At 45.5% G+C, this 144179-nt stretch overlaps 1 protein-coding gene, 1 long non-coding RNA gene and 1 pseudogene across 4 annotated transcripts in view; all 3 read left to right on the top strand.

The window, feature by feature from the left end:
* Nucleotides 1-12794, top strand: part of LOC134480063 (uncharacterized) — a 34113-nt gene extending 21319 nt beyond the window's left edge. The window contains exon 2 of the long non-coding RNA XR_010054196.1: nt 1-12794. This exon is cut by the window's left edge and continues 1442 nt beyond it. This is a non-coding gene — a long non-coding RNA (uncharacterized LOC134480063).
* Nucleotides 12795-14441: 1647 nt separating this feature from the next.
* Nucleotides 14442-14929, top strand: LOC108351720 (60S ribosomal protein L21 pseudogene; annotated as a pseudogene).
* A 7056-nt stretch (nt 14930-21985) lies between these two features.
* On the top strand, nt 21986-110343 carry Uaca (uveal autoantigen with coiled-coil domains and ankyrin repeats). 3 transcript variants are annotated; one of them, XM_006243205.4, is made up of 19 exons: nt 21986-22187; nt 71827-71960; nt 77005-77093; nt 79057-79121; nt 79880-79937; nt 80602-80672; nt 80769-80875; nt 84369-84550; nt 86467-86504; nt 89453-89521; nt 91368-91475; nt 93135-93167; nt 93327-93425; nt 96183-96219; nt 97286-97338; nt 99388-102096; nt 103558-103710; nt 106800-106865; nt 110146-110343. In XM_006243205.4, exons 1-19 carry the CDS (start codon nt 22104-22106, stop codon nt 110215-110217), a joined length of 4227 nt encoding a protein of 1408 aa, XP_006243267.1. In that variant the 5' UTR covers nt 21986-22103; the 3' UTR covers nt 110218-110343. The 3 variants fall into 3 exon arrangements, with proteins under 3 accessions (XP_006243267.1, NP_001182493.1, XP_006243268.1); NM_001195564.1 differs by having other exon boundaries at nt 22041-22187; nt 84369-84556; XM_006243206.4 differs by lacking the exon at nt 21986-22187 and adding an exon at nt 67221-69047.
* Nucleotides 110344-144179: the final 33836 nt, after the last annotated feature.

Raw genomic sequence — 144179 nt, forward strand, 5'->3', positions numbered from 1 at the left:
AACTTCTTCCCAACTGTCCACACATGAAAAGACTTTACCCAGCAGGGATGAGGGGTTCTCTGTAGCTGCATAAATGAAGCCCCACAAGCCCCGAGTCTTCCCAGTCCACACATTCCAGACTCTTCCTCCTTGAGGCTATAAGCTATTAAGACAGGGTTGCCTATGCTGGGTGGTGGCTGTACCCTCAGGTGAGGGTCCCCTGAGCTTCTCACCCTCTGTGAGGGGATATAAAGAATCATCGAGACAAACTGGGATGATCCTTTTGAACTCCCCAAGATGGTGGTTTCTTGGCTTGAAGAATAGTCACTCATAACAGGTAGTGAAAATAAAATTAACCATGTCACCTATGGTGGTCTGAATACACTTGGACCATGGGAAGTGGCACTATTGGGAGGTGTGGCCTTGTTGGAGGAAGTACATCACCATGAAGGTGGACTTTGAATTCCTATGCTCAAGCTCCTCCAGTGTGGAAGACTGCCTCCTTCTAGCTGCCTTTGGATCGAGATGTAGAACTCTCACCTCCTTCTCCAGCACCATGTCTGCCTGCATGCTGCCACGCTCCCTGCCGTGGTGAAATAGACTGAACCTCTGAAACTGTAAGCCAGCCCCAACTAATGTACTTCATAAGAGTTGCCCTGGTCATGGTGTCTCTTCACAGCAATGAAACCCTAACTAAGACACCACTCACTGAACTGGAAAGCTTCCTTAGGAGCGATTGTGACTTCCAGATTGTAAGCCTGAAATATCACTAAGACTTGACCACATTTTCCAGACCCTGGAAGGTGCTCTGAAAATCACTTGGTGGACGAAGGGAGACATTTATACAGTGAAACCCTCTTTCTAAAATTTTTAATTGAATCGATCCTCTTGTAGAGGGGGCAGCTTCAGCTCCCAGCACCCACATGATGGCTCACGAACATCTGTAACTCCAGTTTCAGGGGCGTCCTATTCTCCAGTCCTCCAGGCCCCTTCTGATTTCTGAGGGCCCTGCACGCATGTGGCACATATTTATATGTAGGCAAAAGATTCATACACACATAATATAAAATAAAAATATTTTTTTAAAAAATCACTTCAGGGGCTGGAGAGATGGCTCAGCCGTTAAAGGCTAGGCTCACAACCAAATATATAAAAAATCACTTCAGAATAAAGTCATTAGTTAGGATGGCCTTTCATCTTGACACTTTAAACATGTCTTAACTATCTTTACATGCCAATGTCTTGTATCTTGTTATATGATTAGAAATTCGTTACATAATAAAATCTATGCCAAAGGTGGAAATTATTGTTTCCAAAGGTATGAACAAAATATGTCGAGGATTTCAACATACTCCTTCCCAGGACGGCAACTCTCGAGAATGCCTTTCTCTTTTTGTTGTGCATTGTTACAACAGAACATCTGATGTTGGGCAATGAGCAAAGACTTTGTAACCACAGGGTCTCGGCAGCATGGTACCAGCATGGTGAGGGCCTTCTTGGTTGTCACAACATGATAAAGAAAGAGAGGGGTTGGGGATTTAGCTCAGCAGTAGAGTGCTTGCCTAGCGAGCGCAAGGCCCTGGGTTCGGTCCCCAGCTCCAAAAAAAAAGAAAAGAAAAGAAAAAAGAAAAAAAAAGAGAAAAGAAAAAGACTATTTACAGAAAGGGCAAGTGTACAAGGAAGGAAGCCAGAGGGATGTGGGGGAGGTGTCGGTTCTCTTATTACAATCCACACTCAAGATCCAGGAAGAGAGCCAGGATTAACCTTAAAGACTTAGTCACGACTGACAAGTCCTGACCTTTCAAAGGTTCTTTCACCACAATACCACCCTGGGGACCAAGCTTCCAGCACCTAGAGCTTTGGGGGAGACAAACCATAGAAGTGGAAAAATGAGATAAAGTGATTTAATTATCAGCATACATATTACTGCATCTTATTTATTATTCTGTTGCTGTGATGAGACTCCATGACCAAGACAACTCATAGAAGGAAGTATGTAATTTGGAACTTGCTTTACAGCTTTAGGTCAGCCCACAATCATGGTGGGAAGCAGACAAGCATGGGGCTGGGGCAGTAGCTGGGAGCTTTTCATCTTGATCTGCAGATCCACAGACAGTAAGGAGAGAGAGAGAGAGAGAGAGAGAGAGAGAGAGAGAGAGAGAGAGAGAGAGAGAGAACACACCTGGGCTTGGCATGGACTTTTGAAACCTCATAGCTCACCTCCTCCAACAACCACTAACCAGGGGTATAACATATGAGACCGTGGGGTCCATTCTCACCACCATGTACCAAGAATCAGGTAAGTGACAGACACCATGTGACAAAAGCTTCTGGGAGGAAAAAGCACCACAAGTCACAATGACCAATGGTGGCATCGAAGAATGGCTATGGTCATAGGTCACAGGAGTGGGCAGGGAACAGATGGCATGCAGCATGGGTGACAGGTGAACTGGTCTTGGTTCCTTGGCCTCAGATGGGTGCAGAAAGAATAAGTCAAGTAGGGGGCTGGGGATTTAGCTCAGTGGTAGAGCGCTTACCTAGGAAGCGCAAGGCCCTGGGTTTGGTCCCCAGCTCCGAAAAAAAAAAGAACCAAAAAAAAAAAAAAAAAAAAAAGAATAAGTCAAGTAAATTAGCATGCACGACCTTTAAGGGTCACAGGGTCCTTGTAGGTTTCTTTGGCGGACATCATTATGCACAGTCCTGTATCCTTTTGTTAAACCTTTGGCTCTCCGATCAGTGGGTTGAATACTTGGTCAGATAGAGGATTTATTGTTGTAATATTCAACTTCTCTGCATATTGTCTAGTTCAAACATCTAAGTACCAAGACAGAAGGAGAAAAGGGACTGGTGAGATGGCTCAGACGGTAAAAGGGGCTCATTGCCAAGTCTCATGGTCTGAGTTCAATCCCCAGGAACCCATCTAGTAATAGAAGGTCCTGCAGCTGTCTTCTGACTTCCACATGAGTTTATTGGGCTTCCTTACAGAGTACAGGTGAGGGCTTATCTACAGGAGTGCAGATGCTCTCCCACACAAACGATTCTCTCTGTCTTTCAAGTGTGCATATACACACAATAAACAAACAGACAAACAAACAAAGAAAGTAAGTTAAACAGAACAAATAGATATCCCAAATAATTGCAATCAAGTCTGCAAACCAACAACCACACTGTGAAGAGTTCCTCGGGCTTCTTTGCTCTCTCACAGATAAAGAGGCAGCAGAGGATGGAGGGGACATGCTGTCAGCCATGTGGAGGAGCAGAGCTATTTAAGTCTGACAGGAAAGTTGCCATTGATGTCTGTCCAGATCACTTGTGGCTTAGTACTAACTGCCATTTGGCCTCCGTGACCTCGAAGTTGTTGCTTTTCCCTCTTCCTCTCTCTGCTGCTCTCAAGCCTCTGTCCTAGGCTCGTGTGCCTCCCTCCACACACTTCCGGGGCTTGCCCGTGCTCTCCTGTGGTTTGCCATCCCCTCTGTTGCTGATATCCAGTCCTTTATCTTCAGCTCCAGACCCAAGCATCTTCCTGGATGCCTGATGGAGCTCAGGTTTCTCTAGTCTAACAGCCTAACCAAAACCTTCCCCATCCAACAAACTCATTGCTCTGAGTGCACACTTTTAGTCAGAGAACATTATTGCTAGGGGTGTCATTCAGTAGTAGGGAACTTGCCCAGCCTCTGTGGGAGCCTGGGTTTCATGCCCAGTGCTGTGATAATAAAACCGAAAAGCCCATGAAGTTATTCATTCGTGCATTCAAGTTTAAAACTGGGAAGTCAGCCTTGACTTAGCATCTTTCAATATTGTATCTGAATGGGCTGTTCTAATTTAATTTCTGTTGCTGTGATAAAATATCCCAACAATAAGCATCTTACAGGTGAAGGGGCTTGTTTGGCTTACAGTTTTAGTTATAGTTCATTATTTCAGGGGAATCAAAGTAGGAATGTAAAGTGTCACATCCACAATCAAGGGTGGAGAGAGAGAGAGAGAGAGAGAGAGAGAGAGAGAGAGAGAGAGAGAGAACCATCTCTCGTCGAGCTGTAACCTCTCTTACACTGCTCAGGATACTCTTCAGGAACGTCTCCTAGGGACGCCGCCATCCACGATGGACTGGTTCTTCTTATAGTAATCAACACCAAGACAGTCTCTCACAGACATGCCAACAGGCCAACTTGATCTAGATAATTCCTTAGTAGGTGAGGCTCTCTTCCCAGGTGATTCTAGGCTGTGCCAAGTTGACAATCCAAATTAAGCTGCACATAGGCCCTAAAAGTCTGTCAACCACACCTCAGAATCTCCTAAGCCCACCTCTACTTGAGCTCCTGTGAGATAACCTTTAACCAGCATGACTGCAGCCTTTCTTTTCTTTTCTTTTCTTTCTTTTTTTTTTTTTTGGAGCTGGGGACCGAACCCAGGGCCTTGCGCTTGCTAGGCAAGCTCTCTACCACTGAGCTAAATCCCAAACCCCGACTGCAGCCTTTTAATTGGCCTTGGGTCAAGGACTTCTTATTGTTTGTCAACATAAAAATGACTAACACATTTGGAAAATTGAGAATTTGTGTAGCACAAGATACAACCTCAAATCTGGTTCTCATGTTTGTAGGAGAGCCTGGTGTCCTCCCACATCCCATTTTTTTCTTGGATTGTGTCCTAGGGCTCTAACCAGTAGCCTACATTGAGGTAGTCATCAGTATCAATCCACACATTAAACAGTAGTAAAACTGAATTTATTTCTCTTCCATAGAAAAATAATCTCGGAGACTCTGAGGGGAGCCTTGCTTTACTTTGCAGACCACTAGTCCCTTCTATAAATTGTCCCCTAAAAATATGCTAAGTTGAAAAAGCACTTCCATTGCAAGCATGAAGAACAGAGTTTGTTCTCCAGAGCCCATGTCTTAAAAACAAGAGCTAGGTTTCACTTGTGGTGTACTTGTAATTACAGAACAAGAGAGGCAGAGACAGGATAATTCTTAGGGTTCCTTGTCTGCCAGCTTAGCTCTCAAGAAACAAAGCAAAAGGTTCTGGAGGAACCACACACAAGGTTGTCATCTGACCTCCATAACTAAGCTCATACATACATACATACATACATACATACATACATACATACATACACACACACACAGGCATGAACACACACACACACACACACACACACACACACACACAAACACACACAAGCGTTGGAACCTGTGGATGTTAACTAGTTAGGGTGAGGTCATACTTGAGCAGAAAAGCGACTGTTTGAAGACCTATAGAAGTCAGGCAAGGAGGGATCCAGCAGAGGCTGGAGGCAAGCAATGTGTGCATCTGCACATGATGGCTGGGGAGCAGCTCGGGCTCTGAGAGAGCTTGAAGGAGTCTCTTCTGCAGCCTGCAGAGGGAGCGCAGTTTTGTTACCTCTTGAAGTTCGGACCTTTGGTCTCGGAGACAGTTATTGCTTAAGCCAATAGCAGTATCATGGCAGCCATTGCAGGAGGGATCTAGAGAGTGGAGAAGGTTGAGGGAGGCATCAGGATCCCCAACAGTCAAGGTGACCCATGAGCTTGGGGAGGAGAGAGAGTTCAGAAAGGCAAAGGCTCGGACAACAAGGGAGGGAGCTAGAGGATGTGAGTAAAGGCCTTGGAATGTGCCGCAGAGGCTCGGAGCAGACAGAGGAAACACCTGTCCCAGTGGAGGTGCTCCAAGGAGAGCCAAATGCCTCAGGGTAGGACGGGCAGGGCAGCTCTCCAGGTGCCCATTCCTTCTGCTCTTCTGGGCTTGGATTCCCTCCTCTGGCAACTGAGCCTTTCCCAATTCCTCCAGGGCGGTTCCCTCTAGTCATTTTGGTGACACATTTCTGGGCTACCAACTACACATCTCCATTTGTTTGCCCACACCCAGGCCCAGCCCTATGCGCTCTGCCTAAAACTCTACCTCACTAACGCCTCCAACCTAAGGCCCTTTTAATGAAGGTTTGGTTCATTGCTGCAGCTCCCTTAATGGCACAGCGAGCAGCTGTTGAAATGCTGATGTTTTAAAATAGAAAGAAAGGCACAGAGAAGCTTTCAGAGGGGCAATTCCATTTTTTAATTTAAAAAAATTAAAAATGCACACGCAGGGCATTCCTGTTGGACCATATATAGCCCCCTCTCCCCCAATACAAAGCCAAAGAAACAAACTATTAAGGCTAACTTGCTTTTCAATGTATGAATTGTTCATCCAAATTAAATACATGTACAGACTATTACATTATTTTATCTTTGAAGTCTTTACCTTGATTTATTAATTGGTGTGAGGCATGAGTGGGGAGGAGGACAACTTGTGGCCATCAATCTTTTTACCCTTCTATCATGTGGGCCTCGGGGATTGAACTCAGGTACTCAGGCTTAGCCGCAAGCGCCTTTGCCCCTGGAGCCAAATCACTGACCCTCAGAACAAACATTCATCATTCTGTTGGGGATGTCACGGACAGTTTCATACAGCTCATGGCGTGAGCTCACAGATATAATAAGGATAGAGTGAGAAGTGGAGAATAGACTGTGTTCCTGGAGAGGGAGCCCCATTTGGTTCAGGTGAACAGACAGAGCTGAGCTGACAGAGACTTCTGCGATGGCAGTTCATATGGAAGACCAGGCTTGTCTTCAGCTGCTCACCCGACGTTTATTGTGTGGCTGGCTTTATGCTCTTCCCTCCTGCGAAAACCATGAGAGAAAGGAAAACACTTGTAAATGTCATAATGAAAACCATACAGGATTTGTGTGCCAAACATATTTATGTGTCAGTCATTGCATATGACTGGTAGATTGGTGACCCACCTAGGAAGAGGTGACCGTGCGTGACAAAAAAAAAAAAGCCATTAAAAATGTGACTAAATCTGAGACTTTGATATGGAGAGATAATCCTGCTGGGCCGGATCTGATCATACCTCCTTGAAACAAAGAACCTTTATGATTGAGTTCAGAACCAGAGGGAGATATGACTTCAGCTGTTTTTCAGGATGGAAGGGACCATAAGCTAAGGAACGTGAGCTTACTCCCAGACACTGAGAAAAACCCAACACTTTGCCACACCTGAACTCAGCTGTGTGAACAAAACATAATCTCTGTCGTAAAGAATTTATCTATTATCAGGGCTTATTCAGGTGGACATGTTTGTTTGTTCGTTTGGTGTGTGTGTGCTTGTGTGTGGTGTGTCGAGCGCACACTCGTGCCAAGATTCTGAGTCTACATCTGTGCACCACATGCATGCAGGTGCCTGAGGCCAGAAGAGCAGGTCAGATTCCCTGGAGCTAAAATTACAGACAGTCGTGAGTTGTAAGCTACGAGCCCTAGGAAACAAATCTGGGCCCCCTGTAAGAGCGGTAAGTGCTCTTAACCTCTGACCCTCCACTCCAGCCCCTAGGTAGAGATACAGAAAGAATAGAGTAGAGTTGCTAAGGGAGTGTTTACAAAGAGCTATGTACATAAAATTCGCTGGGTGGCATTCTGCTAATATGTTCTATCTTGGAAAAAACTCCACCAGCAACATCGCTCACACTTCTGCAGTCCCCTTTACCTGTAGGATTCCTTAAAGAACTCACCCATTGAGACAGTCCCCATTCTTCCAGAATTGCCTCTGAAAGTTAAGTGTAGCTGGCTTTTGTGTCCACCATGCCACCAACACTGCTTGCTTGTGGTCCAGGTGGGCAATGACCTCTACTCAAAGCTATCCTGGTTGTCAGTCCTCAACCAGCGCACAGCCGCATGACTACAGCTGGCCACACCTCTTTCCCATCATCCTCTTGGTGCTCCTCTTTCACTTCTCTATCTCCTTTGTAGGTTTCTTGTCTTTTCCTTTGCGTCTTTTGTTTACATTGCTTTCACGGGTAACCTCACGATGTCTTGCACCAACCACAAGCTGAGGACCTCCAAATGTTGACACTTCACCTCAGACCTCATCTATGGCCTCTAGATGAGTAGATCTAGCCTGCCACATGGACATGCCATTAACCTGCTGCTAAACATGGGAAATAGGGATGTCCAGTCATCCCAGGTCCTCTCTACCACCTGCTCCACCCATAATTGTCTCCATCCTCCTAGCCTGAGTAGATTTATAACTAATTTTATTAGATTTATAACTGACTCTTATATATCCTATCAGCCATTAGAAACTTTGACTGGCTTGTGTATCCAGAATCCAATCACTTCTACTGTTGTAATCCCAGTTGTCTTAAGTTTCTTTTGCTGTGGTAAAGACCGTAATCAAAAGCATCTAGGGAAGGAGCAGGTTTATTTCAGCTTATACTTCCAAGTCACAGTCATCATCATGAAGGAAGTCAGGACAAGATCCTGGAATCAGGAACTAAGGCAGAGACTATGGGGGAGTGCTGTTTACTCGTGGCTTGCTCAGTCTGCTTTTTGAAAAAAAAAATTATGTGCATTGACGTGTTGTCTGCATGTATGTGTGACTGAGGGTGCCAGATCCTACGGAACTGGAATTACAGATGGTTTTGAGCCACAATGTGGGTGTTGGGAATTGAACTCAGGTCCTCTGGAGGAGGAGTCAGTGCTCTTAACCTTGGAATCATCTCTCTATCTCTTGAACCCTCAACCTGCTGCCTTTTCCTCCTTAATCCAACTCAGGACCAAATGCTCAGAGATGTCATCGTGCTAAGTAGGCTGGGCCCTCTCGCATCAACTGTCAACCAAGAAAATGCCCACAAGCCAATCTGGTAGAGAATTTCCTCAGTTGAGGTTTCTTCTTCCACAATGAGTGTAGCTTGTGTCAAGTTGACATAAAACAAGCCAGCATATTAATCTAGTCACCATCGCCCCTGACAAAGTCCTGGTGCCTCCTGCCAGGTAAAGTCCCAAGCCCATACCACATCCTACCAGGCAGGTTCTGCACGCTTTACACACTTGCCTACGTGTTACCTCTCAGGCTGCCTCCTCCGTGCTCATTCTGCTCCAGTTGCACCAGCACGGGCTATTGCTTGTGTTCTACTTGAGTGTTGGGGTATCATGGCGGAAGAAGGCATGTCAGTGCTTCAGGTGTGATGTTGGTGCCTCTGATGTGGCCCAGATGGGGAATGCAGAGTAGGCCAGAGTGGGAGGCAATAAAGAGGGGACATTGTGAAGAGCATGAGAAGGGCCCGGGAAAGTCCTTTGGTGGATTTCCAGTATTCCAAACAGCTTTTGGCTCAGAGTAAGCGTTCAGTGAATGTTTAGTGAGCTTACAGATAAAGTTTTGGTCATAAATTCTCACATGGCCTAATTCTCTCTATTTTAAAGAATGCTATTTGTCATGTCACCTTTAAAAGTTTTGTATATTTACTTAGAATCTTGATTTGGAGACACCATTGACTGGGTTTTTAATTTAAGTGACAGAAGTCTATAGGTTTTGGTTGGTGAGAAAGCTCAGCAGGTAAGGGAGCTTGCATGAAAGCCTGGGGATCCACGTTCAATCCCTGAGGTCCACAGAGTGGAAGGAAAGAACCAGCTCTCTTTGCTCTGACTTCCACATGTATGGTATGGTGTGGTACAGCCTCCCTCCACCACATACATACATACATACATACATACATACATACATACATACATACAAAATCATAATATTGATGTGACGCCAGGGTCGCTGACATTAAGAAGTAGATGGACTAGAGGACAGATCTAAAAGGAAACCCAGCTCTACCTAAAAGGTTTGTTTTAAGCCTAGAATCTAAGCCTTACCTGTTCCAACATGATCGTGAGGGAAACAGGGAGGACACATTCTGAAGGTTCACCTCACAGTCACCCGTGCCTCTGTGAATGCTCCTCTCTGGTAAGCATTACTGCTCCTAAACCAGGAGCTAGAAGGTCAATGAATCCTTTATTTAGATGGAATTAAGCTAAGTCTCTTTGAGTGAACTGTTTTCATACAGAGACCTCGGCGGCTTACATGGTTGGATAAATTGACAGCAAGCAATGTCTCAGTCTCCTAATCTGGGAAGCCGTGTCAGCTATTGTTCAAGGACATGGGTCTGAAGTCACACACGCAGACACACATGTATGCATGCACACACATTACATGTTTCACACAGGAAACGATCACTCTGAAAAATCTCTATACAGAAACTTTGCATGCACATGCATACATGCACTCATACACACACACACACTCTATGGTGAACATTTGCTCAGTAGTTGTCTTGCTCAGAGTCCTTTCAGTACTTCGTACAAAGGAAAGACCAGGACTGGAATAACTGCCTATCACGCCTATTCCTCACTCCGATATCAGCAGTACATTCAGATCTTTATAATGTATATTTGGGTCTCCTATTTGGTTGTATTAACTTGGTCCATAGGAGGTTTGGTGCATGATGCGTACTTGGGGGTTCCCCGTTTTGTCTCATTAGCTTGGTCCACGGTGTGTGATGGGGGTTCTATAATCCCAAGTGCATCCTCTTCTCCTCACTTGATAGCCCAGAAAACATTTGTGGTCTCCGGTCTCATCCTACGCTCTTTCAGTGCTGAGCTGCAGTTATCTCACAGAGAAGTTTCCAAGAATTTGGCTGAACCGGTTGGGGTCACACGATAGCTTGAACTCCAGGACGGAAGTATTTACACCCTGGAAATTGGCTGAGATGAGTCAGGTCTCTTCCCACCCAGTTGCAAAAAGCCAGTTGTTAACTACACCTCTGGTGGAGTCTTTCTTCCAACAGGATTGATGATGTCAGAGCTTCCTTTTTTTTTTTTTTCCCAACAGGGGCTGACTTTCTGTCTGAATACAGCTTTCCATGGCATATGATGTATATATGTACACTGTTTCATTTGCATCTTGGTTTTCCAGTTTTATATGTGTACAAAGTATTTACAGACACGAACACAGCTTCCGGTTGTGGCTTGACGCCCATTTACACTCCCCGGACAGAAGAGCATGGCCTGATTCGTAATTGCTAGCTCTCCGTCCTTCTCCTGGACAGCTCTAATGTTGATATAACTTAGCAGTGTAAGTTTCAGGTCCATCATTTAATAAAACTGGGTTATTATTATAGAATGCATTACCCACTTAGTTGCTGGGAGTATTCAAGTAATGCTTATAAAGAATTTAGCACAGTGCTTGACACTAGGTGTTACTTTAATAAGTGTTACTCATAGTGCTTGTAATGTGAGGGGCACAGAAGGGTGGAATATAGTGTGTTGTTCACAAGTCTTTTGATCAGTCTCCATCTAGCTTTTGAACATAAATAAACTGTGCTCCTGGTGGCTCAACTGTTGGGAGTCGGGTATATGCTGCCCTTGGAAATTCATCAGCTGATAAATTATCTCCACTTTAGGGAGAACACTAGTTATTTCTGAGAGCAGGTACACCTGTTGGTGCTCAGGGGCTCTAAGTGTGAAATGTCCTAGCCTCCACATCAGACCTCGCCATTTCTTTTCAAACTTGCCTAAGCACTGATGATTGTGGCTCTTGGGAGACACTTCCTTCTATGTGCCAGCCCATTCACATGGTTCCTGAAACTTTCCCCTTTATATTATCCCTATTCCATGCTGCATAAAAGTAATAGCTCCTACCTCCGAAAGGAGAGCTTCCCACAGACAAGCCACCACTCTCTAGATACACCCACATTTTCCTGCTCCCTCCACACCACAGTCTCTACCTTACCATCTTCCATTCTCCATAAAGTCTACTCTAACCAACCTTCCCTCCCCTCAACTCCTGGGAGCTGCTTTACCAAGGTCATTGGTAACACCTATAGTGTAGAACCAATCGGCTACACTAGATCTCCGTCTTTCACAGGTCTTTGAAAACCCACCCTCTCCTGGCTGCTGTCTCATTATACTCTCTGGTCTGCTGCCCCTCTCTAGCCGTTCCCACCAGGCTCTTCTGCTGGTACCTTGTCTCTGTTCGATTTCTGAACATTGCAGTACCTATGTCATAGGCCTGTGAATCTTAAATCTATGTCTCCAAGACCACCTTACTAATGAGGTTCAGACTTATACTTGAACTCCCTTTTTGTAGCCTCCCTCAGCTGCTCTGTGATCAGCCCAAACTAGTATGGCTGAAGAGACTGTTTAAGCTTCCCTTCAAAACGTCATCATTCCCACCCACTTAGAGTCACTATCCACCTACTTGCTTAATGGCTCCTGTTGAGTCTCTATCAGTGTCTTACACATCAGCTGTGACCAGCCCATAATGGCTATAGGAATGGAGGGATGCCCAACAAAGACATTTCTTAGAGCCGAGATTGCCTCTTAACAATGCTCCCTGCCCTATGTCATGCATGGCCACTCCTGCATAGCATTTATTTCAGAATGCTGCACGGACAATTGCTGAGGACCTGCTGTCTTTGACTTGTGATGCAACAGCTGTCATGCACAGTTTTGTTCATTAGGAATCTAAAGTCACCTTTCAAACTTAAGAGCCACCATCCCTGGTTGTCTAACGTGGACCATGCTCGCCCTTCCTGTGCTCCATTCTCTCCTTAAGGAAAGAAAAAAACACTATGGTAATGAAATGTGTTACCTGTCTTGTCAACTTCTTTTGGGAGAAAATCTGACTTAGGGGAGAAGGGGAGGCAGAAGGGTGGACTGGCGCTCCAAAGTTATAAGTAGATAGAAGAAATAACTTCTGGAATCCTGTCCCATATCAATGATGTATCATGTGGTGGGTTTTTGTTCTTGGTTTTATTGTTTTGGTTTGGTTTTTGTGGGTTTGTGTTATATAAACATTTTTATATAAATCAATGGTAGGTGTTTGAAGAGAGAGATGAACATTGCATATATAGAAACATATCACAGCTCTCCTTGAGTATGTACTGTGTTCATATATTAGTCAACAGTTGCAAAACCGAACTGGGATTTAAATAAAACCATTGAAAACAGGTAGTGTTCAGCTGCTTATTGGAGATCCTGACTTGGACTGGTGTGGAACTGGATGGGAGCTTTCTGGTTGAAAGGGTTATGTGGCAGCGTGAACAACCGTCACTGTTGTCAGATGTTGTCAGATGACGTCCACATTTGGGAATTTCCCAAGATACCACTAGTTAGGGTTTGATTTGCTGCTAAGAGCCCAGTCACCTGAGGGGCTTGGATTCATTTGCATTTTTTACTTGACACGTGTCACTGAAGAGTCACGAGCCAAAAGGCTGACAGGTCTTAGGCATCTCTTGCTCTCTCGGGACTCCATCTCAGAAGTGGGAGAAGGTTCACCTTTTAGTTAGCTTTAGAATGCTATGCCTTGATCTTGGGTAAATGCATGGCTCCACCCTTCTGGAGTTCAAAGGAATGGTTCTTAATTGCTGTTTAGTCCTAGGGTGGTTTTTGAAGTTTATGGAGCGTAATAGACACATACTTCTTCCCAGCCTGATGAAATTAAAATGTCACTTGTTTGAAGTCCAGAGCATGTTGGTGTCTTAGTTTATTGGTTATTATCATATATATTCACTTGTGGTAACAACATTTATTAAAGCAGAGATAGGAAAAAAGTTAAATAAGTTCATTATGTTTGAATATTCGTTGATTTTTTTACTATATAAACAAAGATGATAAAATTTTAATCATGATCAAGCCATGAAAGCACTCCAGCAGGCAGAAGTCTCAGAATAAGAGCTTTAAGAAACAGTTCTAATGTCCTAGATGCAGGACTGACTTGTCCCTTGATTTTAAATTACTTCTATCCTAAACATGGCAATAAAATATGACTTAGCAACTGGATATAAAATTATATCTTAAGTTTCAATGAAATATTATGCATTACTGTAGACAATTTTCTAGAAAGAGGTACACAGAAGAAGAAATCACTAGCCATTCTTTTCCAGGGGACAAAAGTCTTAGTCTTCATAATCAAACTAAAAAAATTTCTCTTGGTGAATGATGTATCATGCAAAAAAAATTAAGATTAATTTTTGTGTGAACTGGTGTCTTCTCCAATAACTCTCATTTTATTCTTGGACCAGGAACTCAGCCACACTGGCTGACCAGCTGGACCCAGCAATCCTCCTGTCCCTGCATCCCCAGTGCTGGGACTCCAAGGGTGATCCACTGTCAGCTTTTTACATGCTGGGTTTTGTTTTAGGGCCCCATGCTTGTCCAGCAAGCCTTTATCAATTCCTCCAGCTTCCCTGCCCCCAACATTAATCTTTTACCAGGTACATTTTATCTAGATTTATACTTTACATAAAGTCAAGATTTACATAAAATTGTATTCATTTGTTAGCATATTTGATGAAAAAATTCAAAATAGCCCATTAAAACGTTTGAAGTGTCTCCTACCATCTCATATAAAGCATTCTGTCATGAATAAAAAAATAATACACTATCTTACAAATGTGTACATGTGACTTTATTTGTGCATTTCTGTGCAACAGAACTTAATATAGTCAATAATAATTTTCAATTTAAGTGACTAGAAAATGGTAAGGTCACTGTTGACCCCCAGGAAGCTTAATTAGGTTGCTTTTTATGTGCATTAGAAAGTGAGATGGACTCCTTTCCGCCAGGGCAGCCATCTTCCAGTAACTAGCCAAAATGACGAACACAAAAGGAAAGAGGAGAGGTACTCAGTATATGTCCTCTAGACCTTTTAGGAAACATGGAGTCATTCCTTTGGCCACATACATGTGAATCGCCAAGAAGGGTGATATTGTAGACATCAAGGGAATGGGCACTGTTCAAAAAGGAATGCCCCATAAGTGTTACCACAGCAAAACCAGAAGAGTCTACAATATCACCCAGCATGCCATGGGCATCATTGTAAAGAAGCAAGTTAAAGGAAAGACTCTGGCTAAGAGGATCAATGTGCGGACTGAGCACATCAAGCACTCGAAGAGCAGAGACAGCTTCCTGAAGCGGGTGAAGGAGAACGATCAGAAGAAAAAGGAAGCCAAAGAGAAGGGCACCTGGGTTCAGCTGAAGCGCCAGCCTGCGCCACCCAGAGAAGCCCACTTTGTGAGGACTAACGGGAAGGAGCCCGAGCTGCTGGAGCCCAGTCCATACGGACTCATGGCCTAATGTACACAAAGGAAATAAAGGAGCTGGACTGCAAAGTGAAAAGAAAAAAAAAAAAAGAAAGTGAGATGGAGCTTGATTTTCTGTTGTTGTTTTTAATAGTGCCTTGCTCTGTAGCCTAGGCCAGCCTTGAACTTATGATCTTTGCTTCATCCTCCTGTGTGCAGACTTATACCACCACACCCATCTTAGTTTAGCATATTCCTTGTCTTCACACTTATTTGTGTGTGTGCGTGCGCGTGCGTGCGCGTTTGTGTTGTGTGTATATGTGTGCATATGGGTGTATTTCTGCCACAGTATTTTTGTGGAGGTCAGAGGACAACTTGCAATAGTGCACTCTCTCCTTCCACCCACATAAGAAAGGGTCAGGCACAGTTTGCCAGGCTTGGCTGCGACCCCTTCACTGACTGAGCCATCCACCAGACATGGCTTGACTTGCTCTTCCTATGAAGTTCTTTGTCGGAACCCAGCAGCATGTGATGTGGAGCTGGCTACCTTATGCACTGGTAGTTTAATCAGCCAATGAAAACTATCGGGGTGGGGTGCGGGGAGACTGAGTACATTTACCGCTTTACATCTTCAGAGGTAGACTGCCATCTTTTCGATTCAAATTCCAAAACCTTTCCTGGTATCTCACAGAGCTCCCCACAGGGCTTATCTTGGCAACCCAGTTAAGATAAAACTCCAGGGTCCAGAAATCTTTCAGCCAGATCCCTGAGCTGAATTCCTGGCAGTTCCCTTCACTCTGGGTTAAATCAGCTTGCTTTGAAAGGGTGATCAGGAGCTTCAGTCTTGAGCCTGGCCTCATGGACCCATCGGTCATCTCATTAAAGGGAAGGCCACCGAATTCCTGGAGAATTCCTGGAGCTCTGTGTGCACGAGCTTGACAACCAAGTTTAACTTTCACAACAGAAACCAGTTGGATTGTCTTCCTGAATCCGGTGAAACAAACAACCTTAAGTATCTGCTGCTTTCAGGTATGAGGCCAGCAACAGCGATGGGGTGGGGTGGGGGGATCTGGCTTCCATCTGGACCGTGACACCCCACTCCACCCCTCTGCTGCTTCTTAGCTCAGTCTTTCCATAATGAAACTAATGGCGTGCTGTGTGTCATGGATCAACGGCAGCCTGTAAACGTCAAGGAAGACAGAAAGCAGCCCTTTCTGAGAGATAACTGGTAAACAGGAGCCATTGCTAAGCTAAACAGGAAGAAACCTTTGCAGGGGGAGAAGAGAGAAGCTGTTTCCGCAGCTAAGAGAGATGTCTCAGTGGGCAAAGTGCTTGCCTTTCACTCACAAGGACCTGAGTACAATTCCTAGAACCTATGTTTTTGTTTTATTAAAAAAAGCCATGCAGGCTGAACACTTCTCCAATTCCAGCATCAGGGAGGCAGAGGCAGGCAGATCTCTGGGACTCGCTGGTCAGCCTACTTGGTGAATTTCAGGCTCAAGACAGTGGCTGACCGCTGCAGTCTGGCCTCCATGTGCACACACATCTGCGTTTATTACACCTGCCCACTCACTGATTTGTTCGTGTGTGGATATTTTCTAAAAGGTTGTTTCTGTTAGAGGGCATTGATAGGCCTAGGAGGTTTAGTGCAAACAAACGTATGCAAGCGCTGAAGGTTTTATGGCGCAGAAACCAGCTCCTATTCCCCCATTCCAGTTTTGCCGGATGGAGTCATCAGACTCAGCTGATTTTACAATTAGGGCCAAAGATGAGCTGTTTATTTTTTAAAGCTCACTCACACAACACGTTTTAGTTTTCAGTATGGCAAGGGAGGAGGGTGTGAGAACTGCCTTGGGGCTCTCATTGTGGGGCTGAGTTCTGGATCGAGGTTTCCTTCCTCATGACCCTGTGGCTGGAGGGTTCGCCAGCTATCTGCCTTGGCATCAGAACTAGGAGAGGAAAATTGATGTCCTGGCCTCTCCGTGGGACTGCTAACTGCCTCCATTAGCCAGGATCACTGAGAAGCCACCAGGCATGCGATTCTGGGGCTTGCTTAGGAGGCAATGGTCCTGTTTGGAGAGGGATCATTTAGGATTTGACGGTTAGGTTCACTGTGTTTCTTCTTTGTGCTCCTCCTCCTGAGAAGCCGTCTTTGTCATCAGATGCCATCTGAGCCTCTTTCACCTAGGGTCTCTTCCCTGTTTCTGCAGGTCCCTGGGTACCCTGGCCTACCTGGTTCTGTTTCTCACTCTTGCCCTCTCAATGGGTGGGGTCTGCAACCTTGAGGTCTTCTCTCTCTGTATCTTCTGTTTCCCCTCTCTGACCATGGGTCACATCTACAGCCCTGCTATACGGTTTAGGAAGTAGACACCGATCAAGCTATGTAGGATGGCTCTCTGTGCCTTTATCTTATGTTTCTTGACAGGAGGTCAGAGAAACAGAACACTAAGGCAGTGTGAGCCCACTGTAGTGCTGAGACATCTTTGTTAGCTTGTTATTTATGTATACACACACACACACACACACACACACACGCTCCTACACACTCTCCCACCAACCCCCAGCGTGTGTATTGTAGCATATTGTTGTTGTTTCTCAAGACACGTGTGTGTGTGTGTGTGTGTGTGTGTGTGTGTGTGTGTGTGTAGCTAGAATTCCTAGAACTCACTCTGTAGTCCAGGCTGGCTTCGGACTCAAAAATCTGCCTGCTTCTGCCTCCTGAGTGCTGGGATTAAAGGCATGAGCCACCATTTCTTGGCTACTAAAACACTTTTTAATGTGTATCACTAAGGAGCTGGAGAGATGGCTTTGTGGTTAAGAGGACTTGCTGCTCTTCTAGAAGGCCCAAGTTCAGCTGCTAGCATCTGTGTTGGACGGCTCACAGGGGCCTGTAACTGCACCTTCAGGAGATCTGATGCCTTCTTCTGGCCTCTTTGAGCATCCATGCACGCAGGCATATTCACCTACACAGGACTAAACATGTTTTATTATTTTTAAGTACATTGTCCTTTCTATTTATGTATGTTGCTAAAAGGCAAAACTTAAAACTGGCTTCTGCAGATTTAGTATGATAAGAAATAATTTTTTAAAAGTTTTCTCTGAAGGTGTGTGTGTGTGTGTGTGTGTGTGTGTGTGTGTGTGTGTGTGTGTATGTGTGTAGACAGGGTTTCTCTTTTTAGTTCTGGCTGTCCTGGAACTCACTCTGCAGACCAGGTTGGCCTTGAACTGACAGAGATCCTCCTGCCTCTGCCTCCAGAGTGCTGGAATTGAAAGTGTGTTCCACCACTGCCTGGCTAAAATAATTTTTTTTAAAAGTGAGAGTAATGAACCAGACCATACCAAGCATGTCTGGCTAAATGCTGATAATGGTGGCTTAACTTCACACAGGATGCTTCTAGATCAACACGGAAAACTATGCTTCATACTCAAAGCAGTGCTCTTTACTTAGTTGCTCTCAAATGGGAACGAGCAGACATCAGCTATCAAGTTTCTAGACTGGAAAAATCCCAAAAGGCCACTGGACATAGACACCATGGGGACATCATGCAGACAGTTCATAAAAATAACTTGCCCAACATTTTTGGAACCTGATGCAAACTATACTTGTGGCTGTGGCTATTTCCTTTGCTTTATCCAGTAACAAACAAAAAGAAACCACTTGCCCAGGCTACAATAACCTCTGATGCCCCAGGAGACACCAGCAGAGAGTAAGGCCGCAATTAACTTGACAGCAAATTATGTAGGGGAGACATGCTACTGAAGGCTCCACGTGTAAGATTCAGTCAGGAGACCAGGATGCAGGGTCAGGGTGCCCATCTCAGGGCCCGAGTGCTGCAAGCGTTGAGTGAGCGGCAGCACAGCCCCCAGACTATTCTACCTGTGTTCAGATCTGATCGGGTTCCAATTAAAGGGCACATGGAAACTCAGGAAGAACAGCCACAATTCACTCCACTAAGCACAAACCACGGATCAAGTCACTCCAAAGTGTTTATTGAGTGTTCCCTATGCTAGCATTATAGGAGATTCAATACATGGCTTCCGGGCTAGGAGAAGACTCAGTGGCTCAAGTAGTTGCTACTTGTGCAGGAGTTTGAGTTCAAGTCCCCAGTCCCCATGTAGAAAGTCAGACGGGCTGTGAGTCGTAGTTCCAGCCCTGGGAGGTGGAGATGGGTGAATTCCAGGAGCTTGCTGGTTCAGCTGAACCACTGAGCCTCAGGCCCAGTGAGAGAGCTTTCCTTGAGAAAAATAAGGTGAAGAATGACCAAGAGAAACACCCAGTGCTGACTTCTGGCCTCCACATAGCACATACCCCCACCACTCATATATTACACACAACATGCAAAAATACACAATAAAAATGTTGTTATTCTCTTACGTTAAGGGATGAACTTCAAAGACAGTGACATCCGAGAGTCTCAGAACCTCTTCAGAAGGGTGGTGTGTTGTGGGGGAAGGGTAGCCAGCTTTCAGTTGAGCCATCAGGGAAATTATTGCTAGGGAAACATACTTGGGAAGGACTCCTGCTTATTTTTTAAATCGCCTTTTAATTGGAGCACAGCACAGATGAGCTGGGCGCGGTGACGCATGCCTGTAATCCCAGCACTCAGGAGGCAGAGGCAGAAGACTGCGAGGTCCCCTTCCCCGCCCTGGCCCCCTCCAGCCTGACCTACATATCAAAACTGGTCTCAAAACAAACAAGCTAGCAAACTAATACTTAAGCACACACAAGTCCCACGGATTGTGACAAACTGCCTATACCGATTATGTGACAGGCACCTGTGTATGGGTGTGCAGCCCTTTGGGGTACTCCTGTGCCCTGCAGACTTTTTTAACTGCTCTTGGAGAACAGAATCTTATTAGGTGAATGCAGACGGAGGAGAAACTCTTAGAAGGTTTCGAAGTCTCTGTGCTGGTAGCCATGAGTGAAGAATGGGCCCAGGGTAGCTTGCTTCCCGTGCCAGGTGGAGAAAAGGGTAGTCTGTGCTGTAGGGCCTCGGGTGGCAGTAGTTAGATTTTTACTCAAGTCGATAAAGAGACCCTTTGCATGTTCTCACTTAGTCTTTCTTTCCTTTCTTCTCTGTTTTCTTCTTTTAAAGATTTATTTATTTATTATATATAAGTACACTGTAGCTATATCCAGACACACCAGAAGAGGGCGTCAGATCTCATTACAGATGGTTGTGAGCCACCATGTGGTTGCTGGGAATTGAACTCAGGACCTCTGGAAGAGCAATCAGTGCTCTAAACCACTGAGCCATCTCTCCTTCTCCCCTACCCCCATTCTTCTTCCTCCTCTTCCCCTTCTTTCTCCTCCTCCCTCAGCGTCTTGCCATGTGCCTGGCCTTGAACTCACAATTCTTCAGCCTTAGTTATTTTGTGGCAGTTTGAATACATGGTCCCCATTTGGCCAGTTTGGGGAGGATTAAGAAGCATGGTCTTGCTGGAGGAAACGTGTCATTGGGGACGTGCTTTGAGGTTTCAAAAGACTCCAGCCATTTTAAGTTAGCTCAACTAGGAATCAAGAAAATGCCCCATAGACACCCTTATATGCTAAGATGATGGGAGTCGGGGCAGTTCTTCAACTGAGGTTGTCTCTTCCCAGGTGTGTCAAGTTGACAACCAAGATGAGCCATCTGTTTAGTCACTTGCTGTGATGGGCAGGTGAGAACTAGAATCTGGGACAATGGCCGGGAGTCCAGCATGAGACAATGCTGGCTTTCTCTGCTAGCAGTGTAGACAGAGGGGAACCTGCCACCCACAAACAGCTGGATTACACTCAGCTGAGTCAGACCAGCTGTGGATCTTCACAGGGAGGAGGAGTCAAGATTCCTTAAGTCTCACCAAGAGAAACTTTAGCCATTTTCTCCCTTTTTTTGGTTACTGATTTTCTGCTCAGGATTAATGGTCTCTGAATACTGTATCTTCAGGAGATTTCTGAAAATTTTCTCACTTTTACAATCAAGCCTAGATCCACTCTAAGGGGAAGGTGAAGAAAGAAACTGCCCTTGGAGACAAAAAGGAGCCTTTGTGAGTTCAGGCTGTTTGTCTTTTCATGTCATCCTATGTGAGACCTAACATTTTGGGAAAATCTCACAACAAGGAAGATTTTTTGAAGCCTCCTGTTGTTTGCCAGAAAGTGTCCTCATCCCAGCCTTAAATAGTTTTCCTTGGTTCAGACTTCTGTGTCAGATGAGCTAATGCCTTGCGTACTTATGCCTGTTGTGTCTACAAAAAGGACATGGCACTTTAAAAATATAATATTTTACATTTTTTGGAGAATTTTATATACAATGTATTTCAGTTATACATATCCCCAACTTCTCCTTCCAATCCCTCTTGGTCATTTTTTCCCCCTCACTTTTGGTTACGAGTGAAGTTTTATTGACTACACTCTGTTCCATTTTTCCCTCCACAGCAGTATACTAACACTTAACCACGGAGGCCAGAAGACAGCATCGCCTCCCCTGGGGGGAAGGTTAAAGCCATTTGTGTGCTGCCATGTGGGTCCTGAGAAAAAACCACCCTCCACAAGAACAGCCAGTGCTCATAACTGCTAAACTATCTCTCCCGCAGCACTGCATACACTGACTCCTAGCGTGTTAACTCTCCATCTAAAAATGCAGCTCCCTTTTCTTATAGGTTGTTGGCCCCAGAGATTCCCATGTGTGTGGCGGTAAGACTTGTGGTCCTTTTTCTCATGAAGATCCTAGATGGGAAGTTGCTCCTGCAAGCTGGTTTGTATGTAGGTTAAGCTGGGACCCGATAAGAGGAAGATAATTTTAACCTATAAAGGGCTTGTGTATGGGAAGAAGAGTGGAGCCTGGGGAGATAAGAACAGGTCTAGGCTGGATCTTTCTAACCTTAGACCACCCAAGTGTGCAGGAACCACAGGCCAGGAGCCGGCGCTATGCCTCCGTTCACTGAGTAGCACAACTCTACACGCCCTCATAGCTGAAGTTCTCCAACTTTTCCTCCAGAGGGGAGAGGAAGGGTGTTATGAAGTTTAAAAGGGAAGTCCCGCCCCCTTCCCGGTTTCCGATTGGTTTGGACCGACCCCACCCCAGCCAGGCGACGGGCCCAATTGGCTGCCGGAGGGACGGGGTTGAGCGTAGCCCCCGGGGCCCCCAGGTGGCAGGTGGGGCGGGCCCCGCGCGCGCCCGGGCGTCAGCAGCTCCGGCTCTTGCCCTCGCAGCCCGCAACCTGGTGGGGACCCGGACCCTTCAGAGCCGCGGCCATGAAGAGCCTCAAGTCCCGGCTGTGGAGGCAGGACGCGCCCGGTCCCACGTCACCCACATCTCCCACCGCGGTGACCAGTTCGGTGAGCAGCTCTTGAGGAGGGGACCTCGGGGATCCTCTCCTCTCTCTTGCGCCTCTCATAGCAGATCAGAACTTCTCGGAGAAGTCCTGCGTCCCCTTCTCACTTTGGCCTTTGCGGAGTACCCTATTCCCACCCCTTTCCTCCGGGAGACCCCCTCTCTGTCTTCCCGTGGTGCCATCCCGCTCTTCGCTTGTCCGGTCGCGCTGGGCGCCCGGGATACCGGGCCAGGTAGCTCCCGTCTTCCACCCGGTGCCGCCCGCGCCGCCTGTGCGGACTCCGGACCCACCATTCTCCGCGGCTTTCAGGCGTGCCAGAGTTGGGAGAGACGTTGTGTGTCCTCCGCTGAGACTGTCACAGGGGAAGTCTGGTTCTTAGCCAGGCTGGGCAAGAATAGGGATCTCTCGAATACAGACAAAGCCCCGCTTGTGTTTGACCCTGGAGTTGGCGAAGTCGGGAAGGTGATTGTCCTGTTGGCAGAGTAAATCCCACCTGTGGGGCAGGTGGGTGCGGAACATGGGTGCCGAGCTGAAGCCTGGCCTCCGTGTGCGAGCGGAGAGAAGTGGAGTTGTAAGGCTTCTCTGTAAATTGGCAGAGAGAACAGAAATCTTGGGAAACATCCTGACTGCAGATGTTGGAACTTGGATAGTTTGGCAGGTTAGAATGGCCGTCTCATCATAATTCTGTTATTAAGGAAGTTCTATTTTAAAAGTCTTTCAGAGTCAAATACAGAGGAAATGGAATGTGCAAATTGCCCGATGTTCCTAATTAAAAAGGACCTTTATAATTTTGTGCAGCTTTCAGCTAGGGGTTATATGCTTTTTATGAGATACAAATTCATTTGTGCCTGGTTTTGAACTAATTCAGATCAGTGTCTGTCTAAAGGATTACTTTTACTAGTAGTTTAGTTGGCCTTCAAGGGAACTGGAGAAACTAGACTTAAAAAAAGGGGGGGGGGGTTGGGGATTTAGCTCAGTGGTAGAGCGCTTGCCTAGGAAGCACAAGGCCCTGGCTTCGGTCCCCAGCTCCGAAAAAAAGAACCAAAAAAAAAAAAAAAAAAAAAAAAAAAGGAAAAATGTTTTGGAGTCTGGGTGTGGCGATGCTTGTCTGTAATCCCAGCATTTGGGTGGCAGAGGCTGGAGGATCACAAATTCAAGGCCAGCCTGGGAGTTGAAGTCCAGCCTAGGTTATATGAAAACGTAATTCAAAAACGTGATTCAAACAACCAAGGTGGGAGAGTGCAGGGCAGAGAAAGAAATGATAAAATCCGGATGGCAGACTTGTTCTTTGATGTTTGACCACGCCTCAGTGTGTTTTGTAAAGTCATAGAAAAAGTTTTTTTTTTTTTTTTTGGCCTGGCTTAAAAAAAATATTTGGCAGAAAAATGTAGTGTATCTGGGGTAGCCATGGTTACAGAGTTACAGATCCGCTTCTTTCCCAGTTCCTAGCAGAAGATCTGCCTTTCTCCAGACTTGCAGCTGCATTTGCCCTGGTTGGTTTGCACCAAGGGTTTATGTTCCCAGTTAGAGGAAGCCCTCCGAGGTTGTGGCCACTGCTGCGGCTGGTGTTTTCTGTATGCACGTTGGCTTGACACCCACGAGTCTCTTGCGTTTGCCCTCAGCGTGCACTGAACTGAACATTCTGCCATTGCTTAAAACAACACCATCAACAGTTAAATGTGTGGTGCAAACCGTTCTCCCCGAAGCAACACACACTTTCAGTTTGTAAAGGTGCAGAATATTTTTTGTAGGGTTTTTTTTTTTTTTTTTTTTTTTTTTTACTGAAAGGAGCTAGATAAACCAGCCAAGCATCAACGATAATGTGGGTGAACAGGAAGAACAGACCCTGTAGCTTTTCAGCCTATATAGCCCAGAATCTCTGGTTTGGTTCTCTGTCTCTGTCTCTCTCTCTCTCTTTCTCTCTCTCTGTCTCTGTCTCTCTCTCTTTCTCTGTCTTTCTCTCTCTCTCTCTCAATAGCAGCACATGTGACAGGTAAGATACAGTGTGTCCTGGTACTTTAATTTTTTAAAAATTGTAATCTAATTAATTAGCCAATTGATTGTGTGTGTTTGCTTGTATATGCGCACATGTGTGTCTCAGTGTGTATGTAAGAGGTCAAAGGACAGCTAGCAGGAGTCTCTCTCTCTTTCCATGTGGATCCTGGGATCAAACCCAGGCTTGGTTTGGTGACTGACCCTTTTACTCACTGAGTTGTTTCACAGATCCTCAAGATCTGAATTTCCCTTGTGAGTAAACTGACTCTCTTTTGGTGTCCTGAACCTCCTGCATCTTTTGCTAGGAACAGGTCGTCCTTTTTACCTTTCTGTCCATTGTTGACTTGTATATGCTCTTCAAATTCAGGAAACTGAGGCCTTTCATAAAAAGTCTAAGATTAATTCTTAGCTATTTGTTGTTCTTCTTTATGGTCATAGCATTCCTTTGTGCTGAAAGTGGTTGTTCTGATACAATGCAACCTTTGGTTTTATGACTTTATGCTACATGTTGGTCTTCTTAAGTGGCAACATTGAACACAACCCTTCCAAATTTCTTCCTATGTTTTTTTTTTATTTCTTAATTTCATTACATTTATTTATTTAGGCAGGATCTCACTATGTAACCTTGGCTACCCTGAAATACACTATGTAGACTAGGCTGTCTTAATAGACCTGCCTGCCTCTGTTTCCCAAGTGCTGGGATTGGAGGCATGGGCTGCCCCGCCGGCTTGGCTCAGTTTTATTTTTAAACATTTATTCCCTGTGATTTAAGAGGGTTTACAGCTTGGTTTCTCTTTCTTCTCCCTGCTCCCTTCCAAGTTCTGAATCTCTTAATGTGAGTTTTAAAACATTCATTTAACTTTCATGGGAATGATCATAATTTACTCTGAACAACTTCGGTATGTTTTTACCGTAGCTGTCTCTGCTTAAATCTCAGCGTAACCAGCTGAGCAACAGACTGAGAGCTGTAGATGTGTGAAGATTTGACGATGGTGTGCAGTACACAGCGTCATTCCCTGCCAAGTTACAGTTGCATGTAGGTGAAGTGAGTTTAAATATTCTCAACAGCAGCGGTGTCAGATCAATGCCTAGGTGTTGGAGTTCAGTGACTACGGTGCGTTTATATACTTGTAAGAAAGAAGTAGGTAGGTGTGATGTCACAGCGGTACATAGGTAGTAGATATTTGAACATTGATTGTCTTACTGCTCAAATTTGGAAATAGCCACATCAATTAACTGCAAACTTGGAAATCTCTGTGTTATATTTGTTTTGTTTTGAGATGAGGTTTCACTTGGCTGGCCTGGAACTCCCTATAAAGTCTAGACTTGCCTCAAATTCATGGCAGTCCCCCTGCTTCGGTCTCCCAAATGTTGAATTAACAGGTATGAGCCACTGTAACCCTCCCCCCCCCCTCTTTCTGTCCTTTTTAAAAGTGATTTATTTATTTTTATATTACATGCATTGGCACTTTGCCTGCATGATGTCTGTGTGAGGGTGCCAGATCCCCTGGAACTACACGTTTATTCTTAATTACTAAATTGGAGCTTCGGATTCCCCGCGGGGTCATTAAATGACTGGCAATACTACATCAGATCTGTATCAGTTATGTGCTGTACAGTAATAGTAGGCTGGCTCATTCTCACGGAGTTCAGATTGGGACATTTGAGCAATAAGTTTAAGGGACTGAGGATGGAGCAGAGGTGCCACAAACATTCTGTAAGCCCCTTCAGGTGGAGCTCTCTCCTTCAAATCGCACCTATCCCCAGTGCGGTAATGTATTAGGCGCTTTAAAAAATTACTCAATGTGTGAGTTGTGTGTGTGTGTGTGTGTGTGTGTGTGTGTGTGCATGCATGTGGGTGTGTACATGCTGGGGTGAGTCATGTGTTTGTGTGTGTGTGTGTGAGTGTGTGTGTGCATGCATGTGGGTGTGTACATGCTGGTGTGTGTGTGTGTGTGTGTGAGTGTGTGAGTGTGTGAGTGTGTGCATGCATGTGGGTGTGTACATGCTGGGGTGTGTGTGTGTCATGTGTGTGTGAGTGTGTGTGCGTGTGTGTGAGTGTGCGTGAGTGTGTGGGGACTGTGCTTGTGGGTGTAGTGTCTGTAGAGGCTAGAATATATATAGGTGCTAAGTTCCCAACTTGGATCCCCTGTAAGAGCATCAAGTGCTCTTAACTGTTGAGCTGCAGCCCGGTTTATTAAGTTCTTGACCGTAAACCTCATTTTGATTTTTCCCCCCATCTGGGCTGTTTGTTACTTAAAACTGTGGATTTTATAAGTCAACTGAAATATCTCTTCGGAAGCATCTTGCCAGTCTCAGTCAGTACTCAACCAAAAACAAACAAACAAACAAAAAATCAGTGTTTCTAAAGGATGAAAATTACAAATGGAGCCACTGAAAAAAAGAAACAACAACAAGTAAAAAACCCAAACCATACTTTTTCCCCCCACCAGGGATATTAGCTCCTAATTAGAAAGCATAAAGGTTTAAACAGGTAATTGTTTTAGTTGTGGCTCTGAGAATGAGGGCTCCTGTGTTAGGCCCTGGGGTTTGAATGCTCTTGATTCGATGCGGTCAGGGCTGCGATGCTCTCAGGGCTGCGATGCTCTCAGTGCTGCGATGCTCTCAGTGCTGCGATGCTCTCAGTGCTGCAGTGACTTTGGGATAATGTGAATAATTAAGACGGGAAATTGTTATGCTTATCCGCTCATTCTAAACTTAGGATGTTACTAAGCACAGTTTACCCATTGTCATCAAGGAACCCACCCTTTAATTAAAAATGTTTGCCTTAATTAATGCTTTGTTTAGACAGTTTCTTATTGTCATCCTGGTGGCCCTGGAAGGGAAGGTACAAACCAGACTCTTCTTTTGAGTTATGGAGATGGCTCTGTTGAGAAAATACTTGCTTTACAGGCCCAAGCCCCACAATCCAGGTGAGAAAAACTGATGTCATGACACTGCTTATAATCCAACTCGGGGAGGCAGATGGGGCAGACCCTGGGCAGTGCTGACCAGCCTTGCCAGCCTACTTAGAGACTGCGCCCAGGAGAGACCCCTCTCAGAGCAAGGGGGACTGCCACTCCCCAGGCATGGCATTCCAGGTTGTCCTCCGCCTTTCATGTGATGCTGGGCACACACAGTTCTCTCCTCACACCTCAGCACTGGCAATAAGGCCGTATCAGGCTCACCTGGAAACAGATGCACATCGGAGCCGCAGACTCGGACTGTCGTTCCCCTACAGTGTTCAAGCTCGTGTGTGTGTGTGTGTGTGTGTGTGTGTGTGTGTGTTGCACGCGTGAGTGTGGGTGCTCTTAGAAGCCGGATGAGAGGGTCAGATCCAGTGAAGCTGTAGTTCCTGACATGAATGTTGGGAACCAAACTTACATCCTTTGTAAGACCTGCAAGTACTCTTAACTGCTTTTTCCAGCCTATCAAGATCATACATATGATATATATATATATATATATATATATATATATACACACAAATATATATGATATATATAAAAATATATACACAAATATATATTATATATAAATATATATCATATATAAACATAATATAGTATATAAAATAATATATATATATACACACAGGTATACATGCGCATATATACACTTTCCCCTTCAACATCTTCTCAATATGTCATCCTTCCTGCTTTGTGTCTTTCCTCCCATATAGTCCACTTGAGTGATAGTTTAAATTTTAATTACCTTATTATGCATCATCTATACACGTTCAAAACCATCAGGTTAGACACCAAAACTCACTTTATTTTTTAAATCTATGTGTGTGTGTGTGTGTGTGTGTGTGTGTGTGTGTATGTGTGTGTATGTGTATTCACGTGTGTGAGGGTGTGTGCTTGTGCATGTGGAAGGCAGAGGGCAACCTCAGACGTCATCTTCAGGTGTCCACCTTTGAGACTTGTATAGACTGAAACTCATCAGTTAAGCTAGCTCTGCTAGCCAGCAAGTCCCACAATTCCTCAGTTTCCACTTTCCCAGGGCTGGGTTACAAGCACATGCCGTCCCGGCTTTCTTTGTAGATTTAGAAACTCAAATTCAGGTTTCCAAGCTTGCAAGGCAAGCACTTAACCAGCTGAGCCGTCTCTCCAGCCTCACAGTTACCTTATCTTGTTCTGAAGCTATGAAAACATAAATTGGTCTTAAAAATGGGTTAATAATTATACCCTCTTTGGAGAACTAGGTTAATTCCAAGGCAAGGACAGAGAAGCAAAGCTAGAATCACTTTTTAGATTGGAGTGGAAGAATGCTATCAAAGATTGGACTTTGGAACCACAGGGAAGAGCCCCTCCTCCCCCACCAGGATGGGACGTTTTAAGCATCAATAAAGATAATGCTAGGGGCCTGCAGTCTACTAATGATTTAAAATTGAAATCGTTAGTCACCTTTGGAAGATGCTAGGACACAGTTGCACTGTTTTAATCTGGAGAAACAAATAAACTGTTTGGGTTTCTTCCTTTGTGTGAGCTGTATTATCTCAGCATAACAAAATCTGTGAGAGGGAAAGCTCCCAATAGAAGAGGAAGGGCTGAACTAGTATATCGAATATTCTGTTCTAGCTACTGAATGAGGGAGGGGCAGTGGGGCTCACACATTACAGGTTTACAGTTCTGAATGAGTTAATGGATTTAGAGTCAGTGACCATTAGAGGCTATCAGTGTCTCAGTACAGAAAGACAAATAGACATAATTTATTCCTGGTCACTCCCACATTAGAATTCTTAAGAGGAGAGCCACACCTGGACACAAAAGCTCTTCACATTCATCACCAGTGTTTTTAGAAATACTGAGGACAGAGGAACATGGGAAGTAGCCACCAAGATTCTGGCTGTGGGAAACTCTTAGATGAACCAGTTTCTTTATAAGAGGGACGAGATGGAGTAGGAACCTAGTGATCCCAAGAGATTAAGGGTTTAGAAACCATTAACCAATCGGAATGGTGGACATTTTGAGCCCCCAATAAATAACTGTAAAATGTACATGCTTCCTATGTGCAGACCATTGTGGAAATGGAACCAGCAGTTATAAACTCGATATGGAATTTTATTCAGCAGATTCTAGTGTGACAGCGGTGGCGATGGGATATCGTTCATAAGGGATATCTCTCAGAGAATATCTAGAAGAACACTGACGGATGTTTGGGGTTTACTTGAGGATGTCCTAGGGTGCGAGAGGGGATACAGTTAGAGCAGGATTGGCCATGAATCCACATTTGAAGCTCAGTGCTCACAATCAATGTGTTTTCTTCAATGGTCTTACTGAATTTAGCTAATGTCCTAAATGTTAGGTCTCAAAGAAACCCAGGACAAACCTCACTCAGTACCTGTGGCTCCTCCCAGCACTTGTCATCCCACTGTCCCTACCCTAAACCCCTCCTTCCCAGGGGTCGGGCTTCTGCTTCCCCTTCCCCATCTTTTCTTCCCTATAGAGCTCAGCCATTTTAGCCGTGCACTCTCTTGGCCTCTTGGTCAGCTTGCCCCTCCTTCTCCTATCTCACTCTCCTACCCTCATAGCCCAGTTCAGTCTGCTGGCCATATTCAGTCTGGACCCTTCTGGAAGCCTCTGACTAAGTTCTCCCTCATATCGACAATAAACCATCTCCTCATTCATACTTTAGAGTGGTCAGTTTTTATTTACTATAAAGTTTCTATAATAAAGATCTAGTCACAGCCTGCAAGAACTTGAAGAGAGGTAGACATAAACCCTCACAAGAAATGGTGTGAGAACCATGATAGAGATCGGTATAGGTGAGGTGCTGAGGGGATGGCTCGACAGTAAGGCGCTCCAAAAGTGTAAGGACTTGAGTTTGATCTGCAAACCTAGGTGTCATGGTACATGCTTGTAATCCTAACCCTGGTGGGTGGTGGGGTAGAGCCTAGGGAATCTCTGGGGCTAGCTGACCAGCCAGCACAGCCTGCTTAGCAAAGTGAGACCCAGGAGAGCCTCTGTTTCAAGCAACTAGGTGAGGGGCCACTGAGGAAGGTCAACTGGGATTGTCTTCTGTTTTTCACATGTGCGTGCATGAACATGCACATATCTGCACACACTCTTCACACACAGTCTTATGCACACAAAGTCTGTACAGATTGTTGTAGGTGCACCCGTGTGTAAGGTGAGCTCAGAGGAAAGATTGGGAACTAACCAACTAGGATGGCCTTCTGAGGCTGAAGAACAGGTACTGTGCCTGCGTTCATACATGTAATTAAGCAGCCCACTCGAGGGGCAGCAAGTTTGGAAAGCAGCTCTGGTGTTACAGTGTAGATGACGCAAACTATCCCCGTTTAAGAGTTCGGGAGGCAGTGGGATGGCAGAAGGCTACCGTGGGGCATTAGGAAACTTTTTTCTTTAAAAGAAACAAACAAACAAAAAACCTTGAATTAAAATTTTGAATTACTTGACAAGTTTAAAACATTATTTGGAGAAATCTTGGCAGGGCTGTGGGACTTTGATTCTCAGAAATGATTACAGTAGAGAAATAACAGCTTCATCTTCCTCTCTCCTTCTTGGACAGAGCTAAGGGTGAGCAGAATTAAGTTATCAGCCATGCTGAACTTACAGTGGAGTCTTGGGAAAGAGAGCTAAGAAGACTAGCTAAACATCATAGCATGTGTGTACTGTCTCTGACTCCTTCCCATTACTGGAATCCTTTACTGTTCCCTATCTGAGTTAGGCAGGTATTTGCCCTGCCCCCTAAGGGTGCTAAAGTTCTCACGGGCACGAGCAATAGGCCCAAATGATTTCTTTAGGGAACTTGCCCCCAGAACAGATGCTCACTTCAGAAATGGCTCTCTGACATCAGAAGCAGGAGCAGGGATGGTTGACTCCTATTGCCTTGCCCTTTCCCCTAAATGGTAACGTGATGGATGGAAGTTCTATATCAATGTTCCATAGTTAAACACAGTATGTGTTTCTTTCATCCAAACAATCAAACAAACAAACAAACAAACAAACAAACAATCAAACAAAAGAACCAACCCCCAAACCAACCACTACAAACAAATTGGGTGGTTTTATTGATACTTACAAGGGGACATCTTTAAATGGTGACATCTCCAACATGGTGCTCCAAAGAGGAGATGATGTGTTAGTGCCACCAGTGGCCGTGGCAGTGTCCTGTGTCGAGAAGTGATTGTGTAATCCAGTGTGACACGGCATAGACCCTTCGGAGAAAGACAGGTTAGGAGTACACCTGTTAGGGTAAAAGACGGTCTGTGATTTAAAACCGTCCACGGCAGGGAACGCCGTTCTCTGGTAGAGCCCTGAATGAGCCCATGTGAGGCCTCAGATTCTTTCCACAGTATCAGAAAGCTTCTGCCTGGGAGGCAGGCTTTCCTTCCCATAAGATCATGCATGTTTATTGTAGAAAACAAAATATAGTTGAAGAGAATCAGGTGGATAGGAGTCCATTCTCAGTACCATTAATGGTGGCTCTGTCTGTTTGAGAGATGCCAAGCTCCCTTTTGGTTATCCAATTAGCGTATGATCCCTTTGATAACAGTAATGATTTCTGAATCATATTTTATTCAAATAAACTTTGTACTTGGGATCTGTCCATGGGCTGGCAAAATGCTAAGGGCGTAAAAGTTCTTGTCCCTGAGCTTGATGTCCTGAGTTCCATCCCCCACATACACATAGTCTAAGGAAAGAACCGAGTCCTCCAGATTGTCCTCTGACCTTCACACACAAGCACATGTGCACACACACAAAGCAGATACATACGAGAAAGTATTTTTAGAAAGCTATTAGTAACTTGAAATGACGTGAGCAGCTACAAAGAGCACCCTGATTGCTCATCATTGTTTGCAGATATTACTTATGAGTAAGGAGTTTTAGCGACAGTACCCATAACTCGTTAATTCCTGGGTGTGTTGCCTGGTCCGTGTCTGAGTGATACGTGCTCACTCTGTTCTCACAGCAATTCTGACAAATGGTCCTGTTGCCTTCAGAGTTAAACAATTTACCTGCCTGTGGTTTATAGCTAGTAGCGAATAGCAAGTTTGGTAACCTGGCTCGGAAACTCAGGATACTGACCATTCTGAGTGGATATAGTATAAAATTTAGCACTGGGTATGGTGTACACGACTTTAATCCCAGCCCTTGAAGACAGAAGCAGGTGGAGTTCTATGAGTTTCAGGCCAGCCTGGTCTACAGAGCTCTATGTAGCCAAGGCTACATAGAGAGACCCGCCTCAAAAAAGGCACAACAAAAATTTAAATCTGGGGATTTGTACCTTGAAAGGAATTGTTTAAGAGCAAGGAAGGGCTTCATACAGGAACTCTCAAAGCCCATTTGTGTTTCTCAGTGATGTATGAAGCTGCGTCTCTGTACCCTTCTGCTGACAAAGACCTTAAGGATCTCTGCCAACTTTATGTTGTATGGCTTTAAGTATGGCTTTAAATGGATTCTGTTAATGGGACGTTCGAACGTGTTCCCTTTCTCTGGCTCCTTGATGTTTAGCGATTACTTGTTTGAGCTCTTTGTTTCTTCCTCTGAGGTCTCCTTCCAGCCATCTGCAGGAGTGCTACATCTTTGCTTTTGCTACTTGGCCAGTTACAGCCTTGAGAGGGAGGGGCTTGTTTCCTCTGTCTCCTTCCCTCCTTTCTGGGAGTTTCTGTCTTAGGTGTTTGATTTTGTGACAGTTGTTACATTAAGGCTTAGCTGTTTTATCTTTACAGAGAGTGTAACTCTCACGGGTATCGGGTCTCTAGTGTGTAACTGGTAGGTATACAGGTCTATGGAGTGTGACTCTCGTGGGTGTACAGGTCTCTAGTGTCTAACTTGAAGGTAGTAGGTCTCTAGTGTGTAACCCATAGTTATACAGGTCTCTAGTGTGTAACTCATAGGTATACAGGTCTCTAGTGTGCAACTTGTGGGTGTACAGGTCTCTGGTGTGACTCTCATGGGTGTACAGGTCTCTGGTGTATAACTCTTGGGCGTACTCTTGGGTATACAGGTCTCTAGTGTGTAACTCGTAGGTATGCAGGTCTCTGGTGTGTAACTCTTGGGTATACAGGTCTCTGGTGTGTAACTCGTGGGTATACAGGTCTCTGGTGTGTAACTCGTGGGTATACAGGTCTCTGGTGTGTAACTCGTGGGTATACAGGTCTCTGGTGTGTAACTCGTGGGTATACGGGTCTCTGGTGTGTTCTGTTAGAACTGCCACCTCTGATTCTACAGTGTCTGATGTCATACTTTCACGCTGCTGTCTGCCCTTTATATACATGTGTGAGTTCACTGGCATAGAATCCATCAACCCCAGTCTCAACAATTGACATTTAAGAAGGTATAAGTCATGAGGACCTAATCAAACTAAATTTGTCCAACTTGTTGTCTGGAACATCTTGGCGCGTGTGTTTGTGTTTGTGTTTGTGTGTGTGTGTGTGTGTGTGTGTGTGTGTAAAGGTATATAGTGTTTTTGAGATGACATATTTTTAGTGTTGACTGTATCGATCAGTTGTCAAGACTGACATTTCCTTCCTGGTTAGGCTTTTCCTTTCATGTGCACACAGTGGTCATTGTCCTCATCATCACATCATCATCGTCATCATCATTGTCGTCCCTGTGACTGGGTTGGAATCGCATAGGAGATGGGTGAAGATGCCTCTGGTGCCCTAGTGAAGGCATTTCCAAGGGGACTGAGGGAGGAAGACCCCCGTGAGGGTGGGTGGCTGGGGTCTAGGCACCAGACTCTATTGGGGAAGCCAGTAGAGAGTCCTCTTCTCTGTGCACACTGCTTGGTGTCTGTCAGGCTGACCCAAGCTAAAGGGATCTGAGACAGAAAAGTGAACTGAGAAACACCTCCCTCAAAGTGACCTGTAGGCAAGTCTGTGCGGTATTTTCTTGATTAATAATTGATGTGGGAGCGCTACTGTGGGCAGTGCTACTCCTGGACAGGTGGTCCTGCTTTGTGCAAGAAAGCAAGAGCTAGCAGTGGGGAACAAGCCGGTGAGTAATATTCTTCTATGGTTCCTGCTTCAGTTCCTATCTCCAGGTTCCTGCCACTAGGTTCCTGCCTGAGTTACTCCAGTGATGGTCTGTAATCCAGAAGTAAAAGCCCCTTTCTTCCTGAAGCTGCGTATGGTCATAGAGTTTTACTGCAGCAATAGAAAGCACATTAAGACACCGTGCTTCCTGGTGGAGGCCTCCTCTTTCTCCTTCCCCACCCCTTCTTCTTCACCAGGCGGGTGCTCTAACCACTGTACGGCACAGCCCCATACAGTAATGCTTTCTAAACCAACGAGAGTATATAGTTCTGCCTTCTTTGTTCTGTTATTTCTTGTTTCTCTCATTTGCATGGTGCTACTCTCTGGCGGTTGGGGTATTTTGAAAGTGAACCTTCAGTGAGGAGCCTTTGAGGGTGGTTCTGGTAAAGCAGGCACACTACCGAATTGAAGAGGGATTCTAAGGAAACACGTGCTTCTGGCTTATGGAAGGGTTTGACTGGCTCTTATCTAGCTAACCCTGGCCTCAAACTATGGTACAGCATGGCTCTGAACTCCTGATCCTTCTGCCTACACCTTCCAAGTGCTGGAATTGCAGGCAGGTACCCCCACTCCCCGCCAGAGGTCCCATAACTGAGGTAGCTTTTCTTTAGTCATTTCTGTCCTTTTGGTAGATTTTTTTAAAGAGATTTAAATTTTTACTACTTATAACTGTTTCTGTGGATATATGCCTGTGAGCTTAGGTGGCGGAAAGGTTAGAAGCATAGCATGCCTTCCTTGGAGCTGGAGTTATTTCAGGCTGCCACTGTGGGTGCTGGGAACTGACTTGGTCCTCTGTAAGAGCAGGAAGTGCTTATATCCATTCAAAACAAAGCAAAACAAAACCAGTCAGCCAGCCAGCCCATTGTAAAATGTAAGCAGTAATCGTGGTGATGCACAAGCAGGCATGTGAGGAGAATGAAAGCACTTTTCAGTCTTAGCAATGGCCTACTGAGGACCAAAGGATGTCTGTCCATAGCTTCTGGAAGTACCCGGACAGAGGGAAGGGCAGTGTGAGCACGCTGGTGCTCCCGAAGCCTGGGCAGTTTGAACTGAGTCTTGCTAATTGCTGTCACGACCTTTGAGAAACAACTTAAGTACATTTATTTCGAAGTCTGGAAAATGGGAGCTAATGATTGTGTTTTTCCAGAAGTGAGATAAGGTGTAACCAGTGCTTGGCCAAAAGGGCCACACCTGTCCTGTGGCCACCTCCCGAGAGACACTGTCAGCCATCAACTGTAGCAACTTGGCTCTGTTGCCTTCCTATTTGTGCATTTGCAAAAGTTTTTCCAGTATTTTCATTCTTAAGGAATACAAGCCCTTGTAGGCTCCTATTTAGGCTAGACCTCCAGAATTCAGCCACGTCTGCCTCTGGTAGCTCCTGTAGGGACACACTGCAGTCTCTATTTATCAACAACAGGAAAGTAGTATTTCTCGAGCATTCAGTCTCGTAGTTTGAGCACTGGGAGATGAGAGGCTCACAGCTTTTTAAAGGAGCTCTGTCAAGATAATGAACCAGGCATGTGATGGGAAGCTACTGGCCTAGGAGGGAATGTGTGGTAGAGTGCAAAGTACTGACCGGAAGGAGTGTGTGATACAGTGCAAGCTGTCCAGGGTAGGGCCGAGGCACGGGGAGTGGGAGCCAGTCAGGTGTCCTTTTATTTTGAACTGCTCACAGACTCTTGGTGCACTGACAATGCTATCAGATCCAGTAGGTGTTTATATCTACTTAGTTACAGCCTTCACCCCATTAGGCAGTCTCTTCCTACTCTCTCTTCTCCTGCCCCCTGGCAACCACCAATCTGCTGAGTGAGCTGCTTAATCTGAAGCTTAAAAGAGGTGGGTGGAAGCCGTCCAGGATAGGGCAGCGACCGTTGAGAGGGAAACGCTAAGGCACAGGGACGAGAAATAGAGTAGAGCAAGGAAGTTGGTTTGATTGGATCCTAGAGTAATATCCAGGACGTTGGGTGGCAAGTAGGCAGGGAGATAAAGTCACGGTATCTTGAAGGACTCCATCTTTAAGAGTATTGCGCTTGGGGCTGGATAGATGGGTCATTTTTTACGAGTACTGGCTGTTCTTCTAGAGAACCTGAGTTGCATTCCCATCGCTTACACACAGTTGTAACTCCAGACCCAGGAGATCTGACAGCCTCTTCTGGCTCCCTGGACGGGAAAAACACATAAATATATATCTACATGTCTATATAGTTTATCTGTCTGCCTGCCTGCCTGCTCTATCTATCTATCTATCTATCTATCTATCTATCTATCTATCTATCTATCTATCTATCTATCATATCCAAACACATATGTATATACATACACACTTACATATATTTAAAAATAAGAGAGATTGTTGGTGTGTGCTATGAACACAGAGGTGGGAGTGCCATGTTCAGTGCAGTTTTCGTGGATTTCTGTGGGAGCACTAGTGAGAACGGCTTTGAGAGGGTCAAGCTTGAAGCAGTTCCGAGCAGTTGTAGTGGTGCAGCCTGGAGGTGGTGAGGGTCCGGAGCCTACAGTGCTGGAGAGACTGGAGAGTCGGGCACCCAAGGCCTACAAAGCGACCGACCAAAGCCATCCAGCCAATAGACAGATTGTCAGAATCCCACCCACTCCTAGCCCGAGAGAGTCCCACAAGCCCTGTGTTTGAAGCCCCGGGTGTGACTACCTGGTAATTATGCTCTTAGCAGGTAACCACACATCAGCAGCCCAGGTGGGTGTTTAAATATTCTTATCTATAGTCAGATGAGTGGCTCAGTGTGCTGTTGGAGATGGGAAAATACCCTGACAGCTAAACTTAGTAGGCTGATAATCATTGTAAGCACAGAGTAAGCAGATAGGTGTTTGGCGAAAAATTGAAACATAATTAAAGAGACTAGCACAACAAGCTAGGGGGGAATTTGCCTGCTAGATTCAGAAGCAGATGCTTGGCTGTATTTTCTCTTAAACTTCTATTTTCTGGATTGTGTGTGTTTGCATGTATTGTGTTGTGTGTGTGTGTGTGTGTGTGTGTAATTCAGCAGGTAACTTGAAGGAGGTATTTTTCTCTCTCTTCCACGTGGGTTCAGAGGATTAAAGTCAAGTCATGGGGCTTAGCACCAAATGCCTTAACATGCTGAGCCGTCTTGTGGGTCTTGTGGTTCTGTCTATATTTTCTCTGCATTTGACTATGTATACAAAATAGTTTATATACGACTTTTCAACCAACCATTTGAAGGCAAGTTATAGAATTCTATTTCAGCTCAAATACTACGTCACATACCACTTAAGGACAGGACAGCTTTAGTCAGAGAAATGACTCAGCAGTTAAGACGCTGGCTGCTCTTCCACAGGGTTTGTGTTCAGTTCCCAGTTCTCACACGGAAGCTCCCAACTGCCTGTAACTTCAGTTTCAGAGGATCGGACTCCCTCTTCTGGCTTCTGTCAGCATTGCACACGTGTAGTGAGCAGACAAATGTGTAAGCCAAACACCCATATACATGAAACAAAAACAAATCCTAAAAAAAAAAAGGAATAGGACCCTTCCATATCTCCAGTGTAATGTGCTGTGTGAAACCATAGCTCAAAGATGAGGAAACAGAAAGCTGGTATAAGTGAGAGTCTGAGACAGTGAAGCTTGCTGTCTTTCACAGTCTAGCCCTGCCAAGGCGTGCTGTGGACGATTTCTGACGTACCTGTGGACACTCATGCTAACCGGTATGAGTCCCTTAAAGCACTATAACACCAGGATGCCCATTTAGTCAGGAAACTATGTGTCGGCCAACAGGTGAAGGAGCGCCGGTGCTCCCTGTAGGCTGCGGAGAACAGTCATGATTACTGACAGGACGTGTGAGAACAGGATGTTCATGTGTCAAGCGGGTGGCCTCAGGCTGTGCGTGAGATTTGGAGCTGGCTGCTGTTGGGCCTTTTATTGGGCCTTTTACTTCTACTCCCCCACCTCCCCACAAATGTCTCTAGAGCCCATTCCTTCAGCGGAATGACACGAAACTTCAGATGGAGTCTCCAGGAGACAGCTGCCTGAGAGCCATAGAGACACCACTCTCAGGGGCTCTGAGCCTTTACTCTGATAAGTAAATGCTTTCCTGTGTGGTGTTTCTGCTAGACTGGGTCAGCAAACTTCCTACTGGGGTTACACATGTGCATAGCATTACTTGGCTTTTTCTGTTTTCAAGATTTATTTATGCGTGTGTGCTCGTGTGTGCTTGTTGTCTAGGGAATGCTAACAAAAAAATTCAGTGCATACCTTTACATGTCTAAAGCTTGTTTGTTTTTTAATTTTTAAAGTTAATCAGTCTTAAGGCTATAATATTATTTTCAAATAGCTACATAAACTATTGAAATATTCAGAACAGCTCATATGATTCTGGAAATTAGATTATTATGTCTCATATTTGACCATTAAAATACATTTTCTGGTTTTAATTTTAGCTAACAGTAGTATACTTTCTGTTGGTTTATTTAAGTAGGATTTTTATAAAAAATGAACTCTGATGTAAATTTTTCTATTACTCTACCTTTTTAAAGATTTATGTATATGAATGCTTACCATTTGGGTGCTTGGGAGATAAGGTGGTGATAAGATAAGGTCCTCTGCTAGACCACAAGTGTCCTTAATTGCTGAACTGTCTCCCCAGGCCCCTACTTTGCTTTTTTATTTGTTTGTTTAAATAAAAAAGAAAAATTTAGAAGTGGCCAAAGCAATGTCTTTAAACATTAGCTCTTTTGAGCAGAGACAGTCTGTAGTGGAAAAGACCAGAGATGGCAAGATGGTAGAAAATTTTGCTTTGGGTCTTAGCACCGCATCTAAAACTGGGGCAAAGCACTTTACCTCAGTGAGCTTTCATGTGTTTCTCGTACCTGACCAGAAATTTTAAGGTCTACAAAAGAAAATATTTTGGAGCATTGGTGGCTAATTTGTCAACCATTCAGTCTTGCCAGGTATGTCTGAAGACTGGATTAGCTCAACTCTGAAATTAGAAAACGGGGCTCACACCCTGAGGTAAACCGTGAAATTTGCTGCTTAGGTGAAGAAGGGGGAAAAAGGTGTCGAGATTTTTAACTCAAATTGCTTTTCATGTTGGTTCATGAGTTGTTTCTCTGCAGAGTGGGGTTGAGTGGCTAGTCGAACAAAGTCTTCCTGATAGGGGACGATCTTCATAAAGGTGACAGGGGGCACGTTTTTCCCTCAGCTAACCTTCAGCACAGAGTGGACACTGTGTGACGAAGGGTTTCATACTTAGGGCCGTCTGAATGCCACATTCCTTTGTGGCATTCGTAGCTGTCAATGTGCTCTTTCAATTGGCTCACATGAATGGACACAATCGTCTCGTTTTATTGAGAACGAGTCATTGGAACAACTCGTAGGTTTGCCAGTGTTGAAGTCATAGTTACTTCAAAAATAATAATCCCAGTGAAGATTTTTACACCCTTTTTTCCTTTAAAATCTTGATTCTTTCTTGCCTACTCCGGTGTTATTCCTGGGAACTCCTATTGGTCCCCTCGTCGACTGCCCCTCTCTGGATCTAGTACCAGCATGGCTTGGCATTAGTAGGTTTTGTTTTTGTTTTTTTTTTTCTCACTGGCAGCTCTGACTAGAGGTGAAACACTGACGACTGTAATGTATTTATGGCCTACTGTGTACTGTCTGTGTAGCATATATTTACCACCCATTGTATACCAACACGGCATGATACCCATAGGTAGGTAGGTAGGTGTATATATATTTGAATGTTTGGTCATGGGGGGGGGGTGGTACTACTTGACAGGGATTAGGAGGTGTAGCCTTGTTGGAGGAGGTGTGGGCTTACTGGAGAAAGTGTGTCTCTGGGCATGGGCTTTGGTGTTTCAAGTGCTCAGATCAGGCCCAGTGCCCCTCTCTCTTCTTGCGGCCTGCTCATCCAGGTGTAGAACTCAGCTACCTCCCCAGTAAGTGTCTGGCTGGATGACAACATGCTAACTGCCATGCCAATAATGGACTACACCTCCAAACTGTAAGTCAGCCCCAGTTGAATGCTTTCCTTTAGAAGAGTTGCTGTGGTCATGATGTCTCTACATCAATAGAAACCCTAAGACCATGTTCTTCCCTTTCTTTCTCTTCTTCACCCCCACTTCTTTATCTCTCCCCTACTCCCTTCCTCTTCTTCTTTCCTTACTCTCTCTCCCTGGTAGGGATAGGCTATCTTAGCTGGGAGTCTACAAGCTGAGTCCTCGATGTTAAGAGGCCTGCCTACCCAATCCCTGGCTTGGATCCCTTAGTTGTAATTTCTTGTAATGACCCTTAGGCAGGATGCCCTATAAATGGCTTGGTCTCTGGCAGACCTCTTCACCTCCTCTGATTTTGTAGCTAGGATTGGACTGAAGTTTGTTCTATGGAGATTGTCATTGGTTCAGAGTTTTGTGGTTCTAGCCTCTCCTGAGATACGACCTGTCACTCAAGTGGCAGCAAACCTCACCTGCACGCTTATGCTTCTCTCTCCCCCAGATATGCAACCTGTGACCAGCCAGAGTGTTTGCCTACCATGTACAAAGCCCTGGGTTTGATTGCTAGCACTGTACAATTCTAGTGCTGTGGTACACATCTGTAAACCCAGCACCAGAAATTCTGAATCATCCTTGGCTACACAGTGCATTTGAAGCTGGCCTAAACTACATGAGATCTTGTCCTAATAATTATTAATTCTTAATAAATAAATAATAAATAAATAAATAGATAAATGTATGTGTTGTATTCCTATTTGCTTTAGCATCCTTTAAATTCAGGTCTATTTTCCTTTCCAGCACATTACATTGTATTTTTTAAATATTTATTAAATGTTTACAATCTTATGATTTGAAAGGACCTTGCAATTTTCTAGTGCAGTGCTCGTCACCTCTGAGCTTTTTGACTACAGCTTCTCGAATGTGATGCAGAGGTGCTGGGTGATGGACAGAATTCCAGATCCTTGTCCCTAATGCCCAGGACCTAGAATAAGATAAGGAAATGAGCTCATTCGCTATGCCTGGCGAAGGGTCCTGGTTACTTTGTTCCCAGTGAGAGGCTCAGGTCTCTTAGCTCTATTAAGATGAGGGCTTATGAACTGGGCTGACAGACTCAAGAGAATGGTAGCTCTAAACATTGAAACTATAGACTTTCACTTATGGCTCTGGGTGCTGGTTTGAGGCATGACAGTTGCCAGTGATTAGCTCTTGGAAACCACAAAATCCCCAGCCATATATACACAGCGGTTATCAGCAGCATCAGTCCATACCAGCAAACACCTCAGCTCTTGGCTTTGAATGTTGGGACCCTTAGGAACACCTCTAGCCACTGATGCTGGATCTTTAGCTTTCAAGACTTTGTAGCTCCTCAGAGCCTTCCAGTAGCTGCAGCCTGTGGTCTCTCATCAGCTTGCCTTTGGCAGTCTGGACTCTGCCACTTGTTTGTTTTGTATTCTACTGTATCTGCCATCTTGCCCAGGCTGACCTCTGTCTTAGCCACTGTCTCTGCTGCTAACCTGCATGGTGTTGCTGGCTTGGCCTGAACAATTTAGGAAAACAGTCACAAGCAGGCAAGAAAAAAAAAACATCATTCCACAGACACCTTTTTTTTTTTTTTTTTTGGAGGGGTGGACTGTTGGAATATCTAGGGCAGCATGGGAGGGTGTCTCCTTGCTGACTCAACAAAACAAAACAAAACAAAGCAAAACAAAACAGCTTTTAGTGAATTGGGAGGGCCAGCGTGGGTGGGGCATGCAAATGAAGCACCAATGGCACCAATCACTGGCCTCCTAGTCAGGAAGCCCTCCCCTCATGCAGGAGGGAGAATAGTTGGGGTTATCTGTAGTTCACCAAGGCTTCTGGGTTCCCTTCCCAGGCTTCTCCGGTGGTCTGATGTGTTTGTGACTTGGGTGAGGCCTCTGGAGGAGGAGTCAGGACTTCATTTGCTGTGGTCCTTGTAGCAGGAATGTTATCAAAGGGACAGCAGGATGTCCAGATCACCCAGGCTGCCCTGGGGGTTTCAGGTTGACAGGTACAAGGGAAGAGTGGATCCATGCTATCTAAAAGCCTGATTGGCTCATACTTGGCAAATTTGCTCATTCATGGAAAACAAAAGATAGAGAAGAAAAGCCATGACAGGGAGCTTACAGTAAAGCCGTAATGAGAGCCCAACATAAACATAAAATGCTCAGCATTCCCCAGTACCTAACTCTGCTCCTATGCCTAGTGGGTGTCAAGTCCCTCTGGTCCACCACAGCAACTTTAGTGCAGTCAAAAGAGATATTAGGCGGGTCTCTTCTGACTACACCAGCCCCTTTAAAAGCAATTCAGGGGACCAAGAGGTAACTTAGTGGTTAAGCCAGAGCATTTGTTGCTTTCCCAGAAGACCCTGCACATAAAGACCACATACACGCATGCCTACAAACATGCACAAATAAGTAAATAAATCTTTTTTCCATGTAAAAAAGCAGTCTAGTTTTCTCTGCCTCAAAATAGATCTGCAAGCCTGGGAGATGAGAAGGGTGGGAAGGATTGTTCTATTCTTACTGGTTTGATAATGGCAGGGATCACAGACATGGGATGTTGGTGGCCTTTAGTGGCTGAGAGAGTTTCCTTGGTCACAGAAACAAAGACCTCAGTTCTGTAACTACAAGGAAGCGTGTTCTGCCAGCAGCCAAGTTACCCTGGGTGGATTCTTCTATTCAGGAGCTCAGGCTCATCTCCCCTTTTTTGCCTTGGGCAGACCAGGCCTTAGGCAGAGTGTGGTCAGTCCTACCCAGACTTCTGACCTATAGGACTGTGAACTTACATATTTGTAGTGATTTTTATATGGTATAGAAATTAATATAGGGAACGTTTATGTAAACATACATATGTATACATACACATACATATGTAAAGAAATATGTCAGAAAATTGAATTAGAAGAAGATGTAGTCATGACTCTAAAGGAGTCAGAAAAATATTGCACGCAGGCAATGGCCTGGAACAAATTCACAGATGATCAGAGAGGGTGAGGCAAGGTTTAAAAAATGTAAAGACTTTCTATTTCTTTGTTACAATGCATTTGTAATTAAAATACTTTCCTTAGTGTAATAAACATTTATACAATGCTAGGATTTTTGTTTAGAGAGTAACTACTAGGAAAATACATATTGAAAGGTACGAAAGAAATACTTGCTAGATGGACATATGAAGATACTCTGTGGATGACTTAATTTTGTTTAACCATCAATGTGATAGTTGTCAAAATCTGTAGGTAATAAAAACAGGCCAGTTCACTAGTTTACCAATGAAATGTCTGTAAACACATTTTAGCATATTAATAAAATTTACTTTCTGTGTATGTATGTGCCCACATGTGACACATGTTAGGAGGTGGAAGGTTTTTCCTTCCACCATGTGGGCCCTGAAGGTTGAACTTGGGTCTTCAGGCTTGGTTGCAAGCGCCTTCATCTACTGTGTCATCTCTCCAGCCCCTGCTTTTGCCCAGTGTTGGTAAGGGGGATGCACAGGCCTGTACCTGTTTTAAAAAGAGGTTCTACGTAGGGGTATAGGTGGGAAGAATCATTTCAAGTTGGCTGTTTCATGGAGGAGTTAAGGGCCTATGTCTGCTGTCTCTGTAGCTTAAGGTCAGCTCTGTTGATCATGGCTTTTTCCTTGTGTACAGCAGAGAATGTAGAAGGAAGGTTTCCTGATTGCTCTGCACTGATTGCGTTTTAGCTTGGGAACCTCTGTTCTTTGTGGGTGAGGCAGAGCCGGGAAGAGGAAGGAACTGTACTTTGGACCCATTACAGACACTTTAGGGTGTGGTTATATGTACCTCCAAGAAAACTCTGCCTCATTTAAGTAGTCTGGCCCACCTGCAGGTTTGTTACATTGGTTCTAACCTGGGAGATATACTTTTTTGTGGTTGCTTCTGACTGCTTAGAATTGAGGATGCTCCTTAAGACGACCATGTTTAGGAAAGGCATACTATTGTGCTCTGAAGAGGAGAACTCTGTCTGCCCTCAATTTTGCATGAAACTTAAGAATTAAAATTAACATTCCTGGGGGCTAGAAAGATGGCTCAGTGACTAAGAACACTTGCTATTCATCCAGAGAACTAGAGTTCATTTCCAAGTAACCACATCAAATGGCTTACAATCTCCTGAACCGCTCCTGGTTCAGAATGGTAACAATATAAAAATATATAACTGCCTAGAATCTAACACCCTCTTCTGGTCTCCCTGGGTAACACACACACACACACACACACACACACACACACACACACTAAAGCTTAAATAAAACAGTCTACAACTTGAGTTTGTGTAAACTTTTTAATTATGAGATTTAGGTAAATATAAGAGACAAGAATATTAGCCACCAGGAGTGGCATGGTTGGGTTAGGTTAAGCAAGCATTCTACAAGTCTAGAGAGATGGCTCAACTGTTTAGAGCCATTGCTGCTCTTGTAGAGGACCTGGGTTCCACTCCCAGCACCTCTGTGTGGCTCACAGCTATTCATATTCCTAATTTCCTCAAATCTTCCATCTGTACTAGACACACACACGGTACATATACATGCAGGCAAAAAATTAAATACGTCTAAAAATTTTTATAAAAAGAAAAAATTATAGAGTGTGCAGAATTAACCAGTGGAGGAGAAAGGAGAAGCAGGATGAGGGAAACCAGCCATTAATGTAGCCCAGGATGCAGAGGCAGAAAACACCGTGAGTGGTTGCCATGCTTTTGCCATTTGATGCTATGCTGGTTTTATTCTAGGCTGTTTTTACAGTGTTCATTTGCATATTTCCATATATTTGCACTTGAAGTAAAGAAAACAGTAGAGATGCTGATTAAAAATAATACACACACAAGTTTATTTTAAAAACTCATATTTCCCATCTTTGGTGTGAAGTCTAAAGGAACAGCAAGCAGCTCCAATTCAATGTATACTGTAAGCCAATATAAATACATTCTAACAGCACTTCCCGAGTCTTCTAGGGCACTGAGTCCTAGTGTCCTGGAATTTATGGAAGCTATGGAGCTACTGGTTCAGAGTGGCAACAATATAAAAATATATAACCGGCTAGAATTCAGGTATGTTCATTATTAAACATTTCCCTTAACCCTGAAGTTAAAGAAAAAAATCCAGGCATGGTAGCTCACGCCTATAATCACCCAGAGTCGGGGGATGGGGATGGGGATGGGGCGGGGACAGGGACGAGAAGATCTTTGTGAACCAGGGTCTATATAGTGAGGCTAGCCATGGCTACATAATGAGACTCTGACTTTAAAACATTGGTGTGTGTGTGTGTGTGTGTGTGTGTGTGTGTGTGTGTGTGTGTGTTTTACAAAACACTCATAGAAGAGTACTATGGTGGGTATGCAAGCCGCCCGCACCTCCTGACAGACAATACTGGGATGTGAAAGACAGTGAGCTAAAACTTGCACAGAGCATCCGTGCCCCACGATCAGCTAAGACCACAACACTTGCCTCCATCAGACAAGAGGTTACAGATGCCAGCCTTTATGTACTGTAACGTGATATTTCTATCGATATAGGTAACTACAATCTCATAGTAACAAGGACGCGGAACTTTAGGGCCCTGTAACTTTTCAGAAAATAGTAATTTGAAAGTAGGTTGAATTCTTCAGCATTCTCTGCTCCTCTAGGTAGAAATGGTTTTATTCCAATCACATAGTGAGATATAGAACGGTTTGATAGGAGCAAGAAGCTGACCAGGATGCTGAAGACTTTAGGCATATTGACTGATTTGGGGACCACTGATGCCAAGCTCTCATCTTACCTGCAGACTCCCTCTCAGGATGTCCCTTACCTTCCACAGCTGTGTCCTAAAGCATGAAAAGGAAGGGTTCAGGTGTGAACGGCTGGACTGTGTCCAACTTGTGCATCTTGGGAAGCATGAGGAAGTGTGTGCTCCTAGCTCTAAGCTGCCTGAGGGGTGACAGCACGTACTTACCCAGCAGCTGTCTTCCTGTCCACCAAACTCACTTCTTGTTTTGTGTTTGGAGACAAGGTCTCTTTGTGTAACCCAGGCACACCTAGACCTTGCCATCTAGCTTAGGTGGATGTCACCCTAGTGACAACTCTGCTTTAGCCTCCCAAGCAATGCTACCACAGTTGTGTGCCATCATGCCTGTGTGGAGCTAATCTTGCAAAGTCTTGAATTTGGATGGAGGCAGGGTGACGGTGTTCACAGTAAGAGTGGAGGAACAAACCTGGCCTCTGATTGAGCAGGGAGCATGGTAGAGGCCTCTTTCTTACCAGCCTCCCAGTCTCAGCTCTCTGCCCTCTCACTGCAGGCTTAGGGCCTATTGCTGTGGTGACTCCCACTATCAGTGTTCTGTAAGAGTTCCTGTGCGGCCCCTTGTGTCTAAGAGGAATCCTGGGTTTCTTATGGCAACTGAATGGTTCCTTAGTCCTTCCTAGTTAAGACACCTGGACAGAGCAATGCTCCTTGTAGAAAATGTGGCAAATCCAGAGAGTCTAAGGAAAACAGATTTCTTATCCCGCACCTTACAGCGTGAACTTGGTGTTACATTATTTTGTGGAGGGTTTATATGTTAACACTGAGGTTCTTACTAGGTCCAATGTGCCGGGCTCTACCTCCTTATTCCTAGTCCAACTGAGAAGGCAACTGAAGCCAATCGAAGGGGACATACCTGAGAATCTAAGATCTCAATTTTGGAGAGGTTTGCTTGAATGGTTAAGAGAACAGTAGAGAATCTATCTGCTTTTAGCTGTTGAGAAAAATCAGTACTATTGTAATTTTCAGTCTTCTCTGCTTCTCATAAGTTTGTAAAATTTTATTAGGTGACATCCATGACCACCAGAAGACTTTTTGCCACCTCAATACATTCACTTTAGTTTTGTTTAATCAGAGACTCAACCCTGGCTGTGTTTTGAGGTACAGAGTCCCGCTGAAATTTTGCTGATACGTTGAAGTTCCTCTCATCATTACATAATGAGAACTGAATAGCTGACGGGTGGGTGGTACCTTCATCCAGAGCCTCCAGTGGAGAAGGAAGCTTGGCAGTGAGGTAGAAGGAATCAGAACAATGGCTGCACATCAGTCAAGGCTGTTAAGTGACCCTGACAGAGGAGGCATGGTCTCTCCTCCCATCTTCCTTTCTTATGTCTCTGCATGGCTGGTGCCAAAGACCCTGTTAACTGTCCTGAACATCCCTGTCATTTCATCCAGGTATGCCCAGTGTGTCCTGCTCTTGGTCCCCATTTCTGGGTTAAACGATAATTGAGGAAGTATCTTAGTCAGGTCAGGGTCCACCCATCTGCATGGAGATTGCTGACTTAGCTCTACCACAGAGGTCTTTGTTCAGGTTGGAAGGACAGTGTGGAAGGTGATGGATTTCCCCCTGTGAAATGTTGGCTGCTGCCTCACGCATGGTCAGCAGTATGCGTTCCCTGTGGCAATTTATACAGGACTCCATGTTTCTTGTATTATTGGTTCTTCGGGAGCCAGGGACGGCTTGGTCATAGGAATCAGTGTTAAGACTGAATTACCCATTTCTCTATCGGAGAGGTCCACAGATTTACCACAGGCCAGTTCTTGTAGCTGAACAAGATGACTTCCTAGGAAAACCCAATTCTATCATAAACAAATATGAACTATATTTAGAAATCTAATGTCCTTTAATATCGCAAGGGGGATTTCTTAGCTATCTGTACCTCATTACAGCTTGTGGGGGAAGATAGTTACTGTTTCAAAGTCGTTAAATTTGCTAAAAATCCACCAGTTAAGAATATCAATTATTCTAACATCACTTTATTGTGAGAGAAGTATGGGGACTCTCAAGGGTTTTTAAATTGAGCATTTTAGGTCTCCTTTCTCCAACACATTTTCCACATGTATATGTGCATATGATAAGAGTGCATATGTCTGGCTATGTGTGTGTGGGATGCACATGCATACGCATGCATGCCGGGGACCAAAGCTGACACCGAGTATTTTTTTTTTTTTGATCACTGTTTATTTACTGAGTCACAGTCTCTCCATGAGCAGGAGAAGTTACTAACTCTAGTCAGCTTGCCCTGGGGCAGTCCCTGGTCTCTGTCTCTTGAGTGCTGGGATTATGGGTAGAAGCCACATCTCTCTTTTCCTTGGGTTCTAGGATCTGAGCTCTAGTCTTCATGCTCAAATAGCAAGTGCTTTATCCACTGGGCCACCTCCCTCTCTCAGGAGCCACTGTTTTAAAAAACAGAGAAAAGTTATTTGGTGCTACAGCCCACTATCTGCTTGGGAATGCTTACCATATGGGAAAATGTTAACGGAATAATAATCCCATTTGAGGCAGTTGCGGGTATGCCTCCGTTTGCATTAGTGCAGACCACGCCCATGAAGCTCTGAGGCAGACGGACGGTAGAGCTAGGCAGGCATCAATACTGCCTGCTGCTGACTTGACGCTGATAGAATCGGAAGGGAACACTCCACGCAGCTATAAACCACTTCTCAGCTGAATATTTATTATAAGAAGCATACTGGGGCTGGGGATTTAGCTCAGCGGTAGAGCGCTTACCTAGGAAGCGCAAGGCCCTGGGTTCGGTCCCCAGCTCCGAAAAAAAAAAAAAGAACCAAAAAAAAAAAAAAAAAAAAAAAGAAGCATACTCTGTGCACTCCTCAGAAAGATAATGTACTTTTCAAGGATATGTGTTTAGATTCCTGTGCTCTTAAAGATTCTTCTCTGCAGGACACAGCTCGGTCCAGCTATTTATCCTGCCAAAATTGTGTTGTATAATAAGAATATTAACTCAGAAAGTGTCTATTGAACATGGTCTACCCAATCTATGCACCCAAATAATTTAACTTATGCATATGTCCTTTAGTAACAAAAACTAGTCTTGGGTGGATCTTTTTTTCTTTTTCTTTTTTGATTTTTCCACTAAGGCGAAAAACAGGTTTCTCATGGTGGCCACCAGGGGGAGCCAGAGAGATTGACATTTTAATAAAAGCCATGGCAGTTGTTGATAATATTTATCGGCACTTCTGTTGAAGTCATAGTAAGAATAATTTGCTTAAGTGAAATATATGTGTATTATGGTCCCATTTTGAGGTCAAGGTTTAATATGTATTTAGGTATTAAAAAGTCTGTAAATATCAGTAACAAAAATACAACATTAATTTGATCTTTTTAAAAGGAAGATTTATGGGCTGGGGATTTAGCTCAGTGGTAGAGCGCTTACCTAGGAAGCGCAAGGCCCTGGGTTCGGTCCCCAGCTCCGAAAAAAAAGAACCAAAAAAAAAAAAAAAGGAAGATTTATTTTTAATTATGTATATGTGTCCCAATGTGAGCATGTACATGTGAGTGCAGTGCCCACAGAGGCCAGAGGCATCAGGTCCCTCTGGAGCTAGAATTGTGGACAGTTGTGAGCCGCCGGACGTGGGTGCTGGAGACGGAACAGATCCTCTGTAACGGCTTACATGTTCTGAACTGCGGAACCATCCCTCCCACTCCTAGTATAGTGGCTTTCATGGCGACTTTTCTTTTCCCCTTTCACCATCTTATTTGGGGTATGTATTAGTATTTTGTTAGTATTTGCTTTTTTTCCTACTGTGATCACAGTGCTGTAGAACAATATAACCCTTGCATGTAGTTTAGAAAGGAGCTTGAAGGCCTCTAAATGATTGCTGGGGTTTAAAGTGCTTGACATGCATCACTCATTAGTTTGATTGATCATTAATTTGCCTTAAACTTTTTGTTCTGCATTTTGAAAAGTTATAGAGGATATCATGTGAATTTGCAGAGCCTGAATTTCTGTGGCATAAACTTAAGATTTATTGAGTAGAGAACAAAGGTTATATTGTTTTAGATTCTTGGCCATTGCATCTATAAGAACAATCAGAGTATAAAAAAATCTGATGAGGGGTTGGGGATTTAGCTCAGTGGTAGAGCGCTTGCCTAGGAAGCGCAAGGCCCTGGGTTCGGTCCCCAGCCCCCCCCCCAAAAAAAAACCTGATGAATAATACATCTTTCAACAGAATTTAGCCTTAGAACTGAGTTTTAGGTATAAATACACTCCTGTCTACTTGGTGTGTTTGTTCATGGTGTGTTCGTGTGTGTGTGTGTGTGTGTGTGTGTGTGTGTGTGTGTGTGTGTGTGGTGGGGCACACATGTGTACCTAGAAAGGCTAAAGATTGACTTGGGTGTTTTCCCCTGTCCCTCGTCATTTGCTGAGGCAAGGTCTTTGGCCAAAGCTTTCCCCTCAGCTGGCCGGGCTAGCCAGCTTGTCCTAGGAATCTGTAGATTCTAGGCAGGCCACCACACCTACCTGACTGGGTTCTTATGCTTGCACGACAAGGGCTCTCTCCTGAGCCATCTCTCTCTAGCCCCACTTTTATGAATCAATTAGTAAATCTTTACCCTCTCTTTGATAGTCTGACATAGGAGAAGGGAACTTCAGGGCTAGCCCAGGAACTCCAGCCCAGGGTCGGAGGTTTAGCTGGCATTGGCATCTGTGCAGTGCTGATAGTCGCTGAGCTACTGCGAGACTCTTTTCATGTGTGGAATGAAGATGGTAATAAAACTGTCTTGGTTGTAGCTGAGAGCTGCGTGAGGTGCTGCCTCAGTAAATGCGGATGGACTTAGTTTTTTGCCGCTGTGATAAAATATACTAATGAGAGCAATTTAAGGGAGGAGAGGTTTATGTTCACTTACAGTTCAAGGATATTGCCCTTCATGGTGGGGGAGTCAGGGCACCAGGAGCTGGAAGCAGTTAGTCACGTTACATCTCTACAGCCATAGTCAGAAGAGTGATGGATGCCCATCTGCCTGTGAGTGCTCAGCTCCCTTTCTCCATTCTGACACAGCCTAGGGTCCCCTGCCCAGGGGAATGGTGCCACCCATGGTGGGCAAGTCTTCCCACCTCAATCAGTATGATTAGGATGCCCCTCAACAGACATGCCCAGAGGCCAGAGCCCCAATCTCTGTCCTTTTTTTTTTTTAAGATTTATTTATTTTTAGTTATGTAAGTACATTGTCGCTGTCTTCAGACACACACTAGAAGAGGGCATCAGATCCTATTACAGATGGTTGTGAGCCACCATGTGGTTGCTGGGAATTGAAATTATTTGGGTTGCTGGAAGAGCAGTCAGTGCTCTTAACCTCTGAGCCATCTCTCCAGCCCCCAGTCTTTGTTCTTGATGACTGACACTAACCATGTGGGCAATCTTGGGTTAATTTTGGCCAGGGCCTCACTTCTAGCAACCAATAAGACTGATTTTCCCTTTAAAGAACCTGCATTCGCCCAGTTTCCCCTTTTCCCCTTGGCTTATCTATTTCTGTGCTAATCACCTTTGCTGCAGAGCAACCCTAAATACTGGAGGATTATCACCATCTTCTGGCTCTGTAGGCTTTGGTTCATTGCAGAATGGCTAAGACCCTTGGTTTAAATAAGAATGCCCTTCATAGGATCATATATTTGAATGCTTAGGGAGTGGCACTATTTGAAAGGATTAGGAGGTGTGGCCTTGTTGGAGGAGCTGTGTCGCTGGGAATCAGCTTTGAGGTTTCAAGGCCAAACCAGGCCCAGGGTCTCTCTCTTCCTGCTGCCTGCAGCTCTGGATGCAGAACTCTCTCGACTTCTCCAGCACCGTGTCTGCCTGTGTGCTGCCGTGCCTCCCTCCATGATGATAATGGCCTAGCCTCTGAACCTGTAAGGCAGCCCCAACTGCTTTCTTTGATGCCATGGTCATGTGTCTCTTCACAGTAATAGGACAGTGATTAAGACAGACCCCCATCTGAAGAAACTGTCCCTTTGTCCACCTGCCCTTGCACAGTGTGAGCAGCACCTGGGCTGGCTGCAATCTGGCATCCCTCCCAAAGCCCTGGAGGGATGTGAGGACGCCCATCACCCAGGGACAGGGACATCAGCAGCAGGGTATGCAAGCCTCTTCCAGTGATGGGGTCAGCAGTGGACAGTAGGTAGCACTCTCTGGATCACAGCTCTAACCTTCTTCTCTGCATTCAAAATATATCTATTCCTCCCTGAAGGAAGGCCTTCAAGACTCTCAGTCACTCAGATCTTGATGTTAAACCCCACCAGCATTTCTCTATATCGGAGCTGGAGAAGTGAAGCATTTGCTGCTGTACCAGAGGACCTGTCAGTATGACTCCTGACAATCACCTCTATCAACTCCAAATCCTCAGCACCAGATCCCCTCTTCTGGCCTCTGTGGGTACTGCACACACTTGCACATAGCCACTCAGACACACAGACACACACACCGATGTACAAATTTAGATTTTCAGGGACCAGAAAGCAGGGAACTGAAAGACCAGATGTAGCTCCCAGTCTCCTCCAACATGCTGTGGTAGGGCAGAGTGGGGCCGTCACACTGCAAACATTCCCATTGAAAAAGAGAACAGCGCTTGGCAGCTCAGACCTTGTGGTTCTGAAAGTCACCTTGGGCACAGGTCACCATCCCTTTTCCCGTGCACTGGCTGGGCCCTTTGGTCATTCACAGTGTGGCTCTGTGAGGTGTTTTATGTAGGGGCCATCATCCTCGTCCACATTGATGAGACAATGAAGTAAGGTTTAGGCAGCTTTCCCAGGCTGCTTCCTGTTGGGGAAGTCAGAGGCCCACAGAAGAGTATCATCCTCTACCCTAACAGCCAGGGCTGTTGTTGGCTGCCTGTTGTCTTTTTTATTTATTTGGTAGCGGTCATATCTGTGTGCCAGCAGCTACCTCTTCCAGTCTTTAAATGTACATTTTTATTTTCTTTTTAAGCTCTTTTTAAATATTTATCTTTAGTGTGTGTGTGTGTGTGTGTGTGTGTGTGTGTGTGTGTGTGTGTTCAGAGGACAACCTGCAGGAGTTGATTCTTTCCTTCTGCCATGTGGATCATAGGAATCGGACTCAGATCGTCAGGTTCAGTGGCCTTGACCTGCTGAGCCACCTCAAAGGCCCTGAGATGTCACACAATTTTAGTCTCTTCCCCTTTGCATGCGTCCTCTAAGCATTTGTTCCACTGAAGGGTGTTTTGGAGCAGCATCAATTCAGAGGTCCGTAGTCTGAGCTACAGGTCTGATTTGGCCTCAGCCGTAAATGTGTGGCCTGGCTCTCGTATGGAGGTGGGTATAGACCTCATAAAGGGTCCACATATGGATCGATTTGATCCAAGCTAATAAACTAGGCTTGCCTGGCTGAAGACAGTGCACTGGGCACCTAAAACAGGGATGCAACCTATGACCTACTGCCCATAATGTATAACCTGTCAGGGAGCACAGGAAGTAACATACTGTACTAGTTACTGTGGTAAGACACCGTAACCAGGACAACCTATGGAAAAGAAGTTTATTTGGGCTTACGGTTCCTGAGGGACAAGAGTCTGTTGTGTGAGAGCAGAGGCATGACAGCAAACAGCCTTCACAGGGGCAGGAGCAGGAAGTTGAGAGCCCACATGGTGAACTGCAATCACAAAGCAGAAAGAAATGGCTCAAAGTCCACTTCCAGTGTGGCACTCCTCTAGCAAGGCTGACCACTTAAGCCTTCCCCAACAGGGCATCAACTGGGAACCAAGTGCTCCAATGTCTTAGCTTAAGGGGGACATTCAAATGGCTGCCTATTCTGTCTGTGGCTGTTTTTAATTCTATAACGGCATAGTAGAGAATCTGCAGCTGAGAATGTGTCTACCAAGCTCAAAACATTGCTCAACCTTTCACCAAGAAATTTGCCAGGCTGTGCAGGGTTGCTATGGAGCAGGTGAGAATTACCTGTGCACCTTTGGGGAAAGAGGGAGGAGTATTTCTTCTATACAATTTTATCAGCATTGTATATTATTATAAACAACTACTGAAGTGTGTCTGCCTTCTCTTTTTAAGATAGTAAAAAAGGTTGGTGGTGGGGCCGGAGAGATGGCTCAGTGGTTAAGAGCAAACACCAGTGGAATAGAGGGCCTGAGTTTGTTGTCCAGCACCCACGTTGTAGTGCTCATGATTGCCTGTAACTCCATCACCAGGATCTGATGCCCTCTCCTGGCTTCCACAAGAGACTTCAAACATTTACTTTACATCAGCCGAGTCTGTAAGTCACTGTTTATCTGCTCTCGGTTCCATGTTGTGCTGGTCCAGGGCACTCTCATGGCTACAGCAGTGAAGTGGGACCACTAGCACTAGATGACCTAACATGGTGACATTCTAGAGTGCTTGCTTGGCTGGGCAGCTGCGTGGTGAGCTCCTTTTCTTTCATGATTGCTTATCCTCAAGGCCCCAGTCTTGTCCAGTGAGGCAGTGATATTTTAAGAGAACCACAGTGGCAAGCACAGCTTCCTTGAGGCCTCACTTTAGAGTCCCGCAGGTTACCCCTGCTGCATTCTGTTGGTCAAGTAAAACAAGTTCTCAGGCCAGCTCACACTCAGTGGATGAGGAAGTGTGTGCCAAGCCCTGATGGGAGGAGTGGAGAAGTCACTCTTCAAAGGGATCAGCTTACCAGAGGGGAGGGAAACAATTCTGTGTCACCACCCACCACTGTAAATGAACTGGCTTCCTTAGATCTCATTTACCAGGGAGGGAAAAAGCAATAGAACCCAAACTTAAGGGGCTCGTTTCCGAGTGAGTGTAGCAGTTGTGTGTGCACCTAGGAGTGTTTCTCGACAACTTTGAAGAAGAGAGCTGTTATAGAGGCTATATTTTTAAGATAAACATGACCGCAGGCTGTACACTTTAGTTTTCTTACATGTGTGTTTTGTGAGTGTATGTATGTGTACACATGTGTGGAGGTGCACATGCATATGTGTGTACATGCATGTGGAAGTCAGATCTGGGCGTCGAGGCACTGCCCTCAGTTACTTCTTTAGTGTTTTGAAACTGTCTCTTGCTGAATCTGTTGTTCACCGATTAGCTACTCGGGGTGGCCAATGAGCCGAAGGCTCCCCCTGCCTCTACCTCCCAGCACTGGGATGACAGACTCAACACCAGGCTTGCTTTTTAATATGGGTGCTGGGGATCTGAGCTCAGTCCCTCCTGATTGCACAGCAGACCCTTTACTGATAAAGCTATCTTCCCAGCCCCAGTCATATACCGGGCTCTATGTATGAGGCATATACTAAGACTCCCTGGGACAGGTCCTCTGTGAGGCAGCTATGAGAAAGAGTTAAGCATTCATGTAGAAATACTGACTTGATGTGTGAGGAAAAAACCACTTTCTTACAACTGTCTCCTTTCCTGTGAAGCTTTTAATGTTTCTCATTTTAAATAAAAAAAAATATTGACCGGAATTACAAGGCTTGCTTCCAGTTTCATTCTTCTCTAATGAAAGAATTTAGTTTTGATTATGTTCGCATGTGTGTATCTGAAAGTGGGTATATGCATATGAGTGCAATGCCCCTGGAGTCCAGAAGAGGGCATCGGATCCTTTGTAGCTGCATTTTCAGGTGGTTATGAGCTGCCTGTCTTGGGTCTGGCAACTTGGGTCCTCTGCAAGAGCAGAGCAAGATCTTCACTACGGATCCATCTCTCCAGCCCCTCTGCTTGATTCTTGAAGAGTCTTTTGAACTCTTGGGTCTGTATTTGGATTTCATTGTTGTATCTTTGCAAACCATACTAAAAAGCAGCTTGTGAAAGGGTTAGACTAGCAATAGATTGTTTCCCCTGTAGTCCAGCTTGAGGCTCTCTCTTGAGCTAGTATATGTGTTTTGCCTTTTACTTAGTACATCCTAAAACTGGCCAGTGTTTGAAGCTTGCAGAAACATTTGTTAAACTGTTTCACATATCTTTGTTGTCTGTTGTGTGTAGGTGCAGAAGCTTTTAAAAGTCTCTCCTTGGGTAAATACTTTAATATAGGTAAAACTCTATATTAAAAAAATTACTCATAGTATTTGAGACATTTAAAAAACTGTAATGTGTGTACTTTTTCAGAAAATATTTGGGAGTTTACTTTTTTCAGTTACCAATTGTTAAACGTTTTAAAGGGGACACTGCCTAAGATCTGAGTAGCCCAAGAACTCTGTTCTGTGCACTGTGGTTTGTTCTGTTTGAGATGTGTGGGAGCAGTTGCCTTGGAATTTAGTGCATTTCCTTTTGGAGAGGTGAGATAAGAAAACAAACAGAGGCATGCATTTGAATCAGAGTGGTATTATGCTAACTAGTTTTATGTCAGCCTCACACAAGCTAGAGTCACCAGAAAAGAGGAAGCATCAACTGAGAGGATGCCTCCAGAAGGTGGGTTGTAGGCAAGCCTCTAGGACGCTTTGTTGATTGGTGATTGGTGGAGATTGTGGCTGGGGCCACCTCTGGAGGCTGGTGGTCCTTTGTTCTGTAAGAAAGCAGAGCCATGCAAGCAGTCTGGTAAGCATTACCCCACTTATGGGCTTTTCATCAGCCCCTGCCTCCAGGTTTCTGCCCTGGTTGAGTTCCGGTCCTGACTTCTGCTGATGATGAACAGTGATGTGGAAGCTTAAACTGAATAAACCTTTTTCTCCCCAAGTAGTTTTGTCCATGGTGTCTTATCACAGCAATGGTCACCCTAACTAAGACAGGCACCTTCCTGGCTTGATTGGTCCCCCCCCCCCATCTCTTTGTTTTTATCCAGGGGCCTCCCATTCCCTCGTTAAGTGCTCTACCACTAAGCCATGTCTCCGATAGCCTTAAATTCACCCTGTAGCCCCCACTGGCCTTGAACTTGTGATCTACCTGGCGCAGCCTCCAAGGAGCTAGGATTACAGGCCTGTGCACCAGCCTGGCTGCTCTATTTTTTTTTTAAATAAACCTTTTTTTGAAGACCAGACAGTGCTAATAAAGGAGCACATGTCTGTCTTAGGGTGGGGTGGTCAGTCTGGTATTTAAGTAATAGCCTAGAATAGAATCTCGCAGGGAGGCCAGAACGCTTGGCAGAGTGTTGCTTTCTCTTTTATCTAGTTCTTTACAAAGCATCTTATTCCAGATTCTGTGGCCACACAGCCCTGAAGAGGTCAAATTTGTTATTTAAATCATCATCATTTTTGTCTTTGACATTTTTGTATTTATTCCTATGTATGTGTACAAATGTAGGTAGGTACACTTGTACATGTGCTTGCATACATGCCTGTTGGTGTGAGTGGAGGCCAGAAGTTGATATCAGATATTTTCCTCAGTTGCTTTCTGTGCTGGCTAGTTTTATGTCAACTTATCAGAGAGAGAAGAACCACCATTGAAAAAATGCCCTCTAATACAGTTTGCGTGTACGCAAGTCTGTGGGGCATTGTCTTGATTGATTGTGGGAAGGCCCATCTCACAGGGTCATGCCACCCCTGTGCAGATGACCCTGCATGCTATTAGAAAGCAGGCTGAGGAGGCCACAAGGAGCAAACCAATAAGCAGCTCTCCTCCATGGTCTCTGCATCAGTTCCTGCCTCTAGGTTCCTGCCGAGTTTGAGTTCCTGCCCTGACTTTCCTCAGTGATGACCTGTGATGTGAATCTGTGAGCTGAAATAACCTCTTCTCCCCAAGTTGCTTTAGTCACAGTGTTTTATCACTGCCGCAGTTACCCCCAACTAAGACACCATCTACCTCATCCTTTGAGGCAGCGTCTCTCACTGAAGCTCGAGTTCACTGGTTTGGATGACAAGCTATGGAGTCCCAGGGATCTTGTCTAGCCTGTCCAGCACTTGAATTACGGGCCTGCTGCCTTCCCTGGTGTTTTACCTGGATGCTGAGATCTGAACTGAGATTGTATGATTGTATGAAAGCACCCTCCCCACAGAGCCATCTCCCCAGCCTGTCTTGACAGTAAGTAGAGTCAGTAAAGTAGGATGAAATCTCTTAGTGCCTTGGTCAGAGAGAAGGTAAAGAATATCATCTCTCTTCCCTCTGTTTGTCCCAGTGAGTCCTAATGGCACACTTTCTGGGCATATGGCGGCAGGGTAGATGGGCAAGCAGGAGCAAGAAAGGCTGAGACAGACACTCTATAGCAGTTGTTTTCCTAGCTCATCCTTCCCGCTTCTCTTCTGTTACGTCAGCTCTAATGCTGTTAGATAAGAGTGGGACCAAATGACCTCCAAACTAAATGGGACCCAGCAAATATTTCTAAGCACAAGCCTGTGAGCCGTAGAGCAGGTCTTGATGAGCAGCCCAATCTGTGAGGAATGCTAATGCAGTGAGCTTTGCTTGCTTCCGAGCTGGGTGGGGCCTGTCTTAAGTTTTATTAGCGAGGCTGGTGATAGCAGGGTACTGTAGAAGCCTGCTGTGCTGTGTTTCAATCAGACACTTGGAGTTTGTCTAAACTTACTTGTTATTTATCGTGTTTGTATATTTTCTACTGGAGAAGGTTTTATTTAGTTCTTTCTATAGTCACCCCCGGCCCCAGTCCTCCCCTGAGAAAGACTTTTGTCTTGAGATTGTGAGCTCCTAGTTTTAATTAACGATATTCGTGTATTTATAGACAAGGTCTCATCTGGAAGTGCAGGGACAGGGGACCTCGGAGATCTGTCTGCTTCTGCCTCCTGAGTGCTTAGAATTAATGGCACATGTTACTGTGCCTGCCACATTTGCTTGTTTGTATTGGTGGGGGCCTAGGGCATGCATGTACCATGGTGCATGTAGAGGTTAGAGGACAACCTGCAGGAGCCCTGGCTCCTTTTCTACTGTTGGATCCTGGGCTTGGCAGTTAGTATCTTCACCTGTTGAATTAGCTCACTGGCCCAACTACAAATTATTTTTGTAGTTGAAATTTTTGTTTATATATTTAGGATTGAAGTGGGTAAGGTAGATTATGATATTTAGTGTAAACATTTCAAATGACTGTGATTCAATATGAAATCTTGGAAGTGGAAATGTAGTATGTCAGGTTAGGAAAACCTGTGTGGTGTAAGTGTATATATGTGTGGTGCATGCACACACGTGTGTGTATATATGTGTTTGGTATATGTGCTTGCTCATTGGTGTATGTGCATGTGTGTGATACATGTGTGTGGTACATGTGCATTTGGTGCATGTATGTATGGATATGGTGTATGCACTGAATCTTGGGACAGGCTAGCAATAGTCTCTGTGCTTCTGTCTACCTCCATTCCCACAGACATGCGAGGCCACCTTTTATGTGGTGCTGGGGATCCAAACCCAGGTCCTCATGCCCTTAATGCTACCCCCTGAGCTACCTACCTCCTCAGCCCCAGGAAGAACGTTTGCAAATGTGATTCTGACATGACCAAAGAGTCTCATGAAAGAAGTCACCTTAGTCTCTGAAGACGTTGCTTTAGAAAAATGTTTATGCTAAGACAGGGGAAGGATGGACTTTTGGTCTCGGTGCCTGCCTTCCTCTCCATGATGTGTCTCCGCTGGGATATCCTCTGCTTTCTTTGGAACATGCCAGGCCCCTTTCAGCAGTGGTTGCCTGTCTGGGATGGAAATCCCCCTGGCTGGTTCTCATCAGTTAGAGCCTGCTCTGCTGCTGGCCTCAGAGCAGCGTTTCCTGAGTACCCACCCTGACTCCCGTCCAGCTCTCCCATCTCAGCTTCCTGTGCTTATTGATAGTTCCTCATTCCCCTGCTTTACCCTTTGTGTGTCTCCATTAGAGCATCTCCTTCTAATTGGAGGGAGATTTGGGCTTAGCATTCCCGGGGCTGTCCCTTACATACAGTATGCATTTCACAATGGTTTGCTTATACAAGTGCCAATGTTTGTATTCTCTCTCTCTCTTTTCTTTTTTTCTTCCTTCCTTCTTTCCTTCCTTCCTTCCTTCCTTCTTTCCTTCCTTCCTTCTTTCCTTCCTTTAGCTGTAAGGGACATTGGATCTGATTTTATTATGTTTGTTTATTTATTTGAGACAGGTTCTCAGTGTGTTGCCCTGGCTAGTCTGGGACTCAGTATGAAGACCAGGCTGTCCTCAAATTCCCAAAGAGCTATCTGCCTTTGCCTCTTGAGTGCTGGGATTAGAGGTATGAGCCCACATGAGGCTTAAATTTATAATTCTACGTTAGGATTTTTTTTTTCACTTGTTCAGTGAAGTGGAACTAGCTTAGCTAGTAGAAAGAATACTGGCCAAGAAGTTCTGAAGGTTTCTAAGTGTTCTGTGGCTGCCTCAGAGCCGAGGGGATCCTGAAGGGTAGGTTGACAAGCTCCATAGAAACGGGAAAGGACAGGGCAAGGAGAGCTTCAAGCCCGTACGCCCTGGAGACAGCTGGCCCTATGCACCTCCTTATTCTTACTATTCACCCTGACAGTCCCCTTTAAATCAAAGCCTGAGTATGCCCAAAGCTGTGGGCTGCTCTCATTGACCAGGTGTTGGAGGGGATTGTGAAGACCATGATTTGTAGCTATCCTGTCAGGGACACAGGCCACAACCTGAGGATGGCAACTGGCATCTGTCTTAGTCAGTTTTTCTGTGACTATCGCAGAATACCCAAGACATGATGATTTTTTTTAAAGCTGTTGTTTTTGTTTTGTTATTTTTTTTTTTTTTGACTCAGTTCTTGAGGCTGTGGAGTTTAAGAGCATGGAGTCAGTGGCTTTCAGTTTTGGTGAAGGTGTCCTAAGAGCAAGTGCAGGGGAGTGGCACCCACACTCAATAACTGCCGTTCTGCTGGTAACTAACCCAGTTCTTCAAGAAAAGCTTAGTTTCTGTCAGTGACAAATCACCAGTCACACAGAAGACCAAATTCAGTGTGAACAGTTAAACCTGTTTAAATCACAGCATCTGGGAGGTGGGGGCCGCTGGGCTCCTAACCTGGGAGGGCCGGAAGTACCTCCAAGCAAGAGTTCAGCTCTAGGACACCCAGGTGTCCCCTGCTTGGCTCGTGGGAAACAGCCCATGCATCTCGGCTTAGAATTGCTCCATGGGGAGATGAGAGCGGTGGAGTCAGCTTGGCCTTTCACAGAAGGCAGCTATAAAGTGAAATTATCACCTGTGAGGTTGCATGAGAATGCCTTGGTGTGCATGGGGAGGGGCAGAGGGAGGGGTCAGCTCGCTCCTTCTCCCATGTAGATACTGGGGAGCAGACTCAGATGTCAACCTTAGCAGAAAGGCACTCCCAGCTGAACCCCTCACTGGCCCCAACTTGCCTGTATATTAAAGTCTTCCTATTTCTTTACATCTATAGCTTTTTTCCTCAGGAATTCCTATCCTAATACATTCAATGTTGAAATCATATAGATAAAAAAAAAATCTCAATTCAACTTTAAAAAGAAAAACACCAACAAAAGATGGAAGGTCTGTTGGTTACTCTTGTTCACTGGGACAACAGCCCTCGGGCTGTTGACTTATAAACATTGTGTGATCAGATACCTGGGGGCAGGGGGCTCCCCACATGCCAAAGAACTTTCCAGCAACTATCGATTGTGCATCCTGTGATTTAATTCAACTTGACACTATTTACTTAGAGACAGTACCAGATCCTGCAGGCTGAGGCAGTCGACTTAGGTATTTTGGCTCAGGCTTAGAGTTCCGTGTCCGTGGTTGGCCCAGTCACTTTTAGCATAGTGATGAGTCAGGTGTCAATGGAACAGGAATGAGAGGGCTGTCGGGGAAGAGGAAGAGAAAGAGGAAGAGAAAGAGGAAGAGGAAGATAACCAGAGCTTTTAAAGAGGCCACCCTCCATGGTTTATTTCCCCCACTTGCCCTGCCTCATGTCCTCTGCCTCCAGGATGCCCAGTATGTATTCATTAATGGAGAAATCACATCCTGAGGCCAGAGTCCTTGCGACCCAGTCACCTCAGGAAGGTCCCCCTCCAGGAACTGTGCTGGGATCCGAGCCTTTAACACATGAGCTGTTAGGGACATTTCAGAACCAACCCATAGCAGGGAGGTTATGAGTAATCTCCCATTCATTTGTAAGCGTGAATACACTCGAGATTTTCTGGACTGAACATGTGTTTCTTTTGCTGCCGTTTTGTTTTTGAGACAGGGTAACTCTGATTGTCCTGGAATGCAGTATATAGACCAGGTTGGCTTTGAACTCACAGACATCTTCCTGCCTCTGCTTCCTAAGTGTTGGGATTAAAGGTGTGCACTGCCACACTTGGCCGTTTGGCCACACATTACTTTAAATTTTATATCATTTCTGAAAAAGTTACTAATGTGCATTTGGTATGAATGAGGTACCCGTGTTCAGACCTGGGAGGTATTTACTTTGTGTGCTTAGCCCTTGTATTATTTACTTCACTGCTGCTGTGATAAAACCAGGACCCCATGTGTCCTATCCAAGGAAGAGTTTACAGATCCCAAGGGAGAAGCCATAATGGCAGGGGAAGCATGGCGGCTGGAATGGGAAGCTGAGAGATCACGTTCCCATCTGTCCACACTTAGAAAGCTGAGAGCATGAACTAGCTGGACATGGGGCATGGCCATTTAGTCTAAAAGCTGTGTAAACTGGAAGTGGGGCAAGGCACTGTTCCATTAAGCGCCTTCTCTGAGGGACTTGCTTCCTCCAGTAAGGATCTATAACCTTCCCATACCACCTAGGGACCAAGTTTTCAAATGCCAGAGCCTCTTGGGGACATTCGTTCAAGCCACTACAGGGTTTAAAGTTACCACCCGGTTAGACCCACCTAGTGAAATAGCTGTTTTGTGTTAGAATGTTGTCTTTATTCTGGAGAGACAGCTGTAATTTGACTTTACCATAGGTGTTTTGGATAGCTGCATTTGGAGTTGATTATCTCCTTTTCAGACCAGCACAGTAACTAGCCGTGGAACTCTCTTTGTTGGGGGATGGTTCATTGGGAAACTCTTGCCTTACAAAGCACCGAGACTCATGAGAAAATGCTGGAGAGTCAGAGAGAGGAGGAGTCCCTGAGGTTCACTGGCCAGCCAGTCTAGGAGGTGGCTGCCATTCCTCAGAATGACACCACCGGCTGACTATTCAGCTTCTGGGACCACACACACACACACGCATGTGCACCTGTATACACACAAACACATACAAACACATACAGACATACACAAACACCTAAAATTGAAGAAAGAAATGCATGTGTTATACTGTATGGTCAACACTGGAGCTTCTTAATAAAAATGGGCTTCTTGCTTTCAGGGGTTTCTCAGGGTCACCATTGCTGTGATGAGACACCATGACCAAAAGCAGCTTGGGGAGGAAAGGGTTATTTCAGCCCACCAGTGAAGGAAGTCAGGGAAGGAGCTCAAGGTGGAAACCTGGAGACAGGAGCTGATGCAGAGGCCTGCTTTCTTATGGAACCCAGGACCGCAAGCACAGCGGTAGTCCTGCCCACAGTCAGCTGGGTCATTCCCCATCAACCATCAACTGAGAAAATGCACCACAGGCCAATCTGGTGGAGTATTTTCTCAATTGAGGTTCCTTTCTCCAAAATGACTCTAGCTTGTGTCAAGTTGAAATAAAACTAGTGAGCACACAAAAGCTTGCACCTGCCCCTGCAGAGCTGTGTAAAATGCCTGGCTGCCACTTGCCAAGATACTCTGAGGTGTGCATGGCAGGGAGGTGGCTTCCTAAAGGACTATGGGCTGTGCCTCCACTGCTAGTGACACATTAGAGGGCCTCCCTGGTAACCGGGTGATACAGCTCGAGGTGTTCTCCACCACATATTGAAGTGTGAAGGAGCAGTACGTGAATGTCGGAGGCGGAGAGGCTGGCTCATAGCACACACAGCAGCCTGTGCCGAGCTATGACAGCTACTGTCGGCTCGCAGCCACTCTCACCCGCCTTGGCGTTGTAAAAAGTTATAAATTTGTATCAATTATATTAATGATATCTAAGAAATCATATTTATTTTTTAATTACTGCTGGGCCAAAAATCCTAACATAATGTAAACTATCAACTATAAACTGTAACAGAGACTCACTGTTGAGTTTTTCGGTCCAGGGTTATGTGTCCAGTGTGCAGCAGATCTGCAGAACTGCCTCAGCTGACAGCCGAAACTGAGACTCCCCTTTTTCATCAGTCGCTCCCCTCCCCCGCCTCGGACAGTCACCGTTTGGTTTTTGTTTCTAGGAATTAACTGCTTTTGATTCCTATGAAGGTGGCCTTATACACTGGGTGAGGGGCAAGGGAGGGAAAGAAGGAAAAAGAGAGGGGGAGGGAGAGAGTGGAGAGGGGGGGGAAGGAGGAGGTGGGGGGACTGACACAGTATTCCCACAGGACATGAATGCCTTCACTAAGAACTGCATACTACTCCATTGTATCACTCGAGGACCGTCTGTGCTGCGTCTACTCCTGGCTGTTGGGAGGAATGGTGCCGTGGGCTTGGGCATTCTTTCGAATGGGTGCCCAGAAGTGGAGAGGGCCCATGATTCCTGACATCTCTTTCTTTTCTTCTTTTGATAGTAGTTATCCCAATGAGAATAAGATAATGTCTCAACAAACAGTGTTGGGAAAACTGGTTAGCCACAAAAAAATGAAGCTAGACTCTTACATTGTACCCAGTTGAAAAGTAAAGCCGCCCACATGCTCACAGACACAGACGCAGGCCTTACTACTGTAAAACCTTCAGAACAGTGGCGTTCTCACGTATGACACCGAAGCAGAAACTTGCCAGAAGAGTCACCTCAAATGTAAACATGTGTACGTGCGTGTGTGTGTGCACACACGTGGAGGTCAGAGCACAACTTGCAGGAACCTACTCTCCACTCCTGTGTGGGTCGTGGGACTGAATGGGTGCCTCGTCTTGGTGAGCCATCACGCCTGCTGATGAACTATTTTAACCTCGGAAGGCTGACAAAGCCATCGTCGGTCCAGTCACTTGGTATGTGACACTAATCGATCTTTCTATCATGAATTCTTCTTGCATTACAACGGGGTTTGCCAGTTCCTGATCATAACACTTAATCTTTCAAACGTGCTGTTGAATTTGGTTCACCCTGATCATTTTGATTGTGGTCAAAGCATGTAATCGATATCTTGATGTATCTGAGCATGATATAAGATGTAGTTCCTAAAAATAGAGCTGGAAAATTTATACACCAACATTATCACACAGCACCCTCCATTTTTAATAATTGTTTAACGTCCTTAAGTAGCTAGTCTGTAGTCGCACTCCTAAAAGAGTTAGTTTGGTCAGGGGCTGATACTCACTGCTTGTGTGTTCAGCTGTGAAGGGTCCAGTGTCCCTTTTAAATCTGTCTACTGTCATCTTCCTTTTTTGCTGTTTTTATTTTATTTTATGTGCATGCGTTTTTGCCTGCACACATGTATGTGCACCACGTGTATACAGTGCCCATGAAGGCCAGAAGAGGGCATCAGATCACCTAGGACTGGACTGCAGTTCTAGTTCCTCTGCCAGAGTAGCCAGTGCTCTTAGCCACAGGTCATCTCTTCAGCCCTTTCCTGGGCCGCAAGTCAGGAAACCAGGATTTGCCCTATGCTAGATCTTTCTTTTTATTCTTTAAAAAAAAATTTTTTTTTTTAAATTTCTGGGTGGACCAGGGAAGCAGGTCCTGAGCTTCCAGTCCCTCAACTACAAAGCAAAGAGAGCAGCAGAGAAGCCATCTGTAAAAAGTCAAGACTGCAACATCCCAGGATGCACCTGTGGTTTATTATATTTCTCTCTCCCCCTGTATTTTTTTTTGTAAATTATTATTTCTAAAGGTTTCAATGGATTTTTCTTTTTAAAGTTTTGCTTAGATTACGTCAAAGGTGGTGGTATTCTCGGCCATCAGAAGGTGTGTGTGGGGGTTGGGGATTTAGCTCAGTGGTAGAGCGCTTGCCTATCAAGCTCAAGGCCCTGGGTTCGGTCCCCAGCTCCGAGAAATAGAAAAAAGAAAAAAAAAAAAAAAGAAGGTGTGTGTGTGGGTGACCCCTTTTCTGTGATGTCAGCAATCGTAAGGACCTGGTCCAGAGATGTGGGCTGAGTGAAATCAGAAAGTGAAGTGCCTTTCTGTCCCCAAAACCCATGTAATCTTAAGGGCTCCATTGGTAGTGCTTGCCTAGCATGCAGGAAGCCCCGAGTTAGACTCCCAGCACCTCACAAATTGGGCAGGGCAACACACACCTGTGCTTCCAGTACCAGGGCAGGTGGGCGCAGGAGTCAGAAGTGTGGTGATATCGTCCTGGGTTAGCTAGAGTTCCGGGCTAGCCTGGGTGAGGTGAGACCCCATCTCAAAAGAATAGAACAACCCAAAACAGATAAGCTCTGTCAATGAGTTGGCTACCCCTGAGATAAAGTTGATATAGGAATGAGGAAGAAACACTTGAAAATTTTTTTCTTTCTACTTCTTTCTTCATTTTAAGAAGAATTTTCTTGTATTAGTATCCTTCGGCAGGAGCACTTGTAACTGACTGATCCCTTCCATTTTGGAGGTTATTATCTGTCAGCCCCAGCATCAAGCTTTTCAAATGCATCCAATCTTTGATTTTTTTGCAGATGGCTTTTCTGTCTCCGTCTTTGCTTTGTAGCTGACGGACCTGAGGCAGTATAATCTGCTCCCCTGGTATACGCAGCAGGTGTGAGCTCCTTAAACCACAGCTAATAGCTAAGTCTGTTGAGCCACAAAGGCAGACCCAAGGTACATGGCTCAGGAGGGGAGGACCAGAAGAATGGCTTTTTGACTGGGAGGTCTGTGGACCCACTCACAGCTAGCTGAGCCACCCACAGCTTCCTGCCGCTTCTTGGGGCAGTACAGATCCCGCCTAGGGAACAGAGAGTGTGGGAGAGAGAGGACTAGGAGACTGGAATTCTTCTCACCCTGACTAAGAACCCAGTGGCTACCAGATTACCTATTTAAAAGTCAGTTTCATGGCTTCAAGATAGAGAACTGAGACCTCTGTTGTATATAAACGTTGGAAGGGTCATAGAGGGACGGGTGGAAGTAGGGTATAAGGATAGAGGTGACTATAATTTGAAGAAGGGTCCCTTGTACCAGTTAGAGGGGTGGCGTGGAGTGGTGAGCAGTATGCTCAGGCACAAGGGTCTGGGAGGCCTCCGAGGACATGACATTTGAGAGTGACCAAGTGGAAGCTAGGGAATGGGCTTCCAGGTTTGGGGGCAGCAGAGTCAGGGCTGTACTCCATCTGGTCCTTAGGAAGCCACTGTGGGGTGGGTATGAATAGGGCAGGATGGTGGCATCTGGGGCAGCTCAGATGCATGAGGGCACATAGCCCAGCTCCTGAATTGAGAGGCCCTTGTGTGACTTTGGAGAGTTCTTCCAGCTCCCCTCTTTTTTTTTTTTTTTTTTTTTTTTTAATTTTCTTTGCCTTTGCTGGCCTATTTCTAGAAAGAATGTGCTTGCTCTGTTACCCCAAAAGGTCAAGGCCTGAGTTCCATCCTGGATCTCCCCTGAAGAAGAGAGACTAGGCTAGGCAGAGTCTCCGGGGCCAAGTGACCCTTTGGTATCTCATGCAGTCTGGGAGGAAAACACCTTATTGTTTCCAAAAGAATTCAACAGGGCGTGTGAGACTGTACATGGTTTATAATTAGAATATGGGCCTCATGGCTTACATTGCAACTGGAGGGAACCGGTTCCTTGTTGGAGTTCATGTAGCATTTTCAATAGGCGTGTAATCTCTGGTGGGATGGTCACCTCCTTCCTCTAAGCCTGACTCGGAATGTCACATCCCATGGAACAGTTTTTGTGACTATGTTTTTTAAAGGATCTCTAAGTTATTCTCATGCAGATGTAGTATGTAGAACACAGTAAACACACAGACACACACAGACACACACATACCAAAATTAGACCTCCTGATCTGGCAGAGGGAGCAGCCCAGGTAAAGTGGAGAATCTTGGCGGTGTACAAAGTATGGAGGGGTTGTCTTCTTGCCCGCCCCACATAGCTGTGTCTGCTGTGTCTATCTTTACAAAGCTCAGCTTTGGGATGCATTGTCTTCTGTCAGCTTTAATTAGTTTATTTTACCGTGTTTTGTTCGTCTCCACGAATCCAGAGCATCTGACTTTCCACCAAACAGTGTTTGCTCATTCTCACAGACGGGGCGCTCAGCTTGGAAGTGCAGAGTGCCAAGTGTTAAATTTAAAGTTTTAAATTAAAATTTGTGCCACAGTCTCCACCACCGTGCTTGGCAGTGCCCTTGTCCCTTCTTGTTTGACATGTGAGGAGACAGACTGGCAGCAGTTGTAAGCTGAAACCTGGCTGTAGACAGAGCTAGCCAGCCGGGGGTACTAGCATTCAAGGTGGGGTGTGTGTGTGTGTGTGTGTGTGTGTGTGTGCATTTCCTTAAATGAAAGCATGACACATTTGCTTTAAATAGAATTTTATATCCTGTTTGTTTCAGGCTAGTGTAATTCCATGATAGATGACCCTAAGATTGAAACCGGCTTGAAATACTGTTTTGTTGAATAACCAGATTTGTCTGTACACCTCCCACCTCCACGGCGTCTCCTTGTCACACACTAACACTGACTGTATTGACGTGGTCAGCGTGTTTCACAATGTGCTTGAGTCATTTCCCCAGGAGACCTGAGTTTAGTTACTCAGAGGGAAGGCATGCATTGACAACAAGTTCTCAGCCCCACTTCTATCACCCAGCTGTCAGGTTCTATGGAATCTAAAATAGAAACTGCCCTTGTGTGATGCAAGCCACACGCTGTTTACCGGTCACTTCGGAGGTGGCCATTCTTGTGCACAGCAGTGCCTGGTCTGCAGCGTGGATGAAGCAGGACGTGGGGTGCCTTCCAACGGAGTCCCTGAAAGGGAAAGACTTTGGAAGCCAGCCACTCGCAAGAAAGTAAGAAAGAGGAGGAGTTACATACCTGACTCGGGCAGCCTGTGTCCCGTGCTCGGCCGCAAGGAGGAGACCCTTTCAGCCTTACGATGGTGGAGAAGGATCCAAAAGATGAAGAGATTAAGCCTGGAGATCCAGGCTACGTGCAGCCCGGCATGTGAGGGGAGTCCCTTGCTGGACATCTGCGGATTGGCTTTGTGAGCTGCAGAGATTTGTAACTTAATGCAGCGTCCTTGATGGTTGCAACACGCCACCAGGAGCGTGGCTATGATGAACTGTTGGCTGCCTTGCGCTTCTAACCACTCAGTAGGTATCTGTGGGACAAGGATCCACACACAGGCTTCTCGTGTGCTTTTGAAGTGTCCTGGTTTATTAATGACAATTTCTGGGCTGATGATTTTCCTTCTGGCCTCGCCCACAGTGTTAGCGACCACAGACAAAAGCGTCTGTGTTTCTGGACTTAGAAGGCACAAGATAGAATGTTAGTAGCGGGGCAGTAGTACTGTTAACTGACTTTGGGGCAGAACTGGAAATGGTGCTTAATGAAGTCGGACGTAAAATTACTCACACAAGACTCTAATCATGTTGAATTGTCCTCCTCTTCCTCCTCCTGCTTCTCCTTCTCCTCTGCCTCCTCTATTGAAAGCCTTCCTGTGGGGTTCTCAGTGGTTTGTGAGCTATGGGGAGCTTTTGTGCTGCCTAGCAAGTTTCTTTGGGGATCACGATGGCGGTTTTAGGTCTGAGGATGAACTAATCAGTTAGGGCAGTATTTGTGTGGTGAGCATGACCTAATCCTCCAGGCACTTGACAGCCCAGCACCTCTTCCGCCTAAATCCACTGCTGCTCCCCAGGCCAAGCGCTGGGCTGTCTTGCTCTAAAGTGAAAGAGGTGAGGCCGAAACCCTGAGTTAGGTTCAGGTTTTGAGTCAAGAGGTCGGCATTGTTCACATGTTGGCAGTTTGGAGTTCGGAAGTTAGAGGAAGACGGGTTGATTACTAAATTTAACCTCGGTGCTTCATTTCTGAAGTCTGTGGATGCTCAGACCAGGGTCCGTTAAAATAATTCTCAGGAGAGTTAAAAATTTCAATTTTTGTATTTTTCTCTTTTAAGTACTTCATGCGTCATTTGGAGGAATTTACTATAAAGATTTAGGAAGTTGGACTTTTTTTTTTTTCTTGTTAAACATGTAGAGGATTTTGTGGGCAAGGGATTGATGACTTTGCCAATGATGTGACAATGCTTGTATCTTTTTTTTTTTTTTTTCTTTTCTTTTTTTTCGGAGCTGGGGACCGAACCCAGGGCCTTGTGCTTGCTAGGCAAGCGCTCTACCACTGAGCTAAATCCCCAGCCCACAATGCTTGTATCTTACAGAGTTGTAGAAATAGCACTGGCTGAGCATGGGGTTTAGAAGTGAGTTTTATTACGTCGTAAACATCTTTGCGTGTATTCATGAGAGTGCCACATATCATAGCTCGTGGCCAGAGATCAGAGGACAACTTGTGGGAGTCAGGCCTCTCCTTCTACCCTGTGGGTCGTGGGGATTAAACTCAGGTTGTCAGACTTGGTGGCAAGAACCTTTAGTGTTTGAGCCATCTTGCCAGCCCAATGTGGTACTTTCCAAGATTAAATCTGTTGTGCTTAAAAACGTGTGTTCTGTCACCCAATATTACCTTTTCTTCCATCTCCCGTCTAAGTGTTAAACCACACCTGCACTTACATATATTATAATATATGTAAGTGTGTATGTAAGCATAGGTGTTTACATTTTCTTTTCTTAGAAATTTATTTTTATTTTATGTCCATTGGTGTTTTGCCTACATATATGTCTGTATGGAAGTGTTGGATCCCCGGAACTGGACAACTGTGGGCTGCACTGTGGGTCCTGGGAGTTGCCTCTGGAAGGGCAACCAATGCTCTTAACCACTGAGCTGTCTCTCCAGCCCACATGTTTACAGTTTGATCCCAAGTTCTGGTACATCTATGCATTGAGAAAAGATCTATGTCATTGGCCTCCCAGTGTGCTCTCCGACCAAAGCCAACACAACCTTGCTGTGGTCAAACTATATATTGTGTGCCACTTCCTCCTGGTTTTGAAATGACCTTCACCTTCCTTGTAAGTTTATATGCACTGAGTTTTTGCAAAAATAAAAAACGTCTGCTGGCAACGGTGGTGGTGGTGCATGCCTTGGGAGACTGAGGCAGGAGGATGGCCTCAGTTTGAGGCCAGTCTGGGCTCTATAGGGAGACCCTGTCTCTTAAGCAACAACAACAACAACAAACAAAGAAAAACCCCAATGCTTTAGAGTCTTTCTTCTTTAGTTTCTTTTGATCCTAATGTGTAGGTATGATCTATCCTTTATTCTGTTGAATATTGTATGTGTACAGTTGTATTTCGAACACCTTTGAAATAGGAGTCATTATAGTGTGTTACAGTGCACAGAGTTCCACTAACTGAACCTAAGGATGCTGGGAAACAGTAACCAGAGACGTCTGTGAAAGTGTGAGCCATAGGGGGACAGGGAGCTGTCAGAGTCAAGACCCAGCTCCACCACTCAAGTCATTTGATGCCAGGAGTGTGACTCCTCTCCTCTGTTAAGAGTATCTCATAATTGTAGTTCTCTGGGTAGCTTAAGGGGTTACTACTGACTTGGGGTGAATGTTCAGTAATTATTAATTTCCTTTTTTTCCCCTTAAGATGCTAACAGGATATCAAACATGTAAAACATACATTTTCTTTCAAGTTTAAGGCAGATAGACTTCTCACGAGTCATGATTTGAGGAGGTTTTACAGGCCTTTAATCTCAGCACTAAGAAGGCAGAAGCAGATGGATCCCTGTGAGATGAAGGCCAGCCTGGTTCCAGGTCACTCAGGGCTACATAGAGAAACCCCATCTCCAATAAGTTAGTAACTAAATACGTACGTAAATAAATAATCCGCTGTCCCAGCCAAGTGAGCATAGCAGAGAGAAGGGGGTTTGGGTGCAGCTGGGAACTGAGTGATACACTCCGAGGGCCTTCTGTTTCTTCCTCTCCGTAGGAAGCTGACTAACATGGTCTGCCCTGCTTCCTCTCTCCTTTTCTTGTAGCTTTCAGCAGAGTGGAATAAATACGATGACCGGCTGATGAAGGCTGCTGAAAGGGGGGATGTGGAGAAAGTATCCTCTATCCTTGCCAAAAAGGGCGTCCATCCAGGCAAGCTGGATGTGGAAGGCAGATCGGCGTGAGTATCCCCCTGTCACTGAGGTCTGGGTAGAGCCCTGGGGTCCAAATGCCATCTGCCAATTGTGGCTATCCCTGTTGTGACTTTAAACATCTGACACAGAACCGTTTACTGAGAAATGTTTTAGACAAACTAACAATTGCCCTCCATTTGATACTTTTCTGTGTCCAGCTGCTTAGGTAAAACCCAACCTGTGCTATTCGGGTATTCTCATTGGCAAACTTTTCTTCAGTCCTTATCATATTTGATCTTTGAAGCAGCCAAGTGGAAGACGCAGAGAGAAGTCTTCAGAATGTAAATAGCTTGTTCTGATCTCAGGCGTCCTGGAGCTGGGATGTGGCCCCAGCTTTCCACCTGGGAAGCATTCTGAAAAGGACGCTGTCCATGCCCCAAATTGAGTTTTTAATTTAGATCATTTGTTTCAGCAAAACTGAGCAGAACAGAGAGGGGATGGAATACCTGGTGTGCCTCAGGGAGACACAGTTAGAGAGTCCATCTTCTCTGTGTTTGTGTGAACTGACTGACTCCCAGTTTACTCTGTGCCTCTGAGCCAATGTCTCTTCCCTACCATCCCAGATCTGCACCGTTTCCTTTCTTACTGATGCTAAGAGGCAGTTGGGTTAAAGGGTAGATCTTGATTCTGTTAAGACTCTTAATTCCAGCTCTGGCAACTGTAGCTGGGAGCCCTTCCAGCGCCAGAGGTGAAAAGTCCCATTTCCTAAAATCCCTGTCTTAGCCTTGCAGGCGATTTTTTTTCTCTTCAAAATTGTGTAATTGGAAGCCAGATGCTAAATAGAGAAGTGAATATTAGGAATCAAACCACTAATGTTTGATGTAGATTATGACTTTGGAATGTGTAATATTTCAATTGAGCAGAGTGAAGCTACAAATTCAGGTTTTAACAGCAATAAATCTTGAATCTGTTGGCTTCAGTCTGTCAGTTTTGTCCAGCAGCTAGATTTCTGTCTGTCTGTCTGTCTGCTTGCTTTCATTGAGACAGGGTATCTCCAGGTAGTGTTACCTAACTTCACCAAGATGTAGACCAGACTGACCTCAAACTCATAGAGGTCACCCACCTCTGCTTCCCAAGTGCTGGGATTAAAAGGTGTACACCATTGTGCCCAGTCAAGTAGCATTCCTTTTAAGTGATAGATAAGTGAATTTTTATTTTTTCTCCTTTTTTTTTTGACAAATCTTATGCTGTTTGATGCAGCTCGTAGCACAGATGGTAAAATGTAATCTCTACAAGTGAGCTATCTGACTAGTCTCTTCTTTCCCCAACAGTAAAACAGTACATTGTGTGGTAAAGCCCTCTGTGTGTGTGCCCACAGTTCTCCTTCTTTCGGTGTTTGGAATGGATGGTTGCTTGAGTGTCCTCTCTTGGTCAAAAGTTCATTTGTGGGATTATCTTTGCTAACTGAGCCACACAGAATCAGTGTCATTTGGTGTCGCTTGATTCCTGTTAGACCTCCAGGTTTTCTTTGTAAGAAGTAGCCTTCTACCTGGGACTCATAGGGCAGAATGTTTCTCTTTTCATTTATATGTATATAACTACATATTGTTTCTTAATGAAAGCATTTTGTATTTAGCTAACTTTAATGTGTGTTACAGATTTATCTTCTATATTATCTCTAATGGCAAAACAATTTTAATTTGAAGTATTTTATTTTCAATTTTCAATTTGTTTTGTTTTTTGTTTTTTGAGACAGGGTTTCTCTTTGTAGCCCTGGCTGTCCTGGAACTTGCTCTGTAGACCAGGCTGGTCTCAAGCTCACAGAAGAGATCCACCTGCCTCTGCCTCCCAAGTGCTGGGATGAAAAGTGTGCACCACCACTGACCAGCTTAACTTTGAAAACTTTAAAGACACTTTTATTTTGAAAACATTTTGTTTTCAATTTTTTATTTTTACTTTTAAAAATATTTTATATGTCTATATGTCTGTGTGCATGCCCAAGTGTATGTACGTGGGTATGCAGGAGCCCACAGAGTCCAGAAAAGTACATTGGATATTCTGTAACTGGAGATATAGACAGTTGTGAGCCATTGAGTATGTGTACTGGGAATTGAACCTGTGTCCTCTATAAGAGTAACCAATGTTCTTAACCACAGAGCCATCTCTCCAGTCCCATGTTTTGAAATTCTTTTAAGAAGCAACAAGTACTTCTTAATATAATGTGGTTCTAGAAAGACCCAGGATGGGGGTAGTGGTAGAAACCGAGTTTAATGATCAAGACTATCCAATGTAGGCACACAATCTTGTAACTCTAGCTTCAGTGGATCCAACACTCTCTCTGGCCTCCAGACATCCTCAAGCACACAGGCATAAACACATAGACATACACAAACACACACATATACACAGACGGATATGCACACAGACATACACACAGACAGACACACAACAATAGACATGTATATACAGACACACACACATATACACAGACATACACACAGACAGACACACAAAACATAGACATGTACATTCAGACATACACACACATACACAGACACACATACTTGTACAGACATATACACACAAAGACACACAATCATATAAAGACATCCCCCCACACACACTACATATATTTAAGAAGAAGAGGTTCTCTTAGTTACAAAGCAGTGTTTCTGTAAAGCTCTTTCTCATATGTCACGAGCAGCTCTGCACACACGTTTCTATGATTGACATGTCTTCTCCCTGAAGCATGTCTGCTATTTATAGGTCTGTAGTGTAGGCAGTGGATTAGCTGGGGATCCTGCTCTCGTGTGCACGGTCAGTGTCATGTTGGGCTGTTATGTAGACCACAGTCTTTGTAAGTTGGTGAGCTGAGGAGTGCAACCCCCCAAACTGGCATTTCTATAGTCTTAGGAGTCTTAAGAACCTCAGTGTAGAGGAGGCACTCCTGCTTCCCTCCAGAGGGCCACACAGTGTGTTACAGGGTATGATTTCCTTCCATATCTCGGGAGACAGAATGATATCCGTGGCCCAAATGTGTTTGTCCTATTAAAATGGAGAATGAATTTGGCTGTTAAGAAGGGCTCTTCTCCTGTGTACTTGGAGCTGTACGCAGCCCTGCTGTCCTCACAAGGAACTTGTTCTCATCTGTCTTAATATAACTAGAGTCACATAATGACCTGGTATCTGAGAATGGATTTGCAGGCTATTGTGGATTTTGTCTCTTGGCTTTACTTGCTCAGACATTTGCGAGTGTGACCTCACACTTGTGTCTGGGAGTGTAACAGAAAGCAAAACAGACAGTAACTCTGCTTTTATTGAGTTTGCAGTTGACTGGGAAGAGAACCGCAAGCCACAGAAAGAATCAATATTGGACTTATATGGCATAAAATGTTACTTCTACAGAGACTAGTGAAGGTAGGGATGGGGTGCCAGGAGAATAGGGGTTCAGCAGTGGGAACATGAGCTCCTCTGTTCTGAGCAGGGAAGGAGCCTCCTGCTGAGAGTGAGCCCAGCCTGGGCCTGCATTTTCATGCCTTCGCCTGACATCTTCAGGGGAGGTCCTCTTGCCCAGGACCTCCTTCCAATGTCACCTTGGATTCTGTGTCTTCTACCCACAATGCCTATCTCCTCACAAGTTTATATTTGGATGAGTTCTAGTCAGTAGCAGTTTATTCAGTAAAAGGTTTTATTTTACATGGATGTGTGGATGTGTGCACACATGTATATGGGAGCCAGTGGAGAGCAGAAGGGGTGGGCTCCTCTGGTGCAGAGTTATGGGTTGTGTTAAGCCAACTGATGAGGGTGTTAGGAATTGACTAGAAGAGCAGCAAGTACTCTGAACTGTGGGTTCCTCTCCCTAGCCCCAAAGTTAGCATCTTAAGCAGGCTTGACCCTCCTTGTTAGGGACCTTGATCAATGGCGTCTGCTTGTGTGAAATGTCAGCCACACGGGTGGAAGAAGAAGAATTCAATGTTGATAATAGTCACTGTTGGAGGGAGAAAGCATGGGCTAGCTAGACAATTCGGAAGAGAGAAAGTCTGGTCTACTGTGTCCTTAACCCTCTTCTGTAACTTTCTGGGGGTAGTTTCAGTATATTTTAAATCAAACAAAATGACCTTTAGAAATGTTCCAGTGTGGTTGCTGGTAAAGTGGCTTAGTGGGTGACTGCTTGTTACCCAAACACAAAGACCAGACTTCTTACCCCTGAACTCATGGAGATGGAGGTGCAGGGAGAGGTCTGTCATCTCCTGAGCTCAAGCTCAGGGAGTGGAGATGGGTGGGCCTGGGGGAGGCTGGGCAGGCTCAAGTGAGATACCCTGCCTCAGTGAATAAGACAGAGCCTGATAAAGGAAGATTCCCAGTGTCAGCCTTGGGCTTCCATGTGCATTCACATACCCTCAAACACACACACACACACACACACACACACACACACACACACACACACACACACACCACAGACATATACACATACCAACCAAAAAAAGCAAGAAGATAAATTCCAGTGTACATTTATTTATTCAGTTCCAAGCACTAGGGGTTTTGATAGCAAAATAGTAAATTACAGGGCTAATGGCATTATATAATGACATTTTCTCTTATCAAAGCCATCGAACATTAAAGTGTTTCATACTAAGGAGCTATTTCTAGAGTCCCCTGGCTAGTTTTTTAGTCAAATTTTTAAGCATTTCAGATGGAAACTAAAAATGTTGTATTTATAAAGGTGTTCTAATAAAGTGACGCCTTCTTAACACTGTGTTTGTGCCTCTGTGTGTGTGTGTGCACATGTGTGTGTTAATAAGGGATGATGTTGGTAGAACATTTTTAAAAATGTGTGTGGGTGTTTTGCTTACAAATATGTCTGTGCACATGTATGCCTCGTGCCCAAGGAGGCCAGAAGAAGGTGTTGGATCCCCTGGGAGTAGAGTTACAGATGGTTGTGAGCTGCCATATGGGTGCCAGGAATTGAACCTAGGTCCTGTGGAAGAGCAACCAGTGCTCTTAACCACTGAGCCATCTCTAGGTCCATGAACCTTTAAATTACCTTCCTTAGTTTCCATAGCATAATGGGTGTTCTCTTTCATTCAGCTTCCACGTCGTGGCAGCCAAAGGGAATCTGGAGTGTCTGAACGCCATTCTTACTCATGGCATTGATGTTGCAACCAGGGACAGTGCAGGTACACCTCCTCCAATATTAACCCCTCCCTTCCTCCTCCCTCCCTCACTTTTCCCTTCCCCTTTCTTCCTTCCCTCCCTCCTTCCCTCCTTCTCTTTTTCTTTCTTGCTAAAGATTGGGCCTTTCATATTCTGGGCAAACACTCTACCAGCAGTTATATACTCCACACATTTAAAATCAAACCTAACTTAAGAAGTAAAATAACTGTTTCTGCTTTAGTTTATTGTTTTACTTACCATTTATTTTTAGATTTATTTACGTGTACGCATTGTGTGCCTGGCTATATGTATGTGCACCATGTGAGCACAGTACCCATAGAGGCCACAAGTGGATGTAAAATCCCCTAGAGCTGGCTGTGAGCTGGCTGATGTGGGTGCTGGGAACTGAACCCAGGTCCTCTGCAAGAGCAGCAAGTGCTCTTAAACCACTGAGCCGTTGCTCCAGTCCCGAGTTTCTGAGTTGAGAAAACATTTACTTCTGAGTATCACTATGAGAGAGGTCAAGTACAGGGGATTTAGACTGCGAGGGCAGCAGACCTGCCCGCTAATTCTAATGCTACAATGCCTGACTTCAGAGACTTTAGGGGCCGTTTCGTTTATATTCACATCCTGTGCCATGTCCTCTTTGCGATGAGGGTATTTGACACTCAGTTGGCTGTCTCCATGGTGGCGGTAAGGATGGTGACAGTTGACACTCTACAGCAACTGGGTGGTTTCTCTTTGGAGCTGCTGAGTACCTTACAAGCTTCACCCGTGTTAATTCATCTTCTCTGCAGCTCAGCCAACGAGGGTTTGACATACTGAGCACTCAGTCACTTGCCCCAGACCCTACAAGAGACTAATGCCATAGGGATCCTGTCCTGGGTTTGCCTGTCTCTGTCACAAGTTGTTTAGACAGTTGGATCCTTTTTTTTTCCCCCTCATCTCTTGCTACCCCTGTCTTTAAATCTCAACACTTTGTACATTCAAGGTAAATATGAAAGTGTTTGGACACAGCTGTTGGAAAAGCTACTGCTTTTCCTTCAGCGAGAGCTTTAGATTTTGATGAACTCAGCTGAATATTATTTATTGTTTGCATGGGTGAGTGTTTGCAAGTTAACACTTACATGCCCCAGGACACATGTGGAGGTCAGAGTACAAAAGCAGAAATTGATTCTCTCCTCCTACTGTGTGGATCCTGAGGATAGAACTTGGGTCATCAGGTAGGAAGCGATTGCCTCTGCCCCCTGAGCCCTCTTGCAAGCTCTCTGAGCTGCACTTGCAGCTTGGGTTCTGAAATGTAAAGGCCGTGTCTCACAGACTAGTGGGAGCAGCTGCTTGTGCTGTATCCAGACCTGCTTATAGACCTGCGCTCTCTGTGTTTTGTGTTAGAACCTGGCTGATCAGACCCGGGGAAACATTCAGCTTATTTAAACTCACATTGAATTGTGTGGATACTGAAAGCCTGTGTGTTTGCCTCTTCTCTAGCCGATGTGCTTGTGAAAGCAAGCTGCACCTTAAGATATCTGTGATACTGGAAAGAGCTGAAGGGCATCGCAGGTCGGATATTGGTATAGCCCATGAAACCCTTATGCCTTTCACTAAGTGAGATGTGTGTGTAAGGAAACACAGTTAGGAGGGACAATAGGATGGCTCAGTGGACAAAGGTGGATGACCCGAGCTTGATCCCCCATGAATCCACGTGGTGGAAGAAGAGAACTGATTCCTGTAGTTGTCCTGAAAAGCTTGATGTAACACATGGATACCTCCACCCACAAATGTGTGTGTGTGTGTGTGTGTGTGTGTGTGTGTGTGTGTGTGTGTGCTACATTACTAAAATGTCAAACATCTCAGGAACTGAAAGCCTGTTTACAAATTAAATATACTGTCAACCAATTGGGGGAACAATTGTCGTATTATTTCTGTGAAGATTGCCATATGAAGACAATACTCCTTCTCACAGACTTGAAATGTTTGCTTTCGTAGGGAGGAATGCGCTTCACCTGGCAGCTAAGTACGGACACGCGTTGTGCCTACAGAAACTTCTACAGGTAGACATGGTGGGGACACTCCCTTCCAAATGAGCCCCCAAAGCTCGAGTGTGCTCTTGGTGTCTTAACCTGAGGTCAAAGAGTGGCAGGCGAACCCCAACCATTCACTTAGCTGGTGACTTTTCCATCCTCTGTGAAAGAATGTGAACAATAAGGAACAAAAGTGGGAGGGAAGTGAATCACATAACTCAGTGTATTAAAAATAAACAATGAAGACCTGACCTTCCTGTTGATGTGAGCTGAGGGGCCATAGCTTCTGCTGCCTAGAGCAGGCGTGAGACAGAGGAGAGCACCAGCTCGTGTGCGACTGTGTCTCCACACAGGTGGCTCACACACCATAAGAATAGCGTCATGAGTTTTCACCAGATAGCCGCAGCCTTGTGCTAGCCACTTGACTTCACAAGGCCTTTGGCCAAAGTGTCCAGCCCTGTGTTGATCTTAGAACTGGTTTGTTCTCCAGATTCATTTTACCTCTTGCTGGGGGAAAAAAAAAAAAGCCCAAACAATGCCATCTTGTCAATACTCCCGGCTATTGTGATGGCATACGTTTCCTGCTGGGTGAAATACTGTTCGGTTCACAGTTGTGTAGCATGATTTTATTTGTTTCACGTCAAAATATTTAGTGTGTTGTCTGAACGTCTTTACTTTCTTTGATAAGTGGAACATTTTAAGATTAAATAACAACTGTTCAATCGAGTGTGGATCTCGAATTTTAAAACAAAGCCTTCCCATATCACCCTGTCGCTCTGTCACAACAGTACAACTGTCCCACTGAGCATGTGGACCTTCAGGGAAGAACCGCCCTACACGACGCAGGTGAGTGGACATTTGCTCCCAGACGTGATGGTTTCTGAATACAGTGAATCCCTGAAAGTAATCTTAAAGGGTTTAACATGAATTCATTTGGGTAATTGGTGGAGAAAAAGTAGTAGTGAATTTGTATGCTTAAAATTGAAATTTAATAATTGCAGCTGAAGAAGCTTCATTCAGGGGCGGGTGAGATGTCTCGGCAATTAAGGGAGCTTGCTGTTCATCCAGAGGACCCGAGTTCAATTCCTTATATCCATGTTGGGTGGCTAACAACTGCCTGTAACAACAGCTCCAGGGGATCCGATGGCCTCTTTTGGCCTCTGTGGGGACTGCATACATGTGCACACTGTTACCCCACCCTACACACCTGCCCACATAGTTACAAGATAAAAACTAAAATATTCATTCAGTCAGTATTTCAGCTGGCCCAATCAGTAGGTAGGTGAGGTGTGGGGAGGGACAGTGCAGATGCCTGTTGGCCAGGAGTGCAATGCAAATGAATAATTCTCCAGTCATTCAGGACTCCTCTTCTGTGCTGAGCTGAGAGAGAAGGATGTGCAGTTTGGCAGCTTGCAGAGTGCACTATTTAGGCTGTCTTACTTGGACCTAGAAATGCACCCCCTGTCAGCAGATCTTCACTGTTTGTCACTGTCCCCTTTGTTTCTCCAAGCAATGGCGGACTGTCCTTCCAGCATCCAGCTGCTTTGTGACCATGGGGCCTCCGTGAATGCCAAAGATATAGTAAGTCTGTTTCCTCTCGCTTCAGCTGACATGCTATGACACTCACTTCCTGAAAGACCACTGCCTTAATGTCACTTTGTTCTTCTTGTCGCTTAGGACGGGCGGACACCACTTGTTCTGGCGACTCAGATGTGCAGGCCGACAATTTGTCAGTTGCTGATAGACAGAGGGGCGGATGTCAATTCCAGAGACAAACAAAACAGGTAATTTTTTTTATGGTGGTTCCTCACAGCAGCTGGAGGTCTGTGACACTGTTGCTAGGACATGGTCTTCCCACCTTTGCTCTCCTCTGACTAAGGCTGACAAAAGCAGCAACTTGGGTGTCACCGTACTTTTATGGGGTTCCCTTCTCTACCGTCCTTCCCCACCCTCTCCCTTCCAACCTCCCAACACTGGGTGGGAGAGAAGGAAGGTTAGAGGAAAGAGGTGTGTTGCTGGTACTCAACTATTTTCTGCTGACAAGGGGCATCGAGTTCCTTGGGGGCAAGTCCAGTCTTCATTGTCAGGATATTGCCAACCAGCAAACAGAATCCAGCAGCAGTAGCGGGGGGATCCAGGGGGGCAGCAGCCCCACCTCTTGCATTCCTTTACCCTCTCAAAAGTCCCTAGAATTCCAAGCATAAGCTATCTGCATCTGGCAGAATCACGACCCTGCCAGAGCAGGGCATAAGTCATTGTCAGCTGCTGTGGAAGGAGCCCCATACCCCACTCCTGGGATTAAAACAAGAACATTCCCATAACATAACTGCCTTTTTAAAGAAACCTAAATTCTCACTAAACTGAGGCCCATATTTTGGTTAGAAACCTAAGAAAAGAGGAATCCTACCCTGGCTATATAAAACTTTCTAAAGGTATTTAATGTTATAGGTCCACTTAAAGACAATTTAGGACAGTCTGTTCTTTTTTTTTTTTTTTTTTTTTTTTTTTTTTTTTTTTTTTGGTTCTTTTTTTCCGGAGCTGGGGACTGAGCCCAGGGCCTTGTGCTTCCTAGGCAAGCGCTCTACCACTGAGCTAAATCCTCAACCCCTACAGTCTGTTTCTTTACATGAGAGAATATCTTGAGATTAAAGTGGTTCTTGAGTACCCTGGAGTTTGACAGTGAGCCACTTTGGCTTCTTGTGGGGTTCTCCTTAGCCTGCCAGGGCTCAGTAATGTTGCCTCCAGGCCTGACTCACTCTGTGCCTTAAATGCTTGTTCTGGTTCCCTTCCTGTGGCTGGGATAGAGCAATCTGACCAAAAGCAGCCTGAGGGAGGGAGGGAGGGAGGGATGGGTTTATTTTAGTTTACAGGACACAGTCTACTACTGAGGAAATCCAGGCCAGGGACTTAAGCAAGAACTTGAAGCCGAGACCCTGGAGGAACTCTGCTGGCTGACTCTCAGGCACATGTTCAGTTAGTTTTTATATACAGTTCAAACTCACCTGCCTAGGAATGGTGCTGCCCACAGTGGGCTGGGACATCCTATGTTAATTAACAATCAAGAAAATCTCCCACAGTATGTCTACAGGCTAGTCTGGTCTAGGTAATAACTCAACTGGGGCTTCTCTTCTCAAATGACTCTAAGCTGGTTCAGTTGTCAATCAAAGCCACGGGGGGGGGGGGGTTGGGGGGCTGGGGATTTAGCTCAGTGGTAGAGCACTTACCTAGGAAGCGCAAGGCCCTGGGTTCGGTCCCCAGCTCCGAAAAAAAGAACCAAAAAAGAAAAAAAAAAAAAAGCCACCCCGGGACAGAGTCTCTTCATTGATATTTCCTTCTGTACTTAATGCTGTTTCAGTTGACATGGTCTAGTAATTTCTATCTTTAATTGCCTTATTTCTTGATTAATTATGTCACAATGCTTACTTACACTAGAATTATGATTTTGGTTTTCTGTTGACATATAACTGGAAGATATTCCCTTAATTATTTTATTTGTTATAATATTTTAGCCAAAATTTCTGAGCACTTATAATTACTAACAAATGCTCATTTAAAGCAACTGAAGATTTAGTTTTAAAGTTAAATTTAGGATTAAAGAAGGGCAACCAGGCAGACCCCATTATAATGCTTGATATTTCTGTCGCTCTTGGGTATTTCAAAGCATTTTGCTTTCATTGGAAATTCAACTCCAAAATGAGGAGAGGTGATGCATATTTGTATAAGCTTGCAGCAGATGGTTTGGGAAATAAATAGACTTTTTGATACTATTTAAGTTTTTATTCTTATATCTTTAGCATTTTTAATCTAGTAAGAAAAATTTTATTAATTTAAGTACAGATGTTTATGGTAGCAGCTATGGAAGGGCATGGCTACAGAAGAGAGTGTGCATAGAAAAACAAGACAAGGATATCCAGTGTTCACAATTGAAACAGGAGTCAAATACAGGATAAGTTACTTTAGTGGCTTTGCGCTAAGTCACTTGATTGGATATGGGGCCAGTCACTTAGTCGGTGTAGGAAGGAGCAGACACTTTAGTGGATGTAGGATTAGTCCCTTCATTAGGTGTAGGACCAGTTGCTTTAGTAGATGGAGGGTCAGTCACATCAGCAGCTGTAGGATCAATCAGTTTAGTAGATATAGGCTCAGTTATTAGCTATAGAGGGAGTCGTTCATTAGATTAATTCAGCCGCTTTCAGAGATGCAGGATCTGTCAGTATTTCATCGGGTGTCTGTCCCCTTAGTGGTAAGGGTAGATGTGACAAGACTTTCTGGGAACTTAGTTGTACTATCACACAACTATTCTCTGTAGACCCGAGTCTGAGATGCTCCTGTGCTGACGGTGGGAACAGGACAAAGAGATTTACCATAGTGAGGGTGTGCTCCTGAAAGGCCTGCAGGCAAGGGAGCAAGGCGCTTTTCATCCTGGCCCTATGCTTTATTCATTATTTGCTTGTTTGTTTATTTATTTATGTATTCGTTTATTTATTTACTTAGGACTGGGTCTCATGTATCCCAAGATGGCCTCACAGTTGCCATGACACTAAGGATGACCTTAGTCTTTTGATCCTCAGGTCCTTATCTCATGGGTGCTGAGATCACAGGCACATACAGCCCTGCCTGCAGGATACTGGGGATCAAACTCAGGGCCTGGTGCATGCTAGGCAAGCGCTGTGCAACCGAGCGGCATCCCAGCCCAGCAAGACTCCTTTAAACAGGACATCAAGAGCAGAATCTGATTTCCTCCGCTGGGGCAGGGATTTGTAGGAAGAGTCAGTGTGAATTTGGTTAATTCACCGAAGCGTTTGAACATTTGGGCTTTGGGCAGACAACTGAGGTTCAGGGCGATTTTTGCAGTAGTTATTTATAGGACATTGAAGAACTGGAACAAACTAGGTTGATTTAGTGGTTGACGTAGTTAAAAGTGTGTAAGGGGGTGGGAGGACAGGCGTGGTGGGCTTACTTGTAAGGCTAGCGCTAGGGCAGAGGCAGCAGGAGCTGGACTCAGGGTCATTCTCTGCTACACAGTGAGCTCGAAGCCGGGAACCCCCAAAAAGCAGTTAGATTTCTCTCCCTGCAGCTAAACACAAAGCTACAGGATTTTTGTTTATTTGGGGATGCGATGAGTTAAAGACACAAAAAGATTAATGTCTGAATCTGTAGGAAATATAACTTCCTGAGGCGCCACCTGCTCATTAAAGGGGAGGCTTTCCTAACAGGGCATTTCTGGACTATTCCTTGGAATTCCCACAAGGTCCTGGATTTTCTGTCTGCTTTCAGGACAGCCCTCATGCTGGGCTGTGAGTACGGTTGCAGAGACGCTGTAGAAGTCCTCGTGAGAAATGGGGCCGACTTGACCTTGCTGGATGCCCTTGGCCATGACAGTTCTTACTACGCGAGAATTGGTGACAATCTGGACATCCTGAACCTGCTGAAGACAGCGTCAGAAAGCACCAGCAAAGGTGGCAGTGGGCTTCTGGAGTGGGCGCATTTTTAAGTGCTTTGACGTTTTGGTTTTAATTCTGGGTCTGCGCACTGGTTTGTAGAGTGGGAAACAGAGGGGGCGTCAGGTCCCCCAGATCCAGACAGAGCAGCTGTGAGGTGAACTCCTGTTTCAAGGTATCTGAACCCCACTACTGTCTGACTCCTCAGGCTATCTCTGATCACTGCAGCCTCACTCTAGCCGAGGAAGAAGAGGCAGCAGGAGGTCCTACTAATACTGCGATGGACACATAAAAGCTGCTCTGCTTACGTTAACGAGGAGCAGGGAGGTGATCAGCTTTTACACTCACCAAGCTTTTCACTTCTTCGTTTTGAGACAAGGTCTTAGGATGCAGTCCTGGCCACCCTGGAACTTAGTAGACTAGGCTGGCCCCACAGAGATCATAAGGTTGTTTTAGGTATGTTTGTTTAGATTTTTAAAAAAATATATGCGTATATATCCGTGTCCGGGGTGGGGAGGTCATGTGCACACTGATGCAGTTGCCCACTGAGACCAGATGAGGGCGTCAGATCCCCTGGAGATAGAGTTACAGGCAGTTGTGGGCCACCAGAGCAGACGCTGGGAACTGAACTCGAGTCCTGGCAAGCGCAGTGAATGCTCTTGACCACTGAGCCCTAGGCTGTCAAAAAAATAGTTTTAAAGAAAGTATCAGTGTGTTTGAAATATTCACCTAGCATGTGACAAACACCTGTGCCAAGTGTGTGTCCGTGTCTTCAGGAAAAGCTGAAAACTGTAGAACAACTCGGTGAAGTTAGCTGCTCGCTCTGTCTCTGGGGAGCCGCTGTCCTTCCAGTCTGTCCTCACCCGTAAAGAAACAGTCAGATGCCCTCACTCTGAACTGGGCCGTAGCTGTGTTATATGATGCATTTGGAAGGCTCTTCCTGCACAGATTCTTACTGACACACAACATTTCATTTATTTAAACTTAGCAAAGCAACTTTAGATAGGTGGTGTTTAAGTTATCTAGGTTTCTACTGATGTGTATGTAAGTATTTTTATATATTTTATTATCACCTAGATTAGTCCCTGGAGGGCAGGAGAGATGGTTCAGCGGCTGAGAGCACTTACTGCTTTTCCACAAGTAACGAGTTCAGTGCTCAGCACCTAAGTCAGGGGCCTCCTAACTGCCTGTGACTTCAGCTCCAGGGGCACTGCTGGCCTCTGTGGGCACTGTACCAGTGAATCCCCCAACATACTCATACATAAAAGATAAAGCACATCTTTAAGAGGGTTATTCCGTACCATTTGAATCACTCGATTACAGGCTATGCATATTTAAGTTTTTGCCTAAGTCAGTAAGTTACCTTTATATTTATATGATATCATCATTAAAAAAAAAATCTTCTTGGGCTGGAGAGATGATGGCTCAGTGGTTAAAAAGCACTGACTGCTCTTCCAGAAGTTCTGAGTTCAAATCCCAGCAACTACATGGTGACTCACAACCATCTGTAATGGGATCCGATGCCCTCTTCTGGTGTGTGTGAACAATTTAGTTATATATAACAAATAAATAATATATGATAAATAAATAAATTTTTAAAAAAATAAAAATAAAAAAATCTGTATTTTGGTAGGTAAGACAGATTAGCTCACTATTGTTTTAAACATAAGTTTTGGGAATAAATTAAAAAATAACAAGCTCTAAAGGAAAATTATAGCTGTAAAGGCAAATTGGAGGTTGTCTCTGTGGTACTGTTGGGGAATGCCTATCAGCCTACATTACCCCAATGGTATGGATGGGGAATGTGTTTCAGTCTAGGTCACCCTGATGGTACGGTTGGGGCAGCCTTCCCTAGGTCACCCTGATGGTATGGTTGGGGCAGCCTTCCCTAGGTTATGCTGCTGTCTGATGGGTTCTTCTCTTTAAATCCTTAGGGAGAGAACTTTGGAGGAAAGGACCGCCTTTGCAACAGGTGTGCCTTTATTTCAATTTTTAAACAATATTGAATTATACCATTAATGTCTTCTTTAAAACTGGTTAATATTTGCACGTGGGTATTTTGAGTTCTACCACATGTTGTCTGCCCTCAGATTGTCAGTGCCCACAGAGCATGTGTTCAGGGCTTGAGAACTTGTTAATAAGACTATGCCATTCAGCTTGAGGCAAGGGGCTTTGGTTCCTACTTTCAGTAGGAAGTCACATCCTGGCCGGGGCCTTGAACATCTCACCTCTTCCTGTCTGAGAAGGGATTCCTTCTTGTATGTATTGGGAGTTTTCAAGGCATTTTGAACTTAACAACAGAGCTGATTATACTGTTAGAGCAGATTCTTCTAATGAAATAGGAAATGAAGGAAAAGGGGTTTGTTTGTGTGTTTGGAGACAAGAGTCTTGCTGTAGAGTCTAGGCTGACCCTGGCCTTGCTATCCTCCTGTCTCAGAGAAGATAGGTGTGTGCCAACACACCCTCCTGAACACAGTTCAAAACTGACTATATATTGTGATTTCAATACCACTGTTAACGTCTTACTTCTTTTTAGTGTCTTTTCTATATGCGTTTAATTGGGGGCTTGACTAATTTAAAAATATCACACCATCCACAAAACTGTAGCTGGTACTAATTTTAAGGAACCTCATTGTGACCCATCCCCTTTGCATCACAGTTTGAGGGAAACTCTTACATTGTCTTCTGTCTCTCCAAGTTAGAACGGGGTGTGGTTCACGACACCCTGGCTCCAAGGCTTGAGCTGACAGTTCTCCTCCTCCGCTGACTCCCTTCCCGGCTCCCCACTTTGCTCTAGTCAGGGAGTCTGGCCACTTCCCAACTCTGAGGAGGAAGGAACAGGTACTTTCCTGGCGTCTTTCACGCTCATCATTCTGTCCTGTCCTGTCACACCATCTGAAGGCCATGTCGTAGCTGCAGCATGCCTGCCATTCACCCCATCAGAACGCAGCTCACAATCATGGGTCTTGTCTGTTGCTGATGATTCTGTGGGGAGCAGCTGCTTCCAGTCTTCCTGCTGACCAGATGAACTGAAGAGCAGAGTTCTGGAATGCACATGTATTTAAGATAAAGTGTTACCGATTATCAGTATGGAAATCGCTCCCTGATGTAGGAATTAGCTCAGTGAATGCAAGGAATCGAAATTTTGCTGGGAGCATAAGGGCTCCAAAGCCCATGTTTCTTTGCTATATTGAACATATTTATAGATTGTAGGCCAGTTGTAGATTGGATTTGTTCTTTGCTGTGTGTCTAGTGTCAGAGAAATGTAGCCGACAGAGGCAGGCTGGCCTTTGTTCAGAGGGGATTTGTTGAACCTGTAGGGTGCCAGTTGCCCATTCTAAGTGCTGAGGGATGTGTGGTGTGCTGAGCGCCTGCCCTCCTGGAGCGCTCTGGTTAGTGCCAGAGATGCACAGTGAGCCAAGGAGGACACTGTCATGACAGATCTGTGAAAAAAGACTGCACAGAGGGATAACGGAGCTGGGAGCACACGCTGTGAGAGGAGCCTTCCTGAGGCAGGGAGGGAGAGAGGGAGGGAGGCCAGTGTGACAGCAGTGGTGTGCACGAGTGTAAGGAGGCCAGACGCCAGGTTAAGAAGGGCTTTGCATGCTCAGGACTTTAGATGCCTCTCATCCCAGGACTGCTGACGAGCAGAGGCAGGATGGACATCCCCAGTCAGTGTGCAGCTCTGCCACAGGGAGCCAGCAGTGCCTGGAAGGTTCTCCTGAATCTTATTGGGTAGAACTGATGTAATATGTTTGAGCCTGGCAGGGTGAGAGTGGACAGTGTGAGGGTCAGGAACAGAAGAAGGGAGAGAGACCGTCGAATGGAGTGAACCAAGAGCTGTCAAATGCCACCTGGTGGCCGAAGCCGGGAAAGGAGTGCTGACCAAACTGATGGCTACAGGACGTCTGTAATGGAGCCCTGCCCTCTCATGCTCCATCCAGACCTGCTCAAATGATGGCCTAAAGCTCGATTAAACAAACCCCACTCATATAACATATAGGAAAAATAGACCCTTGGAGAGGAAACAAGGATAACCCAAGAACAGAGAACTAGCTTTCTGGAGTAGCCGCCGTGCAGATTTAAAGGGGCGTGGGTGAACCTAAAGGGAGATTGTCCTCAACTGCTGCGTTGTGGTTTTGTTAAAGCTAAACTGGAGTAGCGTTTCAGCAGCAGGTGCACAAATCAGAGGCGTACCCAGCTTAGCTCTGCAGAGCTCTCAATGAGAGGCTGACATTGTCTGTCTCCTCCTTCACTGGCTCCTTGAGCTCTTGCTCCAGCCATGTTTAGAGACCTAAAGAAGCCCACACTGTCTTTCAAACTTGGCGTGATTTCCTCTCCCTCCACCAATGTTTTCAAATGGATTTGTTCCTTTGGGTGGCTGGTGGCAATTTATAGAATGACTTTTGTTTTGTATCTCTCACACATTTTTCGTTTGTAAACATTTGCGACTTTAGTTAAGAAGCATCCTTAGTAGAAGTTTAAAATTTTGATTTCCTAAATGCCCGTATGGCTCAGGAGTTCCATTTGGCAGTTTTAAGTAGAAACATTGCCACCTTGTGGTGAGGATGGGGAACTGTAACATTGGATGAGCTGAAAGCCACCTATGGGTGTAATACTCATTAAGGTAGTGAGTGGTTCTCAACCTGGGGTGGGACTACCCCTTCATAGGGGTCATCCAAGGCCATCAGAAAACACACATATTTATGTTATGATTCATAACAGTAGAAAAGTTACAATTATGAAGTATCAATAAAAATAATATTGTGATTGGGGGTCACCACAACACGAGACACTTAATTCCATGTGTTAAAGGGTCTCTCAGCATTAGGAAAGTTGAGAACCACTGCATTAAGAGAAAGTGTCCCTTTCTGTCACCTTATGCATCCTAACCACTGTTTTTTTAATGTTTTACAAAAGCGGAATTTGTCACACACTCAAGATGAAGGAAATGTGAAGTCAAATCAGAGAGAACACCACAGCTTTCAGGTAAAGAGAGAAGCAAGCACATGCTTCCTGTCTGGCAAAGCACCGCATAGACTGAGGCTCCTCTTACACAGGTGCCTGCTGCCAAGTGTGATGACCTGAGTTCAGTCCCCAGGTCCCACAGAGTAGGAAGAGAAAGCCTAGCTTCTGCAGGTAACCCCCCTCTACACACATATTAAATGAATTAAATAAACAAATACTTTTACTTCAAGAAGAAAAATGATTTGAATGTTGCTTGAAGCGAGAAGAAGAGAGTACGTAGATTGGCGGGTGAGACGATGGGAACCTTAAGGAAAACTCATCATGGTCTGCGGCTGGCTTTGCACCAGTCCCTTCCTTAGGAATTGACTTTTCTTCTGAGTTTTATATAAGTAAGTCCAAAAACATTGAAAATAAATATATGTGTGATATAATATATTATTACCATATAAACCACACGTTTATGTTTACTCTAGAAATTTATAGTCCTTAAAGTGAGAGTCACTAATGCTAAGGAAATAAAGCCCAAACTTAAAGTAGTATTTGTTTTGATTAGGAAAAAGAATTCCACTGAGCTAACTGCCCGTTCACTTCATGCTGGCTAAAGTTATCAGAAGGAATTATTACACAGGTTATATTGTAGAAAGAACCTTAATTAGTGTCCTTGATTGAACTACCTTTGGACTAAATGACGCAGTCTGACAGAACGAGAGTGTTTGTTTTGGGTTCCCCCTTTGTGGGGTAGCATTAAGAAAGTAGACTGATGCTGGATGAGGAGGCTCATGCCTATATTCCCAGCATTTGAGAGATGGGGGCACAAAGATTGTCATAAGTTCAAGGCTAGCCTGAGCTACTGAGGGATACTCTGTCTCAAAAAAGGGCTTGGAGAGCAGGGGTGAAGAGATGGCTCAGTGGTTAAGAGAACACACTTCTTTTTCAGGGAACATGAGTTTGGTTTCTATCACATATGAAAAGTGGCTCCCAACTTACTGTATCTCCAGCTCTTGGGGATCCAGCACCCTCTACTGGTCTCTGAGAGTACTTCACTCATGGACACACACACACACGCACACACACACACACACACACACACACACACACACACACACCCCTAAAGCTAAGACCTAAAACATGTAAACCGAGCCCTTATATGGGAGATGGCAGTGCTTTGTCAGAGCCGTCATGAGGGTCAGGTCAGGAAAAGGACTGCAATGTTCTCCTAAGTTTGGGAGCCTTAAGCAAAGGCTGTCAGTGCCCATCCACCTGCTACTCTGTCTCCATAAGTTGCTTTCATTTTTCACTTTTCACAATGACAACTATGTGTTGTTTTGCGTGGACTTACAACCATTACAGCAGTGGTTTTACTGTTGGTTGTCAGACTTCTCAGTCCTGAGAGAGCTGTTGAAGCTATTCCATTGTGAATGAGGGGTGTGGCTTGTGGCAGGGCATACTCGGGGGCCTGAGCTTGAAACCCCCCATTGTCAACAACACAAAATGCACAGAAAACTTTTTAAAAGATTTATATTAATTTTAGTGTGTGTGTGTGTGTGTGTGTGTGTGTGTGTGTGTGTGTGTGTGTGTACCTGTGTGCATGTGAATGTGGGTCTCTGAACCAGAGCTCCGATCCCCTGGAGCTGGAGTTGCAGGTGGCATCTGCCCAGCGTGGGTGCTGGGAACCTAAGTCAGGTCCTCTGCAAGAACAGAACGCACCGAGCTGTGGGGCCGCCTCTCCAGCCCCCACAAAACCCCTTTTCTATCATTAGTGCTTTAAAGTGCTCTCTAGACGCACACCTGCGTGTGGTAGCAATGCACTGTCAGCATCTCCCTGCATTAGCGCTGTTTTGTTGATTCATTTTCTTTATTATTAAAGGATCTAGAGATGGAAAATGAAGATTTGAAAGAGAAGTTGAGGAAGATTCAGCAAGAGCAAAGAATACTCCTGGATAAAGTCAACGGCTTACAGTTACAGCTGAATGAGGTAAATAGTCTGAATTAAAAAAAAAAAATCCAAAACCTGTGTTACCGCTGGCAACGGTCATCCTTAGTCATTGCCTGAAGCTCTTCTCAAGTCAAGACACTACAGGAGGTGAACTTGGTCGTCGCCCTTACTTGGTATTGTAACCTTATAGGGATCACAACCTTACCTGAAACTTTTAATGCTATCTATATGCAAATTAAAAATATATATGCACATTGGACAGGTGACAGGCTGACAGTGGGCATTTAGATGAGAGGACAGATCACCATGGTACACCCAAGGTAACTTCTTGTGGGAGATTCTGCTTCATTGAGTTTTGAAGGAAAGCCAGATGGAGTGAGGAGGTAGTCCAGGGGGCATTGTCCCAAGCAGATCTCAGAAGCAGTGACATGTGGCGCATCCTCCGGTGTGTGCAGAGCTCGGTGTATGGACCCGATGGGTGTTTCAGCAGTCAGGAGCGTGGCTACCCTTGCTCATGAGGGCTCAGCATCCACACCCAGCTGCTTGCCATCTGTCACTCCGGTTCCAGGGGTAACCCTTTTCTGACCTCCACAGGCACCTGCACTCATGTGCACACCTGCTTACACATAAATATGCATAATAAAAATAAAATAAGGTCTGGGGATTTAGCTCAGTGATAGAGTGCTTGCCTAGCAAGCGCAAGGCCCTGGGTTCAGTCCCCAGCTCCGAAAAAAAGAAAAAAAAATAAAATAAAATCCCTTTGCAAATGGATGTCTAAGAAATTTCAAGTGTAAGAAATAACCAGAAGTCATTGCTTTTATGAGGAAAGGAGAAAATATAGGTAATCCAGTTTAGCTGAGTCTCTCTTTGAGTGCATGTCTTATCTAGGATGAGTTAGTTGTCATGGTGATGTCTTGAGTGATGTTTGTGTTCATGAGGAAGAGGTATGCCATGGTCATCTTTTCGATGCTACCATTCCCTAATCTTGTAGCCTGAGCTAGTAGGCCCACTAGCATCATCTTGCCTCGAGGCCACTTTGGAACACTCACCTGTATGGCTCCTGAGTTGTCGCCTCACTCTTGAACGGGGGAAATCCCAAAGTGTATCCTAAGAGAGCCTCAGCCCCAGGATATGGATACCAAGCACACACTGGGGAAACACAGAAGCAATGGATTGTGCAGGGAAAGGAATCCAAAAATAAAACTCCACACTGTCCACTGTTAGTATTATCCATGTGGCAAGAGGATGTTTCATGTATACATAAAATAGGATGTTTAAAGAGGGAACATTCTGTTTCCAAAATTAAAACTGGAAAGTGTCCTATAACCTCTGCAAAGATTAGGGACTTGGCAAATGTGGAGAATGGGAGACACAGCAGATGAGAGCCTCGGCCTCTGAGCTGATAGGTATCCCAGAAAGAGAGCAGAGCCATGAAAACCAACACTTGGACTGAAGATTGACGGAGACGGAAGAGCGGGTGGGTCTAGAGTTGCTTGACTCAAGAGTCAAGATGCTTTTGCAGTTAGAAGAATGACTGAGAGCTCACAGGACAGATGTGGTGCCCAGAGACTTGTTTCCTCACACCCTTGTCCCCAGTTTTAAGGACAGGCGCCACTCCTTCTCAAGCTGTTTCCCTGGCTTATGCTCACCAAGGTAAATGTTCAAGAGTTAAAACGTGTTTCTTCTTCTCTATCTTAGGAAGTCATGGTTGCAGATGATCTGGAAAGCGAGGTAGGCTGCCACGCTTTATCTTAAAGCTCACATGTGTTGTATAAATAGTGACTGGGACTGAAGCAGAGACTCGAGTCCTGACCGAGAAAGACATGAACACAGGTTCCCCTGCATCTCAGGTCTGGGGTCGGCTTACTCTATCTCTCCCTCCCATTTCAGAGAGAAAAGCTGAAGTCCCTTTTGGCAGCTAAAGAAAAGCAGCACGAAGAAAGCTTACGAACCATCGAGGCCCTGAAAAACAGATTTAAATATTTTGAGGTACAAAAAGATTCAGTTCTCTTCTCTTATTCTTCATCTTCACAGTGAATAGGGCGAAGGTACCTGGCGTCGGAATTGACCTTGAATTATAAGTCCACTACTTAGTGTCCCTGAATTGTTCCCTACCTGCATGCCCCCTTGTAGGCTAGGTGAGAGCATTTCAGCCTGTGGTGCGTAGGTGACATTTTGTTCCTTTCCAGACCCTTCCTGAACCTTCTTCCCTGTTTTGTACTGTCCTGTGAACGTGTAGTGTGTGGCTCTAAAACTGAGGGAATGCCATGTAAGTGATCAGGCTCTCCTGGGGCTCTCGGGCAGGGATCTGCCGGGCAGGCTCCTCTATCAGTGCAGTCTGCATGGCGATGCTCCCAAACTGTTGGTGGTTAGACAGATGCGCACATGTGGAAGGTCATTGCACTACACAGGGAATGTTGGGGTACTTTAGTGAATTTTAAAATGTAAAACAAAACTGTTTTAGGCTTAGGAGTGCCCTCCACGGTTATTTAGAAATAGCTTTGTTGGGGTTGGGGATTTAGCTCAGTGGTAGAGCGCTTGCCTAGCGAGTGCAAGGCCCTGGGTTTGGTCCCCAGCTCCGAAAAAAAGAAAAAAGAAAAAGAAAAAAAAAAAAAAAAAAGAAATAGCTTTGTGAGCTTCCAAATAAGTTGAGTCACTAAGGCCATGGATGGCATTTTAATAATGGTAGTGAAGTCCAGTGGTGGGCGATGTCACATGACACTCATAGGAAGGCTTCCTTTCTATCTGTAAGTAAAGGGCTGCCAGACAGAGATCTACCCAGTAAGGGGCTCACACACCTTCTGCAAATGAGTCCTTTAGAGCTCTCACTAGGCTATGATAAAACTATAGAAAAGTAACTAATATTTCATATATCAAAACCAGCATGCAAGTTTTCTAAAACATGTATTTATGTGTATGGATGTTTTGCTTGCATGCTTATCTCTGCATCATATACTGGGGTCCATGGATGCCAGGAGTGGGTGTGGGATTTCCCAGAAGTGGAGTTACACACAGTCGTGAGCTGCCGTGTGGGTACTGGGAATCAAACCTGGACCCAAAGCTATGCTTATGCTTTTAATGAAAAGTTAGAAGTAGGTGGTGTGGTCTTAGCACAGCGCACACGCGGCAGAGTCTCTCACTTCCTTTGCACGGTGGGTGTGCGCGCTGCTTCCTCTAGCAGGGGTGTGACCGTGCCCTGTGTCCTGTTTAGTCACTTTCCCGTCAAGACGCTGGGGACATTTCCCCCGGTCAGTACGTATTCATTGTGACGCATTTTTATATAAGCAATGGGTTTTTAAACAAAAGGCAAATCCCAGGCCCTGGTTCTATGTACTTATGAAATTAGGAATTTAGATCCAGTACAAATCATTTAAAGTCGGCACTCCATATCCATGTTCCTGAGTCTGCATCCATAAATGAAAGGATGGTAAAAAAAAAAAAAAACAGTGGGGAATTCCTCTATTGAACATGTGCAGATGCGTATCTTCTTGTTATTTTCCCCAAAATAATCCCATATACGACTTCTGTAGCACTTCCTTTGTGCGGGGCATTATAAGCAGTGTAATCACTTAAATCTGTGGGAGGACACACACAGTCCAAGTCTCGTTCTGCACTGCGGCCTGGGAGGGATCCGAGTGTCTGTAAGTCTGTACATCTCGATACCCGTGGACACACAGAGCTGACTTGAGTGTCCACAGTATTATGACAGACTGAGTGTAAACAAAATTGTAAGAAGGCATTTATCTTGTTCACATTTGGGGGAAACCTGGGGACTTTAGAATGAGGCTAGTTTATGCTGTAATTGAGAAATGAAGACAAGAAGACCGAGTTAGGTTTTAAACTCCTGTATGTCTTGTGTGCGTCCCACCCCCACGTACACATGTAAGCGTGTAAATGATCACAGGCTCTAGTTTTAAATGCCACGTAGAATGAACAGCCTAAGCTCACACGTTTCTCTGTCCGGGGCACTGCAGTTAGTGGAGGTGAGTTAGTTTCGCTGTGAAATGCTGGGCTATGGGTGACATTAATTTAGGGGTTAAGCACTGGGCTGGTCTTGCTATGTTTCCTAAGCGGAGGTTGGTGTTAAGCTGTTGAAGCTGACACACCCTGTCCCTTGGGGTATACTATTCTCTCCTGTGCACTGATCTCTGGACACCCACACTGGGACAAGGGACAGTCCTAGAGTGCTTTAACCCTGGGTATCTGAGGTGTCTTCCTGCTCTTTTCCCTCACCACTGGTGTTCTGCCATGTGCAGGCCTTTGCCCCAGTTTAATTTGGCAACAGCCATGCCTTCACCTCAACAGCCTGCATCTCAGTAGCTTGGAAAAAAGGCATTACAATACCCCAGAGCCAGTCCCAGCAGTGGGATTTCCAGTTCCAGGAAACCCAATTTCATATCGCCTCGCCTGTGGCCACTTCCTTCCTTTCCCTCCCAGGCACAGCGGGAATGAGAGGGAGGCGTCGGGTTCTCTGTTACTTTACAGCTCATTCTTCTTGGGTTCCTTGAACCTCAAAGCTGAGTTTGTCAGAGCACTCAGAGAGGTGCTGCGTCCAGCTGACCCTGTCACTGTAGGCTCTGTACAGCCTCTGTCCTCTGTAGGCTCAGGTGGAGGAACAGGCAGAGGAGCAAGGCATGTGCCAGGATGTTTTCCAGGATGGGATTCTTGAGAGCGGAAATAGATAGAGCATTTGACAAACTGGGACTGCGCACACCTAAATGTTTTAATTCACACTTCTGATTTCAGAGTGATCATCCAGGACCCGGAAGTTACTCGAGTAACCGTAAGTATGAACGCATGGGGTTTTGTTACAGTTGAGAGTTCAGGACAAAAGGCTGTGCCTGTAGCCTATAGCTTCCTATACACACTGCCGCTCCTGCGAGTGTCAGCAGCCTATCTGCAGGTGTCACCCCAGCAGACAGAGGGGGGCGGCTCAGAGGAGCACTGTAGCCCAGGGTAAAATGTGGCAGGCACAGAGGCCCTGTATACACGCCCACGGAGGCCAGAAGAAAGCTTGGGAGCCCCTAGAGATGGCATTCAGATAGTCGTGAACAGCTATCGGGGTTCGGGAATTGAACCTGGATCTTCTAAAAGAGCAGGTGGTTCTCTTAACTGCTGAGCCAACTCTCTGACCCAGAACTTACTTTTTTTTTTTCCCCAATGGAAAGAAACAAATACAGCTTTGTGACAGGGAGAAACTGACCTTGGTGTGGGCAAACATTTCACACGTTTATAAGCAATTATTAGTTATTTTAGAATTACCCACAACTCACTTCCTATGTTGTTTTATTCTGTAATTTGATACGATTTCCCTGGAAAACCTATCTTTCTGTTTCTCTATTAAGATCCACAGTAATGCTGTAAATTTGACTTATATATTTCATTGTAATCCTGTAGCCTATTTAACCTAATAGTCTTACAGACTTCTTTTTTTAAAGGACATACTTTATTTTAAAATGTGTGTCTCTCAGTGACTGAGTATTCCCCTAAGGCAAGAAGTGAGCACCAGGTCCCCTGGAGCTGGAGTCACAGGCAGGTGAGACCTACGTGGTCTGAGTGTTGGAAATTAACTCATGAAGAGTAGCAAATGCTTCTGACCACTGAGCCATCCTTCCAGCCCAGCCTTAGGTATTTTTAAAGGCCAGCCTTAGCACCTGTTGTTCAGTGACTGTAGGGTCTTCCCTTTCTCTGAGAAAGGAGATAAGCCTGCTTTAGAACAAGAGCAGGTTCATACTGTGCTGCTTTTGTTATGATTATATAATAAAGGACAAGAATTATGCCTACTTTTAGCCTACACTAGGCCAACTTTGGCACAGATGTGTAAAATATCATTTATTGGTTTTAATTAGGAAAAGAAGACATGCTTCATAAACAAGGTCAAATGTACACGGCAGATTCACAGGTAAGACTTTTGTTATTTAACTTAAAAACCTGTCGGAAGGGGCCAGATGTGGTGGCACTTGCCTTTGCAGGTGGATCTCTGTGAGTTCAAGGCCAACCTGGTCTACAGAGCAAATTCCAGGCCAGCCCAGAACGTAGTGAGACCCTGTCTAAAAAGAAAAGTAAAACAAAACCTTTTTTTAAAAGAAAACATTTGGTTCTGTCTAAAAAGTAGAAACCGTTGCATAACTCCTAAGTACGTTATCACTAAGTGGTCATGGTTTCATGGTCCCAAGTTGGTTTTGCTTTTTTAGTTTAATACAAGAACATGTTGCTATTTCTGGGGTCCTGTGTTTGTGGTGCCACTGCCGTTTGTGATGTCTTAAACAAGAGGTTGGCATTTCTGCCCATTCTCTTTGATTTCCAGTTTCCTCACAGAATGATAATTTTCCTCATGTGCCCATTTAGAAGGGCACAGGTGTGAATCATTCAAAAGTAGTCCCGGCATTGAAACATTCTTCTTTGCAATTAAATATTCTTTGTTTTGAAAATAGACTCCAAAATAAAATTTCCAAGAGGTAGAATGTTGGCTAGTGTTTGTACCTATGTATCCACCATACATGGGCCCTGGATCCCATCCCCAGCACTGCAAAACCTGGTGTGCTGGCAGATGTCTGTGAGGCCAACCCTTGGGAGGTGAGGGCAGGAAAAGCAGAAGTCCGAGGTCATCTTCAGATGCAGAGATTTTTGAGGCTCGCCTCAGCTACTGAGACTAAGAAACGAATAATGGTGAGAGAGTACATGATGAAGATCCACCAGTCTTCAGTGGGGAGAGTAGTCAGAGTATTTGGGAAGACTGGATAAATATCTGATTGAAATATGTATAATGGCATGACGGTGTGACTCTGTACATGTGATTTCTTGGCAAATTATACTAGTGTTAGTCCAAAGATAATTGCACAGTTGAGAGCTGGTCTAGAGGCAGCCCAAGGCTAGGAAAGTATTCTATGTTGGCAATTTCTTCCTCTTGATTCAGAGCAAGGCAGTTTTAATTTACCCAAATAGCTTAAAACAGAAAAGTCTGCCCATTGAACAATAGGATGTCTCCATGGCCCATGGCATTTGTCGATGAATTAATACTTATATAAAAAACATTGTTACTAGATGGGAAAGTAAAAATAGTTACATTGAGTCTTTCATGATTATATGTCTGATAGTTGAACTATCTCTCTCATAAGTTTAATTATACTTCTTTTCTGTCAGTATTAATTAATCGTGGGAACAAGGTATCCATCAAGTTTTATATTATGTGCTAAGATTTCTATTTATCTTCCTGCTAGAAAGGAAACATATGTCTTTTTTGTTAGTTGATTGACATTTTCCTGACAGTTCCGATACAAGGCGGGCTTATTTTGGTGGAATTTTTTAAAATTTAAAGAGCATTATATTGGAGTTAACAGTGAGGGTGCTCAGAAGTCACATATTTTATTAGAAATTTAATAATGTGTGCAGATCAGCCAGGTGGCTGAGCTGGAAGAGTCGAGTGCCTGCAAACCTGACGGCCTGAGTTCAAACCCGGGGAGCCACCAGGTGGAAGGTGAAAAGTGGCCCTGCATTTGTCCTCATTTGTGTATACCTCACAAAGCAAACAAGGGAACAAACAAACAAACAAGTTTAATAATCTATAATTCTATGAGAGTATGTACACATTTAAAATGCAGAATTTACTTGGGGGTTCTGATGCCTGGCTTTAGACCCTGAAGTTCTGGGCACAGTGTTCTAGCCCGCGGGCATGCTGGCTGGAGAAAGTAAACGGAGCCCAGGGGCCATAGCTGTTTCTTTAGAAATTGTCTTAAAAGAATTTCCAAGATGTTTGGAGTGCAGTACGGAATTCCTACTGTTTTTCTTACCCCAAATCGATCCTTTCTTGCTCCTTCCACCTCTCCCATCTTCCTAATCTGAAAAACCCTTTGATTACTGATGTAAATATTGTGTAGAGCCGTCTATAAAATAGTCACCATAGTGACTTTAGGTTTTGGGGTTAATGTTTTTTATTTATTTATTTTTTCAGTGTACATCACCGGGCGTACCCCCCCATATGCAGAGTAGGTCTATGTTAAGGCCTCTGGAGTTGTCTTTACCAAGTCAGACCTCATACTCTGAAAATGAGATTTTAAAGAAAGAGTTGGAAGCTATGCGAACTTTCTGTGACTCGGCGAAACAGGACCGACTGAAGCTCCAAAACGAGTTGGCGCACAAGGTTGCGGAGTGCAAAGCCTTGGCTCTGGAGTGCGAGAGAGTCAAGGAGGACTCAGACGAGCAGATCAAGCAGCTGGAAGATGCCCTCAAAGATGTGCAGAAGAGGATGTATGAGTCGGAAGGCAAAGTCAAGCAAATGCAGACCCACTTCCTGGCCCTCAAAGAGCACCTGACCAATGAAGCAGCCACGGGGAGCCACCGCGTCATCGAGGAGCTGAGGGAGCAGCTGAAAGACATGAAAGGGAAATATGAAGGCGCTTCAGCAGAAGTGGGCAAGCTGAGGAACCAAATCAAACAGAGCGAGATGCTGGTAGAAGGGTTCAAGAGGGACGAGAGCAGGCTGGTGGAAGAGAATAAGAGATTGCAGAAGGAATGCAGCACGTGTGAAATAGATCGGGAGAGGAGGGGGCGGAGGGTCACGGAGCTGGAGGGCCAGCTCAAAGAGCTGGGGGCTAAGCTGGCCCTTTCCGTGCCCACAGAGACATTTGAAAGCATGAAGAGCTCGTTATCCAATGACATCAGTGAGAAAGCGAAAAGGCTAGCGGAGGTGGGGCGGGACTATGAAAGCTCTCAGGGGGAGATTCGACAGCTGAAGAGGGATCTGGAGAGCGTTAGGGCCCAGCACATCAGACCGGAGGAGCATGAGCAGCTCAGGAGCAGGTTGGAGCAGAAGTCGGGAGAGCTGGGGAAGAAAGTGACAGAGCTAACCCTGAAAAACCAGACACTCCAGAAAGAAGTGGAAAAACTCTACGCAGACAACAAACTCCTCAACCAGCAGGTGCACAGCCTCACGGTGGAGATGAAAACTCGCTATGTGCCTTTGAGGGTCAGCGAGGAGATGAAGAAGGCGCATGATGTGAATGTGGAGGATTTGAATAAGAAGCTTTCGGATGCAACACAGAGATACGCAGAGAAGAAGCTAGAAGCAGAGAGACTGCTGGCAGAGAACGATAAGTTGACCAAGAACGTCAGCCGCCTGGAAGCTGTGTTTGTAGCTCCCGAGAAACATGAAAAGGAGCTAATGGGTCTGAAATCCAATATCGCTGAACTAAAAATGCAGCTGTGTGAGCTTAATAAAAAATGTGGTGAGGGTCAGGAGAAAATACGTGCGCTTATGTCTGAAAACACCAGCTTGAAAAAGACTCTGAGTAGCCAGTACGTGCCTGCCAAAACCCACGAGGAGGTGAAGGCCTCCCTGAGCAGCACTTTGGAGAAAACCAACAGAGCTTTATTGGACTCGAAGAAAAGGCTTGACGACACGAGCCAGGAATTTTCAAAACTAAGGGAGGAGAATGAAGTGTTGAGGAGGAACCTGGAGAACGTTCAGAATCAGATGAAGGCTGACTACGTGAGCCTGGAGGAACACTCGAGAAAGATGAACATGGCGAACCAGAGCCTGAAGGAGGCGCAGGATGCCCACACTGCCCTCCTGGCTGACTACCGCCAGGGCCAGGAGGAGATCGTCACGCTGCACGCAGAAATTAAGGCCCAGAAAAAGGAGCTCGACACCATCCAAGAATGCATCAAGCTAAAATATGCTCCCCTCTCCCGAATGGAAGAGTGTGAACGCAAGTTCAAGGCTACAGAGAAAGCACTGAAGGAGCAGTTATCAGAGCAGACACACAAGGGCCAGGTGAGGGACGAAGAGGTCAAGAAGGGCAAGCAAGAGAATGAGAGGCTGAGGAAGGATCTCGCCGCCCTTCAGAAGGAGCTGAAGGATAGGAATGTTCTGGTGGAAGAGGCCAGGGAGGCAGAAAGAGCACTGAGCAGGAAGACAGAAGAACTCGGCAAACAGCTGAAGGAACTGTCCCAGAAGTACAGCGATGTGAAGAGCGAGAGAGAGAAGCTGGTGGAAGAAAAGGCCAAGCAGACTTCCGAGATCCTTGCAGCCCAAAATCTTCTGCAAAAACAGCCAGTCCCACTGGAGCAGGTGGAGGCTCTCAAAACATCTCTCAACGGCACAATCGAGCACCTAAAGGAGGAGCTGAGGAGTAAGGAGAGGTGTCTGGAGAGAGAGCAGCAGGCGGTGAGCCAACTTCAGCAGCTGCTGGAGAATCAGAAGAGCTCCTCCGTGACCCTGGCGGATCACCTGCAGCTAAAGGAAGCCTTGGAGAAAGAGGTTGGGATCATGAAAGCCAGCCTGAGAGAGAAGGAAGAGGAAAGCCAGAAGAAAACCAAAGAAGTCTCCAAACTCCAGACCGAGGTCCAGAACACCAAGCAGGCGCTGAAGAACTTAGAGACCAGAGAGGTCGTCGACATGTCAAAATACAAAGCCACCAAGAATGATTTGGAGACCCAGATTTCCAACTTAAATGACAAACTGGCCAGTCTGAACAGGAAGTACGACCAAGTGTGTGAGGAGAAGGTCTCTGCCAAGGACGAGAAGGAGCTGCTGCATCTTAACATCGAGCAGGAGATCAGGGACCAGAAGGAGCGGTGTGACAAGTCCCTGACAACCATCATGGAGCTGCAGCAGAGGATACAGGAGTCCGCCAAGCAGATCGAAGCAAAGGACAATAAGGTAGGCCGATGCAGACCGGGAGGCCGGCGGGGGACCCTGGCGTAGCGCCCCAAGTCAGGTCCACAAAGCCATTAGTTAAGCGCCACCCTTCCAGTTTGACCACAGGCACGCCAAGTAATTCTCCATTGAAAAGGCACAGAAACCAAAGGCCTGTCTTCCGTCCATCCCCTCAGCTGACGGTTAAAGAAGAAGGGGAGACTGAGGTTCGCTTTCTCCTATCGAGGAGTCAGAACCTTGTGGGCCTCTGGCTGTCAGAAGTGAGGTCACTGGGGAACATCCGGACTCCATCTCCCTGCTCACCTATGCCAGTACACTGAGCCCAAGTCACCGTGCATTCTGCCCTCAGGTGTTTCTGCAAACCTGGTCCCTTTTGTGCTTTGCTGTGTCCTGTGCACCTTTAACCCTTCACCTTTACCCTGCAGCCCCCAGTGCCAGTCCAGCCAACAGTTGCTCCCAAACCACAGGCTCCATCTTGGCTTTGCCATTTGTTAAATTAAAACATTTTAGGGGCAGGATTTTTAATTTATCTTTTCCTCTTGGTCTGCTTCCTTATGGTCCATTTTTCCAGAATATGTACACAATAATATTGTCAGAGCTGTTAGGTGTCTAGGTTGTACCATGGAGATGAAAAAAGGAAGACCGATCACAGCTCAATGCACTCACTGAGTAATCATGAAATGGCCTCTATGCGCTGGGGAGATTTGGAATGAGTGAAAGCAAGCTCAGACTCAGCCTTCCCCAGCAGCACGTCTTCCCATAAGCTCTAGCATTTAAATCCACTCGGCCTATGTGCAGAGCTGTTAGGATGCAGTAACATCATTGTGAGAGCCGAGTCCTGCATCTACTTATACACATCGCCAGTTCTTAAACGGCACAACTCCTGGGACCGCAGAGGCGGCTTAGCTGTTAAAAGCACTTGATGGCCGCTCTTCCAGAAGACAGCACTGATGTTTTGATCAGCTCACAACTGTTCTGGCGTGGGGGGTGCGGGTGGGGAACATGACGCCATCTGCTGGTCTCTGTGGGCACTCCACACACATAGACAGAAATAAATTTTTAAAAAACTTGTTTGGATAAATAATACAGCCCTTGATGAGAAGAAGTTAATCTGTGTGCACATGAGTCAAACTTTTTTAGTTCTTACGCTCCATCTAATAAACCCCTTTCCAGTGTTCAAAACATCAGAGGACCTTTCATGCTCAGAGAAAACTGCTCATGCTCCAGTCTTAGGACATTCACGATGTTTCTTCTTAATTTGGTGTTGTCTTTGGAAGAAATTTACTGGAATTAAGTCCAAGAAACTGTATGAAAGTATGCCATGTATTCTGTAGGTAGAGTCTTGACCGCATCTTACTCGATGTTTAAAGTTTCTGTCTCAAGTGAGGAGTGATTTCTGTGGAAGGATTTTCATCTGCAACGATGGTGAATGCTTTCCTACCATTTCTTTCTGTCTCTCAAAAGATAACTGAACTTCTGAATGATGTCGAAAGACTAAAGCAGGCGCTCAATGGCCTTTCCCAGCTCACCTACAGCAGCGGCGGCCCCACCAAGCGGCAGAGCCAGCTAGTGGACACCCTGCAGCAGCGAGTGAGGGATCTGCAGCAGCAGCTGGCTGTGAGTGTGTGTCCAGGGCACTGAAGGGTGGGGCCGGCGGAGTGAACTAGTATGTGTGAGTGAATGAGTGTGTGTGTGGCTGTGTGAGTGTGTGTGTGTCTGTGTGAGTGTGTGTGTGTCTGTGTGAGTGTGTATTTTGTGTGTGTGTCCATGAGCGTGTGTGAGTGTGTGTGTGTGTCTGTGTGAGTGTGTATTTTGTGTGTGTGTCCATGAGCGTGTGTGAGTGTGTGTGTGTCTGTATGAGTGTGTATTTTGTGTGTGTGTCCATGAGCGTATGTGAGTGTGTGTGTCTGAGTGTGTGTGTATGTATGTGTTAGTGTATGTGTATGTGAGTGTGTGTGTGTGTCTGTGAGTGTGTATTTTGTGTGTATGTGAGTGTGTGTGTGAATGTGAGTGTGTGAGTGTGTATTGTGTGTGTATGTGAGTGTGTGTGTCTGTGTGAGTGTGTATTGTGTGTGTGTCCATGAGTGTGTGAGTGTGTGTGAGTGTGTGTGAGTGAATGTGAGTGTGTGTGCGAGTCTGTGTATGTGAGTGTGTGTGTCTGTGTGAGTGTGTATTTTGTATGTGTGTCCATGAGTGTGTGAGTGTGTGAATATGTATTTTGTGTGTGTGTCCATGAGTGTGTGAGTGTGTGTGAGTGAATGTGAGTGTGTGAGTGTGTGTGTATGTGAGTGTGTGTCTGTGAGTGTATTGTGTGTGTCCATGAGTGTGAGTATGTGTGTGAGTGTGCGTGTGTGAGTGTGTATTGTGTGTGAGTGTGTGAGTGAATGTGAGTGTGTGTGTGCAAGTGTGTGTGTGAGTGTGTGTCTGTGTGTGTATTGTGTATGTCCATGAGTGTGTGTGTGTGTGTGTCTGAGTGTGTGTGTGTGAGTGTGTATTGTGTGTGTATGTCCATGAGTGTGTGTGTGTGAGTGTGTATTGTATGTCCATGAGTGTGTGTGTGTGAGTGTGTGAGTGTGTATTGTATGTCCATGAGTGTGTGTGTGTATGTGTCTGTGTGCGTGTATATTGTGTGTCCATGAGTGTGTGTGTGAGTGTGAGTGTGTGTGAGTGTGAGTGTATGTGTCTGTGTGAGTGTATATTGTGTGTGTATGTCCATGAGTGTATGTGTGAGTGTGAGTATGTCTGTGTGAGTATGTTATATGTGTGTCCATGAGTGTATGTGTCTGTGTGAGTTATGTATGTGTGGGTGTTACGTATATGAGTGAGTGTATATATTGTGTGTGTGTATGTGTCCATGAGTACATGTGTATTTGTCAGTGTGTGTGTTATATGTGTATGTGCCCATAAGTGTGTGTGTGTATTTATGAGTGTATGTGAGAGTGTGTGAATTTATTTGAGTGTATGTGAATACGTGAGTGAGTGTGTATGTATAAGTATGTGTATGTGTCTATGAGTATGTGTGTATTTGTGTGTATGTATGTTATATAAGTGTGTGTGTGTGTGTGAGAGAGGGGGGGGAGAGGGAGAGAGAGAGGGAAGGAGAGAGAGAGAGAGAGAGAGAGAGAGAGAGAGAGAGAGAGAGAGAGAGAGAAGCTTCCATGGAGTTGAAATGCATTTGAAGCTGACTTCACATTCATGTTTGATCCTTGTTTAACGCTGCCACTACTTACAGTATGGTAGTGTCATTTATTTGCGCCTAATGTATGCTACTCCAATACGCATCCGTTATTTCCTCTCTGAACTGTGCCTCTGTTACCATTCTGCAGAGCAGGGTAGTTTAAGGGGACTTACTTGGCTCATGGCTCTGGATGGGTTGCATCTGGTGAAAACCTGGCTGTGTCACAGCATGGCCATATCACACCGGAAGGCAAGAGCAAGAGGGGCCAAGCTCACTGCCCATAAGGACACCATTCTGGCAGGAAGAAACTTGTGACAGTGACATTAACAATGTCATTATCAATATTGGATCGAATTACCTCTTACCTGTGGGTGGTGGTGACTGGGAACTCTTTCTAACACGCAGAGTCTGGGGTCACATTCTAACGGCCGTTTCCCAGAAAGGAGAGGCTAGCGTCTCTGGTTCCAAAGAAGAAGGAAGAACTTGTGTAAAGCATTTTGGTGTGTGAAAGGGAGGTAGAGGATCTTCCAGGACACGAAAATAGTATGAAAAGATCCAGAGGGTGGGATCTAGCCACCACGACCGAGGATAAGAAAAGGCAGGCCGAGTGGCGGTAGTGCACCCCTGTAGCAGCATCTGTAGAGGCTTGGGAGCTGGCACAGCATGTGGTGCACAAGCCTGCCAACCCGAGGAAGCCACTGAAAGGGGGGCGGGAAGAGACAGCTGTCCTCTAGTATCACCTTCTCGGGGTCTAGGACTGAGCTACCTCTTCCCTTTTGTCAGCGCTGGCTCAACGACTCCAGAGGGATGGATGCCTCCCTATGTGTGAGAGAGTGTCCAAGCATCTGCTTGGTCTGCAGAGTCCAAAGAGCAAAAGCCATGTCTTTTTAAAATCGTTTTAAAACTATTATTTTTATTATTTTGTGTGTGTGTGTGTGTGTGTGTGTGTGTGTGTGTGTGTGTGTATCTATACGCATCCACATTTCCATTCATGTCCTTTTACCCTAAAACAGTATTCATGGTAAGTAATAACAACAACAACAACAACACAACAACAAAACCTTTCTTGTTGTTTTGTTTTGTTTTTTATGTTTAAGGCCCAGACTTGCGATCAGCAGTTAGAAGTATATACTACTCTTGCAAAGAACTCAAGTTCGGTTCCCAGATCCCACATTGGGCAGCTCACAGAAGCCCATAACTCCACTTCGGGGAATCTGGTGCCTTTAGCTTCTGTGGGCTCTTCATAGATACAGTCACATACAGACACACAGACACACAGACACACAGAGTCATCCCTTGTGCCTTGCTGGCATTGCTTCCCCAGGAACAGGAATGTATGTTAAGGAAAACCTTACACCAGCTCCATCACGTATGTCAGCATCTGCGTGCGCTTCTGTTTTAAGGGTGGCAGAGCCCTTTAATAACCTGCTGTGTGCAACCAGAAATCTCACACTCATGGCTCTGAGTCTCCTGGCCTTGCACACATGCGTGCTAACGTTCTCCTCTGTCTGCTTTCCCACGGCTCTAGGATGCTGACAGACAGCACCAGGAAGTGATCGCTATCTACCGGACACACCTCCTCAGTGCCGCACAGGTAGGGTCGGCTGTGTCTTTGGAAGAGACTATTCATTTTAGGGGAAAATAAAATTCTGTTTTTATTTTTATTTGAGTAAACTTACATGCACGTAATTGACATTTGAAGTTGCTCTAGCCCATATGCTTATTTAAAAATAATTGTGTTTCTTTTAATCATGGCTTGCATATCTCCCAGAACAATTTACAAAGCCACACAGCAACACAACATCTTAAATTTAGTGTTGTCTCCATCTGCTTGCCACTCATCCGCTAGACAGTTTGGCAACACACGATGGCAGATCACGTTAACAGTGTCGCTAGCTGGGATAATGCCTTGACATCACACGTGGCTGTCAGCAGGGGCTGGGTGGGAGAGTAGAGGGGGCTGCATATGTTTCCTGGTGGCTGGGGTGGGGGTGGGGGTCTTTGAAGTAAAGAACACTAAAAAGTTGGAAAAGGACAAAGGGGGTATCACAGAATTGTAAGAATTAAGGGAGAATTGGTCCGTTGTAATTGATTATTTACTGATGGCGCCGTACACTCAGTGAAGCAGAAGATGGTAATCCTCTTGCGGCCTGTAAAAGAAACATGCTCAGGAAATGTTCAGGGTGTGAGAGACAGGCTTCTGCTCTGTGGCAGCCATGCGAACAGTCCCACATTCTCAGAATAGACTGAGCAGGAAGACGGACTGGAAGAGACAACGTTGGATTCACGAGTGAGGGGTACTAGAAGTTGATTGGATTTGAGATGTGTTAGCCACACTGTTCTGTTAAAACAAAACAGGAGCAGGAGAACTCAGCTAAATAATAGTAAACATACTTTCTGACATCAGATTCTTAAAACCAGTGATTCACATTTCCTATAGGCTTGGGAGGGATACTGAAAAGAGGGACGGCAGGAAGGATGCTTCCCTGCTGCCCTCTGAGCGGGTGAGACATTTGCTGAGCTCTGAAAGATTATGTCATTACTAGAGCTGTCAGTGGACAACAGAACAGGACGTTTACTAGAGGTCAGAACAGCCCAGATCAGACTGCAGGGGCATGTGGTACAGGACCTGATATACATGTACACATGTATATGTATACAGAGACACATGCGCAGACACACACATACACACGCATACACGCACAAACTTGATACTAGAAAGGATGAGAAACATCCTAGTCTTGGCCAGGGAGGGCAGAGCAAAACACCGTGACAGCTTCTGAGCCCTTCCTACTCTGTAGAATGTGCCCTTCTGAAATCTAAAACTGTTTTCTGCTGAGTCCTAATGAAGCAGCAGCAGCACTTGGCATCTGAAGACGTCTTGCCGTCTGGCATCATGCAGTTAACTATGGATCCAGTGTAGTCAACTGTGGCTAACATTTGAAATTTAAACACCCTGCCGCTGTAAAAACAGATTTGGGAGGCAAAACTTTTTATATTCATAGATGTGTCCTGCCAAAACCTATTCAGATGCTCCAGTAATGAATTAATAATAAAGAAGAGAGTAGAAGCGTGCAAGCCTGCCACAGATTTGCATCTGCTTAACCCTGCTACTTAAAAGTATGTGCGTGTGTATCTGTGTATGAGTGTGTATATCTGTGTATGAGTGTATGTATGAGTGTTTATCTATGAGTGTGTATCTGTGTATGAGTGTGTGTACCTGTAAGAGTGTGTGTATGAGTGTGTATCTATGAGTGTGTGCATCTGTGTATGAGTGTGTGTCTGTATGAATGCGTGTATCTATGAGTGTATATATGAGTATGTGAGTGTGTATCTGTGTATGAGTGTGTGTATCTGTAAGAGTGTGTGTATGAGTGTGTATCTATGAGTGTGTGTATCTGTGTATGAGTGTGTGTCTGTGTATGAATGTGTGTATCTGTCAGTATATATGAGTGTGTGAGTGTGTATCTGTGTATGAGTGTGTGTATAGGTGTGTTGTGTGTTTGTGTGTTGTACACACAGGAGTATGCAGGTGCATGTGGCGGCCAGGACAGGACACTGAGTGCCTTTCTTACTCTGCTCTGCCTTATTGCCTTGAGGCATGGTCTGTCACTGAACCTGAAGTGCAGTTGAGCTAGGCTGGTCAACCAGAGAGCTCTTGGGATGCGCTGGGGTCGTAGGCACTCCAGCTTTCCCAGAGCTTTTGTGTGGGTGCTGGGGATTCAATCTCAGGGCCTCACATCGCAGAGCCACTACTCTTACACACCAAGCCATCCCTCTAGCCCCTACTTACACACCCAGCTTTGCAACAGGGGAGATCCCAGGATCTAAGAGGTACCATTCATTACCGATAGTTTTTGGCCAAATGTTTGGAAGATGGATCTTTTCTACCCTGTCGGGTGGAAGTGTAAATTGTTGTTTCTAATAAGGAAAAAGTTGTAGTCACTTGAAAATTCAGATATTGAACTGGCTTTTTGTTACTGTGTCTTTTTTTTTGAGACTGGTCTCATGTAGTCCAGGTAGCCCTTGATTCCTGACTTTCCTGCCTCTGTTTCCCGAGTGCTGACATTGTAGTTGTTCACCGTACACCCCATCTTGATCCAGCTATTTCTTCTCAAAGTGTCTGGTGTGTGTGTGTGTGTGTGTGTGTGTGTGTGTGTGTGTGTGTGTGTGTTAAATATTATACACATATATTAAATGTCTGACATTATGAAGAGGCCAGGAAATTTAATATGTCTGTATAGTGGATGTTACATAAAACGAACAGCGACCTGGCTCTGGAGAAGGATTGCTATGGCACAGAGAGGACGTGCCACAGGGATGTGTCATCCTGCTTATGTAACCTAAGTATGGGGATTATTTTTCCTCAGTTGCTTCTCTCCTCAAAGGGGCCGGGCAGGGAGATGGCTGAGTGGGCAAAGCACTTTCCTACAAGCTTGAGGATCAGAGTTCAGATCCTCAGCACCAAGGAACTGCTGAGTGGGTGTGGCAGCCTGGCTGTAAGCCCTGCTGCCAGGCCAGCCAAATGGCAAGCTCTGGTTTCAAGTGACAGACTGCCTCATATAGAAGAAAGAGAATGCTCGAGGGTACATATGCACATGCTTGTGCACACACACACACAATGCACAACAGCCGTGGGAAATGTTCATGTTGCTTACTGTTTGTCACGCACACAGCAGAGGCCATTGTTGCCCATTGGTTTTCTGGTCATAATGTTTGGAGCTCCCGCTGTGTACTTAGTGCTTGTGACCTGACCTTTATTTCCATGGTAGAGTTCCTGGGGGCCACTCTTACAGTGACGAGGGGTGCCCTAGGATAAAGGCCTCAGCTCTGGAGCTCATAAAGATGACATATACCCTCTTCCTTCTCCCCAGGGTCACATGGATGAAGATGTGCAGGCAGCCTTGCTGCAGATCATACAGATGCGACAAGGCCTCGTGTGCTAGCGTCAGCTGACTTGGAACCTGCGCTGCTGGTGCTATGCATTCTGGGTGCAACTCTGTGGCTCTTCTGGGCCTTACTCTGATAGTATCAGTAAAATAAACTATATTTTGTTCCGTTGTTGAATTTTATTTCTCTGAGACGAGTGTGTTACTGAGTTTTCCAGTGGATTCAAAGCTGATTCATTTCACACAGTGGCAAACAGCTCGTGCTTCTTGCCTTCCCTCAGCTATTATCTTTTTATTTGTACTTTTTAATTTTTTTCCTTTTTTTTTTCTTTTTTTCTTTTTTTCGGAGCTGGGGTGGAACCCAGGGCCTTGCGCTTGCTAGGCAAGTGCTCTACCGCTGAGCTAAATCCCCAACCCCGTACTTTTTAATTTTTATTACTTTTTGTTTGTTGTTTTGTCTTTTGAGACGGTTTGTCTGTATAGCCCTGGCCATCCTGGAACTCATTTTGTAGATCAGACTGGCCTCAAACTCACAGAGAACCACCTGTTTCTGCCTCCCGAATGCTGGGATTAAAGGCCTGTGCCACCATGCCCTGTAATTATACTTTTTAAAACTACATTTTAAAAGTAGTTGCGTCCCTGAGCTCTCTGATGGGACTCCATATAAAAAGGAGTTTAGGCTGAAATTAGCAGTGAAAGATTGGTTTGGGAGAAAATAATTTATCGGATAGCTACTTTAAATGGATCAAAAACCCTTCCAGGGGCTGAGGAGCTGGCTCAGTAAAGAAAGTGATTTCTAGGCAAGCATGGGGGTCTGCACTCAATCCCCAGAACCCAGATTCTCAGCCTCAAGTGCAACAGAGGTGTCCAGTGCTAAAGAGGCAGACACAGCGCGGACTGTGAGCCTCACAGGTGGCCAGTCTAGCCAAATCAGTCATTAGCTGCAGGTTCAGGGAGAGACCCTGCCTCAAAAAGTGAGATGGGGAGAAGTGGACAAAGATGCCAGACATCAGCCCCTCCTCCACATGCACATTCACATGTGTGCACACACATGCAGACAAATCACATTTTCCTCCCCGTGATTCTTAAGCCTTAGCTGCTTTGCAGGAGTGGCTGGTGTGGCTAGGCAAGTGCATCTCCGTCGAGCAGTCTAACAAGTGCTTTCCCTCTGTCTTCCTTCGTACACTAATACCGTCTAAGTAGATTTCTTTTCTCCTCTGTTGTTGCAGTGCTAATTTACACAGCTCAGGAACAGGCAGGAGCAGGATGGTTGAGGCATTGGTAAGACGCTTGCCTCCTGGTCTCCACAGCAGCTCTCTAGCCTTTCTTTACGGAGGCTGACTTTTCTCGCCATGGTCTTTAGAGTGAGAACAATGAGAGATGATGTGCGAAATTTTTCAAAGTGTCAAAAACTTGAATATATATATATATATATATATATATATATATATATGCCATCGCTTTGACATTTGCAACTGTTGTAATCAAGCGCTCCTTCTACATGTGTCCTCCAAATGTTTCAGACTTATTTATAGGAGCATCATCTGAATGGGATTAATAACAGGAGAACAAGTTTCTTGGAAAATTAGCATTAGAGAATTGGTCTGGGCGAACATCTTGAAGTTTTAGACAACAGTGCCACAATGCGATGACACTTCCAGAATACAGACAGCAATAAGATAAAAGAATTGGACCTATTAGTGGTAAATTCTCTAACCAGCTATTTCTACTAACTGCATCTTACTAAGGAGAATTTATATCTTTTATTTTGATTAATATTTTATTTGTTGTTCACACTAAAAAAAAATCTCTAGTTTGACAGTTACAAGTAATTTCCCAAACAGATCATATCAGCTGAGCTTGTGTGTGTGTGGTGTGTATATGTAATTTGTTGTGCGTGTGTGTGTGTGTGTGTGTGTGTGTGTGTGTACACATGTAGAGTCTCTAAGCTGATGTTGGGTATCTTCTTCTATTGCTTACCACTTTCTTTATTGAAGCGGGGACTCTTGAACCCCACTCCAGAATCAGCTGCATTAGTGAGCCAGCTTGCCCTAATCATCGCCTGTCTCTGCTTCCTTGGTGCTTGGGTTATAGGTGGCCATTATACCTGTCTGGCTTTTATAAGTTGGTTCTGGGGAATCTGAACTCTGCTCTTGACACATGCATGACACATGCTGTACCCGCTGAGCCATCTTCCTGGCCTCTGGGTTTTCTTCCATTGCAAACTATGCCTTAGTAATCCTTGAGCATCTGAATCAAGTTTGTTTTTAATCCTAACTCTAGAATACAGTTGGAAAAATCACCACTCACACAAGGGTATGCCATCATATTTCCTTTTGGAAAAGGCATGTTCTAATGCGGGGTTACATAAGGGCACGTCCGTGCAAGCACACAATGAATTATAAGCATACCCTGACACCCCACCCCCACCAATCTCCCGTGTCCCCTTGATAATGTGATTTCTGCTTTCAGGTCATCTGAACACCCATGATCTTATGTCTCTGTAAAGTCTAGGAACCACAACTGAGAGGAAATAGGTGCTGTCTGTCTTTCTAAGACTAAACTGATAGCTTAACCTAGTGACCTCAGTTGTATGCATTTCCCAGCAAGTGGCATGACTTCATTCTTTCTAAGTCCGCATGTTCCACATACCGTCAGTGTATAAATGATGAAAAGTTGGATTGATTTACTTTGAATTCTTGAGGCAGGCACATAAATTTTACAGGAGGGACATATGTTTCCTTAAGTTGTTTAGTGTTGTCATTTGTCCTGTATTCTGTTTTTAAGATTTTTGGGCCACATATTGAAGTCCAACAGACTGATGTTCTGAACTGAATGCTTATGGTCTGAGCCATGTTCTCCTTGATAGTTGGGGAAGTAACCTTATGCATATTTTATTTGTGTTTTAAGGTTTGTTTTTTTTTTTAAATTTGTGTATGTGCACATGAGTGCAGTGCCCATGGAGGCCAGAAGAGGGTGTCAGATCTCCTAGAGCTGGAGTGACAGGTGGTTATGAGCCTCTTAACACAGGTTCTGGGGACAACTGGAGTCCCCTGCATTTTATCTCCACATGTCAAAAACTCTTTAGAATTCCTTTGAGTAAGTATCCTTATAGAATACTTAAGTTGTCATTCATGTCTTTATTTTAACCACTTTTTAAAAAATTCTTTAATCTTTTTTTACAGTCCAGTCTTTATCCCCCTCCTACTCCACCCCCTGACTGTTTCACATCCCATTCCTCCTTCCCCAACCTCCGACTCCAGGAGGATGTCCCCACCCCACCACCACCACCACCCCATCAGACCTCCCCACTCCCTGGGGCCTCAAGTCTCTTGAGGGTTAGGTGCATCTTCTCTGACTGAGTCCAGACCCGGCAGTCCTCTGCTGTAGATGTGTCAGGGGCTTCATATCAGCTGGTGTATGCTGTCTGGTTGGTGGCTTGGTGTCAGAGCAATCTCTGAGGTCCAGGTTAGTTGAGACTGCTGTCTTCCTATGGGGTCGCCCTCCTCTTCAGCTTCTTCCAGCCTTTTCCCTAAATCAACCTCAGGGGTTGGCAGCTTCTGTCCACTGATTGGGTGTAAGTATCTGTGTCTGTCTCAGTCAGCTGCTTGTTGGGCCTTTCAGAGGGCAGTCACCTAGGCCCCTGTCTGTAAGCACACCATAACATCAGTAATAGTGTCAGCCCTCGCTTGGTGCCTCCCCTTGGGCGGGATCCCAGTTTGGGCCTGTCACTGGCCCTCCTTTCTCTCAGGCTCTTCTCCGTCTTTGACCCTGCAGCTCTTTCAGACAGGAACAATTCAGGTTCCTCAGAAAATTGGAAATAGATCAACCTGAAGACCCAGCTACACCACTCCAGCATATACCCAAAAGATACCCCACCACATCACAGGGCTCATGTTCCACTGTGTTCATAGCGGCCTTGTTTGTGATAGAAGCTGGAAACAACCCAGATGCCCCACAACAGAAGACTGGATCCAGAAAGTGTGGTTTATCTACACAGTGGAAGTCATCCATTTCTTATCTCTGGAGAATTCGGAGTAAAATCTGACAGGGTCCCAGATATGGTTGGCTATCTGAGGCCCTCTTAGGCCAATCCTGTTGTCACCCACTCACCTCTGGACATGCCAGGCTGAGATTGCATTTAAAGCATTGGTGATGGAGGCCTTTGAGTTAGAACTCAGTAGAGCATAGATCATAGACGATTGTCTATTTTATGTTCAGAAAAACAGATCTGAAGTGACCAGTTGTCATCTCAGGATCTGCAAGTTTTCTGGGAGAGCCACTGAATTTTTTCTTTTTAAAGATTTATTTTATTTATATGAGTACACTGTAGCTGTCCTCAGACACACCAGAAGAGGGCATCAGATCCCATTTCAGATGGTTGTGAGTCACCATGTGGTTGCTGGGAATTGAACTCAGGGCCTCTGGGAGAGCAGTCAGTGCTCTTAACCACTGAGCCATCTCTCAGCTTGAATCAAGGAATTCTAACAGCTGTGAGCCTTTATCCTCCAATCCTTAGGGGTTGTTGTTTGTTTTATCCTATGGCCTTATCAGGCCTGCTCGTTCTTATTTACCTGCTGTCAATATTAAGAATTATCTATTAAAATTGAGTCAGTGAGGAGCTGAGGGGCTTGGTTCCAGGTCATTCTCCACATGAGGCTGCTCACATCTACCCGTAACTCCAGTCACAGGGTATCCAGTACCCTCTCTCAGTCTCTGAAGGCTCCAGGCATGTACTTGGTACACATACATATGTAAAGATACATATACAAAAAATAAAATTTAAAAAGATCGGGCTGGTAAGAAGGCTCACCAGGAGAAGGCACCTACACTAAACCTGAGTTTGATCCCTGGAACCCACGTGGTAGAAAGGGAGATCCCATTCCCCCAAGCTGTCCTCTGATCTCCGCATACTTGCAGACATGGGGCATGTGCCCGACACTATACACGCCAAGCCCCCATGCTGTTATTTCTTTTTTTTCTTTTTTCTTTTTTTTTTTCCAGAGCTGGGGACCGAACCCAGGTTCTTGCGCTTGCTAGGAAAGGGCTCTACCACTGAGCTAAATCCCCAACCTCCATGCTGTTATTTCTTAAAACGAATATTCCTGCGGTGAGTAACGACTGGGCGTACCTACGTCGTTCTAAAATTTCAGGTGAAGTTAGTATAGCTTTGTTAGGAGTCAGATCTTAAACGTTCCCTCAAACCCATGTGTTAAAGGTTGGTTACCAGCTGCGATGGTGTGGGGGCTGGCATAGAGGAATGCTTTGCAGGGCCAAGTAGAGCGGTGTTAAGGTATTGGATGGTACGCACAAAACAGCTCCCTGACCCTGCCCTTACCTTTGCCATAAGTGAGTATATAGATTCTAAAATAAAAGGACGAAGCCAGGACAGAGATGGCCTCCCACACATCTCCCCCAGCCAGAGCAAGGACCATGGTTAGCATAATTGGGCGTGTGGCATCCTTATGGATCCCAGTGTATTTTCATTATCTATTGCTTGAGCAAACATCACCAGTGAGTGGATCCAGCCAAAAGAAGATAACAGAAATGTCATACGTAAAAGGAAAAGAGGGAGGCTTTTTGAAGTCTGCTTCCCTAGTCATACAGACACATGACTTGGTCACATATATATGTATACATATTTATGTGTATATATGAATTTATATTCAATGAAACAGAGGAGGCATCAAGAAAACAACGCCTCCATAATTTTTATTTGCTATCAGGTCTTATTTAATAGGTGCGATTCTTATTTATTGTATGCAGGTTTGTGGATTTATTTTTTTATGATAGCAGACCTGGGAATATCCTGAAGTCTGAAAAGAGTTTAGAGAGGTTATTGCCTTCTTAATAATTTAGAGCGTCTATTGCCGTGCCAAGTCAGAAGATTAACATTTAATAGAAAAAATTATATATCTATAATTCAGTCACGGCTATTAGATCAGATGGATTTTACATTAAGTGAAAAAGATGTTGAGCATTTAAGGACCATTAAACTACAGGACTCTTTTATTAGGTTTTAAGGCCTCCGAGCCAGAGTCCTGCTGTGAGGAGTATTTATTTTACATATACAGAACGCATTAAGGATAGGGAAAGGGCACACATTTTCAAAGAAAACAGGCCATGAAAAATTGTGATTTTCCACATTGTGAGCAGCTGCCGTGCAGAGTCCGTCTTATTTTATAATAATCCGTTTTATGCATCATTAAGTAGCTTTCTTGGAGATGAGGAGCATAGGGTGAAGGCCACTTCCAAATGGTACCCTGCAAGAAGGCGGAGTGATGGCATCTCTGTGGTGACTGGACTTTGAAAAAAAAATGTATCCCTGAGAGGATACTGAAGGTTACAGGTCAGGGTGAGAATGCCTTCTCCAGAAATCCTTCAAGGACCCTAAAGACAGGAGAGATACTAATAAATGTGTCCTCTGCCTCTGCCTCTGCCTCTGCCTCTGCCTCTGCCTCTGCCTCTGCCTCTGCCTCTGCCTCTGCCTCTGCCTCTGCCTCTGCCTCTGTCTCTGAGTGTGTGTGTGTGTGTGTGTGTGTGTGTGTGTGACCTTGTATTTTGAGTCAAGTTCTCACAACTGAATCTGGAGCTCACTGTTTTTGTTTGTTTGTTTGTTTGTTTGTTTGTTTTTTTGGCCTAGCCCAGTTGGCCAGCAAGCCCCCTATGTGGGTGCTGGGATTTGAACTTGTACCGTATGCTTGCAAGAAGTGCTTTGCCAACGGAGCCATCCCCACTCCTGGCATTACCCTCTTTCTAATGGCACCTCCATTACCAGTAAAGGACTAGAATTTGGCCCGTGAGAGGGATTGCATGCTAGTGAAGAGAAAGCCGGAGCCATCATTTTTATTATATACATGCTCAGAACACATCTTATGTGACTGGAACAAAAACATAAGATATCAGACATGCTTTTCTTAGTCTCTATATCATTACTGCCGTCCCCCCTCCCCTACCTCCCCTGACCAAAAACAAACCTGGGGACCAGGTTCACATGAGGGACTCGGAAACACTGTGGGAAGGAAGCTGGTCTCATTGGTAACCTTTTCGCTCTACGTTGTCCAAATAAATTTTGTGCTTTTTCCCCCGCTCCCTCTCGCTTGCTATTCTAAGCTTTTTTTAATTGCCTGAAGTGGGACCTTATGGGCTGTTTAGGCATTTTCCTCAGGATTTAAAAATGAAGCCAATTTATATTCTCAGTCTTCTTGCTAAAAAATCTGTTAAACCACAATAAAAAGGACTGCTACTTAAACCCTCCCCGCTTTGTCGTTGCCATAATTATTGGCTCTTTGGAGCTGCAAGACCTCGTTTCCGCACAATTAAAGAGGTGGGCAACTGGAGAGGGCCGAACTGGTACAGGTGGAGGACTCAAAGGCTGAGGTCTCCCTGCTGCGATAGGAAACTGAGAGCTCTGCCGCTTGGAGGCTTTTTTTTTTTTTTTTTTTTTTAAGCAAATTGTTCCAGTTGGCCCTAATCCCTAAGCAGTTCAGCTCCTTTAAAACCATCTTTATTCATTCACACCAATTGACACTTAGGGGAAGAAAAAAAAAGCCCAGCGACTATTCATCTGCGTCTAAATATATCCGTCAAAGTCGAATGTGTTTAAGGGGATTTACCATCTGCTTATTCAAAATACTATTTGTTGTCAATATTTTTGGTGTACCGGCGTCGGGCTTGTTATTATAATGTGCATAGCCACTTCACAGCGGCAGAGCCCCAAAGCCATGGCAGCGTCGGAGGAGGACTTGGAGGGCTTTCCCCCACCTCTGCTCTGTCATCTGACATGGCTGCTGCAACTCTGCGCACCAGGCAGAATTCCTTAATAAGCGCTCGCTCGCTCACTCTCCTTCCAGACCCTTTTGGGCAATCACACCCTCCATGTTCTCTAAGTAGTGAGCAGTTACCAGGACAACAGAGACTTTGAGGAAGGTTTAATTGTGACTTGATGTCTAGCCAGAATAAAGCGCTAGTGCCTTTCTGTGTGGATTCTAGGTCCCCAAACAAATGCCAATGGGCTTATTTTATTAGGTTAAGGTGGTTTGCAATGGTTTTTGTTCTTCCTCGGTATGAAAGAGGAAAAAGCAGAGATAGTCAATGCTAAAAAGAGCAGGGAAGCAAGTAGCGACTTTGACCCAGAAAATATTTGGTTAAACACATCCTGTCTGGCTTGCTTTTCTGGAACTGACCTCGGTGTGAACTTCCTTGTACCGAACAGGAGGATGAGAACGCATGCGTGCGTGCACCGCAAGCTGCATCCATTAAGAACACTGGTTCCTACTCGGTCCCTGTGGGTCCATCTCACCAGTTGGGATTCTTATCAAGCCTTCCGGAGTACTTACCTCTAAGGGCACATGCAATGGATGGCACAGCTTCCCCAAGTGCTTCCACTGGCCTTGCTGGAAAGAAGGCTCAGCAACTAAGAGCGTTTGTTATTCTTTCAAAGTTGCAAGTTTGGGTCCCAGTACCCATGTTTATGGTTCACAGATGACTGTAACTCGCTTCGGGGGATCTAGCGCCCTCTTCTGGCTTCCATGTGCACCTGCATGTGACAAACATAGGCATATAAATTATATATGTAACATATGCATACACACACACAGATGGACAGTGCCTCTGGAACAACAAACGTGGTTGCACATTCATGGGATTTAGCTCAAGTCCCCGTGCAGTCTCCCAGGCTTGTGTGTGTTATGTTTTTTAAGGAGTAGATGTCTACACCGTGAGTCTACTTGGGTGCACAAGGAGACACCATTCTGTTCTCCTTTTACTCCTGGCCCACGGATGTTTCAAACTGATCCCTAAAGTCCAGTGAATTTGGTTTGGGTTTTTTGGTTTTTTTTTTTGTTGTTGTTGTTTTGTTTTTGTTTTTGTTTTTTAACCGTCCTCTCTGCTTTTTCCAGAACCCTCACCTTCAGGCCTCCTCTGTGCTTAAAAACATTTTTTTTTTGTTTGTCCAAACTTAAGGCCGGCTCCACAAGCCTACCCTGGACCCCTCCCCATCTACGACCTGGCTTTCTATTTTAGCTAACAGCACTGCTAAGTCAGGCTGGAAGAAACCCCTCGCCCTAACATCTGTGCAGACCCTCTCTTCATTCCTGGGGAGGGCCGATTCTTCAGGAAGAATCGTGTCTAATCTAACTGCGTAGAATCCCAGGTAACCCTGAGGTCTCCTCAGAGTAATTCTCAGCTACCCGACTCCACCCCGGTTCTTACAAGCCCACTGGTTCAGGCTATTCCGATCTAACCCCGTCTCTTTTCCAGACCCGGCGGTTCTGCACAGAACCTTCCTTGCTTTAGAGTGTCATTGTCACCTTTTCCTTTGCTATACCCTAAATTCCCCATTTTTGTGCCACTATGCCCAGGTCCTAAATGCCTGTTCTCTAGTCCCCTCCGCTCTGACACAGAAATCTGTATCACTGTCTGAATGCAGAGTCCAAATTAACCCAGATAGCTGTAAACAAATTATCACGGACGCGTTCAATTTTATTTTAAACAGGTCTAGCCATCACTCTGCCTTGTGAGGCTGGAGAAGATGAGGAGCCCAAGCAGAGAGGCTGAATAGTCAAATAGTTGCCTTCCCACAACTCATTGCTTCCGGTGCTGACAGGCCAGTTCATTCTGTGCCTGATCCGTAGTATTGATGTTGGGACTAAGTACCATTAGAAGCAGAGGCAGGGCTGGGGGACATGGCCCTGTGGTTTAAACTGTTGGCTGCACAAGTGTGAGGACCTTTGTTCAAATCCTTAGCGCCCACACAAAGCTGGAACGCACATCTACAATTGCATAGGAACAATTGCAGTGTTCCTATGGTGAGACAGGAGACAGAGACGGGAGGAACCTTGAGCACTCCCTCCCAGGCCTGCCTGCTACACACATGCAAACAATGGAGAATAGATGCACAGAGATGTGCACTGCACAGGCCGGATCTACAAGATCATAGACACGTCGCCGGGAGGTAGGGGGGCAAACAAGCTGCAGCAGAGACAGTAGGAATCCACTTTTGTGACCAGGAGGGTTGGGGTCACACCAACGTAGTTCAGTTCCTGGTGCAGGGATGAAGGTGACTCAAAGAGCGTCTCATGTATGATGAGACAACTGTGGTATTCTCAACAGACATGTTTTCCGCATTATCTGGAAGCCTTTTCCTGTTGTTCCGGCTCACCTGCCTGGGATAGCACCATCCTTACAGGGCAGACCTTCCTACATCAATCAAGAAAATGCCCAGCAGACTTCTCCACAGGCCATCTAAAGCAGGCATTCTTCCGGTTAGGGTCTTTCTTCCCAGGTGTGTCAGGTTGACGGCCGCGGCACACTCCACTTCGTTCACAGAAGCAGGGTCTCTCCTAGAACTGGGCATTCTCTGGTTAGGCTGGTTTGTTACCCAGCTTGCCCTGGAGATCCCTCATTTCCGCTCCCCAAATTCGGGGATGACAGGTGGCTACAGCACCCATCTAGCTTCTTATCTGGCTTCCAGAGATCCAAAGTCCAACCCTGGTGCTTGCACAGAAAGCATTTTATCCCCGAATCGTCCCCGCAGCCCCCTGTAGCTGTTACTTTACCTAGTTCTTATATTTTATTGTTGATATTTAAACCATCATTTGAAATGTGTTTCATAGTCTGGTATCAAAATCGTTGTCCAGTTCATTTAATCTAACATTTTTAAAAAATGGCTCAAAACTCTTTATTTTACTTACGGATTGATTATACAACGTGGGGTAGTAAGCGGCCTCCTCCCCATGTCTGGGGCTGCTTCGTTTGTTTATTTATTTCCTTTGTCATTTTCTAGGCATCTTTTACCTCCACTCTGGAATCTATTACTTTCTCTCAAATGGTTCCACAACTGTGTCTGAAAACAGTAAGCGACAACCTTGAACAGAAGATGAGGGTTTAGGGGACCTGTGAGAACCAGATTGTCCTCAAGAAAAACAAAGTTGCTTTTATAATTGCTCTTCTTGTTCTTGAGATAAAGTCTCAGGTAACCCAGGCTGGCCCATACACTATGTATCCAAGGATACATGAACTTCTAGTCCCCACTCTCAGAGTGCTGGACTTCCAGAGGTTCTGGGAACAGACCCCAGGGCTCCATACACATGGGAGACAACCTCACCCATTCTAGCTCTGTCTTTCTTTAAAACTAGCTTTTTTTTTTTTTTTTTTTTTTTTTGGTTCTTTTTTTTGGAGCTGGGGACCGAACCCAGGGCCTTGCGCTTCCTAGGTAAGCGCTCTGCCACTGAGCTAAATCCCCAGCCCTAAAACTAGCTTTTGATGTGAGGGAGAGAGCACATTCAGAACATCTCTGGATTCTGGTGTGTTGACAACTGTATTAAAGAGATTTGCTCTGTGTTTGAGAATCCATTAGCTCAACTGGGACCATCTAGTGACATCACTGAGGTATAGAGCGATGTGCTCTTCACAGATGCCGGTCCCTTCTGATTGCCCTGTGGGTCACTATGTCCACATCAAGCAGACAGATGGTGTGCCTAACTCACGACTGTCCCACAAAGGCAGTTAAGAGAATGAGAAACAGTTGGGCAGTCACCCACTCTTAATCACTCCCTCGAAAAGGAGCCAAACAGACTCACAGGTAGGACTTAGGTGTAGCTTGTCAGAACCTTGTGGCCTGTGGGCAGGCTGCAGGAGATGGAGCTGAGACCACTGACGTGAGTGTGTGCGTGTGTGTGTGTGTGTGCGCGTGTGTGTGTGTGCATGTGTGTGTGCGCGTGCATGTGTGTGCATGCGTGTGTGTGCGTGTTGTGTGACGTGTGTGTGTGTGCGTGATGTGTACTATGTGCTGTATGTGAGTGGTGTGCATGTATGTGTGGTGTGTGTGTGTGTGTGTGTGTGTGGTGTGATATGTGTATGTGCGTGTGTGTGTGATATGTATATGTGTGTTTGTGTGTGTGTGTGATATGTGTATGTGTGTGTGCATGTGTGTGTGCGTGTTGTGTGATGTGTGTGTGTGCGTGATGTGTACTATGTGCTGTATGTGAGTGGTGTGTATGTATGTGTGTGGTGTGTGTGTGTGGTGTGTGATATGTGTATGTGCGTGATGTGTACTATGTGCTGTATGTGAGTGGTGTGTATGTATGTGTGTGGTGTGTGTGTGTGGTGTGTGATATGTGTATGTGCGTGTGTGTGTGTGTGTGTGTGTGTGTGTGTGTGTGTGAAGAGAGCCTGCAGAAACTGGTGTGTGGACTGAGCAAGGAGCTGAGGTGAAGGTGCAGCGTGGCTCCCCACGGTTCCCCAGTTACTAGCACGTCACCCAGGTTCTCCAGCCTCTCTGCCCTGCACAGCTCACCCCCACCCATTGAAATATTGGCTGTTCTGTTCATGAAATGTTGACTTCCATTCATACTGACTGCTCCTTTCATTCCTACTATAACTCCCTCAGCCTTGAAGGAACAACTCAGATTGTACTTCTGGGAAGTCCCTTGTGAGAGAATTTTCCATTTTAATCTGAACCCCTTGCCTATGGAATGTACTAATTTCCTATGATCAGGCTTAATATATTACTCTGAACTTGGAGACCTGGGATAACGGAAATTTATTCTCTCAGATTTCTGTCTGGAAGAAAAAAAAATCAGAAACTGGTATCCTAGGTCAAAATCAAGGCATCTACAAATTTCAGCTCCCTCCAGTGGCCATGGGATAGCATCCAGTCCTTGCCTCTCTCAGCATCCCTTGGCTTGCAGCTCTGTCATTCCAAGGTCTGTCTTGGTGGTAACACTTAGTAACTAGCCTTGGGTTGAGAAATCAGCCTCCAACTTTCCAAGAAGCCCAGAGAAATCTGAGACTGTGAGGATTTTCGTGCCTCGCCTTGAGCAACCCCTAATCCAGGGGGCGACATCTTTAGAACTGTGGGGATGAGAGCCTTTCTGTGGGTTTGTACTTCACTGGGAATGCGGATCACTGGTCCTCACAGAACATCCTTTCCCTCCTGCACTCCACTCTGGGTGTCCCTCACTCACAGGAGAAGCCAACGCACACAATGGAAGAGCATGCGCAGGAGAATTCCCCAGGAGAACCCTGCCGAGACCCTTCAGAAGAGCACCGACCTGTGGAGGACATGTACTGTGGGGAGGAATTCACTCTGAAACAAGTAAGAGCTGCGTTTTCTGGAATGTCAGATTTCCCTTCTGTTCTGTATTTTTTACTTTTGTGACTCAGGGATGGAAGACCAGGGCCTAACCTCTTGCTAGGCAAGGGGTTTGTCTTGATGCAGAAAGCTCCTGCTTATAGTCAGACCAGCCGGTGGAGGCCTATGTCCTAGCTATTAGAGGCGTAAGCAGGAGGGTTGCAAGTTGAGCCCTCTCTAGGCTACACAATGATCGCAAGGCCAGCCCAAACACTTGGTGAGACCCCATCTCAAAATAAAAATAATGGGGCTCTGAGTGAAGCTACTGGTAGACACATCTGCCCGGCATATGCAAGGCCTTTCCCTCAGAGGACACCCTGTGAGTGTGGGTGTGAACTAGATAGTATCAATGGACTTGACACTAGCCAAAAGCCAAGAAGCAACTTCCCCCCACACCCCGGGACATAGTTAATGATGAGAACTTATAAACTCCATGAAAGGCAAAGCGTCAGCAAGATTTGGTTCTGTCTCTCAGCTAGATTGGTTATTGGCGTGACCTTGAATAGCTAACTTAACCCAGTGTCTGGATCTGAATAAAAAGAGAGATGCTTTAATATCACAAAAACACGTCTTAGAACACCCGTGTTATGAGATTCTAATCTCGCAGTGATTATCCATTCTCCACAATATTGAACTAATAATAATCTCATCCTTTTCTCTGAATTACCAACCTCGGAGTCGCCGTTTCTGCCGCTGAGCTTGGCTGAGATGTACGTGTGATCACACAGGTCTTGAACCCTCGAGCAGAGCAGAACACAGCGGTTCTGGGGGTCAGAGCCCCTTGCTGCCTTCATGACAGCAACGGGAAGAAGAACTGCATGAAGGGAGAGACCACGGGCAGAGGTGCTCACTGGGTGAGGAAGGGCAGAGACAAGCCTCAGAGCAAAGCGCCCTGCTTCTCTTCAAGGGGCTCACCTCACTTCTGAGAAGGCTCTACTTACCTCTCAGAGCCCCCTTAGTAGTGGGAACTAAGAACTTCAGATACATGAATATTTATGAAAGAGAAGTATTTGTTGAAAATGAATATTAAACGGTTAGTGGGATAACTGGAAAGAACAATACTGGCCTCAGGATCTGGGCAGACAAGCCTTAGAAGTCTTTATGCAGCCCAGATGCTGGACTCAGGGCAGCCTTGCCATTCTGGTGGCTCTGGACTATGTAGCTGAGACACTAGTTACAAAGGAATCCAGGATGGCGGGTGCTGGGGGTTCTCAGCGGGGACCCCCTGAGATGGGAACCCCAATTAGAGCAATCAGCTCAAGTCTGGGAAGCCAAAATTAAATGATCAAAACATGCTTATCTTTGGAAGTCTTTCTCACACAAACAGTTGTAAAATATGGGCGGTGTTATCAAGAAGCAGACTTAACAAGGAGAGCAGTTCAGGTAACTGGATGCAGGTTCTGTTGAGTCCCGCAACAGGGTTTAGTGGTGTCCAAGTTCTGCAGGGCTGTGGGTTGCCATTTGGGGGAGTTGTGGGCTCCAGTTTAAGTGTTCAGAGAATAGTTCCAGGCACCTGCCGCATGGATACCAGTGGGTGTGGGAGCAGGAGACTACCTCAGTGGGAAGGGATTTTGGGATGGTACAGTGATTCTAAAGCTGTTCAGCAGGGCTGGTCCCCATGTCCTTGTCCTGCTCCAGGAAGAGCACGATGGTGTGGGTCATGCTCTTCATCTCTTGCTTCCGTGCAAGGTCACCTGCCATGTCCTCCCTTGCTTTGATCTCGGCCCTGCATCCTCTGTTCTTACTGTAGAAACATGAACTAAGAGAAGGCTCTTAGTCACTGGACCTTCCTGGTCATCACCTACTGCACCACAGGTAAATTTGCAATGTGGTATGGTGCTGGTTGTAGGGTTTTTCTGAACCAACTATGTCCCTTCTGTCTACATTGACACTTCAAAATATGCAAAAACAAAACCCCACCCTCATCAACCTCATACCCTACCCTCAAGGGAGACAACCCAATGCGTCCTAAAAGCTGTGGCCAGGCCCCGAGTGTGTATGCACAGGTTCTCTGAGACTGAGAACCTTCTGTCAAATTCTTCTTAAGACTTCTAGGTTCTGGTCTAGCGACTTGATTGTAAAGTTGATGACACTAAGATGGGGCTACGATGACAGGAGCAATAGGGGAAATTAGTTAATATTTATGAGTCTAAGGAGAAGCTGGTTCATAGTCATGCTTACATGTGGATTCAAGGCTACACTTAGAAATTTTGGCATCCACACCAGTTAGGACTCACTGTGCCTGCGGCTGGATCTGCTAACTCTGGCCTCTTAAAGCCCTTTTCTGTACAGAATTGCCACATCAGTGGTGTGCTTGACTTGTTTATCATTTTGTACGAGTGGACTAGTAAAGACAAATGGACTGCTGTACAGCAATGACTCTCTCATCTGTGAAACTGTCCAAATCTGAAAACATGGGGCTGACCAGAATCCATCCTGCTCCTAGCCCCACTGGTAGCCATGCTGTATCGTTCCAGGGTAGACCCCTGTCCTCCTCCTGAGCCACACACGATGATGAAGATGCTGGGTGGGACGCCTCCACCAGTGTCTGTCCCCACGCCAGCAAGCTTCTCACCACATTGCCCTGTCGCTGAGGATCTGCCACCCCCATTCTCTTCTCCATGTCCCTGCCACTGTTCCCCATGGCCTTTGCAATGACACCCAGGTTCTTTAATGTGCAGAATAGGAATGTTCAACACCATCTGCCTCTTTGGCTTTGTGTCCTACCTTGCTCAGCTCTTGTGTGGCTATACAAGGCCACTGACCATACTAAACGCTGTCCTCTCAAACTCCTGTCCCAGTCTCGTCCCTTCTCATGCTTTTGTCTTTCCATGATTCCTCTGCTGGGCCCTGCAGGGATTTTCTTTCTCCATACCTCTCCCGACACAAATGGAAGTGTCCTTCCAGTCACTCACATGTCACCTCGGCTGATTATTCTCTGCACGAGGCTAGAGGGAAGGATGGATGAGTGCTACCCAAGTATCTACTGCAGTGGCTGTGGTGCATATGGCTGGAGACAGAGTGTTGGCAAAGAATCATGGGAGTTCAGGCCTCCAGCTCCCATGGCTTAGAGAGTGTGGGGCACACTGGCTGTCCCAGTGAATACAAGCATTGCCTCTCTGTGATTAGTGAAAAACGGCCTCAGAACAGTGTGAGGGCTCACCTTAGGAAGTAACCCCATATCTTTCTATACCCTTCAAGGTCTCTGTGCCCTAAGTGACCTCAGAAAGGAGGGCCCACAGAGGCTCTCTTTCTCCAGGTGCCTCTTAAGAAGAGGGGACTACATTTCCATGGGTCACAGCGGTGCCATCTGTTCTTGACCTCCCAGCAGCATGTGTCCTTGGATGACAACTCCTTTGGCAAAGCCTTTTTTCTCATTTTGACCCGAGCTGTCTTCTTGAGGTGCCTAGATCAGTTCCTCTCCCTCCTCCCTCCCTCCTCTATCTCCTTTCTCCCTCTTCTTCCTCCTGTTTCCCTCCTATCCCTCCTCCCTCCCTCCTCTTCCTCATCCCTCCCTTCCTCTCTCTCAATCCCTCCCTTCCTCTTTCCTCCTTCCATTTCTCAGTCTCTCTTCCCTTCCTCCATTCCTTTGTCTCTCCCTCCTTCTCTTTCCCCGTTCTCCCTCGTCTCCTGCTTATTTAGACAGCCTTGTTCTTCTGAAATCTTACTCGGCATATTACAGACAAAGGCCTCTGGTTCTACTTTGGCAGGTCTGTCAGCATTCCATGCAGGTTTTTGAGAAGAAACTGTGTGGGTACTTTACTCTTAACCCCCTTAAATTTCTTCATGCAGATTTAAGCCCAACTTCCCCCAAGTCCTCCCAGCTTTGGAAGGGTTATATGAGGAGTGTCACAGATATTGCAAGCGGGCAGGAGGTGGCAGGAGAGAGCCATGGTGGCCTCAACAGATCTGTGAAGACTTGAGTCACAGGAACTAGTCCATAGGGATAACAGGGAGCCCTTGATGTGAACAGCAGGAAGAGAAGGGAGGGCACAGACACCCTGACAAGGCTACCAGGACGGAGGGTGCAGGTGTGGTGAGAAGATAGGGAAGGGGGAAACTGCATGAAGAGTCTGCGAAAAGACTCATCAGCCCCACATGGCAATGCAGCCCCAGACTTTAGCATGTCCTGAGGACACTACAGGGGCAGTAAGAGGGTAATGGGTAGATCAGTCACGGAACCAGGGGTGATGTAATGTTATGCCCTGATCATAACAGGTATCACCAAAGACTGTTGTGTGCCTGTGTGCATGCGTGTGTGTGTGTGTGTGTGTGTGTGTGTGCGCATGCATGTGGGTGTGTACATGCTGGTGTGTGTGTGTGTGTGCATGTGGGTGTGTACATGCTGGTGTGTGTGTGTGTGTGTGTGTGTGTGTGTGTGTGTGTGTAGACCAGTGGAATCAAGGGGTCAATGAGGGGTATCTTCCTCTATTGCTTTCCACCTTTGTTTCTGAGACAGGATCTTTTATTGAATGTGCAGTTCACCAACCCAGCTGGATGGCCAGGGAGCTGCACTAAGGCTGTAACCAACTCCTCAGGACTGGAATTACAGGTGTGCATACTGAGCCTGGATTCTGCAAGCTTGGGTCCTGGTGCCTGTGCACAGCTGATAATGAAAGTCTCTTAATGATAGAGAGTTACTTTTAATTTTAAGCTGAAGATTATACTATCGATCCCAATTATGTTGTAAGAAAATCCGTGGAGTATGTGTGCACTTATGTGATTGTGTGGATGAATGAATGAATGAATGAATGAATGAATATTCATACCATACATTCTATATGGAGAGAAAAAGAAAATGTTCACAAGTTAACAATGCTTATTTTTCTAAATCTGGGCTCCAGAGCTTGTGTGAAATGTGTAATTAGAGAATGCAGTGGAAGCTTCCAGGGTGCTGTGCTCAACTTTTGAGGATTAGGGCACAGTGAACAGAAGGCTGAGGACTTTGCTTAGTACTCAATATCAGAATGGATCTTCCTAAAGGAAGGTGCCCAGTGTCCAGTGGTCTGGACACTTGGTGGTCCCTGAGTTATTTCTCCAACACTGACCATGGGCTGGCACCCTGCTGGTGTAGATGGACAGGAAGATGAACTCCCTACTGGATTCTGTTCACTCTACTATCTGTCAGGTATCAGAGATTGGGATAAACTTCTGACAAGGACCCAGGAAGGGTCAAGCAATGGCTGTCACTGAAGGACCACAAAGTACAGGCCAGGGCTGTGCTTCGAATGCTGGACGGTGGGTCTTAGGTGAGGCAGCCTGTGGAGGTGGGGCGCCTTCAAGGGATGAACCTTAGTGAGTGATAATTAGATAATTGTGCTGTTGCCAGGAGGGCATTGCCTTTGAAAAGGTTAAGGTAGTTCTCTTGGGACCCTGGTTTGTTTTACCAGAGAATTGTTATAAAAAAGAGGCACCCTGGTCCCTAATCTTCTTGGCTCTCTGTCTTTCTATGTGACCTCTTCTAAGTATTGGCCAGTTCTCTGTCTGTTTCTTTACCATGCTGGGACACAGCCAGGAAGCCCTCAGCAGGATGCCCATACCAGGCTGTTTGAAGACTTCATCCCCCAGATCATTAGCTTAGAAATATTCATTAACATATAAGTAACCCAGACTTCACCATTCTGTTACAGCAGCACAGAATAAACTAATATGGTTTGCACAAGGGAACGACGAGTCCTCTCCTCTCGGTGTCCTGTGGGGAGGCCTGGCAGCGAGTGGCTGATCTGTTTGGCTTGTCTGATAGAGAGAGTCCCCAGAGGAGTGAACTTAACTGTACTGTCCCGGGAGGGACAGCTCCTCCTCCTGGGCTGAAGAAGCCCTCCATTCTACAAGAAATTGAGAAGAGCCTACCCCTCATAACTCAGAACAGTGGCACAAGCAAAATTCGGATGGCTTTTCCTGTGTCTTTGTAGATACCACACCATGAAACAACCAGCACAACACTGGCCATTGGTTCTTACCAGCATGATCTGCCCATGGCCCACCATTTGAACTTGCTGAGACTGGTTAGGATTTTGTTACCTGCAACCTGCTTTGTGCCATTCATACACTCAGCAAATATGTTACTATTACCCTCCTCCCAGAGTCCTAGAAGCCAGGCTTCCAGCAGGCCACCATCAGTGGCTGGGCATGCTTGGGTCTGTTGGACACCAGGTCTTGTCATGCAGGTCTGAGTGTCTCCACAGTTCCATTCAGCTTGCATCCTCTTTCTTAGTCCTGTGGGAATCTGGCCATGTCATAGTCTTCTCTCTCTGCCCCCCAGACCTGTCCCATGAGCATGCCTCCCAGGTTGCCTTCCTGTACCTGGCTCCGGGCCCAGTTGCTTCCCACCTTTCCCCTCTTGCTTGTTACTCAGCCATTCTTCTTCTATTCGCTCCCCCCTCCCAACCCCCCCCCAAATCCTTCATTCTGTCACCAGCACGGACTTTTACATAGGTAGGGGACTGAGTTATCACTCAGCGATAAAGAGGGACGAACCACTGATTCACGCTAAGTGAGAGAAGCTGCAGGCACCAGAGCAGGGATCCTTTGGTTCCATTCGTCTGAGTTGTCTCGAAATGGCAGCTGCGAAGAGACAGACAGCAGATTGGTAACTGCCTCAGGCTGGGGTTAGGAGTGGCGATTGAGTACAAATGTACTCGGGGGAGTGATTGGGGTGACAGAAATATTCTGAAACTGGATTATGGCGATCATTGCACGATTCTGAAGATTTATTAAAAATTACTGAATTGTACTTAGGAAATAATCGGACACATCTCCACGGGCAGAGTGTTCCAGGGTATTCTCCAAGGTTCCAGCGGATTCTACTGTTTGGTGCATGAGGTCACCAACCTCGTGGATGAGATTACTGTGCTAATTCTTGGCTGGAGGGAAGAATTTTTCAACCAGAGCTACTAAGTATATTTACTGTGAACAAGCTCTGACCGTGTGACTGGGCTCAGTAGCTTTCCTGAGCCTTGTACCTGGAGGACAGCACTAGGATCTTACGGTAGCACTCAGCCCCATCTTCGGCCTGCCTCAATTGCTCCTCCCAGCTGTGCTCCAAGCACACTGGGTTACATGTGGTGTTCACAACCTGCCAAGAACATGCTGTACCCCCATTTACCCTTTAGCTCCACCTCATGTCCTGCTCCGGAGTGGGAGCTCTTGAGGGAGAGACCATCTTGCCCATCTGCATTCCTAGGACTTGTAACAGTGCTGAGTCACATTCTTCATTCATTCATTCATTCATTCATTCATTCATTCATTCATTCTACAATCATTTGTTTAGACCAAGGATTCTTGAGCGACATCACTACTGACATGCTGGGCTAAGTCAGTTTGTCCTGTGGAGTTCTTCATTTAGCATGGTGTAAAGTAATGCACCATGTCCAGTTTCTATCCACTGGACACCAGCAGTGCCCTCTGTATATCTGTTGTAGTCCAAAGTGGTCTCCGGCATTGTCCAAAGCCCTTTGGCAAGGCATGGAGTAGGGAGGGAGGGAGGGAGATCGGGTGTAACATTGTCCCAAGTTGACAATAGCTGGTGTCAGGTCTTTTCTGTACCAAGTTCTGTGCTGATCTTCATTCAGCTGTTCAGAAAAACTGCTGGGACTGAGAACAAAGCCCTGAAGTGGTTCCTTGTCACCAAGAGCTTGTCAGCCTAGGAGCCCAAGGCCTTGCTGGCTGCTGCTGTTTCTGGCTGGTGACCTTGCTCAGCCAGGAAGCCTCTTAGGCCCCTAATCTAGTGTTGATTTCTTCTTGACTCTGCCTGTCTTCACCTTTTGTGTTCCCTGCCATTCACCTGCTGAGGAGGATGGAGGTCAGACAGATGCTCTGCCTTCTCTGCCCAGCACTGGCTTGCTCTCTGCCCATTCTTGCTTTGTTGGGCCTACCCTCACAAAGCTCTTTCTGTTGCTCTCAGGAATTTGCAAGCCACAGCACATTCTGGGGTTTGGTCACCCCATCACTCATCTTACAGGCTGAGGGCGGGAACTTGGTCTCTATCTCTTATGGCTGCATCTCTTGCCCTTTGTCCTTTTATAAAAAAAAAAAAATAAAAAAAAAAAAAAAACCCGACTCCCCTGAAGCATCATGGGAAAACACAGGATTTCTGCATTTGCTTCTGTAAAATGACTTATTTCTGTCTTCTCATAATTGGGAAGACGTCAGCCGTCCTTCTGGAACTGTCTTCCTTTTCTAGAGTTCCCAGCTCTGCTTCTCTTGAGCCTCTTTCTTGAGTCTATAAATAGCAGTAATGTTAGCATTAAATATTTGCATACTAGTGAGGCAGATTCAAACACAGTCTGTCTGGTTCCCCAGTGGGGGTGGGGGGTGGGGGGTGGGAGTGGGGGGGTGGAGGGTAGGGGGGCTTGCATGACTGTTTGTTGTGAGGATTTCCTTGTGGGGGTTGGGAGAATGAGGTAATTACTTACATCCCCTCTTCAAAAGGCCTTAATGACAAATAGGTGTGATTCAGCCCAGGTTCACTCTGAGAAGCCAGTGAGTTCATTAGGATTACTCACAGATCAGTAAGTAAAGGGTTATGGGCGGCATGGGTGGCCTTAAAGCTGCCACACTGGAAAGTCTGCGCTCAGCAAGCATGCTAACTCCTGCATGGACACTAAGCCTGTCCCTAGTCCCTCAGCCTGTAGCTCCTTGCCCTTTCCTGAGATCATGTGCAATCAGGGCAGAATCGTACATTACTGGTTAGAGGAAGGGCTGGGTTCTCTCAGCTCCTCCTTCTGTGGGGGATGGCCAGCCATGAACGAGCCCAGCTGTGATAGAAGCTTTTGCAAGTGAGCACAGCTTGATTTCTGAAAGTGAGTTTGGTTTGGAACGTATTCCTGTACACTGGTCTACTGTGTCCCTGGGTTTCTGGAATCTGCCTTCATGGCTCTCACACTGTCTTTGTTTGAGTCTCACTAGACATAGATGCCAAGAAAAGAATTTGGGCACAATAAGGGTTGGGAGAGAGTAGGAGTGTTAATGGAGAGATGACTCACTGGACACAGTGCTTACTCTGTAAACATGGGGACCGAGTGTCAGCCCCAGAGCCAATGTAAGCCAGATACAATATTGCAGAAGTGGAGATAAAGGACCTCTGGGAACTCACTGTCCAGCCAAGCAACGAGAGACCTGTCTCAAAAAACAATACAGTGTATGGGTCCTGATGAATGACGCCTGAGGTTGTTTTCTCCCTCTCTCCCGGCTTGCCTCTCCCCACTCACCACACCCCTACGTGGATATGGACATATGCACACAGAAGCAAGAGGTTTGTGGGAACTGATCTTACAATGGGTAGTGAACTGAGGCTAGAAAGAAAAGAACCTATCACAGAGTGTGTGTTATCCTGCAGGCTGCTGCTGTGGGCAACCAAAGCTCAACCCACTGAGGAATCTCAGGGAGATCCCCTAGAGCTCACTTCAGTGTCCCCCAGCAAAGGGAAAGAAATGATTACCCAATTCCCCAACTCTGAAGGCAGTGAGAAGCTTCCGGAAGCATTAACTCCTGGCTGCCTAGGTTAGATTCAATGCACAGTCTTGGGTGTTCCCAGTAGGTAGGCGAGGACTCTCGTGGGCGTGGCCTGATCTACATATGTATTCTGAGCTGCTCAAATTCCAGGCTAGCACTGAAGGGCTTTTGAGTGCCCAAGCTCCTGGTAGGACCGTCTGTGGACCCGAGCGCATCTCTGCCTCACCCTCTCCTAACTCCTGTCTCTTGTCCTGAAACTCGCCCCACAGGGGACTTTCCAACAGCATTTTCAACAGCTTCCCGCCCACTAAACTACAGCCGAGGCTCTACTTCAGCAATGCCCATCCCTGTTCTTTCCCCTTTGCTGTGCCTGAAGTTCTTCCCAGCCCCAGATGGAGAGTGTGTCCGCACCTCTGCAAGTCCGTCTGGCTTCTTGACTTGCTTTGACCAAGAAGTGTATCATATTTGCTTTTGAGTTTTAGTCTTAGCGTATTTCAGCTTCCCTTAAGCTCCCTGAACACCCTTCCTCTGGGATGTAAACAAACTCCTCCAACTGTCTCACTCAAGGGCTGTGTGGGGGAACTGAGGCACCCAGCCAGTGCCCAGTACCATCTGAGGCCTGCTCAGCTATTCCTGCTGAGCCATCCGAATGTTTGCTTAATTTATTATTTATTTGTGGGCAGATGTATGTGGGGGTCTTTTTCAGGTGCTTCTCACCTTCTATTTTTGAGAAAAGTCTTCTTTGGATGTCACCAATTCATCCAGTTGACCAGCAAGCTCTGAAGTTCTGTCTCTCCATGTCCCCTGTCTTCTTCTTACCATAGTGTGCTTGGGGTTACAGACATGCCACGATGTCTGAAAGTCCTTGGGTCCGCACTTGGGTCCTTATACTTGTACAGACTGAGTCATCTCCCCAGCCTTGTGAGTTATGCCCCGAGAGTTATAGCTTCAAAACCTCAATATTTCGGGGGTGTTTGGGATTCGGCAATAACTAACATAGCATGGCCTCCAAAATGAAGGGTCCAATGGCTTATGATCAAGTAGGGTGGCCGCCCACGTATCGCCAAACCTCCAGGATGTCTTCCTCCCAGGCAGCTCTATCCACAGCCACAGAATGGGGTTCCGTTCCCTTGTTGCCAGGAAAGACCATCGGCGTTCTTCCCTCAGCCTCTCTTAAAACAGGGAGGTGCCAGGGCTGTTGCGTCTTAAGCTCCCTGTGTTGAGGGAAACAACTCGCAGCCAAGAGAGCAAACAGAGCCCACCCTTCCCCAGGAACATCCAACGCCCGTCGCTGCTCCAGGCAGAATCCCAGTGCAAAATAATTCCCTTCCATGGGAGCTGGCTCAGAGTGCATCCGTCTTCACAGGCTCATAATTCATCTGATTATTCTCATGCCGGCCCAGTGGGGACTCAGAGTCATCAATAAATCACCACATTGCTGCAGATTATGCTAAACGACCTGGGTAGAGGACTGGATGTGCCTGCCGGTCTCTATGACCACGAGGGAGGGCTGGAGCCACTCACAGATGATGCTCCGCTCCGTGGGGCTGGAGAGTGTGCTCCCTGGGCGACGGTGCACCACCCTCTTGTCCTCTTTTGCTGTACCGTGATCATGACCCATGAGAACAGGCACCCAGGGGTTGTCAGGTGACGCGAGTTCTGCCTTGTGATAGCCCTGAGGCTTCTCATCTGCAAAATGGTCAGGAATTCTTGTAGGAACTGAAGGAGAAGAGAAATGGGGGTTCTATACACTGTTCAGTCTCTCTGTATGTACGTGTGTTGGGGAAGGGTTCCTGATGGCCATTCTTCCAAAGTGACCCAGGGATACCTTGGGGAGAGTAGACAGGACTGGAGGTAAAACTACTGTGAGCCTAGCACATCTGAGCCTAATGCTAGCTCCTTCTCTTGTGTTTCAGATAGGCTCAGTAGGGAATCAGGGCTCAGTGTGGGGAACCCTTTAGCAAAGGCCTCACAGTGTGATGATTGCTGAGTTGCTCCTTCTCTAAGCTCATACTTCCCTTTGCTGTGTGTGTTGTTTGCCCATATTTCTGTTTCTTTGGTTTCCAGTATTATCGAGAGGCTTCCCCGGGACTTCCTTCAGTAAGCAAGAAATAAAGTCAGGGGTTATGATTTTCTTTTGAAACAAAAAGAAATGTACTCATGGAACTCTCACCATGTCACAGGTCTTCCAGTACATTTCTCACTCACCAGCTCCTTCTCAGTGGGCTTCACTTGGCTCTATTTCCACAGGGGAGGGAACAAGACCTTTGTAAGGCCAGGCATATCTGCTCCAGGTACAGAGAAGGAGTTTAACCTGTGCTCTGTCCTGCTACTTCACATTGGAAACCGGAGACCTCTGTCTTCTTTTTCATCATGTATCCTCCTCAACTTACCCCAGTTTTGATCTTTTTACTACTCCCTGTTTTGGGACCCTTCCTTCCTTCCTTCCTTCCTTCCTTCCTTCCTTCCTTCCTTCCTTCCTTCCTTCCTCCCTCCCTCCCTCCCTCCCTCCCTCCCTCCCTTCCTTCCTTCCTTCCTTCCTTCCTTCCTTCCTTCCTTCCTTCTTTTTTAAGTTGCAATCAAGACTCCCATAACTTAAACTCATTTGTAGATTTCAGAATCATGTGTTGTTGTTGCTGGTCCAGGCAATCAGTTGAGAGTAAATGAATGAATGGGTGGATGAATGAATGAATGAATAAAATGACCTGATTCATGATGTGGAAAATTAGAGATTTTCGTTCAGGGGAATTTGATGAAGGATCATTAGGGGATCTATGTGCTCTGAGTCAAAGGCCCTCCTCAGTAGATCCATGACCTGTGTATGGCACACTTTCGAGCACATGACTACGTTCTTTTAAGACAATGAGCAGGTGGATCACTTCAGGAAGAAGTTGGTCCAACTGCTGGATCCGGGGCATTCAATAAGCAGTGCCTTCCGATCTCCCCAGGGTCTGAATACTGTGATGAATGGAGAATGTGTCACATACAATGAGAGCAGCTACTCATTATGATGCGCCTGACATTTGGGCTTTCTTATCCCGAATCTCAGATGTTGGTGGATCGCACAGACCTGGAACTATTGCTTCCAGAATTGAAACTCTTGGAGGAGCCTAACGGATCTGTTTCCTTAAGGCAGCATTTTTTTTTTTTTAATTCACTAATCTGAGTGAGACTGGAGGTAACAAAGAATGGTGTCTCCTCTTCAAGAGAATGATGTGTGTGGATGGGGGGAGGGTTGTCACCTAATACATCAAGGTTTAGGAAAGCTATAGGACTGCCTTGATAGAGCAGTAGGATTCTCTAGAAAATGTTTTTAACAGTTGAAGAGGAATATGGTCTCAAATGAGGGGTTTAGGTTGATAGAATGGGGGTCAAATGACATAAGAGAGGAAGAGGTGCAGTCGGCCTTTCTCCAGCAAGACTTTTTAAGTAGTAAACAGAAAATGAAGACCAGCTGGGATGGAGGCCCCCGCTTTTGAGCAGGTCTTGGAAATCCTCATGAAAAATGTTTGATCCTGAATTTGGGGCCAGAAGAGGGGGTAAAAAACCAAACCAAACCAAACAAAACAACTCACAAAACCTTGGGGTCCAAACTGGCTCATATCTCGAGAGCAGAGCAGGTCTGCTCAGTCTGGCAAAGGTGACCAAGGTGACTCGTGATGTTGATTGATGTTAAGGAGCCGGCTTTGCCGAATGATCTCCGACCATAAAAGCAAATGCAGTGTGGGACTAGGTAACTTGGATTAACTCCCCTCCTTGGAGCAATAGGAAAGACCAGACTTAATATGTATGGAGAATCAGACTGAAGGTAAAGTGGCGGTGGGCACGGCAGAGGTCCAGAGAGGGAAGGCGATGGCCCACACTGATTGTCAACTGATAACAGGCACAGTCACCTAAAAAAAGATCTGGGCGTGTCTGTGGGTGTTATACAGGTCGGCTGGCTTCTGGGCCTGTCTGTCTTACCCAAGTTAATTTGAAGTAGGAAGACACACAGGAAATGTGAGCACCTCCATTACATGCCTGGGGTCCTGAGAGGAAGAACAAAAAGGGAGCTGAGTACAAGGGAGCCTCCATCTTGCTGTCTGCTTCTGCCCTGTGGCCAGCAGCCTCACTCCTGCAGCCAGGACTTCCTGTCAGCATGTACCACACCTGCAAACCCATCCAAAACAATGTTTGTCACTTAAATTGCTTTTTTATTTGAGGTGTTTTTATTACACCAATGGGAAAAATAACTGAGATGGGTAACTTCAGAATTGGGAACTTTTAAGATGTATTCACTGACAAAAAAATTGAATTAAATGAAAATAAAACACTTAAAACGAACTTTTAGAGATTATACAGTACAGCCCTACACAGTACAGTCCTACGTAACCTACCCATCAAAGGAGAGATCCAAGGAAATCAAAGAACTGTTTCTCAGACTGCAGCCTGAGGATACACTGACATGTGAGAGACTTGACTGAAACAGGAGCTTAGAGAGGGGCGCTTCAAACTCATCTACTAGAAGTGTTCGGAGGTCCAAAGTCACCTTTAAAGTCTAAAAATAACACAAAGAGAAAAAGAGCAAAGCAAATCTCCACTATGTATAAAAATACAATAAAGACGAAATGAAAATCCACTCGGAAGAGATGTGATAAAGCTGAACTCACAAGGCCATCCTTGAGAGGATGGACAAAAATTGATAAACTCCTACTTAGGGAGACTAAGCCTGAATACAGAGGGGACAGATGACCAAGACCAGGGGTAAATGAAGGCGATTTCTATAGATGATAGAAGGAAGGGGGTGCTAGCAATAACTTTATAACATCATACTCATAACCACTGGGGGGAAAACAAACATTCAAACTGGTGGCAACATTAAAACAGAAACTCAGAACAGCCTATCTATTAAATACATTTTATTTGTTCTGTAGTTGTGTGTGTGTGTGTGTGTGTGTGTGTGTGCAGGCCAAAGGTAGATGTTGGAGTGCCTCCCTCTATTCCTGCATTCTCGTTTGCTTTCTGTTGCTCTGATAAAACACTGACAAAGAGCAACATAGGAGAAAGGGCATTATTTCAGCTTACAAGTTACAGTCAGCCACTGTGAGAAGCCAGAGAAAACTCAAGGCAGGAAACACCGATGGTGGGCTGAGCCCTCCTGCATCAATTAACAATTAAGAAAATGTTAATTCTTTTAATTTCTTAAGACTCTCTCTCTCTCTCTCTCTCTCTCTCTCTCTCTCTCTCTCTCTCTCTCTCCCTCTCTCTCTCTCTCTCCCACTGTGGGGTTCAACAACTGTCTAGATTGGCTGGTCTTGCCAGTGAGCTCCAGAATTTGCCTGTCCCTGCCCTGCCCCATCTCTAGTGCTAGGGATACAGAAATGCAACACTATACCTGGCTTTTACGTGAGTGCTGGGGATCTAGACTCAAGTCCCTGTATAATAGGCACTTGACTGACTGAAGCCATCTCCCAAGACCCTTATTTGCTACATTCAAAGGAACTTCCTGCAGAAGAGACTCCAAGATCAAATAGCTTTATTGGTAATGTCTGCGGAGAAACCCCAAGGATGAAATAAAATGCACCAACTGTACACGTTACTTTTCTCATCATTGGGACCACATACAAGAACAACTTAAAGTGGGAGGGTTTCTTCTGGCTCCTGGTTATGGTGCTATGGTGGTTGTGGCAGTGTGAGGCACCTGGTGACCTTGCATTTGCAGTAAGGGAGCAGGGAGTGTGACAGTCAGTGCTCACCCCACCCTCTCCTGTTCTGTTTAGTCCTGGACTGAGGCTCACAGATGCTGCAACTCATGTTTAGAGTGGACCTTCATACCTTAGTAATCTGTTTCAGAGATATCCTTTGGGGTGTGTCCAGTGGTCTGTCTCCTAGGAGAGCCTACAAGCAGATAGATTGACCGAAGACTATCAAACCAATCTGACATAAAACCCTTTAGAAAATGTAGTTGATTAGCATAGCTCTAATGTCAAAAATCTGCAAGGAAGAAAGCAGTTTATACGTAAAATAGACCAGATAAAAGCGTCAGTACCCACCTATAATCCTGGGACTCAAGGGGTTCAGCTTGGATTACATAATGAACAGGAAGCTAGCCTAGGCTGCACAGCAAGACCCTGTTACAAACAAACAAACAAACAACAACAAACCAATGGATTAAACAAAGAAGACCAATATTTTTTCATTAAATCCAACAATCTAGAAAAAGGCAAACACACCATGACCACATAGGGTTTGTGCAGGAGTAACATAACATCTGAGAATCAAACAATATAATTTGTCATATTAATATAAATAAGTAAAGTGATATATAATTTCAATAGGTACATTTTACTGGATAGAAGCTTGAAATAAATGAAAGATAGTGTCTCTGTAAACTAGAAAAGGATAGATGCAGTAGGTCATCTTTGAAAACTCAGTCAGGATGAGGTTTGTCATTCAACTCTGAACTAGAGATCACGGGTACTGCAATAAGGCAAGGGAGAAATAGGAACTATGCATCTCTATCGATATAGACATAGATTTTTTTAAAAGTAAGAATAATCTGCCCTCATTTGTAAGTGACATGATTGTTTATATAAAATATTTCAGGGAATCTCCAGAAAAGCTACTAGAATTAAAAAGGGAACTTAGTAGTTAGGGGTGGTGGTGCTTAACTACAATCCCAGTCCTCAGGAGGCTGAGGCAGAAATGTCGGGTGACCAAGTCCTCCAGCTGCAAGTCCAATTCAAGGCCATCCTGGGCTCCACGAGATACTGCATACAAATCAAAACAGTGAATTTAGCCAAGCTGCAGATAGAAATACAACACATAAATTGATTGTAAGTGTACATATTAGGACCAAACAATTGGAAAGTGAAATTAAAAGATGCATTTCACACTGTGTAAGAAAACGTGGACATACATAGGGCACTGCCAACAGAAATTGAAGGTCTAAATACACATAGATGTGGACCATTTTGTGTATCATAGAAGTCAGTATTGCCACGTGTCGGCTCTTTCCAAGTAGGGCTGATGAACCTATAAATTAACAAAAATCTTAGCAGAGGCTTTGAAACCAGGAATTGACAAGATAATTTGTAAAAACAAGAAAATTGAAATTGCAAAAAAAAAAAAAAATTAGGAAGACACAGTTTTGAGAAAAGGTAAAGGCCTGTTGCTGTGATAAAACACTGTGGCCCAAAGCAACTGAGGGAGGGAAATGTGTATTTCGGCTTACACTCCCAGGTCACAGTCCATCAGTCCATCAGTCAGGGCAGGGCCTGAAGCAGAGACAATGGGGAGACGCTGCTCACTGGCTCACCCAGCCTGCTTCCCTGTAATACTCATACCAAAGAGTAATCAAGAAAACGCACCACAGACTTGTCTACAGCCAATTTCACAGGGACATTTTCCCAATTAAGATCCCTCTACCCTCACAGGTTTGTGTCCGTCGACAGAAACCAACTAGGACAAGGTCTGAAGCCGTCTGGCTTCATACCACAGAGTCACTCTGAAGACGATGTGAGGTAGGCAGGGATGCAGAGCAGAGGAGGGGAAGAGAAGGCAGAAACGTCACGATACAGAGTTACAGTAACGTCGACGGTGAGACAGGTCGTTACATAGAACGGAGGGACAAAGAGAATCCAGAAATGGACCCAGACACAGATGACTGGACCTCATCAAACTGACCATGAAAATTCAGTAGAGAAAGGGCTGTCTTTTTCTTGTTTTTTTTTTTTTTTTATTAACTTGAGTATTTCTTATATACATTTTGAGTGTTATTCCCTTTCCCGGTTTCCGGGCAAACATCCCCCTAATCCCTCCCCCCTCCCCTTCCTTATGGGTGTTCCCCTCCCCATCCTCCCCCCATTGCCGCCCTCCCCCCAACAGTCTAGTTCACTGGGGGTTCAGTCTTAGCAGGACCCAGGGCTTCCCCTTCCACTGGTGCTCTTAGGGCTGTCTTTTTCAAAACTGATCTCTACATACGCCAACACTCATTGAACTAGACACATCAGAGGAAAGTGGGCTCCTATATTCAAAATATGTTCAATGGTATTAAAATACATAATGATACGTTAAAGTCAGTGAGGAAAAAAATAAATCAAACAGGGACCTAATGGGAAAAACGCACAGGCTAGACACTTAAAGGGAGACTGCTAAACAATCGTAGATGTGCCCAAATGCCCTGGCAGGGTGTCTGGAAAATGACTTTAGATACAAGTGAGTGTTCCCTACACGTCCCTCAGGGTGCCTGAAGCCCAGAGATCCTTAACACCAGTTCTAAAGACGGGAGTGTAAAGTAGTAAAGAGGTTGGCTTTGATTTTTGTCTCCTACACTGGAAGGCCCCGGTGCCGCGGTGACTCAGCTGTTCTCCTTAGGTTCGCGGTGGACAGAAGCGTGCAGGTGCGCTGAGAGACAGGTGCTGGAATGCTTGCATCAGCGTCATTCAAATAGTCCCAGTGGACAGCCCAAATGTTTATCCACAACAGAATGCAAAAAAATTAAGTGTGAGCGATTCATACAAAGAAACTCCCGGCAGAGGAAACGAGTGAGCCACAGCTTCTCCTAACAACGTGGCTAAAGCTTGCAAACAAACCGTTGGGTAAACAAAGCAAGACAAGGAAAACAAAACAAACCAATTTACTCGCCTCGAAGACAGTACACGCGCAACCAGACTACTGTGTTTAGGGATGTGTGTCTAGCTGATAGCAACACTGCAGAGGAAGGGAAGAGAGTGGTAACCACGGACACCCAGGGAGTTATGCTGTACCAGGGAAGGGGAGCCTGCGATGAAGACCCAAGTGAGGGGATGAGCCCTGCAGTCGTGGGGGAAGCTGGGAGAGAGTAAGTTTGGGAAAGGTATTTCCCAACAAGTTAGTACATTACATTTATTTATATAATTTATACGTAATATATAATAAACATATAATAATATAAACAATAAATATAAACAAACCAGCAAGCAAACAAAAAAATAAAACATAGGAGCTTGGAGAAACTTCTTGCAAGACTGTTAGGGTGCAGTGGACTCTTCAGAGCTTCCTGGGAGATCCGGTACCCAGACACTGAAGCTGCTGGGCAGGGCAGGGCAGGGCTGGGCAGTGGTAGCTGCTGGGGACTGTATTAGTTACTTTACTGATGCAGGGATGAAACTCTATGACATGGCAACTTGCAGAAGAGCTTATTTGGTCTTATGGTTCTATAAGGTTAGAGTCCATGATGACGGGAGGAGGCAGCAGGTGACAGGCATGGCATCTCGACCAGAAGCTGAGGTCTCACATCTTGAGCTATAAGCACAACCACACACACACACACACACACACACACACACACACACACAGAGAGAGAGAGAGAGAGAGAGAGAGAGAGAGAGAGAACCTGCCTCTGAGTGACACACTTCTTCCAACAAGACCACACTTCCTAAACCCATCCAAACAATGCCATCAACTGGGACCAAGCATTCAAATGCCCAAGACTATGAGGACATTTCTTTTGTTTCTCATTCAAACCATTGCATGGGAGGGAGGAAGTCAGTAGAAGGCTATGCCTCTACAAAGCTGCCAGAGTGATTGCATAGCTGAATGTCCAGCCGTGAGCTGTGGTCACTGTTGAATCAGTATGGAGTGCATTAGAAGGAAGAGTTGGCCATAGAACATAGAAGAACAAAGACCAGATCCCCAGTCCAGGGTCTATCTGTGCTATGTGACCTGAATAGGTGTTTATTATTTCTAGGTAGGGCACTAATGGCAGACTAAGGAAACCATCTTACCCAAGTCTACTCTGGCAAACCAACAAGTTTATTGGTCGTACTTACAGAAGCACAGAAAGAGATTGTCGAGAAACCCTGTGCTAAGGTTGGAAAGCCCTGAACTTGGTGCAAGATGCAGATTTGCTTTGTAGAGAGGCTTCTATTCTCTACCTATGGGGTCCTGGATGCCACACCCTCTCCCTGAGCAATGTCACTTAGTCCTTAGGGAAATTACAGGTCCAACTCCCTTTCTTCCTATAAGAAACCCTTTCAACAAACACCTGAGATACTCGGAATGCTTCCCCATGCTAATGAGGTATCTCACTCCTACCCCTTCCCCAGAGTTGTACATAAGCATTGTTAACCCCAGATAAAATTGATCTGCCTCCTGGAAGCTGATCCTGGAGTGGCATCATTTCCATTCCTCATAGAGGGGCTTCTGAACTCACTGTTTGTAGCCTCTGCCCCATTTGCCATCATGGACCGATATTGGCTAATCCCTGATCCCTGGGAGCAAGGAGGGTCTTACAAGAGCCTGGGTGAGCTGTATCATTGGAAACCCACCCTAGGATGAGTGATAACTCATGAAAGCTGTATCCCTAGAACTCTCTACCCGTCTGCTGACCAGCCAGTGTCTCCTCTCCCCAATATTACTGCTTATATGGCCTTGAGGCTTGAGCTTGTGAATCTTGTATGTTTCAAGAACTTCCTGGGCTCTGTCAGTTATGTTTACTTCCTGAGCCTTAAAGCATCCCTCATCCCTCCTGGTGAGAATATTTTAACTGACAGGAAATAATTATACAACACTCTATCCCGTCCTCTGGATCTTAAATCCCTCCCTATTTCTATGATATTCCCTAAGCCTTGGCATGGAAATATAACAGATACCTGATTTTTTTTTTTTTACCTTCTATGGCAAAGCATTGGCTTCTATGCCACAGCATAGGCTTGGCCATTTATGTATCATAGCAGCAACCCACCCACCCCATACACACACTACAAAAAGAAGTTTTTCTCCATGATCAAACTAAAGCTAACAACAGCAGGAAGCTATAAATATCAATGAAAATGTTTAGAAAGCAATATGACAGTCACATCACATCCACTTAACAAAATACTAGTATTGCTTTTAACTAGGGCCTATGACCTCCCAAACCATAGGTTTCTGCCTTGACTCACCATGTTAGACATGAGTTACTGGACATTAAATGGGCCTTAGATATAATCAGTGAGTAGCTGGTTCTTCCCGTAACAGCCATACCACAGTTGTACCAGAGGACACATCTTACCCAGCATGTTGGTACTATAGCTCTCAGAGTCCACAGCAGATCAGGACTATCTGTGACAGTTTCCCTCTAACAACATGCATATTACTTGCTAACACTATACATGCCAACCATATGAGAGCTAGCTCCCAGCTGAGTCTCAGACTGATTTCTCCATGTCCTACAGTCAAAGTGTGCACTGTCTTTTTTTTTTTTTTGGTTCTTTTTTTTCGGAGCTGGGGACCGAACCCAGGGCCTTGCGCTTCCTGAGCTAAATCCTCAACCCCGTGTGCACTGTCTTTTTTTTTTTTTTTTGGTTCTTTTTTTTCGGAGCTGGGGACCGAACCCAGGGCCTTGCGCTTCCTGAGCTAAATCCTCAACCCCGTGTGCACTGTCTTTAACAATAGAGTCTTACCATCTAGTTCTGGCATCAGCTAACAG

This window comes from Rattus norvegicus, chromosome 8 (genome assembly GCF_036323735.1).
Source record: "Rattus norvegicus strain BN/NHsdMcwi chromosome 8, GRCr8, whole genome shotgun sequence".
Taxonomy (NCBI): Eukaryota; Metazoa; Chordata; class Mammalia; order Rodentia; family Muridae; genus Rattus; species Rattus norvegicus.

Bases quoted from the DNA above. Each gene is read 5' to 3' on its own strand.
- Uaca (NM_001195564.1), top strand. From the start codon at position 22,104: ATGAAGAGCCTCAAGTCCCGGCTGTGGAGGCAGGACGCGCCCGGTCCC. The intron at 84,557-86,466 runs GTGGGCTTCTGG...TTAAATCCTTAG, and splicing joins AAGCACCAGCAAAGGTGGCA to GGAGAGAACTTTGGAGGAAA. The intron at 91,476-93,134 runs GTAAATAGTCTG...TCTCTATCTTAG, and splicing joins TACAGTTACAGCTGAATGAG to GAAGTCATGGTTGCAGATGA.